We start from the raw sequence: 139,418 nt of genomic DNA, 5'->3' as shown, positions 1-139,418 counted from the left end.
TATAAAGGGTTAAGGTTGGTAAAAAAAGGCCAGAATAACATTACCAATGCTTTTGAAATTCTTCTCACGCTTTGGCGTATTGTTGGCATTCTTGTCCTATCAAGGGATTCATAACAAAAATAGTAATACATGTCAAGAGACGTGGTCAAAGGTAAACATGACCAATAAATGTTTCTAGAGTTCTATAATTTCAGCAGACCTTTACAATTGGCTCCCCAACCTCGCCAGAACCAAGAAGACGTTGCTCATGCCATCCTTGCATAGCACGAGCAGCAGCATCTCTTCTCGCCCTGCCTGATCCGGGAGTTTGATTACCATTTCCCTGCAGAATTATTTCAAGATGGTTCATTTTATACGTCTATATATGCCTAAGAGGATCTACTGGTTGATTAATATGAAGGAAAGATAACTACATGAACCTATCTATATCAAAGCAGACACAAATCTATTTATAAGACTCATCGAAGCGCTTTTGGGGGGTAGGGGAGAAGCAGACTTATTAAAGGCTGTAAAGAACGCAAGAAATCAAACTTCAAAAGCTTCTTCAGTTGCAAATACGTGTAATAATTTGGTAGAGAATAAATTAATTAGATAGTTATACCAAGAATAAGACCTATAAGAAAACTATGGGTGGGGATAATGAATAGCTTAGACGAGATGCTCTTCTAGGAAATTGGAAACAATTAATATTTAAATTAGGATAATAAAAGGAAAAAGATTTGTTTTCATAGAGGTCCCGCAATCTTTCTTGTTTGACATTAAGCTGTGGGGCATGATGTTGCCGGGGAAAAGGAATTTATATCTTAATAGTTTATAAATTGTAACTAATACATTCCAAAATATTGCATTTCTATTTGGCTCATTCAAAACAAGATTTAATATAATAAAATAAAGAATACATCTCAGTATGGTATGTCTATCTGACGCCTAGACATTAATGTCACTCCAAAGAATGTGCTTTCTACTTCCCTTGTTGAACACGAGCCAACACGTATTCACTTTGATACTGCAATCTATTATTCTCAGCTATCAATTAAAAAAATCAAGTAGAAAGAGAAAAAGAGAGAGGCTCCATTAGCAATCTGTAGTAAATGTTACATGTGTGAATCTTCAAGGGAAGAAGTCCCAATATACCCTACTTAAAATTTCTGCATCCCCTATGACTTGGTGCATATTTACTTGCCCTTTTGGAGTAAAATGGGTAGTGCCAAGCAGCTTAAAAGAGGTCATTAACAGTTTGCAAGGACAGAGAATTAAAAGCAGCTCAAGGCCCTACGGAGGACAATGTGAGAAAAGCAAATTCTGGATGTATTCAAGGAAACACAACATTTCTTGTATAAAGTTCAAAAGGCGTAGAATTTTTGGCTTTGTAGTGTAATTTGAAAAATGTAAAATTTAATACACGGTTGAACCGTATGTCCTTTCAATAGATAGAATCTGTAGTCATTCAATCTTTGTACAGATTAGCGCTTAAGTGGTGATGTTTTTTTTTGCAATAGAGTCAATTGCCAATTGACTTGACTAGGAATTCAATTAGAGGATACACAGTCAGTACAAATGAGGAGCTGAATGTAAACACAGGCTTACCTCATTGTCAACACCTGCTTCAGGAAGAGCAGCAATAGGAAGTTGAAGCTTGCCGCTTTGCGTCTTATGCCTTTCATATTCTAAAAGTGCCTAGAATGCAGAAAGCATTATTTAATAAAAGAAGGTATAGAAAGTGGAAGTAAGAAATGAATAGGTTTTCCAGATAATAAAATTATAAGAAGAAAAACAATCAAATATGCAAAGACAAGCAAAGGTGTAGTTAAATCAGACTTAAAAATCTGATTTTGGTTCAAAATGGCAAGGCAGAGTAGAATGGTGATATCTAGCTAGTGATTAAATTCCAAGGAAGCCAAAGAGTATTCAGCTGCCTTATCACAACTAGTCTCCTAATGCCACACCAAAAATGTATGAATATCAGAATGTATAATTAAGAAGTGAAAGAACCACAAAAATAGAAATAGGAATAATACCACATTATATTTTCGCTCTCTTACTTTGAGTACGCATGCATCTTATCATTAGTTTTAAGTTGTATAATAGACTAAAGATAAGTGAGTCCAAAAGGGGATGAAAAGGTTATTAACAGGTTAGAAATTATATAAGAATGAAATTGGATTCTGGGTAACTCTTGATGCAGTACAATATTAAAAATGTTTTGAGTCAATAGTAAAGGTTTCCATTTAAAGAAGGCCCGAGAAGCAAAACAATATTGTGGAGGGAGGGAGCGACATTTATAAACCATCAACAGGAAAAAAAATACCATTACTGCCACTCTGTAATTTTACCAAGCTCAGGTTTCACAAACATTCCACATTGGAAAGATTATTTAAGGTGAAAAAAATCATTTTACAAGCTACACTTAATGGACAACAATGGAATAAATATACTAATGGCTACCAAAGGGGTCTTGGGTTTATTACCTTCTCATAAAAAATGCGGAATGTCCAGGACACAGTTGTGCAAGTCCTGAAAGAGAAGGTGATTAACCAAAAAGGGAAAAAATCAAAGTTAAAGATACTACAATAAGAACTGACAGAAGTTTCTGTTTTGTTCTCTCTTTAAGTTGACTGTTGGTCAAGTAACTTCTTATCTTGTTTGAATATCGAAACAGATTCTGGTCATTGCCACCTCTCATTTTATCCTTATTAGCTCTCACCTGTCTTTTTGGAGACATCAGATGTCTATGGTCATTTACAAGGTCTAACTACATGGCGCTTTTACACAATAACATCCCAACATCTCCAATTGTTGAGAACCAATACATGCTTACCAAATATTAGGCTTCAACGCTGATATCGATCAGATAACACTGAACAGGCACATATATAGAGCTGCTATTCTCTTGATTAGACCACATCTTTTGCTGTCTAATTAGAACACGTTGTTCTGTATTTTATCAAAAAGAGAACAATTCATTGTATTGTGTTTCTTTACTTTTCCCTTTTGATATATTATATATGTGTGTGGTATCCTCATGTATCACATGTTTCAAAAGTAATATTCATTTTATAGAGAAGGAACACTATGCCTTTCTCCTGCCCAGCTTCCGTCCTAAAGCGAAGGATAAACTGAGAAGAGATTTTTTTGGCATGGGAACAAAAAATTGAAGTTTGTCTTATTAACAGGAAAAGTGCCATATCAATAAGATAAGAAGTTACTTGATTGACAGTCAACTTAGTGTTGTTTTTATTAATCAAGGAATGAATAATTTCATTAATAATAGGGGAAAAACTCATTTACACAAGTAGTATACCAAAAAAGAGAACCTACACAATTAAATGGTTCTCTACAATGGACACCCATTCATCCGACCAAATAGGAATCTCATGGCACCAAAAATAAATAAGAGATAGAGACTATTCTTCAAATATACAAAATCATGTTCAATTCCCTCAAAAAGTCACTTATTTCTCTCTCCACACTACCTAGATAAGAGTTAATGGAGCGATCTCTCATGCTCTGCACCTTCTCTTCTGCCTTCTAAAACGCCAACGTGATAAAGCATCATGTATTGTCCCTGACATAGTCCACCGTAGTCCAAACAATCTCAGAATCACCCACCATAGCCTTGAAGCAACCTGACAATGTAGTAGAAGGATCCACATCCTCTCCCGAGTTTTTGCACATAAAGCACCAACTAACATATGTGATCCTCCTTTTCCTCATATTCCCGGCTATCAAAATCATTCCTTTGGTTGCCAACCATACCTTTTTTAGTGCTTGCATCGTGTGGGATAATCGTCTCATCTCTAGTGAGCATCTAGGCATAAAGAAACTTTACTGTACAGCATCTCAAGCAATTCTCACAATTTCTCCATCTCTCAATCTTGAAGATTTCTCCTCAACGGAAGATCCCAAAGAACATTTCCTTCCAGTATCTTCTGAAATTGTTACCACTAAATTCCTTACACCCCTTCAAGATATTTCAACAAGCCCGAACCCAAAGGAGTAGTAACGTTTCTAACTCTCAACCACCCTTCCATAATTCCATATTTTTCCACTATCACCTCTCTTCATAGTGCATGCTAGCGTTGGGCATAAATATCAAATAAACGGACTGAATTATTAGGTTCTTTGGTCTTGGTTTTGCTAGGGTTTTCCGGTGATCGGGTAACTGTTCCACCATCATGTCACTCTATCTCCAAAATCTGTTGTTTTCAACTACATGTTCTAGAATCTGAAAGGGGGGTTTCATGTGTCTGCTTCTACTTTCATATAACATAATTGGAGAATGATCCAAAATTAGTCTAGGCAAAGGAACTTGCATCACATTTTGACCTATCTCCTCATGAATTGGATACTAAGAATCTATCAAATCTAGAGAGTGATGTTGAATCCCCCACTTTAAACCATATAAATAAAGCTCCTGTCAAAGGAAGATCAATAAGAAAATAATTGAAAGAATTCATCCATAGCCCTAGTCACCGATCTACCTCCAATCTTTCCTCCTGGAACTTAATAGTATTAAAATCCCCCCAAGAAACCATGGAATCTCCCATTCCACAAAAGAAATAGCCATCTCCTCCCAAAAACCCATTTTTGTTCCTTCCCCCATCAGACCATATGCTTCTCCAAATCCCACACCTTTCAGGTTTCTATATCCCTAATACGAGCTGCTATCATACCCTTTCCTTGTTTCCATGACCTCCAATTTTCTCTGATCCCATAGTAATAAAATACCCCTGCACTCTCTCTTGTCGGGATAAAATTAAGTTTCACCCATCTCCCACCCCTAACACTCCTTTCTCTAGCATTGGTCAGTGCTTCCATCTTAGTCTCTTGAAAACATACCAAGTCTGCTCCCCATTTCTTAATCTCCACCTTGATGATGGCCCTTTTGTTTGGGTCATTCATACCCCTCATGTTCCATGTAATGATCTTAATATTCATCGACAACAAATTTACCCTTTCCCGCTCCCTCTAATCACCCACCCCTCCTTGAGATATCATCCCTCGTTCTTCTCCCACCCTCCAATCACCTAACCCAACACCCCTAAATTCTTTTCCAATTTCATTCATTAATTCCATGACTTTATCCTCCATCCCTTCAAGAGATACTCCAAAAAACTCCCAAACATGAGAAATTTATCCCCCATCCATTTAGACATCTCAATCCCTCCTTACATGATTACAAGTGGTTGAGCTATATCCTCCCTATCCCCACTCAACTACATCACTCCTCACATTAGCACCCGCCACATCTACCCCAAGCCCCCCACAAAACTCAACTCACTCAGTTATTGATTCAACTTTGAAATGCTGTTATTTTTTGATGTTCCAGTCTGTCTCCTTCGTCATGAGGCCTGGATTAGTTCGGAGCAGTCTTACTCCCTCCTTCTGACAATTAGAATCATTCCCCGCCCTTACATTCATATTTGGCCCTTTTTTTGAGCCTTCCCAGTAGCATCACTGATTATACCAGCCTGAACTCGGCAAACATGCCGCTGGGAGGGAACCCATGGTTATCTGGCCCTCACATAGGTTTGCGACCCCATAGAGACAGTTTCCCGCTGCTTTTCCACCCCTTTTAGAGCATTCAAAGCTTCCTTTGAAGCTTCATGGCATTTTCCGGTGGTTCCATGACTGACAGAGCTCTTACCAAGCTTTTATACCAATTATAAACATCGCTACTTATCAAAAAAAAAGTTGAATAATTTAAAAGATGACTCTAGTTCTATTTATAAGAAAAAGAATCTAACCATTCTGATTTTATATAATTTGTTGCTCCTAATACTTGTATATAAAGTTAAAAGGGAAGAAATAGAATAAAATAAGTCCGAAATAACAAAAAAACCACCTAAAGTAAGTCCTAACGAATAACCCAGGCCCCTCAATAGATTGCTAGAGGACTTCAGCTACACTGACACTACAAAAGCAGCATCAACAATGACTATACACAATTCTGAGTGAACTGCACCACCCTGCTCTCCAAAACAAACAAACAAAAGGGCCCTTTTGGTCCCAATTCTTGGCCCTGTTGCTTTCCAGAATTATACCTCATAAATAATCTTCAGCCGATTATCTTAAATATTGGATGCACAATACTTATCTCACTTGCAAATAAAAATAAAATGCCTGCGATCATCAATGCCTTACTCAATTACATACATGGGAGAACTTGACATTTGAAAAGGTATAGCTACATTTTTCATTGTATCGGTGGAAGATTCATGCTTTAAGTTCAATGCTCATAAAGAAATAGGATTCATTAGATTTAGATGCTTACTTGGGGGGATTAAATGATTCGCCAACTTGCCTCCATAACTTGGATCCAGTAACCTAAATAATTAAATCAATTTAATACTAGACCGTGACAAATAGCATGACAATGGGTCAATAACATGATATTCATCTCTCAGCAGTACAAGCTATGCACACAAATCATTAACCTAGCAGCAGAAGAAAAAAACACAGCCGCAACCTTTTCACTGAAACAAACTTAAGTTGAACAGTATATTCTTTAAGATTGTGTGAATCGACTCGTGTTTTTGAAATTGAAAAAAGAAAATAAAAAAAATGAGGAGATTCACACAATCTTTTATTGACTAAAGGGGACATTTTTGTTCATTTATGGCACCATATTTACATGGTATCAGAGACAGGCCCATCCCAATTTGTTGTTCACCGATGTTGGGCCTCCATTCAATGGCGGAGCCAGGATTTTCGTCAAGGGTGTTCATACTTTAGGACAAGTAAACAAAAAAAAGGTTGTGTTCTCTTTTTTAAGTTAAAAAATGGAACTAAAAAAAATTAAACAAGACACCTAAGTTTAGGCTCGAACCCAAGCCATTAAGGCAACTTTGAACAACTTTGAACAACCTTGTCATTGAGCTATCTTTCTTTACTATTTCAAGAGTGTTCAATAATTAGTATATATTCAAAAATATCGATATTTAACATATATAAAAAAGGCAGCCCGGTGCACTAAAACTCCCGCTATTCGCGGGGTCCGGGGAAGGGCCTGATCACAAGGGTCTATTGTACGCAGCCTTACCTTGCATTTCTGCCTGCCACAAGGGTCTATTATACTCGCAAAAAATTTTCGATGGAGGTTGTTCATCTGACCACTCTTGCTAAGGTGTAGCTCCGCCCCTGCCTCAATTTATAAGTGTTCACGCTCCAATTGAGGTCTGAGCAAGCGTGAGAGTGTTAAGAAGTCCTACATCGGTACAATGATGGGAAATTTCTAAATGCCTCATAGCTTCCTATCCATAGATTTGGCACACTTCAATCCACAACTTGGATAGGGCCTGGCTCTGATACCATGTAAATATGGTGTCATATATTGGGACTCTTTAAAAATGTCAGAGGGTGCGTCTCGGATTCTCCAAAAGTAGTGTATTTTTGGAGAATCCGACACGGGTGCGGCATCGAAAGTGAAAAGTCTACGCAACTTAGACGACACCTGGGCCTAACTCAACCCCAAAAACTAGCTGATGAGGAGAGGTTTGCCTACCCAAGTCCATATCACTCTACCGATGTGGGACTTCTTAACAGAAGTGAAAAAACGCTTATATTGTCAAATAAGGGACTCTATAAACTCGTATAACACAAATAAAATATTGTCACATACAAGTTAAGAAGACAAAGACCTACCCGATCATAGCCACCCAATCTGATCACAGATCTCCACAACCTAACAACCAATTCATGATAAGAATCTTATATGTACCTGAAGCAAAATGAAAGATCTACGCAATCGGAAAACATCAGACACTTACTTCAGGCAATTAAGTGGATGCCCATAAAACCTAGGTGGTTTAAAATCCATCGCTCTCTCCCTGTAAAAACTTTCAAGTTCTCTCATAAATACGGCTTGATCCTCTGGTGATCCATCATCATTCCAATCATCATCGTCAACGTCATCATCAGCCATCTACAATTTGAGCAGATAATTGATCAATGTAGTATCACGAAATTAATAGCCATAAAATCTACACATCAAACCCTTCCACGGGAAGTATCAGCACAAGTTACCTTTGATTCATCAAAGATCTTATTTGATGCTTCCCTAGTATGCTGACCAGTTTTTGCAGAGTAACATTTCACCGACAAATTTGGAGTGGCTGGCTCGGGCATGTTTGCAATAGCAGTATTCTTAACATCGTCTTTTGACTCTGACAACTCATTCGATCTATCATCACGATCAGCGACAACACATGCAGTATCAGTTTTATGTTCCACTTTCTTCTGTTCATCAACCATCATATCATTCCCATTCTGATGAACATCTTTGATCGAGTTCTCAGCCTGATGAACTTCCTTCACCTCTTTTCCGCTCTCACCTACTTCATTAGCAGGTAGCTCCTCATGTACCTGCATGTTTACACCTTCGGTATCATGGTGTGCAACATTTTCAATAGGTTCTTCCTTCTTGGAAGCCACATCTGCATCAAGATCCCCTTCTTTTTTCTCAATTATGGTTTGTCCTTCTGTTCCACCAGTAGCATTGTTTTGGTCATCGCCTACCGTATTGCCTTGAGTCTTTGGCTGGCCTATAGTGTCACTTTGGTTCGCTGTCTCACTTGCAGCATTCCCCTGGTCCTCTACCGCAGCCTTTGAATCAGTCTGGTCCATTGTATCATCATTAACAATGCCTTCACCTTCCACCACATTACTTTTCTGGTCTCCGTTCCCATTTTCAGCAGGAATTGGGCTCTTAACCTCAGTCTCAGAGTGGTTATTTTGGAGTTGTGTCTCTGTTTTAGCAGTGTCTTGGCACTCCACCAGTGACTCGGTGGACTGTTGGCCAGCCCCTTCAGGTTTCAAACTGGAATCAAGCGAGTCTACCAGAGTCTTGTCGACATCATGGACCTTGCTTTCGGCATCCTCCATCTCGACGTCACTCTTATCCATTCTGATAACTAATTGGCATGCAAAACAGATGATCGATCATATGTAATAAAATTCAAATTCTAGCATACAGCTCAAAAGACGAGGTTAAATTAATTTTCCGCAAATGGAAACTCAAACAAATAAATCAAAGGAAAACTCAAAAGAAGGGCATTGGGTTGGGCAAGAGAACCCTAGTTTCGTCGTTAAAAAAGTAACGCAACAATTTAAAAAGCAAGAAAAAGGAATTTTGTTGGCTTTCTTCGGGCATAGTTGTAACCAGCAGGAGAAGAGAAGAAACAAGTGGCCCCGATCAACATAAAAAAAAAAAAAAAAAAAAAGGTTAAACCTTGTAGCAGTAAATTAAACATAAAAGCAATGTAGATATAAAAGAATGCAGGTGAGAGAGAGAGAGAGAGAGAGAGAGAGATACCTGGATGAAGGTCAGAGCTTCACTGAATCGGCGTGTAGGGTTTGGTTACAGTCGGACTCGGAGATTAAGGAGAAGGTATATTAGTGTGTATTATGTATGGCGAATAAATCGGAAGGAATGACCAAAAAAAGAAAAAGAGTTAATAATAATAAAATTATTAAGGGGAGGGGAGAGTAATTGAATTAAACAAGGAAAGTTGAACAATTCGATTTGATTTTTATTTTTATTTTTATTTTTTGAATTTGTATCAGCTTATCTATTGCTACTGCATGCTTATCTCCTCTCAACTCTATAACGTCACGCCGCCGGACTCTCTCTGTGAGGGTGAGGGAGAGCGCCCCCACGGTTACCTGCGATTTAGTAGATTGCCTCCAACTGTTAAACACCTGGACAATCCTACTATTATTATTCTTTTCACTTTTTTTTTTTGTAATAATTATTTGAAATTCCTATCTATATCAAATATATACACTCATTTTATTTTTAATGATACATTATATTAAAACGTGACATATAATGATAATTTGGTACGTTAATAGGAATTAAAGAAGATTTTTTGACTCTTATGATTTTTAATTAAAGATACGTAGAATATATCAAAATATTTTTTAATTTTGTAATATTTAAATATATCACGTGGAAAATTAAAATTAAATAATTATAAAAAGAACACATTTTATTAAACAGGTTAATAGTTGTGATCATGAGCATAAGAATATTTTCCATTTTTAAAAATGAATTTTGACAAGAGAAATTCCTCCTTCAAGGCTTGAGCAAAGTATGGGCCAAAAGTCATGGGTTGAATGCTAAGCAAACAGATGAAAGATAGTTGTTGTCTCATTTCTGTTGGTAGGATTTGCACGGGCTAGTCAATTTTACCTGGGCAGACAATATAAATTTTACTAGTTTAATGAATTTTTAAAATTACTATTAGTGCAGATTTCGATTTAGAATACATTAACTCTCTCGCTCGCCTCTTTCCTCTCTCACTCGCCTCTCTCCCTCTTTCACTTGCATCTCTTTCCATGGCATCTTTATTTCAGAATGTACATGGTATCCCAAGTACATGTATATAGTTTGATTCGCATGTAATCTGAAATACACCAATTCTCTTATTCGCCTCCATCCTGTCTTTTTGCCTCTCGCCCTATGTATATGTATTTGACAATGTATCTATCAGCAAAAATACATATATCTAAGTGTATTTGACTTGAAATTTAATATAAAATTATTAATTAGAAAAACAATATGTAATTATTTTAAATTATAGAAAGAATTAGTAAATATGATAAAGAATAATTGGGTAATTTTTCCATTTTACGTTATGTCACTAATTGTTTTCAAAGTATTAACTTTTGATTAGTATTGACTATTGACATACACTTGAGACTTTCTCATTCGCATTAAAATCAAAGTCCAGTTCATAGAAAAAGTGATGCCCTTTAAAATGAGTATTTGTCAGTCAGTATAAAATCTAATTCTAATTAATCTATTAATCATGATTCACAATCTCTTATATGAGTATTATCGACGATCCCTCAATTTGTGTTATTCACAAGCTCGACGTGCGTTGTACTGTTTTGGCATTCTTGAACTCGAAATTTCCCTCTTATTTTCTATTGCCAGAAAATAACATAATCAACTGTAATGATTGATGACTGGTTGAAGCTGGAAGAACAAATTATTCAACGACAGCAGTGGCGTCAGGCAAAGGGTTCCGACAAAGAACAAGCCTGTGGTGGGGGTCCTCGTTGATGCCCTTAACATATATATATTCCTTGTCTCAATTTCGTGATAGTAACTCATAACCATACAAATATTTAAGTGTAATATTATGGTGCTTGACCAAAAGGCTTGTCGCCTTTACATTTCAGTTCATTAACTACTCCAACTCAAAGGAGAAAAAGAGCCGCGAAACTTTTTGATCAATGATATCTTGAAAACAAAGTGTCTTAAAGAAGAAATGTGTCTGCACTAACATGTCCAACCTAAGGCAAAATATAGACAACTGTAGACATAATTTTATATTTATATCACAAATCAAATTGATCAACAACACATGCCTTACCAGGCAATATGTACGTGTGATTCCTTTTGGGTCTTCAGCCCTTGCATGTTGCAGATCTTAATCTGAGTCATGAAGGTTTTTCCCACTTTTCCCAAATTGTTACTGTAGAACTGCTCTACTTCACTATAATGATATAGTTAAAGATCAACTCCTTTTCTCAACAACTTGTCTGGTCCACTTCAATGTACGGTAGCAAGTCTCTGATTGAGTTTGAGTGGCGATAAAACTGACATAAGAACAAGTTTAAGCAATCAGACAAGATTAAGGCGGCGATATAATGTGGTTCTATTGCTTCGAGATATCTGTTACTGTGGCAAAAAAAAAAAAACTTGCTATATTTGCTTTCTAAGTTAGGCAACAAGAAGTTGCAGTGTAGCAATGTAAACCAATAATATCTGAGGAAAAGTAAGAAGAAGAAAAAAGTTACATAAATACACATAGACAAGTAGGTTTCGAGTTAGAAGTCCTATTCTTTCCATCAAAATAAGCACTTTTGCATAGTTAACCTTCCTGCAATCTGCTTATCGTGTGTCTTTTAATAACCCAGAGGGAGAGCGTCAAGAGGGAAAAAATAAGAGAGAGACTGATCCAAATAATAGTAAACATAGATTAACATAGGCATTGGCAAATTAATAACCCAGAGGGAGAGCGTCAAGAGGGAAAAAATATGAGAGACTGATCCAAATAATAGTACACATAGATTAACACAGCCACTGGCAAACTAGGCCTCAATTATATTAACTCCCCTTTGTTTGAATCCCCATTTGACTTACCAAAATAGAAATGGAAAAATAGATGGAGATAGTTGTACCTCTGCTATGACTTCTTCGCAATTACGGCCCAATTCTTGGCATTTTGATGCTCCAGACTCCCTTACTGAGTTGATTTTTTCAGTTATTGCATCCGCCTAATGAAAGAGGTGATCTATTGGTAAGGAGCAAACCCAAACAAGATATAGGGGGTGTTTGGATTGGCCGTTTATAAGTGACTTATAAGCTAAAAGCTAAAAGTCATAAGTTGGGAACACCCAACTTTTGGCTTTTGGCTACTTTTTAACTTTTTCAGCTTAAAAAAAAGTGTTTAAAAGCATTTTTTGTGTTTCCCAAACACTTCCAAAACTAAAAAAAGCTTAAAAGCCGAAAGTCACTTAAAATAAGTCAATCCAAACACCCACATAGTGTTTTAGAAAATCAAGACAGGCTAATAGTACCTCTGCAAGTACACCTTCCAAGTCATTTTCCCTTGCTTTAAGACCATGCCTCTTTGATTCCACTTCCAACTTTACATTTTTCAATTCTTTGGCAGCCTCCTCATAACTAAGATTTTTTTCTTTCTCTAATTGCTTTCTTAATTCTTCCAATTGGTCCGCTGGATAATATATGATATTAGCATCGGAGTTAAGGAAAAACTACAGATGAACGTAATAAAAACAGCTAAGGCTACCTTTTCCTTGCCTTACAACTAGTTTAGCTTCAAGGGACTTTTCCTGTACTTCTTCATCACTCAGCTTTAGTTTGAGAACCTTTACATCTTTCTCAATAGATTTAGTTGAATTAACCTGCCAGTATCATTCAAATAATTTAGGGTAAATATGAAGGCATTAATGACTGCTTTGTTTAGAATGACAACTATCCAGGAGAAAATTAGTGTAGAACTATAGACAACCATGGTCTATAGCAAGTGACCTATCACAACTTTAAAGTGCACTTTTATGATTCTTGGACTCAGTTGTTATTTTCCTCTTTTATTCATGATAAGAAGGAAAAACCAATAAACAACCAAAAAGAGATGAGACTAACATTAAGAATTCCTCACAACTGCTATAAAACACTTTTAAGTGGCACATGTTGATGTGAAATTTGGATAGCTCCCTGTCATCAACCGAGATTCAGAATATATTTTCACAAAATTTAAGATGAATGCATGCACATCTTATATGAGAATGCCTAAGGACTTAGTTCAAGTCTTTATACATAGACTTGAATATATAAATAGTTCATATCTATTTGTCTGCCTCATTTGAGACGTTCTTATTTTCTAGTTACAAAAATCATGTTAAAATTTGATCCTAAGCACCACTTTCATTACACCACCTCATTTCTTTTAGTTGTGTTTGTGTCAATCATGCCTCTTATTCCCCTCCGTCTCTCTTTTTCACAAATATAAATGAGATTCTTAACTAGATTTTCATCATAGGTAGATCTATACATTTATTTTCCTTCCACTTCAAATGACTGTTTCTTCATCTAGTAGATCAAGTCACTCAAATACCCTTTAAGTTATTTTGTTCCTTGTTATCTTAATAAACAAATATGTTTAGCCATTCATAAATTATTTCTTTTCCTTATTATAATTATCTAACTTTCAATTGTTTCCAATACAATAGTAAATGCACTCAGGTAAAATAATTTATCATGAGAAATTAAGAGGTGTCCACTGAAAATGCAGTATGACAAATTTTATCAAAATAAAACATGCATGATAACCTGCTCCTGTATAGCCTGCATCTGATTGAAGTTCTTGGACATTTTCTTGTAAGCCTGACATAAAAGAGACGAGATTTAATAATAATTAAGAAAACAAGGAAAAACAAAACGAGAGAGAATGTCATCAAGCACGTCCACTCAAAGTTGCACATATTAACAATTTCAGTGCAATTGGTATGAAGGTAATAGCTATTACATTCAAGCATGCTTGACAAAATTTCAGTTCTAATCATCCCAGCCAACTCTTCTTCAGAACGAGAAAATTTGATTAAAGGAGGTACATTCACTCAAATTATTTCTTCCATAATTTCCTATTTTCCTTCCTCAAGAAAAAACTTATGAGATGTCCAGCTGCAAACCGTCCACACATGTCAATCAAATATTCTTAACTCAGTTGATAAGTTGCTAAGAGCCTAATAAATAATTATCCATTCAATTGGACACATAACTAAATACTTGTGGCCTTTTGCTTATGCTAATGTAGAAAAAGGGTGATTTCGCCAAACAGGCTGTTACTTCCTGGCCACCTACAGCATTTTTGCAAAGGGGCATGTCATGACTCAAGAGTTGCTCATGCAAAGAGTAAATCACAAAAATACAAGGCTAGTACACCATTCTATTTTTTATAAATCTCCTGCAAGTTCTCTTTTACATACTTACGACGCCGTTTCAGTTTGAGTCTAAATTTGACTAGACATGGAGTTTAATAAACAACACAAGTTTCGTTGTTGTATAGACGAATGAGCGGAGTTTGTAGAGAATCATATCATTTTGTAAATTCTCTACTTTTTGGTATATATCTTGTATACTGCCGTTGTGGTCATGATTATAAATGAAAATACATTTACTTGATCAATACAAATAAACAAGAGATTATTTTTGCTGCATCATCTAAATACACCTGAAGTACCAACTATCCCCTTAAGCCAACAAGTACGTTTTTAATGGACTTCAAGAAAAGAAGATATAGCAACCATAAATTTTCGAAATATTTAAGGTTAATTGATAGTTTATCAAGTGCTAAAAGTTAAAACATTGTTTTGCATGCTAACAATGATAATTTTTGCAAATAATGATTGAAAGGTTGAAAATATATGTACACTATGGTTTGAAAGTGTATAGACATGGTATAATGGCTTAAAGATGTGAAACAGAAAAGTCAGAAACAAGGAAGACAAAAATTGGGTATCAGACCTGGCTCGCGCCAGGTCTTGCATTGCGAGGATGCCTGGGCAAGCCTTCAGAGCTGCTCGTAATGGCCTCACATCGCGAGAACTACTGCATGAAGGACCTGGAAGTTTAACGCCAGAAAAAGAAATGTAAGGAACACTGCACGCCCCATCACAAATTACAGTCCGGATTGGAGAAGGAAAGCTCGAGACTCTAGCGGTGAGATGTGGGACATGAGGGAAGGGGGATGTGGTCTAGGACTTAGCACGTGATAGGGTGTGTTTCATGAGAGGCATTCTCAGTACGTCTAGAAATACCAGCTAGCCAACAGGGAGAGAAATATTGCACATTTTCTTGAAGCCCTTGAGTACTTTTGAGGGGCATTTCTGCCAAAGATGATTTGTACCCCCAAAGGTGAGTTTTTAACAAGGTTTTGAGTTGATTATACTGATTAATGTTAGTATTAACATTGTTTAGCCATGAAATTTTAGATTTTCCCAAAATCACCAAGAACGCCAAGAAAGAGGATTTCCTAGTGTTGGTTTCAAAAAGTAATTTCCACCCACCTGTATCTCATTTATTGAGCATAAATAAGTGTCTAGATGCAATTTATAAGTTGAAAATATAGTATAAAGGTTGTATTGGATGAACCCAGTGAAGTACCTTCGTATAAACCTCAAGAATTGCAGTTTTATTTTGAAAAGACTGCATTGCTGCTCTTTCAGCATTCCTTATCTCAGCTTGAAATGATTTCTTTTCCTCCAGGGCTCTCTAAAAATTTCAATAGTCAAAAAATAACACATGAAACATAAAAGCTGCAGTAACCTGATGTTAGCGGAGCAAGTGCAGAAAAGTTGCGATTAATTTCACAAACAGAATCTGAAATTATCTAGCTAAAAGACAGAATCTCAACTTAGAGAAACTGGAACCATGCCTCATACAACAAAGAACCAAGTGATATTTTTTTAGCAAATAAAGATCAAGAATCTTAGCACTTCTTACAAAAACTTAGCTACTAAAGTAGAGCTTCAAATATTCAAGAAAATTTCATTTATTAAAACCGAAATGACTTCTACCGCTTAACAATTTCAACCTTGATCTTTCAGGATTTTTAAACCATGAACCTTAGCTTGTGTTGCACAGTCCAATTCAATCTAGCCAAGCAGAAAAGAACAAAGAACAAAGGCAGATATGCCATAGGTTCATCAAAGCAAAAAATGTAACAAATCCAAATTAGATACTTCAGTTTCAGCCTGTAAATCAGTCATATTTGCAATTATGTTCAATATTAATATACCAGCATGCTTAATGTCATAGCACCCTTGAAAAATAATAAACCACATCACTTGCACAAGACATCTAGAAGACATAGTTGACGCATATTCTTTTAAAACCAGCTCAACAGTCAGTAATAACTCATACCTGAAGCTTATCTGGTGATTGGACAATCTTAGAGCGTAAATTGGCATTGTCATGAACAGCTTGTACCAATGCAAAGTCAGCATTAGAAATCTGGAAGGAGACCAAATGTAAATGGTATATTAGAATCATAACACAAATATCTTTTTGAAACTGGCATTGACTCCTAGATGAGTATTCAAATAATAATGTAAAATTGAATTTAAATAGCATAGAGGAAAGATGTAGATGAGAGGAAAAAATACTAAATTCTCAAATACAGTGACAAAGAAACTATGATCTAGCTTGTATTGAATATATGCTATAAACAGTAACTGCGCCCAAGGGTGTGGCCTAGCGTCAATAAAGTGGGTGAAAATTATGGAAGACCAGGGTCCAATCCCAACAAAACATTAGGTGATTTCTTTCCATATATCTAAATCATGATAGGTAAAGTTACTCGGTACTTTTGTTGGTAGGAGATGGCAAGTACCTGGAGATATAGTCGAGGTGTGCACAAGATGGCCCAAACACTACCATTATACAACAATTGCACCTCAATTCCAAACAAGTTGACATCAGTCATATGAATCCTCATTGACCATGTCGATCCATTTATAGTCATCTCAAACCAATATTTTACAAAATATAGAAGTACTAAAAGTTTTAGTTGAACAGTCATCACCAACTTAATATCCAGGATATTTCAAAGAAGAATCCAGAATATTCAAGACTTATAGAGAATTGAAAGAAGAGCTCTAGAATGAGAATTCTAGAGAGAAAAGTCTAGAAATATTCTAGAGAAGGGCAATTCCAGAAATAAGTGAAAGGGTTTATTCTAGAATACTCAACTAAATTCTTCCATCACCACCTATAAATAGAGATGGTCCTTTGAGATGTATGCGTGCTCAAGTAAGCAAAAAAGCATGAAGTGAGTCATCAAGTGAGAAGTGTGAGAAAGCAACAAACAAAGTTGCCAGAATGTGAGTGAAAGAAAAAAATTAGTCCTTACTTTTTGTAATAATAAATTCAAGTTGCGAGCAACCAATTACGCTCAAGAATACTCAAAAATTCTCTATAATTTCCACTGACATAAATCTCTATCATACAAATCTTTGACTGGACTAAAAAGACCACTAGAAACATAGGACCTAAAGTAAGCCAACACCAAACATATGGCAAGTATTCTTCATTAGACAGATAATCCAGTGTTGGGCTATTAGCAATTCATGAAACAAATATGACATTAGAATTTAGAAGGAGAGAAAATCCAAACAACTGACCTTTTCATCCATCTCTTTAGCCCTCTCCTTAAGTTTTCTTATTGAGGCCTTCAAGGACACTTGGTGATTGTTAAGACCAGAAATTGCTTGCCTCAGTTCCTTAACATTAGAATCTATTTCTTGAACCAAAGGCATCTCCCTTTCTCTTGATTCATTTTGTACTGCAATCTCTTCATATAACTGTGAGGCACAGTGTAAGTAACTCGAGAGAAACTTTGAGAAAGAAGCTTCCAGTAAAAATGTTTTTCACTACTTCAGATACCTGAGATATTCTAGCCTCCAGAGCGAGTCGTTGTTCATCAATGAGAGTCAGATCTTCCACAATCGGTCTTATAGCATTTAATTTAGTGTCCCTATATTTTTCAAGGACATATTAAAGAGAAATATTGAGTAGCACTTTGTTTTGGGGTGAGACAGGGTGATAATTCAGTTTAAGGACAGAAGAAAAGAAACTCTCAGCCAAAAGCTAGTAAACTTCTCCATTCCAGAATTAATTTCTACAAAGTATTTTTATTTATCAGAACAAACAGAGAAGCATATTTGCTTGCCAAACTTATGTAAACTAAAAAGACAGAGTTTTTGAAAACACAGTATCTACATAGCTAAGCAACTGCGTAGCAAGTATAATCCAATTTATATTTCTTCTTGTAGAGAAGACAGCGAAGGGGTTTGCTGTCATATCCGCATGGATGAATCCTATACTACTATTGCAATCTCAGTTTCAGATAAAGCTGCAAAAAATGTGTGTGACATAGTTATTAATGATCCTCTATGCAATTTTTATTTTTTTTGACAAGTGTATGTACTTGATAGGTGTATCATCTCAATTGCTTAAAACAAAGTGCGTATCAGCATGCATGATTCAATCAACAATGTTGGTTGCAAAGACAGGACTTTGTGGTTAATCACCCTTGAAACATCAAACTCAATCTTTCCAGGGTGGTGCCGAGGGACTTGATTGTTTCAACAAAAATTGAGAAGAAATTAAAAGTTAAAAATGACCTGTGAAGACAAAAGTTGAGGATGGCTCCGACAAAGAAGCGGGTGCGATCAGGGTCAGGCTTGATCAAATCCCTTAGAGTAAATATCTCTGGACAATCCAAAGCAACCAACATCTCCCTTATCTTATGAAACAAATTAATGGTCCGAAAAGAGTCAACATGAAGATCCGGGTTCTCAAGGTGCTCCAGAGCCGAGAAATCCACCTGGTCATGATCATCCCTATAGAGAAAAGAAAGGAAAACAGAAATAAAAAGAATTGTTGATTGAGATAAGTAATAAAGGTTGTTCTTTTAGCGTACTGTAGAGTGTCGATATGAAGAAGAATGCTGGAGTAGAGTTTAGTGACAAAGTCGGGAGTGGGTTTGATGAGATCTTCGTCGGAGACGGAGGCTATTTGAGCTTCGGCTAATACAGCGATGATGTCTTGTCGGGGGAGTGTTGGGTAATCAAATCTCGACATTGGAGATCAAAATCAAAATCAGCAGCTTGTTGGAATTGGGATTCTATCGCCTAGGGTTCTACTGAAGCGGACAAAATTAAATTTTAAATTCGAATTCTGGCTCCGGACACCACCATTACAGGGACTTTCCAAGTTAATTGTTGAGATTATAAATTATTTTAAATACTGCTTAACATGTTATAAACAACCCTATATAAACATATAATCAAAAACAAATTAAAATGTGTGCTAAATTTTAAATCAACTAATGATCTTGAATTTGAATATCCATTTGTTATGTCACTTTTCATTGTGAGATCGACTTTAATATAATTAGATTTTAATATGAATATTAAATATCAGATAAAATTAAAATAAATACAAAAATTTAAAATAACAAAATTAATGTAAAAACTAAAATGATGTTATCATTTTAGTGGGATCCACTAGGCAAATTGATAAAGTGAGGCTTACTAGACAAGTTGTCCATCTTGCTCATTTTGGACACCCGAATTCTCTTTTTCATTTGCTCCTTTATATTTATCTCCTATTCTTTCTTTCTTATTTTACTAAGCTAATTTATTTTATAACAAGTGAAGCTTTTTTCACATTAAAATGAAGTTACGGGCTAGCACAATTTTTTTTTATCAATTTTATCTTTTTATAAATTTAATTTAATTGTATAATTAAATTGCTCAAATGATCAAACATATGAAAATCAGCGATTGAGTCATTATAAATTAGAAAGTGAATTGATAGTTTCACTCGCAGTATAATATTATTTTATATACACAACAATATTATATAGTTAGGTCCGCTATACGATGACGGCCAATAATGAGAGATACTAAAGAAGAAGATGGTGGCACGCAGTAAGACAAGGATATCCCTTTGTTTTTTTATCATGGTCAATGATATGTTCATGAAATCTTTTCTATATTGTAGTGTTAAAAACGGAATTTTTCTTTTATTTTTTATTGACGGAAAAACATAATTAATTGTATGAGTCAAATGAAGTTGTATCAATTTATTTTTAAAAATAACATTTCTATCACTATTAATGATTAATGACTGATTGAAGTTTCAGGAACAAAATATCTCACGACAACACTGGCATCAGGCAAAGGGAAAAAGAGGTCTGGTGGTTCCTCGTTGACTCCCTTAATCCCTACTCTATTTCAGTATCGTCATTTCATAACCTCACAAATATCTAAGATTAGAATTTTCAACTTTTTTCTTTTAAAAGAAAGATTTTTCAACGTTTGAACGTGGTTTGAAATCAAATTAATTTGAAATTAAAATTTTGTGCATTGAGACTTGCAATATAAATTTCTTAAGTTATATGTTTTCTCATAAATATGACAAATTATAGTTCATAAATAAATTATAAAAATATCTAAAATGTCACGTTAAAAATATCGCATATCTTCATGTTCATTTTATAAATAAAATATTTGTGATTGCAAACTTTCAAAAAAAAAAAAAAAATTAAAATAAAAATATATATATATATATATATATATATAATTTTATAAAGATTTATTAGTCAATAATAATAGTTATTAGTTATCATTTGAAACGATAACAATCTATTTATGCCGAAAATAATTTTGAAACGACATTAATCCCAAATTACATATGATCCTATTTTGAAATGGTGATCCTATCGAAGCCTACTTACTTTATTGGAAAACAGGGAGAAGCAAAATAGAGCACGACTATGTAAGTTGGCTGCTTCCTATTCTAATAATGACAATGTCAATATATATTTATAAAAAGTTCCTCGAATTACGATGGAGATTAAATTTAAATTATTCTAATTCGAGAAATACGTCACTAACAGCTCTCGAATCAAGGAGAAATCCAGAGAAGAATCAAGGAAACAAACACATTTGTACCTACACCTTTTATTATCAATAAAATTATGTTTCTTCAGATTTTATATATATGGTTGATTTATTTTTCACTTATTTAAAATTTATTCAAGTAATAATTTCGAAAATTCCACAAATTTATGAAATATTCATAAAGGAATCAAAATATATCAAACTTTTTTTGATAATCAAATATTTCAATAAATATTTATTCCATTGCTCTAATTTGTTGTTCAATGCTGATACTTTTTCTCCCAACAGATCGTGTTTTTTGTATTGAATCCAGCCCTTGTCTCCAGCAACTTAGTCAAAACAATCACATATTCAAAAAATTGTGAGTTTCTATGTCCAATTTATTCACTTGTAACACCTTTGTGTAAAAATTAATATGGTTGCAATTGTAGGTGGTTCATGCCTTTCAATATCCTCTTCACTTTTATTGTTGGTTCAATTCTTGGTTGGGTTGTCCTTCTAATTACAAGGCCTCCCCAGCATCTACGTGGACTCGTCATTGGCTGTTGTGCTGCAGGTATATATGTAAAATCAACAATAACCTCAGTGATGAAGATAACTATAACGATATAGTTGATGCTAACTCTCAGCACATTTTACTTGGCTTGTTTTCGTTCATGAGGGACCTGACTAATTTCCAGACCACAACTTGTTCTGTCCTGAAATAGAATTTATATACTCAGGAACTATGTTGAAAAACACTAGTAATAATCAAGTTTTGGATTAAAATTAATTGGAAAATCAACAAAGGTCGTAATCAGAGAATCTTGTTGTTGACTCTCTATATTTAATTTGCTAAACCAAATGGGAGATACAGACTGTTTTACTAGCTAACCTTTCTTATTCTGCTAAATAACATCTTGAGATTTCAAATCCATTCCAAGTTATGAGAATCTATTTTGCACCTTATCAACTCAATCGATATCAATTTTATCATCAAGGTTAAAGTAGATATGCAACGTAGTATCATTAGCCTAATTATCTTGCTGCTCTGCAATTCAGTGCGGAGTGAGTCTCTCAAGATTTTAAATGAATTCTGTTTAAAATGTCTTCTCCATATGTGATACTATTTTTACTTTAATTAAGCAGAGAAAGAAATTGTGCGATCATTCAAATTTCACCATAAAGGTGTTGGTGATGGAAAGCCAAGAAAATTGATTATTTTTCACATACTTTTATAATCAATGTGATAAACAAATTAACTTTACCTCGGAATGAGACAGTAACATACCTTGTTACTGTGTAATCGTAAATGTAGGCAGTTTCTTTCTTTAGGTGCAAGTACATATTGGGTCCTGGAAAATGAGAAAAATTGAACAAAAGAATTCCTCTAGAAAACTGTTCTTGGTCACTGCATTGATCTTCTGATGCATGTCTGTTTTCTTCTGGTCAAATCACGCTATGAGCATTCAACAAAAAAGGTAATAGCCATGGAGGTCCGGAAAATATTGTTAATGGATTTTTAAGACATGTATAAGAAATTTTCAGTATCGTTTTCTTTTTATACAAAGTGTTGTTTGCGCACACCTCGACTAATTCACCTCCTACCTGCTACCGCCTATCAGCGGTGGATGTTACCGGTAACTTTGTCCGCCAGTTCTTAGACAGATGGGGAACAAATCAACTAGCTTATTCCAAATAATTCATTAGTAGGACGAACAAGGATGCAAAGAACTCCCTCATACAATGAGACGAGTTGCTTCTGCAGTATCCAAGTTATCTAAAATTACTTTTACTTTGCATGGACAAGAAACTTGGGCAACATGCTTCTCATTATCATTCCAGCCGTTTGTAAAGAGAAAGGGAGCCCGTTTGGGGATCCTGGTGTTTGTCACACGTATGGAATGGGCTATGCTTCACTTTCGATGGCAGTATGTGTCTCTTAACTTTTTTAGTTGGTTTCAAGGATTTTATTGCATTATTAGAAGGGTCTCCACTCCAAAATTAAAATTATGGCCATAGTACTTGTATAAACATGAATTCCTTTTCTTGCAAAATTCATGACTTTTGATACAAAGGAAATCTGATGTTTTCCCGGTGACGGTTCTACTTCAGGTAGGGGCGATTTATCTATGGTCTTATGTTTATAATATCATGAGAATATCATCAAGTAGGAGCTCAAAGGAAGTTGAGATTAGTGATTCCTCCGCCAGTATATCTTCGAGAGAAGGCCCTATATCACAACTTGGGACATCAGCAGAATCACTCCTCCCGTCGAAGGCCCCACCAGTACAACATAGGCTTCCTTCCACTAGATTTGATCACAAAACTCAGGTTAATTATTGCTCCACATCTCGATCTTGGATATTCCAGGCTATGCAGCAATAAGAGTCTTTTTCTGCCCCTTACCCAATAGACAGAAAAAAAAAACTAATTAGAGAAAAAATTTAGATAGGAAAACTTGCATATGAATAACACGATCAAGAGAGGTCACCTAGGGCTGGTAGATGACTAAATAGAGATTGTGAAATAGGGTTAAACCTTATAGACAGAAGTTTTTGTAAAGGATTCATCACATGAACTGTGACACATAACGCTATGCAACATTAATGTTCTGCAATTCTGCTGAGATTACGCCATAGTAAATGGTTGAGATGGGGCACTTCAGTTTTGAGTTTAAATGATTCACTGTGGTCTCATTTTTGATTGGTTTAGTGTTCTAAAAATCTGATTCGAACAGGATTTCAGTTTTGCACGTCCATACGTTCACTTATTTTGTGTTGGTGTTTTCACATCGATTAATTTGCTCCATGTTAGATCTACACAAATATGAAGATGTTTTTTTTATGCATGGTTATTTACTTATTTTTCTTTCCATAAGTTATTTAAGCATCATAATAAACATAATTATGCATCAATATTGGATATTGATATTTGAATTTTTGCAACAGGCCCACCTTGGGACTAGACTAAAGCAGTTCATTGAAAATGTTTCACGGAATATCAACCTGAAGAGGTTATTGGCCCCTTCTACCACTGGAGCGGTACTGTTCTGTTGGTGTTCCTTTTTCTGAACTTGTTTATATTGCACAATTATCCTAATCTAGTTTAGTGCTTCTAACATACTAAGTCTAAAAGGAAGACGCATCGAAGCTCCAGTTGCTACTAATCAATGACATAAAACCTCAAATCTATTTTTTAAGGATTAATAGCAGCTATTAACCCTGAAAAATTTTCTTATTTTTTCTGTTCTTAATGGGTTCTTCTTATGGGGGGTTTTCTTTTGGCAACCATTAATGTACAAGCACCTTGTTCTTAATTTGTAGGGTGGTTTTCAATGTGTACTAAATTCTGAAAATCCTTAATTATTATAAGCATCTATAGCAGCATAAGCACAAATACATCTCATTGGAGTAGTTTATTGATATCATCTGTCAATATGTAGTTACAAGTATCTACATGCTGAATAAACATGCAAGTTGCACTAGCGCACTGACAAGTGGTCAATATTTTTTTTTTTTTTTGATTATAGATTGCAGGTTTTGTAGTTGGACTTGTACATCATATAAGGAAGTTGATGATTGGTGATGTAGCTCCTCTACGTGTGATTGAAAATTCAGTTATTTTACTAGGGTATGACACAATTACTGGTCTGTGTGAGTAGCCTATAACAATTGGTTCATAATTTGAGAATCAATCAAAAAAATAAACTGCTATACCTTGAGAGTTTCTGCATAAAATGCAATTGCTTTAGAATGCCATTTTGCAGTCATATATGATATGCTTTCTATCTGTAGATAGTATCTAGAGATAATGTCACAAAATAAAAATTTGTGCTACTTGGTCGCGTCACTGAATGTAATTCATAAAGTATCTTTGACTTGTTGAAATGATTGCAGGGAGGGAGCCATTCCACTTCTAACGCTGATCATGGAAGGTAACCTTTTGAAGGGTTTGACGGGTTCAGGGATTCAGAAATCCTTACTTGTTGGCATTATTGTTGCCAGATACATTGGCCTACCTCTAATTGGTATGGTTGTATTCAAAGGAGCTATTCACTTGGGCTTGGTGCAACATGATCCGTTATATCAATTTGTGCTTTTACTTCAATTTGCACTTCCACCAACAATGAACATTGGTATGTCATTCAACTAGTTATCTGTCCAATTCTTTGTTAGGGGAGGAAGCACCACAACTAAAATTTGATATGATAATAAATAATGAAAATAAATTGGACACAAGAATTTTACGTGGAAACCTCTCAAACAGATAGAGGAAAAAAACCATGGGGCAGAAAGATTTTATTATGATAATATGGGAGTACACTGCTCTCAAATATAAGAAAACAACAATAAACACTTCTCTCTTGTAAAATGAATAACTCACTAAAGAGGATACTCATTACTACAATATTTATCTTGGTGTATAACTCTCTTTGTGTTATTTCTCTTTTGGATTGTATTTTTTTGTGGGAGGATCTAAATGAGGGCAAGAGACCCTCTAGGAAACTAGAAACGCTTAAAATGCGCGTATTACACCTCCCTTTTTGACTAAGCGTTCAAAACATGTTTTGTTCCTTTTTTGACTATGCGTTCAAAATGTGTTTTGTAGTATTTGACTATCTTTCAAGTAACAGCAAGATATGTTTTAAACCTATCCACCCTGAAAAAATTTCTTATTTTTTCTGTTCTTAAAGAGTTCTTCTTATGAGGGGTTGTCTTTTGGCAACCATTAATGTACAAGCATCTTGTTCGTACTTCGTAGGGTGGTTTTCAATATGTACTGAATTCTGAAAATCCTTAATTATTATAGGTATCTGTAGCAGCATGAGCACACATACACCTCATATGTCAATATGTGGTTACAGAAACAATGAGACACATGACTTAGGTTAGGAATTCTTTTTTGGGGATGAAAAGACCATTTTGTGTTGGCATTTTATAGGTCCTCTAGACATTAGCAGTCACCACTCACCAGTATCTACATACAAGTGATTAATATTTATTTTTTTTGATTACAGATTGCAGGTTTTATAGTTGGACTTGTACCTCAGATAAGGAAGTTGATGATTGGTGATGTAGCTCCTTTAAGTGTGATCGCAAATTCAGCTATTTTCTAGGGTATGACACAATTAATAGTCTGTGTGAATAGACTATAACAATTGGTTCATCTTTTGAGAATCAATCAAAAAAATAAACTGCTCTATCTTTAGAGTGCCTGCATAAAATGCAATCGCTTCAGAATGCCATTGTGCAGCCATATATGATATGCTTTCTAGCTGCTGATAGTATCTGGAGATAATGTCACAAAATTAAAACTGGTGCTACTTTGCCGCGTCAGTGAATGTAATCCATAAAGTATCTTTGACTTGTTGAAATGATTGCAGGGATGGATCCATCTCACTTCTAACGCTGATCATGGGAGCTAACCTTTTGAAGGGTTTGACAGGTTCAGGGATTCAGAAATTACTACTTGTTGGCATTATCGTTGCCAGATACATTGCCCAACCTCTAATTGGTATCGTTGTAATCAAAGGAGCTATTTACTTGGGCTTGGTACAACATGATCCGTTATATCAATTTGTACTTTTACTTCAATATGCACTTCCCCCAGCAATGGCCATTGGTATGTCATTCGACTAGTTATCTGTCCAACTCGTTTTCGTGTGTTTTTTTGGCCTGACCACAATTTTGGAAACCCAAAAATCCCTATGTTTGCTCTGCATTAAATGGACAAGACAATTACTCTTGAAAATAACCACGGGTCAGTTGCAATATAAAGTCTTGATGAGATGACACAATTCTTGTTTCACTTGGCAGGCACCATGACAGTTATTTGGAGCTGGTGAGAGTGAGTGTTCAGTGATTATGTTTTGGGCTTATGCATTGGCTTCAATATCGCTTACTCTGTGGACAACATTCTTCATGTGGCTTGTAGCTTAACTTCATTTTTTATATCAGACTTGAGGGCATCTCTAACCCAATTCTCTAGTTTTACTCTCTAGTAGAGAAACTTTTTCTATCCTCAATTTTATATTATTATTTCTATTTCATTTTTATTTTATTATTTCATGATATAAATCCTCCTCCTTTTTTGCAATTATCACCCTATATAATCTTCCTCTAATATAAAATTTTGTTCTTTCCAAATTCTTCATTTAATGGAGAATAGAGAGTGAAATGCACATTTTCTAATTTACTCTCCAAATATAGAGCATAGGTAAAATAGAAATGGGTTGGAGATGGTCTGAACAAGTTGACATGTCCAGTGTCGAAAATCAGGATTTAATAACTAGTGTTGGCAAAAGCAAAAAGCATAAAAAAAGCTCTAAGGCCGGTTGGGCCTTTAAAGTGCAAAAAAAATTGTTTCGTGTCATCTCTTCAAGCAACACTCATTCGCAAGGAAAAGCTTGTCTTTGAGCCTTGCTTTCAGGGCTTAAATATGCCTTTGAGGCTTTGACAATACTATTAAAAACATGAACCACGCAAACACAGATTGCCTTCTCTAAAGCAAGACATTCTTGGAGTAGTGAAGTGGAGAAGACATCTTGTACTCGGCTGAACAAGGCACTTAGAGATGATAATCAAAGAAAACATAAAGCAGGCACAGTGATTCTTAAATTTTGACGACAATATGCAGCTAAACACCTCAAATAATGTGATAGCAAAATGTATCATTTGCACATAATTGTGCTTACATCATTGATCCAGTTGATATTGAAAGGAAAGGTTTAAAGGTAAAACGCATCATCATACTAATTGATACTACTATTAAAAGATGCTTGAGAAAAGCAATAAAAGCTTGCGATAGGGATTAGACGAGTTTTGATGATCAAGTTGGAACTTCAACACATGGGTCATGTGCGGACTGGACTTTCAGAGAGGAGTTTTGTCGAGATCATCAAAATAGGGATGCTCCATCGCTTTCTTTGCTGAAATCCTCTTAGACGGCTCATAATGCAACATCTCCTGCAAACACAAATTGTTCACAAACCATAAATCATCCACTCATTCTAACAGGCTAATAAAAGCCAGACAGTCATCAAAAAGTAGGGGAAAAAAGCCTACAGTGAGAAGGTGAATCCCATCTTCATCTAGACCAGGGACAACAGTTGAGAGTGGCTGTGGTTTCCATTGTGGGTATTCATGCCAGTTAACTAACTTGCTCACCCCAGGCCAGAGTTCTTCGTTAGGAGTACCGAGCAATCTGCACCACAATTCTGTTAAGATTAGAATAGTGGAACAGGTGAGGAGGAACAAAGCTCAAAGCAGGTGATTTTTAACTTCAAACCTGAAAATGTGAAGCAGTTGTTGCAGCTCCGAGTCTCCTGGGAAGAGGGCTTGGTTTGTCACTAGTTCAGCTGAGGTTGAAAACGAACCACAAAAGAAAGAACAATTATAACTCCAAGCTTAGTATATTACACAACCTATAAGGAGGAAAAAAATCATTCAGAAGAGGAAGGATGAATAGGAGTTTTACCAAATATACAACCAACAGACCACATGTCCACTGCTGTGGAGTAATGAGTAGCTCCAAGAAGAACCTCAGGGGCTCTATACCACAGGGTTAATATCTGAAGAAAAAGGGAATATTTATTTTCACATACAGGGGAGCTAAAGTGCATAGATGAATGGTGATAGCTGTTGCAGCAGAATAGTAAAATTACCTCATGCGTGTACTTCTTGATGGGCAGAGTATAAGCTCTGCCAAGTCCAAAATCTGCTAATTTGAGCACATTCGTCTTGCGGTCCATCAGAAGATTGTGTGGTTTCAGATCCCTGCAGCAACAAATTAAATAAGTGACATAAACAAACCATGAAAAGCGCATCTTAATGAGTTTGTGTATAACCAAAAGGCACAAGTGTGATTTTACCTGTGCAACACACCATGGCCATGGCAGAAAGCAACCCCTTTGCAGAGCTGGTACATCAAGCTCTGTTTCAAAGAGAACAAAATTACATTAAATATTGAACTTCAGAATAATAAATGTGTGAGAAGTAGCATACTACTCCGAACATTTATACTACAAACCTTGACAATGTTAGGGGGCATAGTTTCTCCTTTTGCACGGAAAGTACGAATAAACTTCTTGACATCAGTATCCATGTACTCAAAGACCAAGTAAAGAACAGTCTTTCCTTCTTTGTTTTGCCCTTGTTTAACATCCATAAGCCTAATTGTACAATTATAGGGCATCGCATCAAAACACAAGATACAGAATAACAAATGACAAACCTAAAGAGTGAAATATACAAATTAATTGAAATAAATATAACACGCCTAATGAGATAGAAATGAAATCTCAAGTGAAAGTAAAAGGAAAGGAAACCCTAGGCAGAGAATAGAAATGCGAGAAATTAAGGAGGATACCTAACAATGTGGGGATCCCTTGAGAGCATTCTGAGGAGTGAGATCTCGCGAAGAGTAGTTGGAGGAACACCTTCTTCGTCCTCATGAAGCCTCGTCTTCTTCAGCGCAACAATTTTGCCAGTAACCCTATCTCTCGCTCTGTACACCTTTCCATAGGTACCCTCCCCAACCTTTTCCAGCTTCTCGAATGCCTCCATCGCCGATGCACTCTTACCAACATTTTTAGCAGCCTCCATTTCTTCTCTCGCTACGTGTCTCTGTGTGTGCGCGCTTCAGATTTCACTGACGGAGCGTCTCAGTGACCCTTTTTATATACTGAAGAACCGCCTACACGTTGCATAACGGCACCATTTTTGAATTTCAAACGAGATTCACTCTGATTTCCTAATTCCACAACTGCCCCTCTACTTTTTTGAGATAAATTTTATTTGTAGTCGACTATTTATTTTTCCTTTCTTTTCCACGTTACTTGTAAGAGAAAATGGTCCTAAATTGTATGGAGTGTGATTTCATTTGGTCCTTCATGTATAAATATGATGAAAATAATTTCCAATTATTCAAAGTATAATCAGTTTGGTCCTAGATATATTAGTAAAGACTTTTGCTCTCAAACTATTACGTGAGCTATCAAACTATAAAACGAAAGTACTTTTATATATCATTCAATTTGATTTCAGGACCTACATTATAATTCCTAACCCTAAATTGAAAGAGCCATGTGAAAACTTTTCAATGAAGGGGTAAGATTTGAAGAAAATTGTAATTTTATGGTAAATACATTCAATGGAGTATGAAAAATCTAGTATAACTTCGAGAAGGTTAAGTAGGTTTTCTATGAAGAAAGATATTGAAGGCCCCTATTTATTGTGACAACAAAAGTAGCAATCTTTATTTATATGGCCTAGGACCAAAGTCATCACCTTTTGATAGACATTAACAACCATTTTCCATTAGATTTATACATTAAGGACCATTTTGGTCATTTTCTCTCACTTGTAAAGAGGTAATATTTCTTTTTTCACACACCTAAAAAAAAGAAAGAAAATCAATTTCCTCCTCTATTTATCCTAACAGTATGGATTGAAGGTTCATGTGAAGATTAAGTGAAAACATTGTTATATCTCCTCAAGTGGGGATTAAAAATACAAATAAAAAGGCATTCTAAAAGAACTTGGGCATACTCGATGCTTTTACCAAACCTACATTTATATAATATGATTAGAAGATAGATTAGTTGGTAATTAATTGAACATAATTGATATTGAAGTGTATATTAATTGTCAAGAGCAACCCATATTTGTACAAGTAAAGACAGTTGACAAGAGAATGCAATTACTTTCGAGTTACATTAACTTCATGTTGCTCGACCAACCCTTCACATATTTGTTGAAAGAACCTCTTCTTCTTTTTATTTGTGATTTCTTGCACAAGGATCTACAAAATACAGGTCGCACTTATAAAGAACAAAAGGCCGCTTAGTAGATACAAAAGCAGTTCATACACGTACAACACCTAGTTACCCCCTTTACCTAAATACAGCTCTCGGGTCAGATCTAATTCAACCATATAGACGGAAACTCCTACATTACATTCCTTCCTCCATAGCAAGACGATAATACATGCAATCATCAGAGGCAAAAAGTGCTCAAAATACTTTGGAGTCACAAGTTTCTCCACTGGTTGTGTATATATACAAAGAATTTGAAGTGCCTTCTATAGCTCATGTTATTCGATTAAGCCTCATACTCTGTACCTTCAAAGATATTCTCAGCTTCTGCTCCTCCATTTCTCTCAAAATACTCAACAATTTTGCTCGATAAGCTTCACAGGTCTCAGTTGCATTTACCACAGCAGTCGTTAATTCCTGAATTTTCTCATCTTGACTCTACAAAAGGTAAAAGAAATGCATAGTGTCAGTTGCACACTTAAATCATTGATGCATGAATGGGAAAAAGAGCATCAGAAAACTATTATTGAACTACTATTAAGGAAACCTAGTTGTCAGGATTTCCTTTCTAAAACCATAGGTCAGAATTGCTGATGCAAATTTTAATGTTTCTTATTCAACTCAAAAAATCATAGGAATTTCAATTCATTAGACTAACTCACAATTTTAACTCATAAATAGCAACAGAACTTCATCTGACCTTGAAACACTACAACAACATACCCAGTGAAATCCCACAATCTAGGAAATATAGATTTCATAATACTCTCAAGGTCACCTAACACCAAATAAAAGTAATAAATGTGAAGATGTTACCACTGAATAACTACAAGGTGCCAAGATGCAAGAAGCTAAATTCATTAATCATTAGGTATGGGCTTCTGGAGACAAAAAATAAACAATTCACTTAGAGTCCCTTGTTCAGCAGCTATGACAGATTCAACATCTCTTAGTTGCAAATTGCAACTGCAGAATTTATTATATTTTTTTTAAAAAAACCCAGATAAATAACACAAACAATGAAAAATTGGAGACCAAAGCGCAAGCAGATTACTTATGATCAGAACCTTATGGGGAGTCATGATTTGAGCGCTGAATGGTTACATTTAGCAATAGCAAAAGTTGGCTATCCTAATAGAAAGGAAAGAATGTTGAGCAACACTTTTGTTTCCCTAATGAGCATTTTTTTATGACAAGGGAAATTCACAGCCGCTACCCTTTGGTTTGAGCACGGGGTTACCCCTCGCTCCTACACAATAGCTCACAAACCACACAGGAGAGCTAACCCGCACTAGGCAAGCCCGGTGCGACTAGCTCGACCTAGAAGGCAAACCCCTTACTTTCGCTGGCAAGGAATTTCGAACTTGAGACCTCCAACATGGAAGTCCCAAGCCCAAACCACTGGGCCACCCCGAAGGGTCCGCTAATGAGCATTTTGATCTCTTTAAATTCTCAATACAGACAGATTTAGGCCTCCTGTGTCCCCCCCCCCCCCACCTTCACCCTCCCCTCCCCTTCTCTTTGCAATAAATCTTGTGAATGCTGCTGCTGCTGTTCCTTTTTTTTTTTGTATAGTGATGGTTACGGGACCAATTTGAGATTATCTTGACCTTTCATGGGGTACCTGCACCTTTTCACTAGTACAAGTACAGGGTAACTCCATCTTCAAGTACCCAACATTTTTCCCTCTTTTGGGATACATACCCTGTTCTCCAATGATTTTAGTTCCATCTTCATTGACCACTAGGTCATGCCTTTGGGTGCAGTGAATGCCATAGATTCTTGACGCAGTAACTAATTTATGGAAGTTACAATGTACGATTAGCAACACTACAAAGCCACAACATGCAATCTAGGTAAAAGATTTAGGGATAGACAATCAATCTGATTTACTTCCACTTCCATACCGTTAGATTTGCCAGCATTACGTATTTGAGCTTTTCCACATAGAAGCAGAACTAAGAGGATCCACTCACAGCCATGCTTTTACTTATCTAATTGGAAGTAGAAGGCATGGCACCTCAAGCAATAGTCCACTAAATGAATTTACAGAGATGGAAGATGTGTCCTAATGATCATTAGAGTGACGATGCAGATCGACAAGGAATTGGGTTATCCACAACAAAAATTGCCCAGTACCAAATGCGCACACAAATACCAATGCTTAAACATCAAGAAGGAAGACAAAAAATTAATACAAACTCGCAGTAAAACAGAATGCACGATATACACCAGCAGCAAGAACATCCCACTAATTTCTGGGCGTAGCTGAAAGAGTTCAAAGAAAAAAAATATTACCAGCAAGCTAGAATCATCACAATCAGCTTGATTTCCATTCAAGTTGAATTCCTTTGCTTTGTTCATGTCTAGACTCAGTGGCAGTACTGGAGTACCACATATAGCAGCAGCAACCTTCTTGGAAGCTTCACATAAAGCATCCATAGCAACTAGGTACACATTTTTCGAATCCACTCCTTCTTTGACATATTTAGTTGCTTCTAGGCTTAACTTTTCAAAGCGATCAGTGAAGGAGTCGTTATGACTACTTGGTAATCCAAGTTCGTCTTCATCCAATACAACCTCGCTCTTGGCTTTTCTTGTCCAACGTTTCAGTACATAATGTGATAGAAGCCTCAGAACATTTTTCACTCTAAAAACAGCTAAAATATGCCTACAAAGAATACCTGAAAAGTCAAACAATTGGCAACTACAGGTAGCTTTCTTCTCAAAGACATTATATTGGACATAATGTACTTTATGGTCCTCTCCAAACTTTGCCACTTGATATATTACATCTGATCCTGTATCACTAATTACAGTTGCAGGATAAGCCAGAGTCTCCATTAGTTCTTGTTGGAACATCAAAAATATTTCCTTAGTATAAATATTAGCTGCTTGTTTTTCCATGGGAGATGGGGTATTTAAAATAGGAGTTATATTTATAGTATCATACTCTGCCTTCAGTTCCTTCTCATGCCTGCTTGCAGTAGCTTTTTCGTACTGACTCATTAGGATGTGAATATTAGTTGATGCATCTATATATCCATCGAAGAATGAGTTTGTACTATCATTAGTTTTAGCAATAGATGTCTCCCCAAAGAATGTATCTCGAAGGTAAACTGGAACCCAGTGTTGTCGAGCATCGTACATTGACTGAAGCCATTCATCATCTATGAGATTGTATCTTCCAAGTAGGGATCCCCAGCATAATTCAAACTCCTCAATTGTCTCAGTCAAGTTGACACATTTCTGGAATTCTTCTTCAAAAGTGGGAAATGACTGGAGTGAGTGTGAGAGCCTCTCCTGCGCTTCTCTAAAAATATTGGATTTGCAGAAGCGGTGACGAGTGCCTGGAAATACGTCTACAATGGCTGACCTGATGATCCTATCATGATCTGAAGTTATAGAAACAGGATGGCGACCAGACATTGCAGCAAGCCAATTTTCGAATAGCCAAATGAATGATGACTTTGATTCATTGAGAAGCAGGGCACAGCCAAATAAAACTGGTTGACAATGATGGTTTACTCCTATAAATGGTGCAAAGGGCACCCGGTATCGGTGAGTCCTATAGGTGGTATCAAATGTAATTGTATCTCCAAAATAAGAGTAATTTGTTCTGGAGGTTGAGTCGGCCCAAAAGATGTTTCCGGATGAACCACCTTGAACAGCATAAAAGAAATCAGGATCCTCAGCCTGCTTCTGCTTCAAATATTCAAAAATATAGTGAGCACCACTCCCTAGAGTCCTCTGCCTGCTTTGGTTCATATAATTCTGGCAATCAACTTTTGTGAAACCAACATTATTAATCCCACCTGATTGCTTTATTAAGACAGACATAACACCAGTAGCGCCCAAACCAGCAGCTTGGAGGGTATCAATCAAGCTGCGGGCAGGACCAGAAACATGCCTATGTGATCGAATCAAGTGGACTTGATCAGGGGGTACAAGCTCATGATTATGGTCCTTGATGAATTTAGTAATAGCCCATTTACCAGAAGTCTGCTTCTTGACAGTCAAATGAGCCTTACAGCCGACCCTAGAGACAATCCGGTGGCGCTTGGGTTTGTGTTGAGCACCATTATCAGGCCTAGGGTTAAAACCCTCTTTGGAACACACCAATTGACGGGTACTAATAGTGTTATCACGACGTGAACGTCGATAAGCGCTGACCCGAGTGCCAAACCCAACTCTGCGGGCATAGGAATTGTAGAAAATCCTAGCAGCCTGCTCGGATTCGAATTCCATGCCCTCGTAGGGTTCTAAACCGGAAGAAGAACACTGTTGTCCCAAATCCAAGCCAGAAGCATTGATGCCGTCTTCTTCGGCAGAACCCATATCGAACTCCATTGCATCATTTTCCAAATTTAAGGGTTCAGATTCCATAAACAGAAACGTACTATCGGAAATTGGTTATTACAGAAAATAAATAACTGACTAACCCGCACAAGAGAGAGACCAATTGTACAGCGCCGCCATTTGCATTCCAACCTCTGAGCTTCACGAAAATGGCAACCTTCTTCTTTCCCGAGATCAGAAATTTTTGGACTTTCTCCACACTCTTTACTAAATTACTATTTAAATTTAGAGGAAAAAGTTAATTATGTGCCTCCATATAAATTGTGTTTTTCCCTTCTTTTTTTTCCTACAGAAAATAGGGAGTATGCGACAGTAACAATTATTAATCATCAAATACCATATTTATTCACTGATGCACCTCTTCTTTTTAAATTATTTTTTTCTTGTTTTTATTTTTAACTTCTTTTTTCTGGGTAAAACAGGAGATTATATTAAGTAAACTTGGAGCATTGTGCATTGTTACAGTAGTTACTAAGTCATTAGGGAGTAAATACAAAAGGAAAAGGTTATAAGGGACACAATGAATCCAATAGGAACTCGGTTAAGTTACTAGTCTTCTCTTTACAATAATCAAAAATATTGAGACAAAAGACGTTGTCATGTGCATATGTTCAAACTTCAAAAACATACTTAATCTTTGCATAGAAATCAATATTAATTAATACAATGTTTGATTGCTTCATTTCGTTTTCCTCATAAATAATATACATGCATAAGTAATGTACAAATTTATATAAGTATTATTAATGTGAAGAAACACCAGGACCATTTAATCAAACATAGAATATACTCCACAACGCAATTCAGATAAATTGTACAATTTCAGTTGTAGTTTGATCTGTGTCTCAAGTAGGCAGGATCAAGCTGTGAAATGAACTCATCAATATGCTTGTCTGAACTTCCACTTGTGTCAATTGTCTCCTTAGCCAATTCTTTCAAGCTAGTAATATTCTTTCTAATTGTTTGTCCTCTCTCTCCTTCTAGAACTTCCCTGATGCACCTGTATATCTCCTCACTTGCAGTGACACCTTTCTCACCCTCATTTGCTTTAGCTAACAATCCCACACCCCAAACTTTCTCTAGAAAATGTGCGTTGATTATTTGGTCTAAAATTTGAGGCATTGCAACTATAGGCACACCCAAGCTTATTGCTTCTAAGGTTGAGTTCCATCCGCAGTGTGATATGAAGCATCCGATTGCATGATGTGCTAGAACCTCTAATTGTGAGCACCATGTCACAACCAATCCCTTACCTGATGTCTCTTTGGTGAAATCGCTGGGAAGCTTACTCTGTTCATCAGGCTTCACCACCCATAAGAACATAATGTTGCTTTGCCTGAGAGCATCAGCTACTTCTGTTATTTGTTCTGCACTCAAATTTGCTGCACTTCCAAAAGAGATGTAGACGACAGATCCAGTCTTCTTATTGTCAAGCCACTCCGTGCAATTGCTAGAATTTGGCTTATGAATATTGAAGCCATACTCGTTATCATTTTCGACTCGTTTGTCAAGATAAAATGATGGCAATGTTGGACCTATCGTTACTGCATTCCAAATTTTCTTCATCCAATCGACAGCCTAAATTCAGATGAACTAGCTGAATGAGTCAAACAATTCATCTTCCTTAAAATCAAATATATATATAGCAATGTATACCTGTCCCAACAGGTTAAACTTGGCGCAGAAAAATTCCAACAAGTCATAAGCTTGAGAACAACAAATCAAATGTGCGTTATAGGTTCTTTAAGTTACAGTTCTTTGACATGAAAACAACACCTTACCAGCCTAAGTATTATTAACTTCTTGTCCTCAAGTCTGGCGTGTACACATAATCAAGATTAGCTAGAAAAGATTGAAAATGCAGATATGGTGTACCTACCTCTTCTTCCAACTTATCAAATGAGTTAAAGAGGACCCAGTCTGCCTTTCCAAAGTTGTCAAACTGGCCAAGTATGTGAATGATTATTGGGGGATACCGACCAGTGTTACAACCAAGAGATGGCAGATTAGGAAACCTGAGCTTTGGCAATCCTGTGACGATCGGAAAACTAGGCATGGAAATAGGAGTCTTTACATAAACCTCACAGTACATGGGATAGTAGGTAGCAGCAGTAGCACATGACTGAGTGAAAAAGGCCGCTCCAGCTATGCCCAATTGGGTTGTAATCTTGGAAGCCCAGGGAATGTTAGCATCATAAACAAGGCACTTGACAGGATGTTCAGTTTGTTCATGATCCAAGATGAATTTGGTGAGGTTGGTTGAGCCACTGGCGTGGAATCTATCTAGAAATCCTTTGAAACCTCCAGGGCCTACCACCCCACCTTCGGAGCAGTCATTGTAAATGGATTCAAAAGTGATCATGGAGTCAGATAAAGTAGCTTTCATGGACTTTGCATTGGAGAGCGTGGTGGCTACAGTGATTTTGATTCCTTTGGAAGCCAGGCGTTTTGAGAATTGGAGCATCGGATTAATATGGCCCTGTCCCTGATCTGCTAGCACCACAATATGATGTGCTTTCTCAACTCTTCCTTGCTCCATTGTCTATGAAACTGCAAACTGATTTACCAGAAAAATTTATGTTATGAGCATCCACTTTGCACTAAAACTACTACCAGAAAGGAAAGAAGAGGCCAAAAGACTCAAAACCCTCACGACTTTTTCTTCTGTTTATGATCTTTGCTATGACATCAACATGTCCAGCAGGAAAATTTATATGTGTTCACATTGATAACATCGAGTAGGACCTTCTATGCAATATCCATTGCACTAGAAATAAAAGAATCTTCTATTTTATATGAAATGGAAACTGTCTTTTAGTACTTTGGTGAGTGGAAACGATGCAACCGTCCGTGTCTTTTCTTATTGAAAATGTAATCAACAGGACAGTGTTATATTTGTTGTCCATTTCAGCAAACAGTATGCCTTTGTCCAAAGGTTAAGTCTTCTTCCTACTTTCTCCTATTAAAATATTAAGGATAGTGATTTTTCCAATTAAATATGTCAAACAAACATTGCAAGGAGCTTCTTCTTAGGAATCTCAATCTAGACATAATGGAAAAAGTGACAATTCTGCTTTCTTCAGCTCTGTTTCCGTTAACTGTAGAGAAATGCCAAGTCAAATTATGGAAAATTACATTATATTACGTGCAGGTGATGCCGGAAGAAAAATCAGAAGCATAAAGTTAGCGAACCCATTATAAAACAAAATTGTCAAATTATAACATGTGCTTGCATTCAAATGTAAGATTCCAGGAGAGCTTAGTAAAGTACAACGTATAAGTTAACAAATTTTTGTTTCCAACCCTAAAAGATAAGAAAAATGATGACAAATGAATCTACACTAAAGTGATTTAACCTACAACCTCTGTCAAATCCTTTGGTTCTTCTCAAGAATGAATTTTAACGCGAGATTGATTTCAGAGTTTTCTAAGATCAATTATTCTTCATGAAAACTTCAGTGATCCCAAAAACAATGATTCTCAATGGCTGAGATCAAAAAAATCGGCCGCTCTGCACCAGATAATTGGGGGAAACTCCTTGAAATACAAGTATATCTGCTGCACAGAATATCCTGAACAAAGCATCAGCTGATCAGAACGGTCAGAAGCAGAAAGCAACCCTTGAGTTCAACAAGTCCAATAAGGACACATGAAAAAGCAGTTCACTTGCTAAAGATACAAATGTGCCAGTCCAAGGACAATTGCAGCAAACCAAGTCTGCCTTCAGCCCCATGCTTGTTTTAAGCAATGGTCGTGAAAGATGGTCAATTAAATTTGGTAGATGTTGTCAGATGGAATCATCAGGACAAGTGGAGTGTAATCAGTGGAGGACTTGAAGTTGTCTTCTTTACATGGATTGTAAGCTGTACTCCTGCAATAAAAGAAAAGTATCACATCTTTCAGAGGAAACAGGCAAATAAGGTAACTTTCAGCATGCAGATATGGAACACAATAAACCATTTGTTAAATGAAATTCTAGCTAAATCGGATGAGTGGTTATAATCAAAGATCACAAAGAGAATGCAGAACAATGATTTCATCAAAGTCGAAACAGACAACAACTTGAACCTAAAGAGTGTTAAAGTGGATTAGAGCCCCACATTGGTTGGGGAATGGATTGGTGATCTACTAATAAGGACTTGGGCAATCCTCCCCTCATGAACTAGCTTTCGAAGTTGAATCAGGCCCAGGTGTCATATCTTTACAAAGAGAATCCCATTCAATTAAATTCATTCAACTTTAAATAAAAACAAATTACAATCTAAATCCTAAGGTAAGAAAACTGGGATGGGAATTCCCGCGGAACAGAGCTAATTTAGTTCATATGTAGTGCATAAAATAGTTCTCAATAAATTGCATAATACAGAAACTTGTTTAATGGAAACTTATTTCTCTTATATTAGTACCTTTATGCTTGAGGATTCTAGAAATGTGCAACTGCATCATTCTCCTACCACTAAACAAACAGAGAGTCTCTCCATTCTTTGGCACTCAAAATTCTTTATCAAGGCAAATATTCACAAAGTGGGAGCATTCTGGAGCTGTAATTTCTTTTCCTTGATAATAACTCAGTCGCGTATAACTATAAGGTATAAGCAATCTTGATCTCATTAGTTCAATATACCTCAAGTATCTAGAAGGTACCAATGAGCATTCACCAACCCCGAAACCACAAACCAGAAACATTCACAGTGAAGATCTGTATTCAAAATGCCAGAGTCAAACAAGATAGCAGCAAATTCCTGCTTCTAGCTTTGAAGTCTTACATTTACTGTCCAAAGGTGCTGTAACTTTTACCTGGCAATACAACCGATTCCAGAATGACATCTTCAAATCTCCGAAATCAAAGACACTCAATAGGTAACACAAATCGTTATCGTATCTCACCAGTAATTCCCACATGAGCATTCACCATCCCTGAAATGATGAAACCTATTTCCATCTCTGACGATGATTTCTCTTGCCTCAACCTTCGACATGAACTTGAACGCATTGTGGCAGTCACCACAAATCCGAAGGTTCTTGAAGACTCTAATTGTGGCTCCACGAGGAAGCTTCAAGAGCCCAAATACAACAGCCAGCTTTTCACTATGAGTTGAAAGAGCATACTCCTTTTGCTCAGTCTCCATATCATGCAACACATATTGCGTGTCTGGAACATATCCCATTTTCCTCATCTTCAGCCTTAGTTCCTTCAGGTAGTTGTACACTTCTTGAATTTCAGGATGTGCAGTATCACCCACCAAAAAGACATGAACGGTATTCTCAACCTTAATCCAACTACATCCAGGCTCTTTTTTCACACCTTGGTCTCTCATCAGTTTTCGCACCTTAGCAGCGTCATCCCATCGGCCTGCAGCAGCGAATGTGTTAGCTAGAAGTATGTAGGTTCCATCATGTTGTGGTGTCAACTCAAAGAGTTTTTCTGCTGCTTCAACCCCCAAATCCACGTCCCTATGAGTTCGGCAACCAGCAAGAAGAGCTTCCCAAATGGGTGCTCCAGGTTTATAAGGCATATTCTCGATCACTTCTTTTGCTTCTAATAACCTTCCAGCTCGAGACAACAAATCAATTAAACGGGCATAGTGATCTTCTCCTGGGTTTATTTTGTAAACACTGTGCATTATGTTAAAGTAGTGTCGTCCCTTTTCAACCAATCCTGCATGACTACAAGCAGATATAACCGTGAGAAAGCTTATCCTATCAGGCATAATATTTTCATGTAACATCTGTTCAAAAAGTTCAACCGCTTGAACACCATATCCATGCTGTCCCAAGGCAGCAATCAATGCATTCCAAGACACCAAATCTACACAAGGCATTGTGAGAAACACATTACGTGCAGCTTCAATGACCCCAGATCTTCCATAAAATGTTACTAATGCATTTCCAGCTGAAAGGCTTGAATCGTAACCACGCTGAATTAGTTGAGCATGGAGCTGGCATCCTGCTTCTAGCGCTCCAAGCACTGCACAAGATGCAATAGCTCCGGCAAATGCATAGTCACACAGCTCGATCCCCTTTACTCTCATTTGGTTGAACAGTTTGAGACCATCTTCTCCAAGTCCATTTTGTGCTAATCCTGATACCATTACTACCCATGCCAGGGAATTCTTCTCTGGCATCTCATCAAAAAATAATTTAGCTTCATTAATCCGCCCTGCACTCACATATGCTGATAGAACTGCATTCCATGAAACAAGGTCCTTAAAAACTAGATTATCAAAAACTTTTCTTGCATCATCAACTCTACCACACTTCCAATATAATGTAATTAAAGCATTATATACAGAAACATGAATTTCCTCCTCTGTTCGTTTAACATACGCATGCACCTGCTTTCCTAGAAGAAACAATCCAGCATCCGCACACGCACTGAGGATACTGGTGCAGGTAAACTCATCTGGCTTCATCCCCGCTAAATACATTTTCCTTAACATATCTAATGCTTCAAAAATGAAACCTTTATGCACATATCCGGAGATCATGGCATTCCATGCCACAAGCAACTTCTCATCCATACCATCAAACACCTTCCGAGCAGCATCAAGGTCATCATTCTTCACATACCCTGTGATAATCGTAGTCCAAGACAAGTCATTCCGTTCTGGCATCTCATAAAACAACTTGCTAGCTGAGTCCATCAACAGCAAGGATGATGTTAGGGGTGACGAAGCACATTTGACATAAACAGATATAAGTGCATTGACAACACACTTAAAGTTGGTCATGCCTGACTTCGCTACGGTACAATGCAGCTGCCGGCAGTGCATTTCATGATCAGCTACAAGGGCTAAGGCTGCAAGTACGGAGGAGTAGCTATACTCATCGGGCTGAAAATTTTTCCACCTCATATCAAGAAATATTTTTATAGCAGCATGGCCATCATTGTTGTGTGAATAGCATGTAATCATAGCATTATAACAAACAGTGTCACGGATGCTTAATGGGGTTTTGTCAAAAACCTCTCTTGCAAGCTTGGGTTTTCCGGAAGCAGAGTATGCAGCAATCATAGTCGTTCTTGACATGACATCTGGTTGGGGAATTCTATCAAACAGGCGCTTTGCATAAACAAGACCGGAATTTTTGCAGTAGATATCTATTAAACGATTAAGGATGTGACTACGCGGCCTGAATCCGGAGGTGATCATGTTGGCATGGATTGATCGGAGAAGAGCAGACGCTGAGGTGGCATGCTTATGCTCTCGGCAAAGAAGTTGGAGCTGGACTGCATAGAAGTTAGCAATGGAACCCATGGCTGATTGGTTTTGCAAAGATGTTTTGACGGCAGCAGCCGCATTTTTCATGATTGAAAAATGTAAATATAGGGAATGAGAACTTGTAATCCCACTTGTTGAAGTGAAGAGAACCTAGCCTGGCAGTGGATTTTTTGAAATTGAAGAGAAGATGACAATGTCCACTTTGCAAATTCAAATACACCACCAGAATAATAATCTTTATGCTCTCGAGCCAACCATTTTTCTATTTCTGTATGATTCCTCCTATTGTAACTTCAAATGCGGACACTCCCGCAAGTTCTACAGCCTCTAGCATATATAAGTTTGTTTTTGACGATTATTTTTAATGGTATGTAACATAGGAAGAATATGTCAATTGGGCTTTGCTCATCAAATAACCATTGAAGTAGTAGTGTTTTCACAATAACTCTTCCAGATTACTCGTCCATGTTAGGACGATTTCCTGTAACTACGTTAATAAACAGCCTTCTGTAAATAGTACATACAAACTTATATTGATGAAATATTTAAGTACTTGAAGACTATTTCAAGTGAAATACTGATTGCACTCATAAATTTTCAACTTTTGCTTCATAGATAAAATAATATTCATGTCCATTGTTTTCTAAATCTTCAACTTTTACTTTATATATAAAATTTATATCCAAACACGAATACTATTTTTTAATATACTGTCTAAACGCTATTTAGTCATCAAGAAAATTGATTTGAAGGACTATATGTATGTAACAGTAACGCACAGGAATATTTGGATCCCTCAGCAAACTCTCAGAAAGTATTATAATCTGCTCAACATTATTTGGCTTTTACAAGATTGAAAAACGAAAAATGCACAAAAACAACTAAGCAAACAGCCGCCAAGATGGAAAACTATTGATATTATCACAATCTATTAACGGCTCTGCATCTAGATCAAGCAAAGCAGGAGCTCCTCCAAATCTTTTCAATGTTTAAAGATGATAAGTTCTCATCTAAAATGGTGTGCTCACACTTGAGGGTGATGATATCACAGAAAGAATGTCAGTCACAGAAGCCATGGCACTTAATGCAGCCTTCAGGACGTCTTGTGAGCAACCAGGCTTCACAATTGTACGCACCTGAAAAGAAAATAACAAAGCATGTCATAAGACTGTCAGAAATGAGATGTTAAATGGATAAGCCAACAGAAGTTGGTAAAAAGAGATGCTGTTTCGAAATTCAGCACCTTGTCTAGGTATTCCTGCAATTTCTTAATACGGCCAATGTAATCCTGGTCTTCAACACAAAGGGTAACGGCCTTGGCATCTGCACCAGGGCCATCAAATTGGAGGGGACCTGGGTTTCTATAAACATCATCCAACAAAAACTTTGTTGCATTTTGACTCAACAGCCTGCACCAAAATGAAGAGAGAAATTAGGTGCTGCAAGAGGATAAGTATTTCTCCAGCAGTTTACATACAAAAAGCATGTTTAGAATGCCACTTCTTAAAAGCATCTCCTTTTTATTTGATGTCTACTACTTCCTATCTTTTGAAATTCAACAGTTCCATTCATTTTAAGCTGAAAAAATATATATATAAGCAACAAGTCAGAAATATATATATAAGCAACAAGTCAGAAATTTGACATACTCGTATGATTTTCCCCTCAAATCCACAGTAGCAGGATGCAAAGCAGGTACTCCAATTGATGCTGTACCGGGACCACGACCGTAACGCTTAACAGTCATCATTGCCTGCAGTAACGAAGCAGTGAACAGAGCAAATCATTTTTGGATATTCGTAACTTCAAAAAAGTGGAAGTTTAGGGTGAATCTCCAGAAAAGTTCAAAGAAGCTGCTTACAGATATAGGGGCAGCACCACAATGCCACTTGTTGACAGGATTCTTCAGGTTGGTCACAGTAGCCATGTAACCATTAAGACCAGCAGCTAAAATATGGTAGCAAATATGACCAAGTACCTGCATTTGGTTTTGTCGGAATTATGTATCTGAAATCCAGATTAGAAAGAAGATATAGTAACTCCAGCAAAACTTACATAGGCATAGTCACAGTCAAACTTTGATGGTAATGATCCCCGTGCTTGATAACCAAAGAAATGGCAAATAGCATTAAATTTCTTTCCTTTGTAAGTTCCTTCTTTCTGTAAAGTGACAGAAGTAAAAGGGCAGTCATGCATAAAAATCGGGAGCAAGTATCTTTAGAGTATGTAGCTGCAGTCTTTTTCCTTTTAACTCTCACCTACAACTAGTCTGTCAAAGCAAAGTAACAAGAAGCATCTTGATGAAAATAAAAAGAGAAAAGAACATTGATCGTCAGGGACTGATTTCCATCAGAGGAAAACTAAAGAATTGCTGAATATTAAAATTTTGTGCAAAGGGGAAATTTATCCACCTGATGTTTGAACCCATGTAGATAATACATCATCCCATTGAAGTTAACAAGCAGAACAGAGAAAAGTAGTAATTTTTTCCATGAATAGGAAAGAGACAATTTGAGTAACTTCCTAGAACTCTCGGAATATTTCAAAATATCTTTATCTGCACAAACATCATCTTCAATCCTTGCGGGACATTGTACTTCTGTCTTACTCTCCAATCACTTGTTAGAGATCCCAAAGAATCATTAGATGCGACATACTTAATTAATTTAATCAACTTACCAATCGCTTGTTCATTTCTGTTTCCACGAGATGAGCTATGAGTTTCTCAGTCTCAATCTGTAAGGAAAGCATTAAAGACAATCAACTAATAAATAGTTCATATATCATCAAGGAGCACCGTCCAAACAGCAAGTGTAGTAACCTGTGATAGCTGAGCAGAGTCATCTGATTCTGGGTGTAGGAGAAGCTGCAAAATCACAAGTCTAGGGATGTAAGCACTATCCTAATGAAATTCAGTCAGTCAATTTAGACACATACAGAAACTGCACCTGCTTTCTGATAAAATGCGGCAAAAATTCGAAAAGTGCAGAAGCCCATGGTGATAGTTGAGAGGAAATCTTATCAGCAGAAACACCTTGCCTGAGTAAACCATGAATTTCCTGGAATTCATACAGTCAATCAGAAAAGGCAATGTCATAACAAATCCACATCCCAACAAAGCTTACTAGAAATAAAAACTTAACATGGAAGATGCATCATCTTGCACCTCTGTTCTGACTTTTTTTTGGGGGGGTGGGGGGGTGAAGAAGCAGTGCCAGGAAGGAGACCTAGAATGCAGCTAAGATATTAAACAATTTATTTTGCATCATACCTGCAATAGAGCATATACTTCAGGAATACTTTCTATAAGCCCCTCGGGTAACAGGATAACACCATGATTTTTATCTGAATGCAAAACCTTAGTCAGCTGACCGGAAAACTCAAAAATGACTCTAAAGGAAAATGATGACCTAGTAACTTCAATACCATGTTCAGCCCTAGCCTGAACTGCATCACAAATTTGTTGTGTGATGTCAAAAATAGTAAGCTTTGATGCAGCTACCTCCTCTCCAAGAATCACCTGCAAGATCGCTCAACATTTCTTAAGCAAGAACACTTGCAATATATAAGAAGCACCACAGCCGAGCTGCAGCACCAGCTTATCATCTCAGAGATAAAACTAACCATATTAGGATGTGACTGTAGAGTGCACTCTAATGCAACATGTGATGCCTTTCGCCCCATGAGTCTGATGAAATAGTAATACTGAAAAGGAAATATCCCCACAGTACGTGAATAGATAGACAAAAATAAAAGTGTAACAAGAAACATGTGCTGTAAATCATAATCAACTAGTGAGAACAATCCTCCATCAGGATTTCATACTACCAGATTAGTATTCTATGTTGTATGCAGCAATGAAAAATATTTCAGGATACGAATAGAGTTGGTACCTTCTCAGCTGAGAGTGCATCAGTGCATACATTGCTAATTAGTTGGGAGTTAACCTGAGGTGGAACCACATATAATTAGCTTTTCCCTGATATCTATCATAATTGGATAGAATTCCATAAATGAAGAAGTCAAAAGACACAACTCAGCTATTCCAAAGCTTGTATTACTCAATTAACATGCACAACATCACCAAGAGAGAGAAGAACTATTCCCCATCTAAAGTCAATGAAAGTGCAATATAACACTGCAAAACCTACATCTACCCAAGGGAATATACCATCAAATGAGGAAAGATGCCAGCAGAAATTCCACTACAAAGAACAAGAAGAAAGAAGAAGAAGATTGAAGCAGTAGGTCCAATCAAACCCTCAGCCCCACTAGAAACCAAAAAATCCACCCTCAATCAAGGGATGAAGAAGAACAATCTCCACGGCAATGCATTTCAAGGAAAAAAGAAAGCTAGTTACGAGCTAATTCTATGTGGTGATTGTATTAATACCTTGCATATTGTGTCAAAACCAACATTTGCTTCAACAAACTGGTTCTTGAGATCCCCATTTAATGTAACAGGAACACCAACCACCTAAACAAGATAAAGACATTAATTTAGTGTGATACTGACGCAATAAGACAATATGCCAGATATAAGATGCAAAGTTTGGATTAAAGCAGGAAAAAATAGAATAGAATATTCATTGCTTTACATGACACAATGGGAATAACACATACTTTTGTAGGGCATTTTGTTTCTGCAAATTTTTCTGCCAGATGAGCAGCATCGGTGTTTGATGTCACTCCTTCAAACCAATGCAAATTGTTAGACTTTAGATGACGTGGAATAGTGTACTAGAAGGCTCATCATATACCATTAATAACTGTAGAAGTATCAATACCTCCAATGATGACAAGGCCATCCAATTTCAAAGCTTTGCATGCAGCCATTGCAGCATTTACTTGCTCAGTCGTTCTAATCTGATCTTTTGTCCGTCCCAGCATGTCATATCCACCTTAATAAGGAAAAAGGCAACAAAAATAAGGCAAAAAGGCAAAACGAATATATAAAGAGCAAACTTCATCCAGATGTGAATTACCTTGATTCTTATAGGTAGCAAGAACATCATCGGTGATCTCTAGAGTTTTTTGTGCAAATAAACCTTCAGAACCACCTGTTGAGATTTGGAAAAGAGATCTTCAACACATTAGCCTTCTATGAGGAGAACCAAGTTTCTAAAAACTGAAAACATTAGAGCATGACAGGAAAAAAGTTGTTCGACATTAGGGCATAAACCTCGAAATATTAAACATGACACATGCAAAGAGACACTCATAGTAATGGTGGTAAAGTAGATTTGCAAATAGACACTTGTGTCAACTATTACTGTAGCGTCCCAATAATTGTCATAAAAATGTTCTCAAATGAAAAACTATGAAAAATGCGTAAAGAACTTACAGAAAAATCATTAAGGAAATGCTTACCTAAAAGCCCAAGCAAGATATTTTTGGGGTTGTGAACCTTAAGAGCATCATGAAGACCCCATATCACATTGTGTCCTCCAGGAGATTGTCTACCACAAAATAGCACCCCAACCCTAAGAAAAGAAGAGGATAATCAGTGAGCACATTTTTCAGTCCTATCAAAGATATTAGGGATAACACTCATTGTATTGTAACCTATATGTGAATTAGCTTTTAATGCATATACCAATATTTTCTATTAGTTTCCTTGGGTTAAGATTTTGAGGATGTAAATAGAAAAGGAATTCAATCACAGACAAAACAAAAGGAATGTTATCAAGAAAACAGAGGTAGATCCATAAACCAAAATAAATTCAACATAGAATTTGTAAGAAAATATCTCCTGATCACAATGCTGATCTAGTTTGTGAGTAAACTGCACAATTATGAAGCAATCGTCAAACGCAATACCTAATTGCAGGATGTTCAGTAATTATCTGAGCATCAGGGACCTTGGCAGTTTCCCTAAGAAAATGGACTAATGGCTGACCATAAGTGTGTGGGAAGAACCGTTTAATTGTGCGTTCACCAATGGGATCTGCTGCAGTGGTTGCATCACGGAGTTCTACCCGGACAGTAGTGCCCTGTATAAGTCAGAGCAATTCGGAATACAGTCAGGATTGAATATGTTGAAGCAATAACGTTAAAGGACAAATTGCTTATGGACCCTAAATATCATAGATAAAATTCCTAAATGTAAACAATCAAAGGAAGTGGTGATGCATTTAACTACAAGAATTGGACACCAATGAATGTCTGGGGATAGCCAGACAAACATCTGAGGAACTTATAAGTGTTATTTTGTCAAAGTTTAGCAGCAATTTTTCCTGATAATTTATTTCAAAAAAGGCAACAAAGCCAGTTTATATGTGTTGTTTACTTCAGTTGAAGTAAAGAGGTTCAGATGAAAATGTAAAGACATGATTTTTCAGCCGGCTGCAAGGAGCATAGTGAAGTCCAGTAAAATCTTTCAGAATAAAATGGAAAATATATTTATATCAAATGTAGAAAGTCCTGTGCTTTCTCAAGTTATATTTTACTCTCTCAAATAGTGGATCAATTTACTTGTAACTTGAACAAACAAAGGTTGATGGGAGAGAGAACACATGTGATATAAATATATAAGAAAAGGGTGCTATGACGATAGAAAAGAGTGTGATCGATCTAGCAGGTTAGATCTATTATTGATATATAGAGAAAGAAAGAAAAGAGTTTGACATATATAAACTTAGTTACGAGCGGGCGTGGCAAAGGCAAGGAAAAATACAACATGGATAGAAGAGTTGTACCTGAAGACAAGGAGGAAGTTCAGGCTGGTACTGAGATCGAAGCTTCTGCAAATCAGAGAGTTCTCGAGGTATGCCGTAATCTGCATCCATTCTTAATGCATATACTCACTTTTGTGTTTTCCTTTCTATAATGTGTCAGTACTCTGCAAAGACCGTCCCTCCGTCCGTTTATATAGGACGGACCCGTGTGGGTGGGGCGATACAACCAACAAACGCAGCAACCAGTTTTACCTTCCGGGTTTCTAACTCTGTGTGCATGTATATGCCCTTCCTTTCCCCACAATATCACAATACAGCCATTGGCTTTTTTTTGCTATGACGAAAACACCCCTCCCTCCTTATGCTGTATGTATGTTGCGTTGGAGGGAATATGCATAAATCGATCCTCAAAACTTACTCTCAAATTGTATTACTTCTTTTTCATTCTTCAATATTTTATGTTACATTTGTCTATTTTATTTCTCAATGTATTATCTCAACTATGAAACTGTTTGAAGTTTTATTTATTACCACGTAACTTGATTTCTCCTTTCCTTTCACAATGATTTGTTTATTCATAAAACTATAAAAACACGATCATCATCATTTCTGCTGCAAAAAGAAGAAGTAATAATTCTGGTATAGTAATTTCTTGCACCCCAATGAGAGAGCCAAGAGGTTTGAGTATATTAATAAAATCCAGATAGGAATCCGCAAAGGAATATACTCTTCAGGATAGTTACGTAAATTCAGTCCCGCAAATATTCACCTAGAATACCCTCACCAAACTTCTCGATGGGGAATTGGGACAATGACAAAACTTTCTCAGGGGCTTTTTCTTATTTGACAACTAACTTTGCTTATGGCATCAGGAGCCAGTTTCCATTTTAATTTTCCAACAGCGCCCCCAGTTTAATATCTTACCCCCACGCACAAGAGGGACGAAAGGTGTGCATACATTTGCAGAAAATGCTCCCCTAAGTACATTCGCTTTTGTCAAACTTACTTTTATACTGCCCAAGCCCCCCCCCCCCCCCTTCAGAAAAGGGAAATTCCTGAAACAGATCACTGTCTGCAACCTTATAGACAAGGTGGTTCGATCCACCATCAAAGCTTCAAGATGCTAAACGCTATTCCAAATTAATAGAGATCACATCATCCATCTTCACATGATTTCATAGTACTGGAAATTTAGGAAGTAGCATGATCTGGTGGCCTAGCCAACTACCACTATGAGGTAAAAAATATATGGAGAAAAGGAAAAGCAAAATAAAGATTAAACAAATTTCGGCTGGAACTGTTAAAAAAAGTTGCATAGATCCAAATATAGCTCATAAGTCATTAACTAATAACAGTAAACTACGTCCTTCAGATGTCGAAGCAAGACACATACAGAGTCTCTGATACAAACTAGAGAACTCAAAAGGAACCATGATCCACCTAAGGGAAAGGATTTGATCACAACTAGTCACATCACAATTCCCAAAGAATGGAGGTTGAACTTCATCCTTGATCTTGAAGCTTTGCATCTTTTGCCCATCATGAAGGACAGGAACACCAAAACCCGACTAGTCTTTTTTCCTTCCTTTACTGGAACCAGAAGCCCGTGGTTTCTGCTTCCCTGATTTTCTTCTGGAATGGACCAGGTTTGGCTGGGTAGAATGAGCAGGCATGTGATGCCCAGGAACCAAAGCAGGGAACCCAACAGCAGGGATTCTGCAAATTCATATTGCATCTATTAATGTAGGCATTTGAGAGAAAATAATGAATCTTACTATTCAACATAACCATGGCAAGCTAGAAAAATATCAAGACAAACCCGTCCTTTTCTCGCTTCAAACGTCAACCAAAGCCAAGTCCAGAAAATTTTTGCAGCAAAAAGTGGTATAAAGAATGTACTTTAGCCAAATGACATGAATGTTTCTTATGCACTTACCCAACAAGAGCACGGCAGACTCCTGCTTGGTCATAGAAACACCATTAGCACTACTATTCTGCAAAGAGAAACGTAAAGCTTGATTTTCAGCAAGACAGCACTGGAGAACAAACCCCAGCCTTTTGCACTCTGATTCAAAGTATCTACTCTTCGACTCAAGATCCCTAACATACAACTTCTTCCTCTCTCGTGACCTCACAGCTGCATCTCTGTTCCTCAATTGCCTGGAGACCAAAAATTAAGTTTGTGACTAACATTTCTTTAAGCTGATATATACATAACAGATTAGATAAATGCAATCCTATCACCATCTTGAAAGAGAAGGGGAGAGGGATGTATTAAAGCACTCTAGATAAATGCACATGATGATATGCAATTTTAAGCATGATGAACTACACATTCTTCCTCAATATAACATATACATCACACTAAGTGCAATCTTTTAAGAACATGGTTTCTTCTTCTAAGAAAAAGTCCAGAACCAGTTCAGCAAAGTTTCCTACTTGGTGGTGTGTCCCCAGCTTCAACTACTCACAGGTCCCCAGGAAGGTGCTGTAGCTTATATTGGCACAGTTCAGCATTCTTTCACGTCTCATAGCAAACTTATGGAAAAGTTGCACCATCATGTTCTTTGATAAAATATGTATTAACAAATCTGTCTTTGGAAAAAAGAATCATATTTTTTGTTTCATAATCAATAGACAGTGAACACTATGTTCTAACACAGCACAAATCAAATTATAAAGTGAATGGCTAATACAGACTCAACAATTAACCGGAATCAATGTGTGATGTCAAATTAAGGCAATCTTACAGAGAGGAACTCCTTGGAAATACTGGTTCACGATTTGGCTGACTAAGAAGGCACAATGTATATTGGCTTTTGCATACACAAAAACTGCAAGGATTTTTCTGGTTATCATCCACAACTTCAATAATTTACCTCAAGCAGTATCAGACCTTTTTTTTTAATTTAATAAGCATGAGCTGCACTAAATAAGATATCAAAACTAGGATTTGTTTCTACTAGTAAATCATGAGCTTGCAGAAGACTTTCGAGCAAACAGAAGTATTATCTGAATTAGCAGAATTATAAAAAAAAATTAAATAAACTAGTACCAAAAAAGGCCAGAACTTTTAAAGAGGTACCTCTTGCGCTTCTTGTCGACGGGGTCATCCTTGTTTAGTTCGTCAGCACTGTCAGAGGGAGACTGGGAAACCTTGTCCTTGTCCTGATCGCCCTCGGATCCACTAGAAACCTTTTCCTTGTCCTGATCGCCCTCGGATCCACTAGAAACCTTGGAATCGAGGAATCCAATGGCTTCTTCAGCAGAGGTAGAATGATCGGGTTGAAGAGGGGAATCGACGAGCACGTCGGAGAGAAAGTCGGCAGCAAATTGAGGATCAGCCGCCTCTTCGAAAGAAACAAAACCGACATCATCATCGTTCATAAGAAGCTGCTCGATCTGCTGGAATGTCGGTGGCGGCGAATCATGAAGAGTGAATAGATCGTCGGTGGGATTGTCTAGAACGTTGTGGAAGATGTGATCTACATCGTCCCATTTGATGATATCATCGATGTTATCGACCATCGCCAATTTCTAGCACCCAGATTGAGAGAACAATCGACGGAGATTATGGGGGTGAATGAATGAACTAGGATGACTTATTTGGGACCCGATTTAATAATCATGTTAGGTGTCTTAGAGGTTAAGGGTCCAAACACTTTCAAGGAAATTGCAAGCTCTAATTACTTCGTCATCCAACCAATAAGAATTCGAGTTTCTTCCACATTTCAATGACCTCCGTAATTATATTAAAATTACGCTCCTATCTTTATTAGTTAATCACATTTAAAATTATAAATAAAAATATTTTTATTATTTAACTCTTTTGGATATACTCTCTCCATTTTATACTAAGTGAATTTTTGAGGAATTTTTTATCGTTTAAAATAATTGAATTGTTCAAAATTCAAGATAGATGTTTGAAATTTTTTTCATATTTGCCCTTTCATTTATTGAATTTTTATATTTTCTAGAAGATAAATCACATTACTTGTAAAGTTATATTTATGATTTTACAAAAAGCAATAGTGGAAAGTATAATTCAAATTATGTCCCTTAATTTTTTTTCTTAATATGTATGCATTGTCTCACAAATTCACGTAATATGGAATGGAGAGAGTAATTAGTATTATTTACTTTTAAAATAATTAATTGGATAAATAAAAAAAAAGTTAGTACTTAATTCTATTTTGATTTTATAAATTAATACGTTCATATTTTGAGATGAATATCTTTAATAATATTGATGACTAATATAAGACTATTATCCTCATTGATTATCTTCCCCAAAAAAATAAGTAAACCTACTACTAACTAACACAGAGAAGTTTCCTACTTTTCATATGTATCTTATCTCGGCTGCTTATAGTAATTGATGATTAAGATCTCATTTCAGAGGCTCCTAATTACATTTAGAACTTGGATATGATTTTTAAACTAGTTAGCACTTTAACATGTTTGAACTTTGAACTACTGCATCTATTATTTGTATGTATGTATTTAAATATATTACAAGCTTTAAATGACAAGGGTAAGGCAGGCTTTTGAAGTACTCTTTCAATAGAAGGAAATAATTCATAGCGAATACACCTTTTAAGCTTTAACAAAACAAAACAGGAAATAGGAAAAAGAAAAAGAAAGTAGAGCAGAATCTTTAAACCAAGAGAAAAATTATGATAAAGCACAATTGTCAACTACATCCATAACTCTTGCAATCATATAAAATCAATTCTGGAGGATTTGGCTCAAGCCTGCCAAAACCAAACATACATTGTCTCCTTTAACCACTCCACTAAATATGCTTATAACATTTGTAACGCGCTTGCACTGGGCAAAGCGGAATTCTCTCCATACATTTCTAAGATACACGTTGAGAAACTTTGAGATAGAGAAATCCCAGCACACAATGATAACTGTCTTCTGTGAGATCATCTAGGTAATGAGCTTGGTGGGAAATAACGAAGTGGATTCTCCCTCAGCAACTCAGTCTCCCTGCAAACAACTGCATCGTCAAAAAGGTGCATGCTCGCTATTGAAGTGAAGAATTAAAATGAAACTAAGTTGTTGCTTACTTTTTTATGTCTTTATCGCCTCCTCGTCTAAGCTGCAGACTAGAAACCTTTACACCAGCAGCAGAGTCCTTCTCCTGTGCCCTGTCAAAGATGAAGGGGCAACAAAGAAAGTCAATCCAGGATCCCTGCTATTGTGCTGAAAATCTTAGAAACTAACACTATTACAATAGCTGGAAACTTTGATGTCAGTTGTGAATATATGCTTGATGCATGTACACATACTGTTAACCATGTGCTCTCGACACTCAAAACTGAAAATACCATTGTGTCTATGTACTCACTTGGCACATTCCTCATCCACAAAGATCTCTAGGCACGGAGTGGTGGTAGTAGCTCCTCGATTTCTAAGCCCATGTATTTGAGGAATCTGTAAGAGAATTTTTGTTAATGAGTTTTCTTGTTCCCATCTGCCTGGACAAAAAAACAAATATTGTATATAGAACTCTCTGGACTCAAAAGGACCTTATTAGATGTCCACTTCGAAGGAATTGCCTGATTCTCCTTGTTCCTATCTGCTCGGGCACCAAGACAGTGCCATGATGTGTTCTCTAGCTTTGGTATTTCTGATTGAAGAGTTGATGACATTCCGGCATTTGCATCTTTGAAAATGGAAAATAGGCTCCCCTGAGCTCTGCAAAATCGATAAGAATGAGCCGATGTTTCTACTAGAACTGTGCATGCACAAGTTAAATATTTCCTGCAACCTTGTTATCGGCATCCTTACACTCCTTTTCCTTTAAGTTACGAATTAGGCAGCAATCACACCCAAAAGTTCATTTCAACATACCAAAGGATTTAAGGTACTTGAAGCAAAAACTCGTCAGAATCTGAACTCTTGCCTGACATAGCAGCTGAATCATGTGATGATAAGAATAAACAGTGATTACTCACACTTACCTATCCTGTTTCATTTTCTTCCGAGACAATTCAGAAGTTCCTGCTGTTTGGTTTCCTGCAACGGCAAAAACAATGTTAGCTGAAGCCAGCAGACACCCTGAAGCTTCGACATAGAAATGCACTTACGAGCTTCCCCCCTAGCCAACAGTGTGCCAAAGCTTCTCATTGGAAGCTGGTGTTCTGTTAGCTCCTCCTGAAAATACAAGTAAGTCGCCACAAATTCAAATCAAAGCAAACGGCAATGGACTTTAGAAGAGGGTAAATCTGAAACAATTGATACCTCTGCTGCTTTGGGGCGTCCCATTGAACGACTGAGAAACTTCTTGTAGGATACTTTCAATTTCTCTTCGGGTTCTGCATTCCTGATTCATAGGAGACAAGTAAATTTAAATCATAAACCAGCTGAGGGAGTCAGTAAATAAGCTTATAAATGGATGAGAACAAGCAGGAGGACCCGTGTTTTGCACTAATAGTAACTGTATCTTTAGAAATGATCATGAATATTGTCTCGTCGTAAGTTATATTGACACACTTTTAACTTTTAGATGGGAAACTGATAATGGAAAAGACTCATTAGTGGCTAAGGAAAAACCCAAGAGGAAGCTCAAAAAAAGAGTGTGCACAATCTTGTTGAGGCAGCTAATGCCTAAGGGGCCGTTTGGTTGTTGATTAGGAAGTGAATTATTCATATACTCCCTCCGTTTCAGAAAGAATGGTCTAGTTTGACTTGGCATGGAGTTTAAGAAATAAAGAAAGACTTTTCAATCTTGTAGTCATAAAATAAAGTTATGTCAAATGTATCAAAATGGCCTTTAATCTTGTGGCCTTAAACATGCCACGTGGAAGTTGAAATTAAAATGATGTGAAAAAGAAAAGGGGTCATTCTTTTTGAAACAGACTAAAAAGGAAAGTAGGTAATTCTTTTAACAACGGAGGAAGTATAAAAATCTGCATAACTAGTACAATGTTTGGCAGCATTTTAGTTGCTATGTATAAAATTCAGCACACCAAGTACGGTGTTGGCTTACCGGTTTAAAATCTCTAATAACTAAAACACATATAAGTTAGGAGTCAATTTATGCAGGATTGGAAATGGAATAACTAATACATGAATTAGTAATACATAAATAACAAAACCCGACATAACTGAACCCTGCATAATTAATCCATGCATAACTCTATCCAACAACCAAACTACCCCTAATGGTATTAGCAGGACGTAATAGAGAGAGAATATAAAAGGTCCTCTCAAGAATGAGGCAAATGCGAACAAGAAATAAAGATTTCAATATATTCTTATGTCATCAGTTGATAGCTAGAGCATTTTATTAGAAACACATAGAGACGTGCTGTTTAAAGGCATGAAATGCTCATAGTAGAAAATCATGCTATACAAGTTACAAACTATTAACATGATTAGGTTGTGTAATAAAGCAAAGTTCAACGAATTGTGGCTGTGGCTAATTTCTATGCTGACATACCTGAAATATCTATATTAGCTAAATAAATAATGAATTCCAGAGCACAACTTTCTCAATGTTAACATCTCAAACACTTCCACATTGTTGAAAATGTTGATTTCTTTGTCTTGCATATACAAATGCTTAACGTAATCGTATGACATGGTACTATATGATTCAATTGCACTGTGACATCCTAGCAATATTTTGATGCCTAGATTTATATTTCATATATAGGAACCAATCATTTCATAATTTAAAAAGATATAAGGAGCTCTTCATATTCATACTACTGAGCTTACACAAAATTTCCTCAATAAGGATGTCAAATGTGTTCGTTTATATGGCAATTAATAATTTTGAGTTTCGTAGAAGCATACCACTGTCATACAATCAGTCTTTAGTTAATTATTCGGTCACATGAGCATAAAATGAAAGAACATAAAATAGGGACCATACCAATGCAATCGACCAAAGTTATGAGCTCATCAAATGAATTTGTTTTAGTATTCAAGGTATTAAAATTAGTCGGTCAATATTAATGGGCCAACACACATTTAATCAGTGCAGCATCATACTTGCCACTGAACTAACTTTAGCATACAATTAATGCAAATGCAACTTCCGTAGACATCATTAGACTTTAAAATATCACAAGCTACTTAAACGAAAACATCAGACAGCGACTCAATAACCATTTGATTGATGCATCTCACATCATAGACACCATATATGCATAACTTCTCCCCAACCAAGCCATGTTCACTTGCCTAGTGCCAAGTGAAACACAATGTTAATCATGCAAGAACCTAACTTTATGGCTAAAATTAAACCAAGGCAGCATCATACTTGCCACTGAACTAACTTTATCATACAATTAATGCAAATGCAACTTCCGTAGACATCATTAGACTTTAAAATATCACAAGCTACTTAAACGAAAACATCAGACAGCGACTCAATAACCATTTGAATGATGCATCTCACATCATAGACACCATATATGCATAACTTCTCCGCAACCAAGCCATGTTCACTTGCCTAGTGCCAAGTGAAACACAATGTTAATCATGCAAGAACCTAACTTTATAGCTAAAATTAAACCAAGGCCCAATGGGAACACAACTTACATAGATAGCCCCCGATTGAAGATCTCGTTTGCTGTTTTAATTTTATTTTGAGATTCCAAGTGCAAAGCATAGGTTATGTAGAATGAAGAATGTGTCAGCCCAATTTTGTTAGCCTCCAAAAAGCTATAAATGACTTCAGCATCCACACAATTTTCAGCCTGCAAAGAGCCATCAATAAGAAAACTCATGTACCAAATTGCATGATGAGAAGATTTAGGGGCAAAAGAATGGATGTGAAGAAAGAAAACGCACATATTCCAGCCACACTTTCAAGTAACGGAGGTCATCCTTATATCGGTCATCATGCCAAAAGGTGCGGACACATTGTTCATAAATAACTATAAGTCCAGAACTGTCCCCACCCGGAGGGAAAGCCTCTTGCACCCACTTGATGCACCTTCACAATTTTAATGAAAAACTATGTCAGCAGCTTATTCAATAAGAGACATTAAATAGTTCAAAAATTATTTGCGTCCCAAAAGCACTCACTGGAGCCATGGCTGAAGAGGATCTTCACCTTTGTACTGGTCAATTGCTTCGATCAACGCCCTAAGTTGAATTCACAAATTAATTAGGGATTTTGATAATGCAGCAACTACTACTGTTGTCAATCAAAAGCTAGTGCGGTATGTAGAGATGGAATCATCAATCGCCATTCTAATTAGACTGGTTTCATTCCGATGGATCTCATTAAATTAAATATCTTGAAAATGCATGCAAAGAAGAAGAAGTAATAAGAGGAACCTTCGTTTGTCAAGAAGAGATTTCTTGAGTTGATAATCGGTACTAGACTTAAGAGCATTATTAAGGAGATTAACGTTGCGTCCTCTCTTCAAAGGTCTGACATTTTCCTTGAAGAGTTCCCACTCGTGACCAGTCTCTTGCATCGACGCTAAGAACTCTGTCTCTGGATCTAATACGTAATCTCCTACCTTCTCCATTACTTCTTCTTATTAATTTTCCTGCTTCCTTCCGAGAGAGACGAGAGAGAGAAAACAAAGAGCCTGCTTTCAAATTTGAAATTGTGTTTAGTGAATCCCAAAACCTTTCCCCTTTCATAGCCGTTGGAGTTTACGGCCGACCGACTCCTTTAAATTCAAGATTTTCACTATATTTTTGGTCCCATCATGAATATAAGATAATCTTTTTTAACAAGTGCGCTACTACCAAGTACTATGTGTGAAATAAAAAAGAATAAATTATCAAAATTCAGATAAAAGTCTGAACAAAAAAAATTTAAAGCTTGTGAATCTTCTAAGTTAGGGTCTTCAAAATTTGGTTTAATCAAATCAGAAAAATGTTGTTGATATTGGATTATTAAATTAACAATTTTTAAATATTTTAAAAATATTTACCTAGCCATTCAGTTTATCGATTTTTTGAGTATACTTAATGATTAGACTAATAATCCAATAAACATCTTTTATCTCCAATTATATAAAAGTGTCTTTAGAATTATAAAGTATATTTCTAATTTCTTATTTCCCTTTCCTATGTTTCTTTAGTTTGACATTAATACATTAGAGTTTGTTAGGTCTAATCAAATGTATGATTCATAATGTACCAGAGACTTTCTACCTAGTGAATAGTTGTACTGTTTTTTTTCTTATAGCTTTCGAAGTTGTTGTTCGTATTATTAATTGTGGTTTTCACATAGTAGTTTCGATAAGTTTATGTTTCGGTTAATTTAAGTTGATTTGCTCGATCAAGTAAGGCATCAAGTATCAACTCTGCCTGATTTGGGAGCGTGACAATATACTAATGTAAAAATTAAAAATAATTATCTTAACTTTGAGATTCTCATTGTTGAAGAAAATGTATATTAACAAATGAAAAAGTCTAAAGGAAAAATATCTAGAGAAACAGATTGGTCGTTGGCCCTAGAAGACATTTTCTTATCGGTTGACTAAATTATTATGGATTGTTAATTGATTAATCGATATCAAATAATTCAAGGAAATTTGAGGTTGAAACCCCAATTTTTTATTGATTTAGTTTATAAATTTCAAAATCCAATATAATTAATTTATTTTGACATTTAAAATCCGAATCAATTCTTACACCCCTACTTAGTAAACTTTAGACATGCGATACAAAATTATTATTTTAAACCTGTGTTTGGACATGTGATTCGAGATCATAATTTTAAATTCCAAATTCTCAAAAGAACCTGATTTGGGATTCCAAATCATGATCCAGAAAAATATATATAAAATTTGATTCATAAGTTTATATTTTTCTAAAAGAGACTTATTATTCTCGACGTGAAAAAATTATATGTATCAAAGAATTATATTAAAGAATGATCAGTTACTAATATTATTGACTATTGAATCTTTATAAAATTATGCGTTTTGTATCTCAAATGTTTATTTGTGAAAGAAACACAAATATATACGATTTATTGACGCGGCGACTTAGGATATTTTAATATTTTATTTTATAAACTATGATTTGCTCATTTGATAGCGCCATATAAAAAAAACTTTTAATAATGTTTACAACATGTAAAGATTTTATGTTCATGAGAAAAATATAACTTGAAAAACATAAATAACATATTAAAACAAAACTTCATATTCAAATAAATTTGATTTTAATTATGTCCAAACGGCCGAGAAAGATGATTTTTGGACATGGAATTTTATCTCATGTTTTCAAATCACGAGATGAAATTCCAAATTCTTCAAAAAGCCTGATTTGGTAATTTCATACCATGATTGTATTTTTTAAATACAAAAATTGACTCACAAATTTATATTTTGTAAAAGAAAAAATCCATTATTTTATATCGACATAATGTTTTGTGAGAATACTGTAAGACCCCGTAAGTCGAAAAGTTGGAACCAAGGAGAAAAGTCTCAAAATTTCAAATCCATCCATGTGAACGAGCCCCTCTACGACTCGTAGGGCCTTCTACGGCTCGTAAGGTTGGGTCGTAGAGCGACCCTTCAAGAAAAAAAATTGGAGTTTCCCTCAGGAGAGGTTCTACGACCTTCCAAGACAAGTCGTCCTTGAGGATACGGGTCGTAGAAATCCCTCGTAAGCTAAGTTCAGAGGCCAAGTTTCAAGGACCCCTCAAGGCCAAGTCTACGAACTTGCAGGACGGGTCGTAGAGGCTCAAACAGGTCGTAAAGACCACCCGTTATAAAACTTCAGAGATTTGAATTTTGCAGGTTTTTGGGACCTGCAGGACGAACCCAAAGAACGAGTCATTTCCTTGATGACGGGTCATAAACACGAGTCATTCCTAAACTTCAGATACTATGTTGTAGACTCTTTTTTCAGACCTGCAGAACGGATCGTTTGGACGACTCGTTGTTACGATGAGGACCCGTAGAAGGGTTCCATAAGGCCAATTTTCCAAATTTAATGAAGGACAATTGTATCTTTTTCAAAGTTCGGTTCAATGAACCTAGATACTTTTATAGCCAAGTTCAAAGTCCGTAGACACTCTTCTCTTCAAGACCCCTCCCCCCCTCCTATTCAATTCATTCTCTCAAAATTTCCAAGGCAAGAACTCACAAGGTTTCTCTCCAAATTCAGGCTAGGGTTTTCAATTTTTTCAAGGTTCTTCTTCAATTCCTAGTGAATTCAAGCAAAGTATGTGGTTTTCATCCATGGATCCTTTCACCCATGGAGCCCAAATATTTCCTCGACCTAGCATTTCAATTCAAAATAATGAAATTTTATGAGCTTTTACATGATGACTTTAAATGCATAAATTATAATATAATTGAAGTTTCTTTACATATATTGATGGATATTGACTCTTGATTTCATGAAGTTATGATATTATTAAAGTGCCTATATGAAGGCTTGAAGAGAGTTTTAAGACGTATATGGTGGATTTTTTTAAGAATGTGTATTTTATGCATTTCCATAACTTCATGCATGCAAGAATTCTTTAAAGGCATTGAAAGGTTTTTACGAAATCAACCCACCTAGTTTCTTATGATGAAGTAAAGTTCAAATGAAATTTGACTACAATAAATGTTATGAAGTAAATGCTTATGAATGGGAGTCTTTATGAAATGATTGATTGATGTAGGGCTTCTTAGCCAAAGTAAGGTTTCAATGTGAAAGGACATCTCGCATTGAATCAAATGAAAGGGTTTTAATGAGTTATTCCACCGATTGACGTTTTAATGTTAAAGTTATATAATGCTTATGCTATATTAATGTTTAAATGTTATTCCGTGGGACTTGATCGAGCACCGAATATAGCATGTAGATGGGGGCCCGACTGAAGGGGTCCTTAAGTAAAGTCTCATGTTGCATTAATTATGTACTACCATAGGGGCCTTTGTCGGCTATTTTAGGCTAGTGGATCCATAATTGGCCCTTAAAGTCAAAATTAAAGAAATGATTAAAGTTGACGGAGTTCTACCCGGCAAGTAGTCTCTCCGTGCCAACGTAGGGGATTATGTTGAATTCCATGTAATAGCTCGCATGGTTTTAAATGTTAGTTAATGTTGCTTTCCCACAAAATGAAGGTTTTAAGGATTCATATGATGACTTCTCATGCATGCATTCACTCATGCATATTGCCTATACATGACTCTCTCTTATGTTTTTCATTTTCATAGCATTCTCACATACTTAGTACATTCAAAGTACTAACACATACTTTTGCCTACATGATATCACCATGTAGGGATCGGCGTCGCTCCACACTCTCTTCCTCGTGGCTAGGTCGGCTTCGCTCCACACTCTCTTCCTCGTGGCTAGGTTAAGCGTTGAAAGCTACCATTTTGGGGAGCTCTCATGTTCCGGGAACGACACTCCTATCTTATCTAGCTTATGTTATGTTTAGACATTTAAATTAAGTTTGGTATTTTTGACTTAATCTTGAGGGTGAGTTAGGGACATGTCTTAAAATCGCCAAGTCTTAATGTAGAAGGTATTATTGGACATAGTAAAGGATGTTATGTTATTTTTGACTCTTATTAATGTGAAGACCCTTAGTCCCTATATCCCTTATGTTTTCGCTCGATTTGTTTATCATTACCAATGAAATGCTTAGTGAATGTTAAGAGGCTTAGGTGAGGTACCTCCGGATGTCTCATTCGATGTGTCACGTCTAGGTCTCAGGCTTGTATCGTGACAAATACTAAAGGAGTGATGAAATATTCACGAAATATGAAAATAAATATAGTTATTACTGATATTGATCATGTTCAATTTTATTAAAGATTAGTTCACTACAACTTATTCAATTTTACCTTTTTTTCAAACTAGAGTTCGATCAATATATATTATATTTTTTTAAACATAGCTTTGTGATACTGTATTATAATTTCGTTATAAATTTTTGTTTATTTGATAAAATTATATAAAAATTTGTGGCATTCAATAATTTTTATAACCAGTAGAATTTTTATATTTATAAAAAAATAATATAACTTAAAAATTCAAATATATATTCAAACAAAACTATAATTTTATCTCATACAATTTAATATCATAATTTCAAACCCGCTGAAAAGTGAAACAAAAAGATAGAAAACACCAAAGCTGGAAGAACAGTTCCCATGGGCCCCAAACTAAAGTGGGAACCTTATCGCCAAACACATAATACTCCACGGTGTCGTTTTATGTTAGTTGAGCAGTACTAAATGATGCTGTTTTCGTGCCCTGATGGTGATAGAGATATGACATTGTTGTTATAATTTCACAAGAAATCTGCACACTTTTTTTTTTTCCAGATAGATCCAGAAATCAACAAGGACACATCTTAAATTTGATATCAAAATCCTCAGCTCTCTTCACCAAAATTTCCAACTTAATTGTGATGGCGCTGAACTTGAAGCAGGCATCATTCCCAATTCATGTTCCTAGTGGATCGACGACGAGGAAAGGAGTGCAAAAGGTGATGATGAGTAGTGGATACAGCGGATCAGCAGGAGTACCCAAGTATAAGGGGACGCAGATGAGAGAGAAACATCTGACGGAAATGATAGAGAAGAAAGTGAAGGAAGCTAAGGAGGTGTGCGGGCAAGACGCCAGGTCGGACGAGTGCAAGGTGGCATGGGATGAGGTCGAAGAAGTAAGCCAGGCTAAGGCCCATCTGCGTATCAAGCTTCAGCACAACGAAGACCCCCTTGAACCCTACTGTCAAGATAACCCAGACACCGAGGAGTGCCGCACCTATGAACATTAATTAATTAATTACTTATTGGGGTTTTTTTTCATTCTTGTACTTGTACTTTGTCTACTCTATTTCCCCCAATCTCCTGTGCACGCTGCAACAATGTAATAAATGGAAAGTCCCATATTTCATTTGCCAGCACTAATTTAATTATATTATTACAAAACCCTCAATTTGGTCCTCTCTCTATTAACATAACATCCATCAGTTTTACCTCTTACTTTAGAATAATTTATATTTAATGTTTGTTATACTACTTCGAACAAATTTCCCATGGTTAGACTTTTGTTTACAGGGTTGTGTGGACAAATTATGAGTAAATTTAGCCATTTTTTGAAAGTATAGAAATGGCGAATTTATTTTTGTACGGTCTCTTCAACTTACCACCATTTCAGGTTCTCACAAATTGTGATATTATGCCTTCACTGCTCTATGAAGCATTAGGTAAGTGCATGTGGCATGTCCATATAAAGACGACCAAAGCAAGTAATTAACTTCAAGCCTCATTATAAAGCTCTGAAACCTTAAATAAGGGCTGATATTAGCAAAAGAAATAGGATATTAAAAATCAGGGCCAGTATTAGCAAAAGAAACAGGATCTTAAAAATTAGAGGTAAAAACATAAAACAAACTCGTTTTCAAGCTTATTTTACAGGGGCATATATTATCACCCTACTCGGAAAACCACCGTAAAACACTCTGCCAAACGATCCCTGAGGCCTGAGGCTGCTATTGGTAACATCACTTATAAACGATTTTTAAGTACAGTAGTAAAAATTGTTTTTTCAACGTAACAAAAAAATAGTTTTTATAATTTGGACTTAACGTAACTCAGAGTCCGTTTGAATTGGCTTATAAGCTTAACGTAACTCAGAGCCAGTTTGGATTGGTTTACAAGATGCTTATAAACTGTTTTAAGCTTTTTTGAGTATTTGGATGACCAACTTATAGTCATTTTCTGTTTAAAATAAGTCCCCAAAAAATAATTGGTTCTATTTGGTTTAGCTTATCTAAAGAAACTTATAAACTAAAAACAACTTATAAGCCAATTTATTTATTTTTAGCTTATAAGCTATTTTTAGCGTATACAATACTCCCTCTATTCCATATTAACAGAATTTTCAGAGATTTTTTCATTGTTCAAAATAGTTGAATTATTCAAAATTTAAGAAAAATGTTTGAAACTTTTTCCATGTTTACCCGTTCCATTAATGAAGTTTTGTAATTTTCTATGAGTTAAACTATACTACTTACAAAGTTATACTCCAATAAAGGACTCCTTGTATTTATGATTTCACATTTAATCTTCTTTATGAGGTTGATTAAACAAAAGGGTAATAGAGAAAAATATAGTTCAAATTTTCTCCTTGAATACTTTTCTTAATATGTATGCATTACCTTAAAAATTCAATTAATATGAAATAGAGGGAGTAGCTTACACGCGACTTAATATAAGTTAAGTCAAATAGCCCGGTGAAAAAATGAAATAAAAAAAATTATGATGTCAAAATCTTGCGCCCTTGTCTACTAATTGTGTTTGATACAATACTATATTCATTGTTTTGGGCAAGGGTGGCATGGTACGGTATTGAAAAGTTTGGTTTGGTAATTTCTATTTTACGGTTTTAAAAAATACTATATCATTACCATACCAAGTTAATTTGGTATGCTTCAGTATTTTAAAGTTCGATTTTGGTATTTTACGTTTACGATAAATCGGTTACCATAGTTTGGTCAATTTCAAGTCTTCAACTTATATACATCCGTATAATAAACAATGATGATTTTCGTTTTTCATGAAATGTCTTAATTATATCATATTAATACCTTATATATGTAAAAAAAAATATTCAAAATAAAGTATAAACAATTCTCTTTGTTAAACAATCACTCAAAAAGAACATTTAAATAAAGATAGAGTAATCAAAATTTCAACATCTAAATAATTAGTTACTATTTTATATATTTGCTAATATTATATAGTTACATATATATGAATTTTATGTAACTATATACTTCAATATGTTATTCGATATTTTGTTTATAAATATCAAATACCATACTAAATACCAAACTTGTTAAAAATGCATATCAAATATCATAAAACTCAAATCACGGCGTTAAAAAATTCTATTCCACCCCTAGTCATGGGCGGCTCTATGGCTTGGCTAATGAGGCCATTGCCTTAGGCTCCCAAAAATTTGGAGGCCCCAATTTATTTTAATTTTTTATTATTATTATTAAATTTATTATGTATCAGATAATGTATATAAATAAAATTGTTACAATATAATTTTTATTATTTATTTGAGGTTATATTGTATCAATAAGATCATAAATTATGATAATTTTTCTCTCTCATTAGTTAGTATATTCTTTTCACCCTTCAATTTTATTTTTTTCTATAGAAATTAAGTTATATATATTGATAATATAATGAATTTCTTTTTTCAATCTTCTTTGAAATTGCATCAACACAAAAGCATTCATGCATCATTCTCCTTTACGTTTAATTAAACATATTATATTAATTTTTTATAATTTATTTAAATATTCACTAATGAGTGTTACTTAATAGAATGAACTACAATTATCATTTAAACTGATCAAAAATTTGATCGAAGGTGTATATATTTTGACATTATCCATGTTCAAAACTTTAGCTATTAAGTTGTATACGCTTTTTTCTTTTTCTTATTTGTGATGGTAGTCAAATCAAAATTTTAATTTGAGTTTCGATCATCAAATTATAATCCACCACCTTATTCTTTGTGCTTTTCTTTCAAGTCTTTTTCTTTTTTGAAATTTCTTATTCTTTGTCTTAAAATCCATTTGTTTAGAAATTTTATAAAAACTTAAATACTCTTAATATGATTTTGCTTGTGCCACAAAATCCGTTGAGTCGGCCCTGCCCCTAGCTTTGGGCTTTGAGGCTGGGAAGGAACCACGTCAGGACGGATCTCATCAGTCACTTGGCGCAAATTAGTGAATATGAAGGAATGAAGAACAAAACGCAAAGGAGATTGTACAAGTCGTCATGACACTGCTTCAGCTTCCCCATCCATCGTCCTCCACTTTCATTGTCCCTAAACACCAAAGGTTATATGGCAATGCAAGTGTAGTCGATTCTTTTTCGCGTCACAGGGCTTCATGGCAAGAGGTGTGTTTTTGCTTCTCCTCGTTGCCATCAAATACCACTTAACTTAACTAACTAATTTTCTTCAGCTCGCCGGCGTTCTGGTATTCTCAGCAATTCCTTTCACCGCTGTCAAAGTTATAGCCAACAGTACCTTTGGCGAAACACTCCGTAAACGTTTGGAAGAGACAAAGAAGGTTGCAGTAGAGAATTCCGCAAAGTTCAAGGCACTTGCACAAATGGCAAGAAACGATAGGTAAATCATCTTATCCCTATCACGTGGTAAGCCATGCCCTTTGTTTTCTCTTCTCTGTAATGCATCCATGTACTTTCCACGACTGTGAAAATGTTAATCCATTCACAATTTTGCTAGATTTTACAGTAATGCATATTCACTTTTGTTTTCACAACTGCAGGAAATTCACTAATCTGTGAATATATTATCTATTCTTTGCAGTGTCTGGTATGGAGAAGATCGCCCCCGCTGGCTTGGTCCAATTTCTTATGAATATCCTACTTATCTTAACGGGGAGCTACCCGGGGACTATGGATTTGATATCTGCGGGTTGAGCAAGGATCCCGTGGCCCTTCAAAATTACTTTAAGTATGGATTAGATTTTGCTTTTATTAGCTGGTTCAAAATTTCCTTTGTTCTGAGTAGATAATGATGATATAGTATTTTCCCCAACAAATGCAACATCATATTCCATTTAATGATTTGTGACCTTTTATGATTTTTCAGCACATGTATCCTTTTAAAGACAACCTTAATTCCCATAAAAGAAATGAACAAAGTCAGTGCTTTCAATAACCGATTGAGAAATAATCACGAGAGTTAAGATTAGGTGATTGGTGACATTTCCATCCTCTTTTAGTTGGAATAAAAGGAGACATGTTTCTTGAGCATAAATGTAGCCAACAAAAGTTAGAAATTGGTATTTGAGGGGAGGGAGGCAAAGGGTTGCGAAATTCGTTCCTGGTCAGGATTTAGGGCCACACATAGACATGAAAGTTGCTCTACTGTGAGACATGTTGAGATTATGAACATTTTCCAGTGTGGATGTTCAGAGACTTATGGGGAGCTTTCGAAATTCTCAAAATAGCATCAAACGCACACTCATACAAACTATTTATTCAGAAACCACATAGAAGCTATGTCAAGTTCCATTCGAACTTATTTCAGTTGTCATGGTTACTTCACAGTTATGAAATATTGCATGGCCGTTGGGCTATGCTGGCTGCTCTTGGTGCTTTGATTCCAGAACTTTTAAACCTGACAGGACTTTTTCAGTTTGTGGAACCTGTTTGGTGGCGAGTGGGCTACTCAAAGCTTAAGGTTGGTATCTTTCATATATGTGCTGTTGCTTGACTTCCCTTAGCTATTGATATTACGAGTCCGAAAACTCCCATGCTTGTACATGATCACCTTTCTCCTACTGTCTGCTAACATTTGCCTAAATGTGATGCAAAGTATCATTCTAGTAGTTGTAACATTTTTACACAATTTTCATCCATGAAACAATTGTTAGATTCTTTACTTGTCTTTTCTCCAAAATTTCTAAGCTTTCCTTCTATTTGATGCACCGAGATGGTCCAAGCCAAAGTTCTCTTAACAAGCTTGAGGCCACTTGTCTCTACTTATCATGCACCTTTTATTTTGACTGCTGAAAGGATAAACCATTTTTTTATGCTGGGGCTTATAGTTAGTTATGGTGGTCTTTTTCACTAAACACATTGATTTAGTTGATAGCTTGGAATTTGTAGCTCAATTAGCAGCTACTACTGACTTCTTCACGGAACTCATATCTATAATGCAAATAATCTTTGAAGGATTTGTTCAAGTAGAGCAGAACAGATATAGGGGATTCATATGACCAACCCCGACTAATTTAGGATTGCGGCTTAGTAGTTGATTTATCCTTTGAAGGAAATGAGGCTCTTTAATTTCTTGAAATATTTTTTATTTTATTATCCTCCTAAAAAGCTCCCACCTTTTTTGCCCCCTTGGTGACTCGAACCCAACCTTAGGGTTGGAGGTGGAGGGTGCTTACCACGTGAGCAATCCCCTCTTGCTTGAAATATTTATCTGATGCAGAGAGGGTTCTGATACTTAGGAGGGGCAATGTCTGGATTCAATAAACATAATGAAGGGAGGAGGCTTGAAAACCTGCTTAATGTGAGTAAGGCTTCATTTGTTTTCATTAAGATTTAGACTTCTGAATCTGAATGCACATATGAATGTTTAAGATGTTGTCTCTAGATCTGAACACTGAATGAGTAAGACTATTTGATTTTCAATATCTGAATGTAAATAATCTATTCATATGTACATAATAAATATACAATTTAAATAAAAATTAATTAAATATTAAAAAAGAACTGATAAAATAAAATCATTTTTTGATTAAAAAAATGGAGCACTTTTACTTGCTAGTGATGGTGGAGATAGTTTGTAGTGGTGATGGTAATAGTTGTTGTTAGTGGCTAGTAGTGATGGTGGAGGTGGTTGGTGTTGTGATGACTAGTTGTTGTTAGTGGCTAGTAATGATGGTGGTGATAGTTGTGACGGTGGAGTTGGTTGGTGTTGTTATGACTATCATAATGGTGGCGATTGGTTGTGGTGTTGGTGGTGTAATGATGAAGTTGGTTGATGTTAGTTGTTGGCCTTGTTGATAGTGGTGACTGAATAATGTGTGCTAGTTGTTGATGTTTTTGTGGTAATTGGCGGCAGTGATAGGTATGATGATGGAGATAGTTGGTAGTAGAGATTGACCACAGTAGTGGTAGTGGCTGATAGTAGTAGTGGAGGTGGCGGTGGTGACCAAAGAATGTATGGTGGGAATTGACGGTGGTGCTAGTTGTGATGGCAGAGTTTGTTCGTAGTAGGAATTCACTGTAGGTGATAGTGGTGGATAGTTGTGGTGGAGGTGGCGGCGGTTATAGATACGGAGGTGGTGGCGATAATGGATATACTCATATTTATTTAAGAGGTAAGTGTAGTAGCCGCTGATAGTAGTAGTTAGCATTGGTGGTGATTGCGATGATAGAGGTCGTCGGTGGTAGATGACGCTAATGGTGGCTGACAATGGTGGTAGTGGTGATAGATGTGGTTAGAGGTAATGGCTGATGATTGTGAATATTATTTACACAAGAATACCACTGAATGATATTAAGACTATGCTCCAGATCTTAATGATTAAGACCTTTTCAGACCCATTTGGAGCTTAAATCTTAACGAAAACAAATGCACTTAATGGTCTAATGTTTGAACCATTCTGACCTTCAATAAGTGCAAACAAATGAGGCCTAAGATGGAAAAGAAGCAGTTGACAAAAAGATGAAGTAGCTGCAGCAGTTGCGAGAATACTAGGGAGGAGAAAGGAAGAAATCTAGGAGATTATTAGGAGATCAGAAAAGGATAGAGAAGCAAGGAAATGAAAGATGTGGAGGAGGAGAACAACATAAGGTTGGTGATATATGTAGAAGTATAAGTGGCTGTCAGCAGAAGAGTGAAACTAAAAGGGGGAAGGAGAGGAAAAGGTAAAGGAGAGAGATGAGAAGTCAAATATGGGCGTGGAAAGTAATGGAAGATACTTGGCAATGTGCAGAAGTGTAAAAATAGCAAAAGGAATAGAAAGAAGAGGATGCTTGAGATAGAAAGAAGAGGAATTTAGAAAGATTTGAGCTAGTTAGAAATAAACAACAAGGAGGAACAGATAAGAAGCAGTAGTTGAAAGAACAATTGGAAGGGTGCCTGAAGTAGAGAAGAGGATGAAAGGAAGAAGAATTTGACTAGCAGCCAGGGAAATGGAAGAACAGGAGAGTAGGAGAGAAGAGTCTGGAGGAAAGAATGTAGAGTACAAAAAACAAAAAAGTGCAGAGAGATAACAAAGGGGACTTTCTATATCACAAAAGTAGTGAAACTCTACTTGGGTTTTCCATTGTAAAAATGCTATAAGAAATAAGTAGATTGTGGTTGTGTCTATACTTGTATGAGGTGTGACATACTTGGACCAATCTCACCTCTCCAGTTATCTACTCATCGGAACCTTGTCTGTCGACCCAAACAACTCATGTCGAATGTGCAAGTAGGTGAGAATTTGGATGACTTGATAATGCTACAAGATAATAACTATAGTAACGTACTCCAAAAGTAACTTAATATCTTCCAACTATTTCTACGAAATGGATTTGTTTTATGATGAGACAAACATCCACTAGAATACTATTTCTTGGCAAAGTTATTATCCAACGCTTCCTTGTTCTGTGTAAATCCTACCTTCCCCAGACTTCACTTGTGGGATTACACTGGGTTTGTTGTTGTTGCTTTCTTGTTCTCAGGTTTCCGAGTAAACATGATTTGGATTGATTTCACAAAATTTGTCATACAAAATTTCAATTAAATTCTGCTCTGATTTTCTTATGAAATTTCATTCTCTGAATCAAGTGTTTAACATGCAAGTATTCCTTTCAATAATTAATTTGTATTACCCACCTTTTTCATATTCTTATCAGAATGTTGTTCCATTAGATTATTGAACTTCTAATGACCTTATGAATTCAGTAACCAGCGCTTATTGCAGGTGTCTTTTTCTCTTATTTATTTCTCTCAATTTTTTTCCAGGGAGATACACTTGACTATTTAGGGATCCCTGGACTCCATTTAGCTGGAAGTCAAGGAGTCATTGTCATAGCCATTTGCCAAGCCCTTTTGATGGTGAGTGTAAACACTTGCTCTATGTGTATCCTTCCAGTAATTATTTCAATGCCTAATGTGTTGGTGTGAAAAATACTTTCTGGTTATTTGAATTCTTCTTGTAAAATGTGCATTTTATCTCTTGCAATGCACTCGTTGTGTGAAAAGGTAGGTATTTTGCAGTCATGGAGATGGTTGCGAGTACAGTGAATCTATGAGCTGAAGGTAATGCTTTTAGCTCAAGATAAAGTTCTCCAAGATTAAGATAGCGACTCTATAGATCAATCTCTTTCTAGAAAAGAAGTACAATGTAGCTTTGTGTTCAAATGCACCCATACAGCTGATGCTTGATTGGTTGGATATGATTAATAGATAGCTGCTTCCTTCTGCCATTTTTGTCATAATAATTTAACTGTGCCGGTCGATCAATGCATTTGAGAGATGATTTTGTAGAAAAACTTTTAATGGTCCATTGGGATAAAGTGCAAATGTTGGTCTTAAGTTCGAATTAAATGTCTGTTTTTGCATTCAAGGGACAGTTTGCTACTTATTCTACTTAAAAGCCTAGTGCCTAATGACATATTGAATGCTTGCCTGTGTGCTATAGCTTGTGAACATGTTGAAACAATTCTCATGGAGATAATCCCATGCCTAGAGAAGAAATTGGACAGTAAATTCTGTAACTGTAATATGTAATCGACCATTTCTAAACAAAAGAAACCACCATCTAGTTGGAACTTGACTTAGGAAATGGCTGTTTGCACATGAACAATGAGGGTTTGACTTGATTTCTTCTTTCTTGCAATTAACTGTTCTTTTATACTTTTCTGTGCATAGGTTGGACCAGAATATGCAAGGTACTGTGGGATTGAGGCTTTGGAACCGTTAGGAATTTACTTGCCTGGTGACATCAATTATCCTGGAGGTGTTCTTTTTGATCCACTGAATCTCTCTAAAGATCCAATGGCTTTTGAAGAGCTAAAGGTGAAAGAAATAAAAAATGGGCGCCTTGCTATGGTTTCCTGGTTAGGCTTTTATGTCCAAGCGGCTATTACAGGTAAAGGCCCTGTGCAAAACCTTCTGGAGCATATCTCAGATCCATTCCACAATAACTTGCTCTCCATTCTAAAGTCTCTGTAAGAGAATTCTCTTACCCAATTAAGCCTATGGTCATGCATCATCCCAGGTATAATTGTTCTGTCTTCTTTATATTTTAAGGCTGTAATATGTGAGCTCCAAATGTTACCTTCTCAAAAAAAATAACATGAGAGCTCCTAATTTATCTGAAAGCTCTTCTGGAAATACTGTCATACCTAGAAAAGGTGAAGACATGTTGTGCCCAGAAGAGTATTCGAGGTTGTCCATAGTAAGGGCAATTAACCTTATATGGTCTTGTTTATAATGGGATGTAGAAAGACTAATGTTCTTGTGTAAACTTCTGTATATGATGGGATGTAAAGGATAGGGAAGCAAACATGTTACTTCTTGTTATTCATTATGTGACTTGTATCCTTTTTTGTAATATCCAGAAATTTTTTCATTCTGCATCATAAAAGCTTCAGCAAGTTATCTTATTAAACAATTTAACAAAGAAATTGTCATGTCCTTTAAGAATAATAATAAGGAATAATTAATTAGCATTTTGTTTCACTTTGTCGAGAGTGAAAGAAAATGGAGGGGAAGGGGTTTGGAAATATTAATTGGGAGGGGATGGTGCTCCCTGTGCATTGAAGTTTGCTTCATCCAATTCTTCTTCTGTTACTGCTTCTTCTTCCTCTCCCAATATTCTGAACCAGAACCTCTCCGACCCCTTCTCCAAATCCTTCAATAAGACCGCCAATAAATTCAATAACAACCTGAGAAGCGAGACGAGCTGCAGTCCCAAGCATATTGGGCTTTTCAGGAGGCTTGATTCCATATTCTTGGAGGCCATTGATCATGGACTTGGCACACAGTGCATGAAGATAGTAGTCACAGCCTGTGCAGCTGTACACTCGACCTGATGACCTTTTCTTCTTGCACTCACCACATACCATTCCTGATTGATCATTACCACCACCAGCGCCACCTGGCAAAGTGTTTCCTGGGGGTAAGACTTTTAGTAGGTGCGGATGATTGGGAAATTTAATCTCGGTGGAAAGCATGGCACAACAAGGATGCATCTGGAAATTACAGGAGTTGACTCTGCATCTAAATGTGAATCCTTTGGTGGACTTGCAGCAGACATCACACCTTGGCCACGCTATTCCAGCTTTAACTGATTTGTTTAGGAAAAGAACATGTGAAAATTTTGAGATGGGAAAAACATACCACAGCACTTATGCCAGACAACATATGTATGCATTTAAGCTTTTAGAAGCATATATCTTGCCAAGAAATGTACCACTGTGTAGGAAACATGTGTACCTTGTTTAGGTTTAGCATGGAAGACGAGTTGGTGCTGGCCATGGAAAGGATGAGCCTTAAGAGAAGGTGGAGATAAGGCACAGAAGTGATGAAGCTGAAAATCACAATCTTGGCATGCATACCTACGGCCAATGCCAAACTCCTTGCAACCTGAACAGGTAAATAGTTCTGAGAGAGTAATCTCTGCAAGCGGGTGCTTTGAGTGAGTATGATGAACAATTGTTCCATTATGATTAGCATGATACCCAGTGTGATCATCAGGTGGCTGGGGTGATGTTGGGAACTCTATGTAGGTTGGAGTGGGAGATGGCTGGTTACCACCCTTGGTCTTTGCAGCTGAGGAATGAGCAGAGACAGCTGAGAGTGGAGCTTGTGCCAACGAGAACGAAGAGGTATTATTCAATCTTTTCATTGCTACCATAGATGTCCCTGATGTCCTCGGGGGTTTTATACTGGTGCTGTTCATCATGTTTTAGTTTGGTTCCAAAAGAGAAATTCTGAAGAACCTTAATGAGTTGAGTGTGAGCTAGCTCATATATTTATGCTTGCTTGGGATGCCTGTGTACAGAGAATTTAATCTAAATTATCACGGAAACAGTAGGTTGATTGATAACGTAAAAATAATCTAATTCCAACGAATCTTTTAAATGAATAGATATAGATGAATTATAAAGTTGATACAACTAATTTGGAATTGAGGCATAATTATTGATTGATTTATCAAGTGAAACCAAAACGAAGCAATTGTATTTGCTTGATAAAGTCAAAGATTAGCTTTTAAGGATTTCTTTGATAGTGGACAAGTTTGATTTTTGAGGGAGAATGAGGCCCCTCTCCTTGGTACCTTTTATTCTCTGCAACAAGAAGGAGCAATTTTTTCCAACCAAGTCTGTCTTCTTTTTTCCCCTTTCTCTCTTTTTTACTACACCCCAGTAGACAATAAAAGCCATGGAACGAATCAAAATCACTTTCTGGGAAGATACTTATTCTGGTATAAAGTAGAGGCGTAGAAAATGTTAACAAGGCCACAATCTTATTTTTCTTCTAGGAAATTGCTTAAAAGAGTTTGCCACATTCAACCCACTCAGGATGTCACCCAATGGTTAATGAAGTGGGTTAAGTATTCTGAGGTATCAAAATTAAATTCTAGCAGAGACAATGTTACCCATCTGTTCTAGTTTTGATGAATAGAGTTACATGGTATCTGTTGTTGCTGATAGGAGGTGACGTATATGCCGTCGAAGTGTCCGCAAGCTGGTTCGGACTCCATGGTTATAAAAATAAAAAAAAGAACGTTGCCACATTCAGTAAGTGGCTTCGTTTAGATTGTAAATTAAAGATGAAGATCTTTATCCTATTCCAATTTGCATAAAAGCTAAACACTATTACTGTAGATGGTAGATTTTGAGGGTTCCCCTTCTGTGCTGTCGAATCTATAATTCTGTATTTTTTTTTTTTTTTTTTATTTTTTTTTTTTATGGGAACAGACCCTACACGAGGCTCCCACCTCTCGTGCACAGTCAGGGGTTAAGCAACACCCCCAAGCCTTAACATAAATAATCAAAGTAAAAATACAAGGAGGGGGACATAAACCTTACCTCCGATCCTATGGTGGTTCATAAGTCGGCTAACCTATTAAAGGTCGGCTAACTCATCCCCGATACAGAGAAGATACTAACTATAACTAGAAAGCATTAAACCTGTGAGAGGACTCCTCCCGGTACAATTCAACTATGAAAGCATAAATGAGGGAGACTCTCCCCTTCCATGAGAAAAAAGAAAAGAAAAGTACACTAGTCCTATTCCAACTATGCTACGTACCAGACATAGCTACATTGAAGAAGAACAAGTATACGAAACTTCTATCTCGCATGGGATGGGAAAATTCTTTTCATCTTTGCTCTTTTTAGTCTTGTCGTACCAAGTAAATCCAGATGAAATATGCCATTGCATCAGTATCATGATTATCTATAATTCTGTATGATTAATGATTTACTGTAGTTGGTTGGACTTTGTGTTCCTTATGATACCCAATTATTGCTAATTCCAATTGTGGGATATTTTTAACTCCTATAGCATATCCGTCCATTTACTTCATTTTCCCTTTTAGTTATTGTTACTATTTGATATGAAGTTAATAAATGACATTTAACTAGGTCATATATATCTGCACAACATTACTGTAAGGATCAGGAACTTGAATATTGATCTTGTGCTTTTTTCCGTTGTTGAGTGTTGATTGTCATGTCTCCTTCCCACTTTGGTTACGTATTAACGTAATAAAAAGTACTATTTTCATTCTCAAATATGTGATCTCTATTTCTCGTTAATGCCCTGTTTTGACGTGACACTAATTTAGTACCAAGTCTAAAATATTAATTAATTCTTTTAATTGTACTAGTGGTAGAAGAAGAAAATATTAAAATTGTTCTTAAAAAACTAGTTTGACAAAGAAAACATCATATTTTAAATGTTTTAAACTAGAGTTTGGGGTCAATCCATAATTTCTCTCTTTTCCCCTGGATTAGGCAAACAAGAAATTTTCCTCCGTAATAAGTAAAACGCATCATTTGCTCCCTAACCTCAACTTGTGGTCAATCACAATCCTATTTAAATTTAGGAGGTCATCACACTCCAGAATGCTCCGAGCAGATTTTTTTTTTTTTTTTTTTTTTTGCAGAATTATAGTGCTCAATTTATAAAAATCCTGTTTTGTTTTAGAATGTAATAAAACATGGTAAGAAACAAAGGTACCTTTTATATTTTCTTGATAGAAAATAATAAAACCCAAACACGATATCCAAAATAGAGGGAGTAGAGGAAGATAACCTATTTGAAGTAGTGATTGAAAATTGACTCAATAACATAGATTAATTACTTTAGAATCACGCTACTGTATTTAAGAGCTGGTAGTGATACTATATAACAGTGGAAAGAGAAAGAAGCAAGAATGAAGAGAAGCATGTGAATAATCACATTTGAAATAATTGCGGTAAATATTTACAGATTTTGTTTATATAAACATAAAACAATTCAATCTTAACGAGGATTAAAATAAAAATATATAGTTACAATAGTTAAGCAATGATTGAAGTAAAAAGATGTATGACTTGGCAATTGGCATTTTATTGATTGAATTGGTGTTTTTACTTGCGTTGGTAAAAGATGATGATGGCAATATTGGTAATAAAGAAAAGATCCAAGTGCGTTGTTGTAGAAGGAGAAATTTGATTGCATTGACGACAACTCAGAGTGTCACTTAACAGCTTGTCTGGATGGTGATATGGTATGGTTGATTAAAAAGAGAATCATGTTTATTTTGATTGTTTCTTTAATTATATGGTATGATATGGTTTGGTTTCATGGTTTTGTAATCATGAAAATTCTCATTTTTTGAAATCACTCATTTGGTGGTATTCCATTGTTTATTATTTTTTTTCAATTATATCCTTATTTAATTTTAAATCATTCTAATTTATCCTTAATTAAGTGCATTTTCGTAAATGTATCAGTTACTATAGTACCATATAGTCAAATTAAACAACAAAATTATCATTAAACAATAGCAAATCATACAATTTATTCAAACATAATATTCCTATCATACAACACCGTATATTATGAAATCATCAAAACTGTTCAAACAGAGGGTAAAATGTCGGTCCATAGACGACTCTTGTCTTGTCTCTTCACTCTATTTTCAGTTTCCCCAATGGCTAAAAACCCAACTAATACAACACTTTCCCCAGGAAAAATGTTCGACACCAGGCCATTGGTGGCCACATTGCTCGCTTTCACCCTTGTCATGCTCATCTGGAATCTCCAACCTTACTACGATACCATCCTTAATTCCCCTGCATCTCCCAGTCCCACTTCGTCTAAACTCTCCATTACCGACCCTAACAAACGAACCTTCCATACCTACGGCAATGCCGCCTCTCTCTTCGTTCAGATGGGAGCCTATCGCGGCGGTCCCACTACTTTCTCCATCGTGGGTCTAGCTTCCAAGCCCCTTCACGTCTTTGGCCGCCCCAGGTATAAATGCAAGTGGATCAATGGCAATGACAATGCCAACTCCTCTAAGAACCTCAAGGCCAAGGCCTATAAGATCCTCCCCGACTGGGGCTACGGCCGTGTTTACACTGTGGTTGTTGTCAACTGCACATTTGCTGTGAATCCTAACGTTGATAATAAGGGAGGGAAGCTCATTCTCTATGCTTACTACGGTGAGTCACCCAAGAGATACGAGAAAATCACAGCATTGGAGGAAGCACCGGGGTCTTACAACGAGTCCAAGTTCAATCCGCCATATCCGTATGAGTATCTGTATTGCGGTTCCTCCTTGTATGGGAATTTGAGTGCCTCTAGGATGAGGGAGTGGATGGCCTATCACGCCTGGTTTTTCGGGCCCAGCTCCCATTTCGTGTTGTACGACGCCAGCGGGGTTTCGCCGGAGGTAAGGGCGGTGCTGGAGCCGTGGGTACGGGCTGGTAGGGTCACGCTTCAGGACATAAGGGATCAGTCCGAGTTCGATGGCTACTATTACAACCAGTTTTTGGTGGTGAATGATTGCCTCCATCGCTACCGACACGCTGCCAATTGGACCTTCTACTTTGATGTGGACGAGTACATCTATCTTCCTGATGGAAACACTACACTACAATCTGTATTAAGAGAATTCTCTAACAATACTCAGTTTACCATTGAGCAAAATGCCATGTCCAGTATACTCTGCTTGAACGATTCCTCTCAGGACTATTCCAGGTACTCTCCAACTTCTCCTTAGTTTCTCTCTTCTGTAGATAGTCTTCATAACTGAGCTGATTAATAGTCTGCCTCATTTTCACTTATATGCATTTAGTCATTAGTCTTCTTGCTATACGCGACATTAATTGCTTCCAATTTTCTCTCTTACGCAACTAGAAGACATTTTGTAAGAGCATTTATCTATTAGAGCTAATCAGGAGTTATTAGTAATTGATACTTGAGAGCCATTTTTCTGCTTCATTAGCATCACTAAATTTAGGGGTTGCTGATCTAAGTTTCATACCATCAATGCCCGTTCAGTTTGAATTTGAGCTTTTCTTTAACATAATACTATTCTTATGTCAGATTTTAACGTAACGTACATAAATATGATTTAAAAAAAAAATGTAAGGGTACAACTTTTTTCAACAATGACTTTTACTTTAATTTAAAAATTAGAATACTAACAAAATTATGCTAATGAAAAAAATAAAGTTAGAATTAAAAAAAGTAGCAATAAAAACTAACTTAAAATGAAAAAAAATAAAAATAGAAATAAAAGGAAGAAATTAAAAAATAATCAGCTTGTAATTACAATTCACAACTTCTCCTGAGAATTATAGAGTGTAACTATCCCCTGCCAATTACACTAAATTACCTATTGATCAAGTAATTACATAGTCAACCAAACATGTCAGACAATATAATTACACCAAATCCAATTACCAGCTTGACTTTCCAAACAGATACTAAATTTTTAGTGCATTTTGTGTTTGCATTTACAAAGAATGCAGTCAAAGATGCCCTAGCATTGTTCACGTAGACACTCTAGTATAGGTAAGACATGTTAATGAAAGAAGAGCCGAGTTTTGCACTCTATTATTTTATTTTGTCAAAGTTTTTAGGACCAACAAGAGATGGATGTAATGTTTGCGTAGATCCTATCCTCCCCAACTCCACTTGTGGGAATTACACTGGATATGTTATTGTGAAGTTTTTAACCTTCTTCGGTGGAAAATTATACTATTTATGTGTTAAAATTAATTTTTTATGTATATATAGTAGATGTCAAACCCATTCGGCAAGTTCATGTGTTACTTTTTCAAATTTTGAACCCATGGCTCCGCGACCATCAAATAAGCAATGAAATTTAAAATCTTTTTGCAGTTGTGCGCTCTTCCTTTCATACTCCATTTGTTAACTCTGGGTTGGTTTTTCTTTCCTTTACTCACTTATGGTGGTTGTTACAGGCAGTGGGGTTTTGAGAAGTTACTATTCAGGGACTCGAGAAGTAAGATTAGGAGAGATCGGAAATATGCCATACAAGCAAAAAATGCGTATGCAACAGGGGTACACATGTCGGAAAATGTAGTAGGAGGGACATTGCACCAGACAGAAACCAAGATCCGCTACTATCATTATCACAACTCCATCACGGTACAGGAGGAACTCTGTCGTGAGTTTTTACCCATATCCGCTAAGCATAACATAACCTGGTTCGATAAGCTACCATATGAATACGATGACAACATGAAGAAACTCACCCAAACCATCAAGGATTTTGAGCGAAATACTATTAACGCAGCTCCTGAGCATACCAACAACTCATAGGATCAGTACATCATATTTAGTTATACATTTCACCCTAACATTGATTTATTAAATCATTCTACCCGATTATATAGAATTTTACTCACCTAAATGAAGAGAAGGAATAACGTAACCTTGAATTGGTGAAAAAAGTGGTAGTGTAGTAGAGCTCATGTTTTCCTCTTTAATTTGTAGTGTGCCCTACTCTTAATTCTTGGCAACTCCTGTGGGGCTCACCACTCTTTACTTCTGCTGGCTCTATTTAGTTAATATCAAATCATTCAATTGCCAAATAAGGGAGAGAGAGATGAGGGTCCCCACCAGGATTTGTCTGTAAATGGTAATTGTTAGTACATTTTCTTACGTATATGACTAATCACTTCTTCCTTTTTCATTTTCATTCCAATCCCTGCTTTTCATTTGTTATTCTAGGGATTGTTTAAACTAAAACATTTTTTAAGAATAAACCTAAATGCCATTTCTATAGAATTAAAGAAAACCCGATGTAAAAGTAGTTCTTACCAGTTGGTCTTTTGTCTGTTAGCAATTAAGGTAGTGTTATTTCTGTTGATGTGGATATGAATTTATTGCAACATTAACAATGTACAACTGCTAGCCAACGGTGCGATCTGCTCGTTCTTAATATAATATACTAGTAATAATTATATGGTCCCAACAAATGATGAAGGCGCACATGTCTTTTCTCTTGAATTTTGCATAATTAGTTCTCCATTGCTTCCACTTAAAATGATATTGTTATTTAATTGTATTCGAAATTCGTTTTAATAATGGTTAGTGATGTGATTCAAATCTTAGGATATGTGAACATGTTATATAAAATCTTAAGTTGTTAGAGAAAGTAAATTTTTATTTTATTGTTTAATTGTATTCTCAATATTATTAGTATTATTTTATCTCCTCCAATAGATGAGTCGGGGTATATAATAGGGATTCTTACCCATAGCAAGTTGGGCGAATTATTGAGGGACGTGAGCTTTGCCATAGTGACCCATGAGAGGGGGTCAGGTTCACAAAAGCAAGAAAGATTATAACCAATACTCAGTGTTTTAATTAGTAAGAAGCAGATAATAAAGCAGAATTTCCATGATTGATAAAAGACGACAACATATGCAGTCTAAACCATCAAAAAATGATGGGATAATATAAGATGCTGGTAAGTGAAAGAGAACAAAGCCCATTCTATTTACTTAAAGCCCAAAAGGGGTTTGGATTGGATCCACTGTTGTGTTGGACATCTTCTGCTGCCCAACTATTCAAACACATATGCTGAATGGTTCAAATGATTTATCCATTTTTGGTGGTTGGAAGAAAAAACAAATCCTAAACTATTCACTCAAGTCTGAACCAATTTTTTTTTTAAATATTTTAACATTGGTTGACACATTAATTGATGTTGGATTGCAAATATCATTCATTTTACTATTCTTAGAATATATGAAAGCAGCTGGGATGGAGTTAAAAGACTTAAAAGAGGGGGCCGAGATAGATACTGTAACTTTTTGAAAAAATAGTTTGTTGAGTCGTAGGAATGTAGATTAAAGAAGGTCAACAGAAAACACTTCTTCTCTGTTTTTAGCAACAAAAATCTATTGTTATATATTATATCTCCTCTGTTTAAAAAAGAATGATCTAGGTTGATTTGACACAAAGTTTAAGAAAATAAAGAAGACTTTTTCATCTTGTGGTTCTAAATTAAAATTATGTCAAATGTACCAAAATATGCATTAAACATGCTACATGAAAAGTTAAAATTAAAGTTTTATCAAAAATAAAAAAGAATTATTTTTTTTAAAATAAATTAAAAAGAAAAGAAGACCGTTCTTTTTAAAATTTAAGCAACATAAATCTATTTTTATATATTATATATTACATACAGGAGTGAAGTGACGATATGTTTATCCTCCTCTTCCTTTTATTATTACTCCTATTATTTTGTTATGAATGAGAGGATGACTATCCATCCGTTAATTTTTGTGTGCTGAATATAGATGGTGCTTAATAAAATAGGGAGGAAGGGAGCCGAAAAGAATAGTAAGTGACCGCCTTAGAAATGTGTGTTTCAATCACTTTCCTTGTAGTATTTCTCAGCTCACCCTCTACCTTTCATTTCCTTATTGCTGCACTCTTCTTCTCTCGACACACTTATTCTTATCCATCTCTTCCTTCTTCTAATTGAAACTAACTCTCTCATCCCTAACACGGAGCTTGCACAATATATATCATGGTAATCTTCATTTTCAAACACATATGTATCGCGAGTATATTTCTTAGCTTATTGGCTGGGTCTCAAATTGATTACTACTTATGTGTATTTTTTTCAATTAATAGGTGAGTCAAGTGAGGAAGGATGAAATTGGACCGGCATGGTTGAAGCCGCTGCTCAAGGCTAACTACTTCCATACTTGCGCAATTCATGGTGATTCAAATAAGAGCGAATGTAACATGTATTGTTTGGATTGCATGGGAAGTAGTGCTCTTTGCTCTTACTGTTTGAACAATCACAAACACCATCGCCTTGTACAAGTCAGTTATACTATAACTTGCTCTAATTAATTATGTAATTGCAAACTGTAATTATAATAATTGTGCCTGGCTCTGTTTTTGTTTTATTTATATGTAGATAAGAAGATCGTCATACCATAATGTGGTGAGGGTGAATGAAATTCAGAGATACATAGACATATCTTGCATTCAAACCTACATTATCAATAGCGCCAAGATTGTGTTTCTGAATGAGCGTCCCCAGCCCAGACCGGGAAAGGGGGTTACCAATACTTGTGAAATCTGCGGCCGCAGCCTACTTGACTCTTTCAGATTCTGCTCCCTCGGCTGCAAGGTATTCTCTTTTTCCCATCAATCCCAAATTTATTTTGGATACACATATACATATTAATTAATCTGGAAGCAACTATATATGGTCTCTGTTTCATTATTGGTGCTTCACTTATAACTTTGTTTTCCAAGTATATGGTCAGTTTTTACCTTAATTAAATTTGGTGGAGCATATTGGTTAATTAATTAGAAGTTCACTTATTGTACTTTTTGCTTGATTATGCTAATTAATTAATTAGTTAATGTGGATTTTGGATGGGGCATGCAGCTGAATGGTATTAGGCGAGGCGACGAAGAGTTGACATTTACAGTAAAGGTGAAGGCGGATGAATATTGGGATGAATCATCGACCCCAAAGAAGAAGCAACGCAGGGAGAGGGACGAGAGACTAATGTTTGGGTTTCGTCATCTGAATATTGAGGAGGGACATGCATACGACTCTAATATTCATTTTGAAGAAGCAGCAGCTACGATGATTTACAGTATGTCTCCTGATACGCCTCCTATCTATAACCACAGGAACTCAAGCAGGAGGAAAGGCGTTCCCCATCGTGCCCCTTTTTGATAATTAATTAATTAAGGGGCCGGCCGGGTCATCAAATTAAAACACTACTGATCCGTCACATACACACACACATATAAAATTTCTAATTATATATATACATACAAGCATGTGCATTAGGCAGGAGTATGTTGCTGTTAGCTAGCTATTTATGTTATATATATGCATGTATAGGATTTATGTTTTAACGAACTAATCCTTTTGTATATGTTAATTTACTTTCAAGCTCTGTAATTAAAGAAGGGAAGGGGAAGAAAATGATATACATAGTTTATGATGTAATGTATATATGGTGGTTTGAGAATAGGATATCTTTACATTTCTATTAAATTATTATTACCTCTTCCTTCTTTATATTTATATACTAATAAGTAGCTAGAATTTGGTGGATGTTGTCAAAAAAACAAAACATTACAAAACACTCCATTATATTGCACAAGATCCTTCTCAGCCTTGTTGAATGTCGAGTGTTGAAAGAGACGCGTCTGTCCGCGTATGAGGCGGCAAACGGCTTTTCGCATGAGTGGGAAAAAAAAAGAAGCAAACCCGCTACAGTGCACGTGCAACTCAACCGTTTGACCGCTGAGAAAAAGGTCAAGGGAAGTTGCTAGATTACAAGACATGCATGGGGAGAGTTAAGTAATTGGCACTCCTAAATCAGAAATACTGACAAGTGTAGTAGTTTTTCCAACCATACAAGTGTCCAAAGTAGTACCAAATATGTAGGCAAGCAAATACGTCAGTCGTCGTGAAAGTGAATAACATAATAAAAAAAAATAAAAAAAAGTAGAGTAGGGTCTAGTGTTTGCATCCATGTCAAATTGAGAGAAGCTTGGGGGACACGTAACATTGTTATTAAGGCACCGAGGTGGACTCGGGATATAGACTTGCCGCTTTCTCCTCTCTCTAGCCCCTTTAAAAGAACCAACATGATTTATTACTACTCGTATTTTTTTGGTTCCAATTCACTTTCCATCAAAAAATATTATAATTTTAATTTTTTTATTATTAATAAAATAATTTATAATCATATAAATATCTAAAAAAAATAAATTAATAAATTATGCAAGTCAAAAAATATCACGAACTAAAAAAGTAGTATATCACAAACGAACAAGCTACATGACTGGAATCTTTACATGTATAGAGACAGGTTATTAAATAAAAGTGAAAATAAGGACCGTGAGGAATCTGCCATCTCTTTTCTTTCTTTAGAATTGAAAGGTTGATGATCACACACACTCGCAAAGTCGCAATTTCTAGATGACGAAGCGTTCAAGTTCGTTTTGGATAAAATTAATTAGGATGCCCCCAAAATCAGCTTATTCCATATTTCTAGCTTCAGTCACAGGTTGCATGCGTCTTAATTGTTATGAACATGCATAACTATGAGTGTTACCAAGAAAAATGTTTTATTAACTTTTATTTTATTTTTTGAAAAGAGGTGTATTAGAGGATGAAAAATTGTTTTTGCCTAATTTCAAGGAAATTGTTTTTCTGAGCTAATATTTGACTAACAAACATGGGAAAAATTGGCTGCTATATATTAGGAAAAAATTACTTAACTACACACCCCTTTTTACTATATTTTCTTAATTTTTTTACTATTTTAAAAAATATCAAAAATTTCTTTTTTTGTTTTCACCATCCTCTTTTTTGGATACATCAATTAATATACCAATTTCATGATTTCCTTTCTTTTTTCATTCCACAAATCTCTCCACAATTACATACATTAATCTATTTTTCTCTTTTCAATTAACGATTTCAAGTTATTCAAGAGGTGAATTTTTTTCCATCACTTAAGTTTTTTGTTTTTTTAGTTTTTTCATCTTAAAAAATTGTTGATACATATGGATGAAGGTCGATTTTTGTTGTTCATCTTTTTGTGATACATATAGGTTCATAATTTTAATGTATCTAATTATTTTTGATTCTTAAATTAATGTATAATGCCTTTGTTTCAACATTATAATACATTACATTTGAATTGTATTTTCGAGATCAATAGATTTATTATGATACATTACTATTGGTGTACCTTGTTGGAATTGTTAAGTACAATATTTCTACTAGATACATTAAATAGGTAATTATTGTACATGAGATGTTATATTTGAGATAGGTACATTACTAGTAGTTGTTATTTATCAGATACATTTATTATAAATTCAAATTTATGTATCATTTTCAGAACTCATATGTATTAGAAAAAGATTAATAATAAAAAAATCAACCAGTTATTCTATCAATGTTCTGTCATATACATAACTATGAATATGATACAAACTAATATTGTTATAAAAACATTAGTGTTTATATATTAGCAATTATATTTGATAATGTCTATAGATACATAACTTTCTAGTTGAATAAGTTAAGATGTATGTATCTGGTAGTAAAAAATAACGAAATTTGTAACAGTTATGAATCAAATAAATAACTATGAACATGATACATACTAATTTGTGTTTTAATAAATTAAGGTTATGTATCAAAACTAATATTTGAACACAATATATTGTGCATGATAAAAATGTAATGTATCATAATATTAAAACGAATGCACGATACATTAATTTAAGAAAGAAAAAGAACTAGATACATTAAAAATTTGGATTTATATGTATCATAAAAAGATGAACAACAAAAAATCAAAAAAAATTCAACAATCTGATTTGTTGAAAATAAAAAAACGTGATGACAAAATCCTTCTACACATTCTTCTTTGCTCTATACCAACTCCCGTAGCTTTTTTCACTTTCAATAATGGCGTCATTCATGGATCTTGATTCAAAGCTCTTACCGGAGCCACCACCAACTCTCGTATTTTGACCAACAATAATTTTATCACTTTTATATCGTTCACTTCACTTTTTCAGATTTCAGAATGTCTCAACAAGATCGACAGGTTCATGTTGTATCAGTATAATTTGTCGACAATTAATATTCAAAAATTGAGAGTTTTTTTGGAAGAATGGGAAGAAGAATTATGAATTTTGAATTGTACTAGCATGTTTCAATTTGCCAGGGATTAAATCACATTGCCAAAAAAGTTTTTTCATAATTTATGCTTTCTTTATTTACTTTTTCATATTTAAACGTAACAAAATATTCAATTAATAGATCTTCCATTAATTTTTCTTTTTTACAGCAACAACATTAAAGGCATCACTATGTATCAGGGAAGATGACTTATGTATCCGATTTTCTCAAAAAATAAGAGATTTTTTTAATTAAAAAAAATATTATTAACTCTTAACACTATGTGATTTATGTAAGATTGCTTGCCTCTTCCCTTTTAAAGTGAAGTGATGAGCCCAATTGTGATGGTATTCTGTGACGGGCCAGTTCCATTATATGGGCTTTGGATAAAGTATTACTCACTTCCATATGACCCAATTAATTAAGGAGGTGCTCTCCTATATACTTTTCACTCATAGGAAATGAATACTATGAAATTTCAAACGTGTTTCTGAATATGATTTTCAAACAAACAAATCCGTAAATATCTACTTTAAATTTAAACAAGGATTAGTGAACATCTGAAAATAACATTTTATATAGTCGAGATTACTAAGTATCCTTAAAAAGAAAACTTGTCTAACAGAAGAGCACAAAGGGTATTAACATTAGAAAATTTTGTAATTTAAGGTTTAAGTGACACAAAAAGATACATTCAAAATCTTATTTGATGATATAAAATCATGTTTGCCTGGCAGCCTGTTCATTTTAAGGGTATTAATTGACTTTTAAAAAACGTCGTATTTAAGGGCAATTAAGCTATAGTTATTATCTAATTGCAGCTAAAGATTATGTTTGGTATATTGTTAGGTTCCTGAGACTAATTGTTTAGTACCCAAAATACACAATAATGTGATAGGACAGTGAGTTGACCGGAATAAAACAATTCCGACAATATATAATTAACAATTGGTTACTAGTACGTATTATTATATATTGTAGGATTGGGAGATTCGAAATGCAATTTTGTTTTTTTATGAATTACAATATTCAACTTATGTCCTAGCTATTAATTACTAATCTTTATAGGTCGCAACCACGTATGAATAAGAGCTGTTGTGTATTAATTTGTAAGGGGTTCTTGAAGCCTAACATGTGAAGGAGTTGTGTAAAGAAGAGAACATTAATGTGACAGAGTGTGTGTGTTAGGGGACAAGAACAAGCATTGTATCGTGGGTAGATCTCGCGGGATTTGCAACACCAAATGGAATAGTCCAAACCGACGACCTTAGCCGCAACAACCCGCGCGCCGATCGATCGATAATTTATATTTGTCCCATATGCAAAGAAAAGTCTTTCCATATTACTATTAAAAATGTACTAATTTATCAACATGTCCAGGTATACCCTACTTATATGCTTTGGTTGTGTTATATATATATATATAAATATTTGTAATTAGTATATTATCTATACATATTTTGTAAACTAGATGACCGTAAAATAGTATTTGACTGTAGAAAGACTCCATTTTATTTCCAAAATATTCTAACGAATTAATAAAAAGGAAGGGGAAAAGAAATACTGTAACTTGTTTTAAATCTATGGAAACAAAAGAGTGAACGAAATTATATGATCCAAAAGTCTGCGTTTAAATGGAAAAATGAAAATAAGAGTAGAAGAAGAAAATTAGTGTTTGAGTAATTACACTGTTTTTGGTACTAGGATTGAGCGTCATCAGTGATTACATAGGTCAACTATATGTTCTCTCTACCTTTTTCCATTACAGTTAATTTTAATTTCCATTTTTTAATTCATAAATGACGTATAGAAGAGAAAAGGACACAAGATCGGATTATTGACCCAACATAATTCGTTAGGCACGTAATTGAAATTGACAAGCTGGGAATCGGCCACAAAATTTAACTTCTTTACCAAATGTGAATGGTGGAGTTGAAAGAACATCAAGTTGTAGCTAGGCCGCTGTATAAATTTGAATATGATTTCTTTCCTTTTGAACAGTTTTTTGAGTAAAATGACGACCCTACTCCTAATTAATTTCCTTTAGTAATTAAGTGCAGCTGGCTCCAAAACTATTGTTGGAATGAAGACGAATTAAACAGCATTGATCGATACTCATATATTTTGTGCTTATAATTCTTATTTCTCATTGTTAATGCAAAATTAATATACTATATGGATCGGAGTGGTATTTGATAGGTAGATGCACTATATAATATTTTATTAAAGAATTCTGATTTTAGTAAAAATAAGTTCATCATATTTGAGCACATCGCACTCAAACTTATATTAGTTATTATATTGGACTTAAATTATTAAAATCTAAGAATGAGAATTCAATTATGTAGTTACGTACACAAAGTCAAGAATATCCATTTGATCTCTTTTTACTTTTTTAAGTTTCAGCTGTTCTTTTTATTTATCAAATTTTGACATGACATATCTATTAAAAAAATAATGATTAATATAATGAATTTATCATTTTACTTTTATTAATTGATAAAATTTTAAATATATTTACTTATTATATTTTTCAAAGACATTAATTCAATATTAATAAAATAAATATAAAAATATCAAATTAGAAAATATTTAAGAAAAATAAGACAAAGTTAAGAGTGTTGTTACCTTCCATATTCCTAATTGGTGAAGTCCAGACAAATTTGCTTGGGCTTCAAGGGTAAAGGCAAACGTTTATGCGTAGGAGCTGACACAAACATAAATCTATCTATAATCGTCACGTGTGTTCAGCTTGTTAGCGTTCCTTGCGTCAGCCCCCCGAGTACCCTTAAAAACAAATATGAAAGAAATAAGAAAGAGTCTTCATGGACCCCACTCCCACTTTAAAAGAAAAAGATAGGAAAACGCGAGCGATTGAAATGTTTATAAAAAGGGCGGTGACCGCCTCATTTGCACCCACAGCATCATTTTAATTCATTCATTTTTCTCAAATTTCTATTTCATTTCATTGGATCTTCAAGTACTAATTCATATATATATATATATAAAGAGAGAAATAGAGAGGGTATGGGTGCTTGCTTGTCTTCCTCCACTACCATCGTTGATCAGAAGCAGCTGACCAGCTACGTCATCTCAATCAGTGGAGAGCTCCGTCAATATAGCGTTCCCATTAACGTTTTTCAAGTACTTCAATCTGAGATGCCTTGTGATGCTTCCTTCATCTGCAGTTCTGATCGTCTTTACTTTGACGATTTCATACCTTCACTGGATTCCGAATACCAGCTTCTTCCCGGTCAGATCTACTTCATGCTCCCTGCCTCCAAGCTGAACTATCGACTCAGTGCCTCTGACATGGCAACTCTTGCCGTCAAGGCTAGCGCTGCTCTTGAGGACCTTAATAAAAACAAAAACAAAAACCGCAATTCTAGGAAGATGAGTAAAAAGAGCAATTCTCGAATTTCACCCATGCTTTTTCAAGTAGAAGCAGATGAATCACGAGAATGTTATACTCAAAGTCGTCATAAGTCAACGATGGGGCTTGGAGTTTCCATGAGATCTGCATCTGTCAGAAAATTGCAGCGATTATCTTCACGGCGGGCAAAGATGGCTGTGCGATCCTTCCGGAAGCTTATGACCATTCAAGAAGGATCCATTCTATCTTAATGGACTACTATTTACTTCATTTTATATAATTCTTTTTTTTCTGCCAGATGAGTAACATTATATTCGAGTTAGAGTTGTCACTTGTTATTCTCTCGCTCTACATGTAGTAAATACAAAACAAAATATATATGTGGGAGTTGCAGAGCATAAGATCAAATTGCCTTGTATGTAAATGGTTGAACAACAACTATGTATTATAATTATTACAGTTTTGTCAAAATAAAAATAAAAATACTGTATGTATTAATTATTATACTTTTTGTGCAATTCCTGCTTTCGGGTGATCAAAATTGTCGAAAAGACATGGCCACCAAGATTTAATCTGTAAATAAAAAATACTACTTATAGAAACAACATATATATGCTCTATATCTATCAAAATTGACAAGTCAGTGGGCGGATGATGATTTTAAGGGGGAATGGAGTAGAAAGAAATTAACGTGTGGAGAAGTCGTCGCTTACTATAATACTAATTAAATGGAAATGAGGAATGGTGGACGGATTGGGGCCAAAAACAGAAGAGCAAAAAGTTCAAAGTAGTGGGGTTGGCTAATTAAATATAATTGAAATTTTAGGATAACGGTTTCTGAATTTTGTATTTTATTTGTTCACACCCAAGCCTCTCACAATCGCAATAATTCCCATGGTCCTTGAACTGCTTTTCCACTTCTGAATTCACGCATACGACTTTCTCCTCCATCAATTCCATTCCATTCTAAAAAAAAAAAAGAAGCTATTGTATGTGCTTAGCTAATATGATTATACACAATTTCCCTCCCCCGTGTCATTTAATTTTTGTTATTCCTCCTATATTAAGGTTAGTAAATAAAAAAATATATATATATATATATATAAAAAATATAGTATCCGGATCCATAAAATTCACTGTGTGTGCTTAAGGAATTTAATCCCCTCACTGTACCCGAGGTTATAGATTATTTTCTCCAAGAATAAAATGGATAGATCATTAAAAAAGTAGCGATACCTCAAACTTCTTCAATTTCAGCAAATATATGCAGAAGAGAAGGAAAATTCAATGAAAACAAATGAGAGGAAATCCTCTATTTATAGACAACAAAGAATAGTGTGAGTAGGTGTTTATTGTGGTTTATCGAAAAAGTCACAATCCTTCACAAAAATCACAGTCTTTCAGAAAAGTTGCAACTCTTTTAAAGAAGTCACAACTTTTTGGAACGGTCACAACCCTTTTAATGAAAGGTTACAACCTTTCATTTCCCATTCACATCTTTAAAATCCAACAATCCCCCACGTGAATGGGGAAATGACTATTGTTAAAACATATGCATGAAAAATTGTGTGATTTGTAAGTGAGAATTAATTGCATCTGGATAAATAGGTTTCCCTTTGAACTTTCCTTAGTGAACATGTATCGGATATACTCGGTCAATCGATAGATTTAATATCTTTGAACCGTCGAGCTTTAGTGTACCTAGACAACATAAGTCACACAATTAACACTTTTAACTATTTCTGGTTCTCATTGTTTTGTTCGTTTCAACCATGAACACTTCCTGATTCATAAGTGCGTAGAGAACTGACCTTACCGGATTCTCCTTGAAGTGGCTTACACTTCACACTTACATAGGTGATATCTAAATGTGTTATCCCATAGAAACACCATTTGATATGTCCTGTATCAAACTTAGACATCATTAAAAGGTCTTAATGCCTTATCCTTGTTATTGAACATTGCCGCATCATGAGAATGGATCATAAAAATTATGTTGACAATGTTGAACCGTCATCAATGACTTTGTTTGATCTCCTTGAACCTAGATCTCGGGATCTTCAGTCTTCTAGGTAGAGTTACTGCCACGATGATTTGTCCTCGGCCATAGTCCCATTCTCTTTGATGATCGCTCAACTCCCTCTCTAGTTAGGCCTTTGTAAGTGGATCCGACATATTATCTGTTGACTTTACATAGTAAATTGTGGTAATTCCACTAGAGAGTAGTTGTCTAACGGTATTATGTCTTCGTTGTATGTAACGAGACTTACCATTATACATAACGCTCCTAGCTCTTCCTATTGCAGCTTGACTATCACAATGTATGCATATAGAAGCCATTGGTTTGGGCCAAAATGGAATATCTTCTAAGAAATTCTGGAGCAATTCTGCTTCTTCACCGGCCTTGTCTAAGGCTATAAACTCAGACTCCATTGTAGAGCGAGTTATACATTTTTGTTTGGAAGATTTCCAAGATATTGCTCCTCCACCAATTATGAAAACGTATCCATTTGTGGACTTAGTTTCAGTTGACCCAGTAATCCAATTTGCATCACTATATCCTTCAACAACTGCTGGATACTTATTGTAATGTAAAGCAAAGTTCTGAGTATGTTCTAAATACCCAAAACTCATTTCATTGCCATCCAATGATTTTGGTTGGGATTACTCGTGTATCGACTCAATTTACTTATAGCACAAACTATGTCTGGCCATGTACAGTTCATAATGTGCATCAAACTTTCCAACACTCTTGCATAATCCAACTGAGCTTGACTTTCACCTTTATTTTTAGAAAGATCAAGGTTCACATTAATTAGTGTTTTTGCACTTTTGAAGTTTAAGTACTTATATTTTTCAAGTACCTTTTGGATATAATGAGTTTGAGGCAATGCTAGACCTTAAGGAGTTTTGTGAATTTTAATTTGCAATATCAAATCGGCAACTCCTAAATCTTTCATATCAAATTTACTAGAAAGCATACGCTTAGTAGCATTTATGTTTACAATGTCGTTACTCATTATTAGCATATCATCCACATATAAACAAACAATGACAACTTTGTTTGGAGTGTCTTTAATGTAAACATATTTATCATACTCATTAATCTTAAATTCATTTGTCAACATGGTTTGGTCAAACTTCGCTTGCCATTGTTTGGGTGCTTGTTTTAGTCCATAAAGTGACTTGACAATTTTGCAAACTTTATTTTCTTTACTAGGAACCACAAAGCCCTCGAGTTATTCCATGTATTCCTCCAATGCTCTATTTAAGAAAGCTGTTTTTACATCAATTTGATGAATTTCAAGGCCATATAACATCTGAATAGATGCTAGTTACAGGTGAGTATGTATCCAAATAATTAAGTCCTTTCTTTTGTTTAAATCCTTTGACGACAAGTCTTGCCTTATATTTGTTAATAGTTCCATTAGCTTTCAGTTTTCTTTTGAAATTTCATTTTGAACCCAAAGATTTGTTTTCTAGAGGAAGATCAACCAAATCCCAAGTATGGTTGCTCAATATTGAATTAATTTTACTATTAACGGCCTCTTTCCAAAAAGATGAGTCCGCAGCGGACATAGCTTCTTTGAATGTTTGAGGCTCTTTTTCAAGAAGAAATATTACAAAATCATATCCAAATGAAGTAGATGTCCTTTGACGTTTACTTCGCCTTGGATTCTCTTTATTAGGTACAATCATCTTTGGTTCTTCTCGAGGTCGTTAAGATCGTTCATTAGATACTTTAAATTAGTTTTATACGGATAGATATGTTCAAAAAATTCAGCATTATCTGATTCTATTACCGTATTCTCATGAATATCCCAATGTTCGGACTTGTGAACCAAAAATTGATATGATTTACTATTTATAGCATATCCAATGAAAACACAGTCCACAGTCTTAGGTCCTATTATGACTCTCTTAGGTTTAGGAACTTAGACTTTGGCTAGACACCCCCACAATTTAAAATATTTCAAGTTTGGTTTTCTTTCTTTCCATATCTCATATGGAATAGACTGTGTTTTGCTGTGGGAAACTCTATTGAGTATTCGATTTGCTATAAGGATGACTTCCCCCCGCAGGTTTGTGGTAAACCTGAACTTATAAGTAATGCATTCATCATTTCCTTTAAAGTTCGATTCTTCCTTTCTGCAATTTCATTTGATTGAGGTGAGTAAGAGGCAGTAGTTTGATGGATGATTCAATTTTCCATACATATTACTGCAAAAGGAGATTCATACTCTCCACCTCTATCACTTCTTATTATTTTTATCTTTTTATTCAACTGATTTTCAACTTTAGTTTTGTATTGTCTAAATGCTTCTATTGCTTCATCCTTACTATTTAACAAATAGAAAAATAATATCTAGTGCAATCGTCAATAAAAGTTATAAAATACTTTTTACCACCACGAGTTGATGTTGACTTCATATCACAAATATCTGTGTGAATCAATTTTAAGGGACTGAAATTCCTTTCAACAGATTTATAAGGATGTTTAGCATACTTAGATTCAACACATTCTTGATATTTTGATTTATTGCACTCAAAGTTAGGCAATACATTTAAGTTAATCAGTTTTTGCAAGATTTTATGATTGACATGTCCTTAACGTGAATGCTATAAATTACTTGACTCAAGTAAGTAAGAAGAATCTTGAACTTTATTATTATCAACAACCATTACATTTAGTTTGAAAAGATCCCCAGTGAGGTAGCCTTTTCCTATAACACATTTCATTATTAATGACAACTACTTTGTCTGAGACTAGAACACATTTGAATCCATTTTTGATAAGAAGACCGGCAGAAATCAAGTTCTTTCTTATTTTTGGAACATGACAAACTTTGTTCAGCGTTACCACTTTGCCGGATGTCATTTTTAGGAATACTCTACCATATTCTTCAACCTTAGCCGTTGCAGAATTTTCCATATAGATAGTCGCATCAGGTGCAGTAAGGGAATAAGTAGCAAAGGCTTCTTGGATAGCACAAACATGCGACGTAGCTTCTGGATCAAGCCACCATTCTTTAAGATTTCCTATCAAGTTGCACTCAGTCATCATTGCACATAAGTTTTCAACATCACTATTTGTATCAACCATGTTGGCTTGACCTTTCTTGTTTTTCTTCTTGGGAGCACACTCCACAGCCTTATGTCCAGTTTTTCACAGTTGTGGCAGTCTTTTTTGAATTTTTTTTGCTAGGATAGTTTTTTGGTCCAAAAGGTTTTTTTCCTCTTTTTTGATTTATTTGGATCATCCTCAACAATATTTGGTCTCATAATTATTGAGTTTTCTTTAACCTTCTTTTCTGCAGCCTTGTTGTCTTCCTCAATCCTGAGATGAACAATCAAGTCTTCTAGAGTCATCTCCTTTCGCTTGTGCTTCAAATAATTTTTGAAGTCTCTCCATGAATGAGGTAGTTTCTCAATAAACGCTGCTACTTGAAATATCCCATTTATGACCATATGTATAATGGATAGTTTAAAATTACTACTATATTCAATAATTTTATTAATATAACTATTGAATTTGATCATACCTTCTGCCAGGAGATCATGAATAATGACTTGTAATTCTTGGACTTGAGACATGACAGTCTTGCTATCAACCATCTTATAGTCCAAAAAATTTGCAGCGATAAACTTCTTTAAGCCTGCATCTTTAGTTTTGTATTTCTTCTCAACAACATACCAGAGTTCTTTAAAGGTTTTACAAACACTGAAGACGTTATACAAGCCATCTTCCAATCCATTGAGTATGTAGTTATTGCAAAGAAAATCAGAATGTGTCCATGTCTTAGTCACAATAAACTTTCATTGTCAGGAGTTCCTTCTTCTAACACAGGAATATCTTCACTTATAAATCGTTGTAGATTGAGTGTAGTCAGATAGAAGAATATCTTCTGCTGCGAACGTTTGAAGTCAATACCAGTAAATTTTTCAGGCTTTTCTGCAGTAGTCATTGCTGTAGAAACTGGTGTTCTACTGGTTGAAGGCATTATGTTTGCTTCAAAACTTGATACATTTGTATCACCCATTATGTTTAAAAAAACAAAAGTAGTGTTAACAACAAAATAACCAAATAGGGATTTTTGTTCAACTCAATTAAGTTTTTATATTTTTCAAACCAAAAATAAAAATAAAAACTCAATTAACTTGATGAAGATTTTATTTCTTCGAACCAAGTTAATCATTGGAGTAGAAAGTCTTTCAACTTTAGTCTCTATCCCCCCAAACAGAATATAAGATGAAGCAAAAATATATAACTTATTTCTAGTTTAACAATAAAGTTTTATATTGTCACGACCCAACTCCGTAGGTCGTGACTGGTGTTCAAACTGGACACTCGCGTACACCCCTATTAACTATAATCAAACCACGCATAATTGAGAATGTAAGAAAATAGAATGGTATCTCAAAACTGTCACATATTCATATATTAGCACAACCTGTACCTAAGGAGTCACAACTTATCAATAGGTAATGCGATACATAAGCCGACGAGGCTATCATAGCATGTGGGGTTGTCCCATTATATACGTATACGCAAGCCGACAAGGCTACTACTACAAAAGGAAATGTCCCAAAATATAAGTCATACTAACAACGCTGAACATCATTTATATACAACCCACACATATGTCTACAGACTTCTAAGAGTACCAAAAGTATCATATGGCAGGACAAGTCCCCGTCGTACCCCTGAATAAACATATGTATACATCAAAAAGGGGTTTATACCACAAGTCTAGGCTTCGATACAAAGTATCACCCCAAAATAGCTGCGTAAAAATACTAGGCTAGCGGATCACCGAAGCTAGTACCTGTATCTGCGGGCATGAAATAAAGCCCCCCCGAAGAAGGAGGTTGGTACAAGATATGTACCGAGTATGTAAAGCATGAAATACAATAGAAAATATCATAATTGAAGTAGAGAGTCCAGGAGACAAGTATAATAATCAAGAACTCACTGTACCTGTGCCTTACGAAACAAATTGTGCATATCATTATCATATACCGTACCTGTCCCATTATGGGACTCGGTACCATAATCTTGTTATTATATTATCATATCATCATATACAAATACCGTACCCATCCCTCTAATAAGGGACTCGGTGAATGAATTCGTGTACACGTATATCGTACCTAGCCTATCGTGGGACTCGGTGCCATAACCATATCATTGCATCATCATGTCACTATATAGCGTACCCGGCCCTCTAGTGAGAGACTCGGTGGATAATGTATTAAATTGTGCGTTATAACATACCTGGATCGGGACTCGGTGAAAGAAGTAATAACAACATGTACTAGCAAAGTAGTGAGTAACCATATGCAAATTAAATCATTATCTGAGACTCAATAGAATAAGTAAAATAAACCCGTACTTGAGTATTAAAGGCGATAATCATATTAAATACCCTCTAAATGTCACTATGGACCATATCAAATGGAGCCTCAGAAATCATAGACATGTATTAAGATAATGCGAAACAGCTTATGGAATTAGAGACATTTGCCATCGTAGAGTCCTTAGGAATAAGAGCTTATACATTCACTTACTATTCAACATATAGAAGGCTCGAGGGCAATAGCTCAACTACTTTAAGAGTTTTACCGTCAAGAAGTGAATAAGAGTCATGAATTATACTCGAAGCTTATGAATGAAATTACCCCCAAAGCTCATATCATATATCACTTATGTCTAAGACATGCCCAAAGAAAAAAGGGATAGCTTTACATACCTTTAGCGCCTATTCGCAACACGACATGTATACGCTGCTCGAAGCGTCTCCACCTATATTAAGATGTCAAGAACTATGCTTAAGTTACGTTAAGGTCCAAAATGTACTCTAACGTTAGTAACTCTTTTCTAGAAAATTAGGCGACATTTTCCTTATATTCAAATCAACTCCATAACAATTAAGCCAACATTAATACCCACACGTTCATGTACTATATCATATCGAGGGTATTCGATACAAGACTCAAAAATACGTCGGACAGCCCGCATGCTATGCTGAATCAGTCCACACATAACATTTGATCATAACCCCTTAAACACAATAGCTCGGCCAGCATGCAACACAACATGTAACTTTAGATATTATTTATCTTTCAAGCTCAACAAGAATAACAACGTACCAAAATAGTCCCAACACGGCCCAAACAAAAAATTAACATTAACATATATAATCCCCTTTACTTTTAACACATAATCCATAACCATAATAGCAAAACAACAATCAACTCAATTTAGTTTACGCAATTTCGATTATGTCCGAAAGTCTTACGAACACCTACGAATATATCAAGAAAACCACATATGCTTCTCATATGCTATCTCATACCATATTTTCATCCAACTTCGTGGCTTATACCATCCCATACGTGACCACAACATCATTCATTCACGTGCAAGAAAACCATGTTAATATCACTACAAGTTCTGCAATAGTCCACAAAATGAATTCAACCCCAACTTTAACATTTAATTCCTTTACTCACATCACATAATTCACGATAACAACAATCAAAATACTACTTAAAATTAATTCATCAATTCCAACTACAACAACCCCCTTATGTGGTTCAACTACACTTTAACCTCAACCTTCATAATTTCATGGATTCAATTTATATTTACACATTTACAATACGTCTAAACCCTTACTAGAATGTGTAAAAAGATGATTAGACCTTACCTTTACAATTCGATTCCTCAACTTGGCTGAAACTTGATGGCTTCAATTAACTCAATTTTGCTGCTCCTAGGATCACCCTACGTTGTTGTAGACTTTCTAAGGGTGAGATTACCTTGTAAATATTAGTTTTGGATCACTAATTAGTACTGCAAGTTCAGCTAACCATGGCTGAAGTTCCAAGTCTCTCTATCTCTTTATTTTTCTCTAAGTTAGGAAGAAGAAGAATGAGATAAAAATGAGCTCTTAGTCATTAGTTTAGGCTTATATACATAACCCTTGAGAGTGACACGTGTCCAACCCCTAAGGGTGACATATTTTCAGCCCCTACACGTGTCCAGCCCCTAAGGGTGACATGTTTTCAGCCCCTACACGTGTCCAACCCCCAATGGTGGCACATGTCTATCCCATCCATGCTCCAACCAGCTGCTGTCACGTGTCTTGGTGGGGTCCACTTAGTAGTTGCATCACCTACTTGCCCTTTTCATAAAATGCAGCCTATTCATTCTAAGTAGGTGCATCACCTACTTGAAGTAGGTGTATCACCTACTTACTCTTTTTCGTAGGTTCGTAATCTAGTCTCACCTTAATAACCTATGCGCTCTTTGCTACTTAAGCTCGACATGTATTCAAGTAGCTTAATTGTGTAAGACATCCAACCCAATAGCTTAAGCAAGTAGGTCGATTACCACGACTTATTATTTGACCTCCAACTCCTTTCAAATCCTTCCAAACCTATTTTCCAACCATCACTACTCACATAGAACTAGTCTATGCAAAATATGGGACATTACATCCTTCCCTTCTTCGGATCATTTGGTGACGTCATGGATCACATGGATCACCTGACAACTTTAAAAAAGCTTTAAAAAAATGTTTCAATGTACAAAAGTATGGGGTATAACATATATGCTTCAAACCAAAGGAGTAGAAAATAAAAATAATTTAGTCTCCGAAAGTCAAACAAAATAATTCATGAGAAGTCACAAATTTTCAAGTGATACCTTTACACGAAAAATATAAAATTTAATACATGACCAATATCATCAAATCAATGGTCACTAGGGTCGATCACGTAATGTATTTACTGATTTCATGTCACTTATCCTCTTACAAATGACATTATTTAAGTTCAAATTTGTAAATGTAATGCATGTGACCATTTTCGTTGATAATATTTGGTTCCTTCATTTTATTTGTCCTCTTCAAATGAGAAGACAGTAACAAACAACACCAAAAAATGCAAATAGTCACGTCACTGGAGTAAGTTTTCAAACCAAATTCGAACATTCAGAATTATATAGTAAATTTAAATTCCTTAAGATTGTTATCCCTCCTGTATTAAGGTTAGTAAACCAGAAACAGTAAATATAAAAAGAGAAAAAATAATAATATTCGAGTCCATAAAATTCACTGTGTGTCCTTAAAGAATTTAATCCGCTCACTATACCCGAGGTTATAGATTATTTCCCCCCAGGATAAAATGGATAGATTATTAAAGAAGCAGCGGTACCTCAAACTTCTTCAATTTCAGCAAATTCAGAAAGTAGCAATGTAATCACACAAAGATACAATTTTGTTTGTAAGAAAATATATGTAGAAGAGAAGAAAAATTCAATGAAAAAAAAGAGAGAGGAAAATCCTCTATTTATAGACAACAAAGAGCAGTGTGAACATGTGTTTATTGTGGCTTATCAGAAAAGTCACAATCCTTCACAAAAGTCACAGTCTTTCAAAAAAGTTGCAACTATTTTAAAGAAGTCACAACTTTTTGGAACGGTCACAACCGTTTTAATGAAATGTCACAACCTTTCATTTCCATTCACATCTTTAAAATTCAACAATATTAACCAAATTTCTTCTTTCCGATGTTAATTAAGATATATTGAGTTGGAAGTTAGAAAAAGATAATAGGATCAGTAATTTTTCCTACTGTATATCTTCCGCTCAAATATTTGATCTTATAATGTCTCCCAACATATAATAGACGAAGTTGTTAAGTATAAAAACAAGGAAGTTAAAACGAAGAGAAAAATAATCAAAAGCCATCTTAACCTATATCCGGATTTTCAACTACACTTTAGGAGTTCTATCACTTTTCTGGAATGCTTAAGACTAACATTATTACCTCCTAAATGCTTATTTGGTAAAGTGAGTGTATTTCACTATCTTTGAAAGAGAGCACAAAAAAACAAATATTAAACTTTTATTTCAATATATCATTTCATAAATATACGTATTTTTAATTTTTCTTTTTTTTCTTATTTATTGTCTTTCTTCTCTATAGCAACAAAGACTAAATTCCTCCACCACTCACCATCTCGAAGTCGCCACCGCCATCACCATCTTCACCATTGTTAATTTCACATGTGTTTTTAAGCTTTCATGTAAAAAAAATTGTAAAATCAATCAAATCAGTTATAGATCAAATGATATGTATTTATATCACTGAGAAAAAGATTTGCATTAGATTTGAAAAAAATCAAACTGGGTTTACATCAAATCCTATTGAACCCCCAAAAGAGATTTTTTTTTCTTTTTTTATAAATAGATCTTTTAATTATCAATATCGAATTTCAATCAATCAACTATATCCCCGAATTTATATGTTATCAATCTCATTAATTATTCAATTGATGGTGAATCTACCTATTTCTCTTCAAAATTGACGTTGCCGATATCGATAATGATGACATGAAATGCATCATCGGTTCTTTCTCATCTTCCTTGAGTTGATAGTACTCGTCTCTATTGACCTCCATTAATGGCATTCCCACTGCCTCCGTTCGTCCTCTCTCTTTTCTCCCGTCTCATTTTTTTAAGTTTATTTTTTAGGTTCTCCGATGAGCAAAGCTTGAATATTGCTCTAAGAGCTCCACCATCACCATTCATCTTTGTTCCTCATCAACCAACTCCGATGGACTTGCATTTTTACAGTAATGGTGAAATTACTTCAGGGGTTTGAAGGAAGGAGGATAATATAAGGAGAAAGGAGAAGATAATTACTAAAAAAATTAAATCAAATTTCCATATGTCAAACATGTGAAATTCACGAGTCAACATAGATGTGATTGTGACCTTTTTAGGGTGTAATTATTTCAGTCTCAAATAGTTTAGAGGGTGATAGGACTTTCATGAAGATGAAGTGTGTAGTTGGAAATCTGCCTATAGATTAAAGGGGCTTTTGGTTATTTTCTCTTAAAATGAATAGTAAGAAGATTAAAAAGTAAACAAGGAAGTTAAAAGAAATCGGATATTATTGTTCCAACAAAAGTGAAGAGTATATGTAGTATGATGTGATTTTCCTCTTAGAAAGCTTAAAGGGTGCAAACATGTACTTGTAAAAAGGATATTATTGTTTTAAAAAGCAACGGGTCAGTCGGAAAACAAATTGTTAAGAGATGGCCGTAGTATCGCAATATATATCTAACAAAATTGGCCTGTATACCTTCTTTCAAGCTAGCTAGTACTATATACTGTTTTAGTTCATATATATACTGTAGATTAATTGCATGATGCTTAGAGGTTTTCTTTATTACAGTACTTAGCTTTTTTGTGGTCTATTCTAAGTATACTTAATCATTCACTAGAAATTAGAATGCATGATCCACACATCTATTGAAAGTAGTCCTTAATTAATTTGTTGACATTTTTCCGGTTAAGATGAAGACGATATCATACCACGTACACTATATGAAAAGCGACGCTACCTCTTATAAAAATCAAATCAAAGGTAACACGGCGTCGATGTTTCCCCACGCGGGCGGCCATATTTGTTGACCCTTTGGATTAATGCTTCTTGTACTTCAAGGCATGATGCATATATATATATATATATGCCTCCCTTATTTTATTTAATTGTTGTTTGACTTGATCGATCAACATTTCTATGCAGACCGTACTAGTATTTCTTCTACAGACAACATTATATAATGTAAAATGACATTATATAATACTATTATCGATACATCATTTCTTCCTGCGTACGTCTAGCTGTGGCGTCAAACGAGCAAGTTTGCTAGTACTAAAATACAAAGATTGTCAAATGATTTAATTAACTTACTGATATGTGTAAAAACAATGCCATTTGTTTTTTTTCAATGTTTGCGGCATTAGGGCAGATCTAGAACAGCAGAGACAGAAATCAATAGCTTTTGGTTGATTCTTCTTCCAAAAGGAGTCTTTGAGGGCCCTTGTCCTCTTAGCCACTCAGCGGGAAATATCTCGTCCACCTATAGAGTCTGGGCTTACTACTCTTGTATGTACAAGTCTCGACCCGACCCCCAATTTTTAAAGCTATCATATAATAATACCATGTATTTAATGTTTAATCGTTCTGGACTTTCAAATTCACTTCTTCGGACATGAAATTAAGAATTGACCAAACCTAATTTTAAACTCGAAGGTCTTAAGTTAAATGTTCAAGTTTGAAATTAAAATTTAGTTCTCTGGGATAAAATTTAAAAGTTCTAATCTAAATGTTAGGAGTGAGGAACTAGACAAACTTAAATTTATATTGAAAGTTCATCTTGAGGGACAAGTTCCATCTTCGAGTTCTTTTTCTTTTTAAATAGAGTATTTACTCAATAAGAGTGCTTGACTTTTTATTAAATTCTCTTGATAACTCAAAAATCAAGGAAGGCTAGAAGCAAAAGATTGAGTTCAAAAGCTTTAACAAATTAATGTGGAGATTAGATTCAAAAATAGATTTGGATACATAAGATCAAATATCCAATGCCAGATTTGCTAGGATCATATCGAGAGGGTTTTGGATTCTATTTCTCAAAGAAGGTTTAAATAATTCACTATTAAGAATTGTGTGGTTCATGAACTAGCTATATTGGAATTACCATACAACCATCATACTAATGCAAATGAGAAAATAAAAAATAGAAAAATTTGACACACTTGAGTTGAGGATTTTTCGAAATAATTTCTTTATTTTCACGAAATAATAATAAAATCTATATATATTATATCTTTTTCAGACTTTATTTAGTAAGATTTTACTAACGGTCCGTTTGGTTAGAAATAAGTTATCCCTGGATTAATTATCATGGAATTAGTTATTCTGTGATAAGTTATCCCGCCATGTATATAAGATAACTTATCCCATCACTATAATATAAATAGTGGGATAAGTTATCTGATAACCAAAAAAAATACCAAAATTTTATCTCAAAACTATTCTTTTATTATATAACTATTTATTTTTATCTCTTACACCAAACGACTCAAATTAATCTGAAAAGAATAGATAAAAAGAAGTATAAAGTTGTTGGGTTTGTATCAAAAGACATGGAGGACCCATTTCTGCTGCACCTGCAATCTTAATCATGAATGCTAATTGAATCCCCCCACTACCCCCAATGTCCTGACTTCTAAGAATTAATAGCCTCTTTGAATTGATTTATTGTTAAACAGCTTATAAATTGAAAATTATTTATAAGTTAAAAAAAAATAATTAGATGCAGACCAATTTTTTTTTGACTTATAAACTATTTTCAACTTATAAACTGCTTGAAATAAGTTCATCCAAATAAATTCAACTATTTATTGAGATTTATTTTAAGCACAAAATAACTTTAAATTGACTAACCAAACACTAAAAAAAATAATTAAAAACAACTTATAAGCACCTTATAAAGCAATCCAAACAACCTCCAAGTATACCTAGCTACTTCACTACCTATATTAATGTCGAAAGAATAGATAAAAAGAAGTATAAAGTTGTTGGGTTAGTATCAACAGACATAGAGGACCCAATTCTGCTGCACCTGCAGTCTTAATCATGAATGCTAATTGAATCCCCCCACTATCCCCAATGTCCTGATTTTTAAGAATTAAGTATACCTAGCTACGTCATTAATGCTCTACGTACACCAATTTATCAATTCTACCTGCCTACCTCCCTTCTTTTCTTCTTGTATTTTTGCTTTTTAAATTTATTTATTTTTCCATAACACTACTCCAAGTTATATTTCCCATCATGCGTCATAATTGCTACTATTATTATTGTTGGTGCCTGGTGGTTGTTATAATTTAACCTTTTTATATCATAAATAGTTAAATACATAGTCTAGATGAATAAAGGTGTTCTAAAAGGTGGTCTTCGGATGAATTTGTCTTTTTATGGTTTTATTTATTTTCTGAAAATTTAAAAATAACAGCTTTGTATATGTTGGAAGAGTGATTATCTTCTCTTTCTTTTTTTTTTCTCCAAAAAAATAATTTATAAAATAAAAGGTCAAAAGTGAAAAAAAGAAGCAAATAGTTGTTGGGTGTGCTACCATTATGTATTGTTCATGAAATATGTGGGGGTCAGAGTAATTAATAAATAAACAATTTATTTATATAAATAATAATAATGGAGTAAGAAGATTGCTGATACTGCGTGGGCATTTAATGCATTTGGTTTACCCACTCCCTCTTTTGTTTGTCAATCTCACTCAAGCTATACATACATATACATAGAGAAGAGATATTAATCTTATTGTAGAGGCAAGCCAATTAACCGCTAATATAATTGTGTCGGCGCTACCTAGCTCTGATGATGCGGCTGGAATTGGAATTGGAATTGGATTGTCCCTCTCCTTCTGCAGCTCCTAATTAGTATTGATCTTCCTTGACTGCATCTCCAATATCCAATTCTCCAGTTCTGACTGACTAACCATTGTTAATTTTACTCTTCTTTAATACTTACAGTACTAGTGCTGCTCTGCTGCCCTGGGATCATGTTCTCAATATGTCTCCCACACCTGTAAGTCACCGACTAGATAGAGATTATTTTGATTTTCATTTACCAGATTTTGATAAGAGTTCTTACAGGAAGGAGACTCTTCTTTTTGCTGCAACTCCAATCAAACTCCAAAATTCCAGGTACTGGAGTATATACACAACATACATTGCTATATATATAGTATCAAATTCAACTTCTCTTCTGTATTAGACTACTTTGTTGTATGGATGGCTTTCACATTCTTTGATTCAGAATTCACTAATTGCTTCAGGTGTCTCTCTTCAAGTATATATTCTATTCCAACTATTCTATGCCCCATCTTAACTCTTAACCACGTCTTTTTCTGGACACATTATTTTGTCTGATATTGGAACATTGTAGAATAGTCTTTGTTGCTCCTATTTGAATGTCCCTCTGATTAATTAATGGTATTACAGTTTTTAATAGGCAATTCCTTTTTCAGCGCAACTGTGTCTCCTTGCAGTCTTCCATGGAATTGATGAAAGAAATTACTACTCTCGAAATTGAGATAATGCGTTTGGAACGATATTTACTCTCACTTTACCGGACAGCTTTTCACCAAAATCTCCCAGCTTTATTGGAAAATCAGAAAATCCATTCACAGGGCAAGATAAGCTCCTCTACCCAGTGTACAACGGACCACGATGTACAACTGGATACGTCAAAATGTGGTGCGGACCAATATGATCGAATCTCCACTACACATGCTTTGCCTGGTGTAAGTGATCAGATTCAGACTGCCAAGAAGTCATCGTCTATAAGGGTCAATACATCCAACTCCTGGACTTTGACATAGACCTAAACTGATACTATTACATTATATGTTGTTTCAGTTAGAATTATCTCAGTTGTCTTTCCTCAAGGCATTAATTGGGTGACAAAGTGTCTATTATGAACAACTGCAGGAAAAGTTAACTGATTCTGCCCACCGTAGTCTTGCGGATCATCTCATTGCCTCCCGCATGGATGATGTTCTTAGTTATCCTGATAGGCTGTCCGAAGAAATAGTCAGATGCATATCTTGTATATACTGCAAATTTTCCAATCCCGAAATTCTTGCTCAAAAGGGATTATCAGTTTCTTCTACTTCGTCATTATCATCATCAAGCACATTTTCTCCGAGAAATCTTTCAGGCAGCTGGAGCTCACATCACAATGAGGAGAGCACTGAGCAGTATGAATTTGAAGTCTGCAAAGATGACAACAGACCATATTCTACAATGATTGAAATTTTGAAGATATGTCTAGATGATGATAGTTTCAATTATGCCACAGCAATGCTGCATAAGTTCAGGTTATTCACAACGAACACAAGTAGTTCAAATTTTGAAATTTTTATGATATTTCTAGAGTTAAAGAGTACAGAAATCTTCAATACCTACTAGTGTGGGACTTGATCAAAAAAGCATGTTAAGAACTGTTCGAGAAGCTTACCAAGTTTAGTGGACCAGTTTGAATTTATCATCCTTTGCTGTATACTAATTAGAAAGCTGTAAAATGTGCCATCTGGAAAAATATTAATTGCAAATTGTAAGTTCTACTGCATCTGAAATTGTTGTCACAAATACTTGTTAATTTCTCCCTCCCTTTCTCCACCAATCAAGGCTAAAGAGAAGATGCAACTTCTAAATGGACAAATGACAATACAATCTGGATATACTCAATATAGTAGTGTGTAAGTTTATTCTTACTAATTTGATGCTCTGCAGGTCACTGGTTAAGAGCCTTGAAAAAGTTGATCCAAGAAACATGAAGCGTGAAGAAAAGCTAGCATTTTGGATCAATATTCATAATGCCCTGGTGATGCATGTAAGATTTTCTCAGTGTTACTTTTGAACATTAGCTTAGTAACATTTTACCCTGAAACAAATTGATATGGATTATCCCGTATTGATGGAAAACTTACCGCGTACCAGATTACAAAATCATCCAAGGTGGAGCTATTGTTTTAGAATTTCAACCGTTTTATTCATTCTTTTCATACTCTTGTTGGGAGATCATGACACTCTCAGTTATACTTCTCGTCACCAGTACCATACTAGGACTAAATGTGTTGTTCAAATAATGACATATAAAGTGCCATTCTGGAATGCATTATGCTTCCTTTCAATTGGCTAAGTACGTAGTATACTTAATACTAGCGTCAACTATTCTTGCACTCATTGCTCAAGACGAGCATTTGATTTGGTCTCCTAATGTGGGGATTACGGTGTTTCTCTTTCTTTTTAATTATTTAATCCATCCTATTGAGGCCTGTTATGAGGTACTATATGGCTTCTTTTTTCAGGCTTACTTAGCCTATGGAACTCAAAATTCTGTCAGAAGTTCTTCAATCTTGAAGGTAAAATAAATAGCCCTTATCTTTTTCTTTTTCTAAATAAGAAAAATATTTACTTAGTATATAATATCAAGAAATATGAGTTTGTCATTAAACTACAGCAGGCAGCTTATAATGTGGGTGGCCATTGCGTAAATGCTTATCTCATACAGAGCTCCATATTAGGGATACAACCACACTATTCTGCACAGGTATGCTGAATGCTAAGTAACATCCTATTCTAAGATCATCTTACCTTTTCAAAAAAGAAAGAAGAAAAACATCCTATCACTAAATTGACATGCCTATGTCATCCGATGATAAAACTATATGTTAGGTTTCTTAGCACTTCTAGCTTCTTCTTGTTTGACAGCTAACTAGCTTGTGGAGCATCAGCATTATATTCTCTTATTAGTGAATTATTCTTCAATGCTATTTTAGTCTTATTAGTGAATTGTTCTTCAATGCTATTTTAGTTAGAGAACGCTTGGGATTATTTGCTTAATATTCTGACCTCATCAGTTTGAGGATGGTCTGGACTGACAGAGAGAGATACAAATAAATTCGAAATGTTATCTAACATCTCTTACCCATCAGTAACTTTCCTACTATTTTGATAATTGATCTAGTTTTACTACTGATGTTCTGGGGACTTGCATTGGTTTCCTGGACAAACATGGAGTCATGGTGTTGCTTTTTTAAGTTCATTAGCGGATGTGCTCTGCACAACAGCATAGCGACCATAATCTGATCTTCATGAGAAGAAAAGAAAATGCTAACGAAAACAAACAAGTATAGCTTGTTAAGTCCTAATTATGTTTGAAAAGAAGATGGTCTTATCCAACATTTTTTTTTATTGAGTGGTTCCCAACTTCCCAGCACTTTTGCATCTCCAATTTGTTAAGTTTTACATTCAGATCCTATATGATTTTGGCTCCCTCATACGAACTACAACCTCCGTTTCAATTTGTTTGACCTACTTTCTTTTTTAGTCCATTTGAAAAAGAATGATCTTTGATACATTTGACATATCTTTAATTTATGACCACAAAATTCGAAAGTCATTCTTCGTTTTCTTAAATTTCATGCCAATTCAAAATAGGTCAAACAAGTTGAAACGGAGGAAGGTACATTTTACATACAAAAGAGTGGGATAGGGAAAAATAATTATCTAAAACGGAGGAGCTGGAGGAAATCATTGTTCTACATTCTACTAATTATATGTTTTATGGACTGGATGCTTTCTCTAATACAACATGAATGCAGTGGCTACGGACGCTCTTTTCTCCGGGGAAAAAGTTTGCGACAGGAAATTCTAGACATACCTATGCAATTGAGTACCCTGAGCCACTTGTTCACTTTGCGCTGTCTTTGGGTGCATCTTCTGATCCCTCGGTAATATAATGTTCCTGCAAGCTAAATAAAAATAATTCATGGATTTTGCATTTATAGTATGCATTTTCAATGCAATCTGCTGGGCACATGCAGATCCAGGTTTACACAGCGAAGAAGGTATTTCAGGATCTTAAAGTATCAAAAGAGGAGTTTATACGGGCTACAGTTTACATTAACAAGGACAAAAGGATTTGTCTGCCTAAAATCATATGCTATTTTGCAAAAGATATGTCCCTGAGCAAGGATGGAGTAGTTGAAACTGTCATGGGATCTCTACCGGAAACTCAGATGAAACTAGTCAGATCCCGCATGAAGGACAGAGCCGATAAGTTAATTTATTGGTTACCACAAAGTTGGACGTTTAGATATTTGATCCACAAACAAGTAATCCAGGGAAGATTATCCATTTAACTGTCAATATTAGCGTGCTTATATATTTCTTTACCTCCTTTAATTAATTGCTAATTACTCGTGTAAGCATCATTATATATACTCTGTTGGGATGTTCAGTAAGTTTAAAATAAGGTTGTATCGTACGGAATTATATATGATCAAAGTAAATTAAAGTTTGTCTGATTTTTTTTTTTTTTACGGAATGGAACTATGATTGTATCTTAATTTGCTGCTGATGGTGGTTTTGGACGGACATATATAATTCGAGATCAACCATCGTCTCATTGCTCGTGAAAATGGCTAGCTGGTTTCTGCTAATTCCTCTCAGCCTCTTTTATCTCTATTCATAATCATATAACACATTGCAAACAAATTAAAAGAAAAATATGAATTAACTGACGCCAAAATATTAGGGAAATGACAAAAATGGTTGGTTCCTTATGTATGGCCATAGAATAATTCCTATTTGTTAGATTTGAGGGGAATTGTAATACAAAAAATTAAAATTAGCAGAAATTATTAAAGGCAAAAAAAAATAATACTGTAAACAGAAATTGCAAAATTAAAATCTCTCACTTAACCTTATTTCTTTTACAATATATTTGTTACAAAATCTAACTAATAGAAATTGGTAAATATGTGATTAAGATAGATAAAATAAAAAGCTCACATTTGAGATAAATTTAAAGAACCACAAATGCTTAAAAGTATAGTGTTTAGAAAACTATGCCCAAAATTAAGGGGATCATCTTTGAAAAAATAGAAAACAATTTAAAGCTGGATTTGTGAAAATAAAGAATAGGGGAAAAGTAAAGAAAAGGAAGGAAAGAGAGAGAAATTTTGAGGCTGGATTGTATAATCGGCGGTTGCCTCGCCGGCGAAGTCTTCAAGGGTTTCGTTCAAGAGCTGAAAATGGTACTTTCTTTCAACCTTTTCTCTCCCGTTTACGTAGTAGTAGTAGTAGTAATTTTTAATCTATCATTAAGCTTTTTAACTGTCAGAGTGAAGAAGACGATGCTGCTATAAGACGGTTAGAAGAAGCGGTTGTCTCCCAGCCGGGCGACCCTTGTCTCCACTTTGATCTCGGGGTCTTGCTATGGGACAAGGGAGGAGAATTGCCAGAGAAAGCCGCACAACATTTTCTCATAGCAGCCAAGCTCAACCCACAAAACGCTGCTGCTTTCACATATTTGGGACATTACTATGCTCGAGTAGCTGTCGACTCTCAGAGGGCTATCAAGTGTTATCAGAGAGCCCTCGGCCTTAATCCCGACGATTCAATTGCTGGGGAAGCAATTTGTGATATACTGGACGCAGCTGGAAAAGAGACCTTGGAAATAGCTGTATGCCGTGAAGCTTCACACAAGTCGCCCAGGGCCTTTTGGGCTTTATGCAGATTGGGTTACCTTCTGGTTATTGCCCACCCTAATTTTCTACTTCTACATTGCCTCCTAAACCTTTTTCGGGTTCCGTCCTGTGAAACACATTGCAAACTTACAGGTTAACCAAAAGAAGTGGTCCGAAGCAGTGCAGAGTCTTCAGCAGTCCATCAGAGGCTATCCCACATGTGCTGATTTGTGGGAGGTTATTTCCCAGTCTGTTTCTCGTTTGTTCTTATTAATAATTGCTCTGACGTCTGTGTAGTTTATTCCTTCATGAGTTCAGTCCTCAGTGGCTTTTTCCCCATCTTGTACTTATCCAGGCCCTGGGTCTATCCTACCAGCAAATGGGCATGTTTACAGCGGCTGTTAAGGTAATTACCTATGTTCTATCTAGTTCATAAAGGGTAGTTGAAGATGTTAAAATCCACGAAAGGGGGAGATAAGGTAATCTATGGAAGCATCCTGTTGAAACATATGAAAGAAGAGTGAGCTACTTAATGGAAGATGGTATGCCTTAAAGGATAAGGGACATATCTAATTTTGTCACTTAAACACTTTCTCTATATTTTTAATGTTTCAAAGCTTTGGTTTATTGATACATAGATGTATGTGTATTAAAAATAGTTGAACGGAGTAAGAAGTTTGAATGCTGCTTATTTGCTCTGTGTATCTTGCTATTTTGCTGCCATTATTTTCCTTTGAATCCTGCTTTAATAACACTTCTTTTGAAAGGTAGATGCAAGTTATGCGTACATCCTACCCTCCCTAGACCACAAGTGGGATTACACTGGGTATGTTGTTGTTGTTGGAGTAAGATGTTTGAATAGTTAAGTGCATTGTGTCGCAATGATAGTACATCCCTTTGATACCGTGTCGCAATGATAGTACTTCCCTTTGATGGCATGTCTCAATGGTAGTACATCCCTTTGATGCTTGCTATACCTTGATAATAAGGGGGGTGGAATAAGTGTAAGAAATCTGAAATGACATGATAAAAGTCTACTTTTCTAATGCTTGTGGAGGTATAACATGGGAGGAATGAAGTCTGGAAGGAGTTGATAAATGCTATCCATGGTAAAGAGGAAGCATGGAGAAATATAGAAGGGGGAGTATCGAAGAGCGTTAATAAGCAGTGGAAGAGTTCAACAAGTTTACGAGATTAGAGGTGGGTAATGGAGCCAAAATCCGATTCTGGACAGATTTGTGGAATGGAGATGAGTGCTTGAAGGATAAATTTCCTAACTTGGTCAGTTGCTTTCTGGTTTTCATGCAAATACTGGTTGGCAGATTGATTTCAGGAGAAATTTAAATGATGGTAACACAGAGCATTTCTGTCAGTTACTGCAGCTGGAATCAGTTAGTTGATCATAATATAATGGACTCTCTTATTTGGTTAGCAAGCAAAGATAGCAAATTTTCAGTCAAGAGTTGCTACAGACTGTTGATAAAGTAGTCAGGACAATGAGAAGCTTCTTGGCCATGGAAAATGATCTAAAAGACAAAAGCTCCTGTTAATGTATAGCTTGCTTTGGGTGGATAGCTACTTGAGGGGCATGTTTAACTCAAAAGTATTTGCAGAAGAAATTTTTTGTCGTATTCAACAAATGCTATTAGTGTCAAGAAGATCAGGAGTCAGTTGAGCACCTATTTCTTCACTGCAGATTTGCCAGACAATGCTGGGGTTTATTTCTTTTAGCAGAGGTATTACTTGGGTGATGCCTCACAGTGTGAAAGGGTTAATGGGAAGTTGGTAGCAGCTGGTGGTTCCTAAAGAGAGAAAGCAGATATGGAGGATTGATCCATTGTGCATCTTTTGAACAATTTGGCTGGAGAGGAACAAGGCTTTTTTTGAAGGGCATAGAATTTGGATTTCTAGAGCTAAAAATAGATGCTTACAAAATTTGTACTTCTGGTGTAAAAGTAGCCCATAGTGAGTTTAAATCAGTATATGGATTTCTTAGATTTGTTAGGAAAGAGAATGTAATCGGCTGTCTGCTCCATACTTTGTATTTCTGCTCCTTTCTATACCATGTTGGTACTCTTTAATATGACTTTTACCTTAGAAAAAAATGTCTGCTACATGTTGCTCAATCATTTTTTCTCATTATAATAGTCCTATGGAAGAGCTATTGAATTGGAGGAAACAAGGGTATTTGCGCTGGTGGAAAGTGGAAATGTCTATTTGATGCTTGGTTCGTTTCGAAAGGTAAAGTTTCTCCTTGCTTCTGGTCCATGCTTCGCTTTGTGCAATTTTAACAAGCTTGATATATGTAGTTTGAATTGTGGATTTGGATTGGTACTCCTAAACATGGAGTGGTTTAGTATACTCGTGTCTGAATTCAAAATTATCAGGTTGTGTGCATTGTGCCTCTAGGTATTATTCTGCCAAATAAACTTTTATAAGGATAGACATAAAGTTCCTTTTATTTATACAAAAGCTTCTCCCCGTAGAAAAAAAGAAGAAAAGTTCTGTTATAGTAAGGCTATGAGCTCATATGGGGAATACTTACGTAAGCCTCATTTGCTAAGTAAATGATATACAGAGTTGCATAAAAGATCTCCTGATATTTCAGCATGATCATACCTCTGAAAGATATTCGGATTCTTTTAATAATTCTTTCTTTACCCTTCAATCCTGAATGAAGGGAATAGAGCAGTTTCGGCAAGCTTTACAAATCTCACCTCTGAATTTGTCCGCACATCATGGTCTTGCCTCTGCACTCCTTAGTTTGGCAAAGGAATGTATTGATTCTGGTGCCTTTAAATGGGGAGCTTCACTCTTAGAGGTCAGCTATATAGTAATTTTCAAGTTTTAATTGCTTCTGTAGCATGATGGTGCAAAAGGACATACTTATTCTATTCCTTCGCCCTTCCTTCTTTTGGTTGAGATTTTTCTCAAATGTTTTGCTTAATTTCAGGAAGCTTCAAAGATGGCTCTAGCAAGTACTTCCATTGTTGGCAATATATCTTGTGCTTGGAAGCTGCTTGGAGATATTCAGGTAACTGCATCTGTTGAATTATGTTTTTCTTTGCATACTGCCAGTTGTTTTCGTGCAAATTCCATTCTCCAACATCTCATGGCTTCCCACAGCTTTGTGTGGAGCATGTCAAGCCTCCCCCCATCCTATTACCTTACGACATTGATGTTTTAGTGTTGACTGGTTGACTATGGTGCTGTTTCTATTCTTGGTTAGCTCACATACGCAAAATGTTTTCCATGGATGGATGAAGGATTGGGCTCAGGAGCGGACGAAAATTCATTCAGTAATTCGATCCTGTCATGGAAGAGAATCTGCTGTTTAGAAGTCAGATCTGCTTGTTGCTCCTACCAGCGGGCATTGCATTTGTCCCCTTGGCAAGCTAATGTGTATACTGATGTTGCCATTGCATCTGAGCTTCTTTTCTCGTTAAAGGAGAACTGTAAAGATGACATGAACTCTTGGTATGTGTTCTATTTTATTGCTTAATGTATTCTTACATTTGAACTTGCTCATTTATTACACTGGCTCATTTATCAGGTTTGTGTCTGAAAAGATGTGCCTTGGAGGCTTATTACTTGAAGGTTGGAATAGCGAGTTTTGGGTAGCCTTAGGGTGTTTATCTGATCATTCTGCATTGAAGCAACATGCTTTCATACGGGCACTGCAGTTGGATGTTTCTCTTGCAGTTGCATGGGCACATCTTGGAAAGGTAACTTGCTGCATTAGTTTCCAAGATTATCTGTTTTCATTTATTTCTCGAAACTGTCATAAATGGATAACTGAAAGCACTTTGTATCATGGATCATGTAATTACTGTTCCATTTATTGAATATCTATGCTAGAATCCATAAATTCTGGACAGCCCTTCTTCCTCAGGTCCTGAAGAACAACTCATTGAATTTGTTGGCTTCATGTAAGAAGAGCCAAAAATATGTTTAAATTGGTTCATGATAAGATGTTAATCATAGGAGTCAAATACCAGGAAATATCATTGTGTTTTGCATGAACTGTTAGAAAAATAGACTGAGTGTGCAATTAAACACATGGACTTTTGTTCATCCAGGATTGGATGATTTACTTCTGATGTCTTAAGTCTTGCTCGTACTGTTTACCCATCAATGTAATATAAAGGTTCTTCATATTAGGCCTAATTGTCATAGTTTAGAAATTTAGCTAGCCTATCCAATTGCAGGAACTATAAGGCCCCATTTGGAAATGATTTGAAATCAGATTGATTTGAAGTTGAAGTTTTGTTTGGACTTTCAATTTGGATTTCTTGAGTTATATTTTTTCTCATAAATGTGAAACCCCCACAAGTTGGGAGAACTATCAAACTTTTTCCAATTTGTATACAATCTTACCAAATTTTATCAAATGAGCAAACCATAGTTAATAAATAAGATATGGAATATCGTAAGATGCCGCATTGACAAATCACATATCTCCAAGTTCCCTTTATAAATAAATATTTGTGATTACAAACTTTCAAAGACACATAATTTTATAAAGACCCACTAATCAACAATAGTAGTAACTAGATATTCTTGAATATAATTCTTTCACATGATACGAACAATCTCTTCATGCCGAGCTTGAGTCTTTTTTTACAAAATTTAAATTGATGTTTTTTTTTACAAAAACTTACGGGTCAAGTTTTACATTTAGAAAAATTTAAGCGGAATGACCCGGGAGACCCCTGTACTTGGCTCCGTTTGTCAGTTGAACTCTCCTACTCATCAGTTTGGCAACTGAACCTTTAAACTCATTAGAGCACAACATTTCAAACCCCTCTGACCATTGACCGACTTATGTGGCGCTGATTTGGATAAACATGTGAAAGCAGACGCTTAAAAGTGAGTACATTTTTAAAAATAATAATTAATTTTAAATAATTAAAAAAAAACTATCTTCTTCAACCACCCCCACCCTCACCCCCATGCCCAACTTTCTTCTTCTCCAACCCAGCCTCCTCCATACCCCAATCCCCAAAATTCTTCTCCTTCATCCCTTCTATTCTTCGAATTCACCCATCACACCCATTCTCCTCCTCCTCTTCTTCTTCTTCCTCAACTCTTTTGCTACAAATCAACATCTCATCCATAGCCCCTTTGTTCTGCCCCACACCCTTACCTCTCTAATTTTTAGTTTTGTAGATTTTAAAAATATTGATACCATTGTTTGTGTTAGTTAGTTTTAAAGAAGAGGTGTGTGTATGGATTAACATGAAGGGTGATGATGGGTATTGAAAAATTTAAAACTCCATGGATGAATTTGAGAAAGCTTAAAGAACAATAAATGGGTCTTGTAAATTTGTGAAATTAATTTAAAAATGTGATTGATGCTCGTTGGGTTTGTGTAGGTAAACTTGTAGATGAATTTTCAAGTCAAATGGGAAGAATTTCACTTATTTGGTATGAATTTGGTGTTCAATTTGTCAGTAATATGAAGAACATGGCTATTTGAAATTTTTCAGAAATTGCAAAAGTGGCCTATTTGATTTTTTGATTTTTTGAAAATATAATTTCTTATGTGTCATTAAAAAATGACGTGGAATGTCACTTGTAATCGAGTGTATTACACGCACTGATCGGATGAGAAAAGGGTTTGAAATGTTGTGTTCTAATAGGTTTAAGGGTTCAATTGGCAAACTGATAAGTAGGAGTGTTCAACTGACAAACGAAGCCAAATACAGGGGTCTCCTAGATCATTCCGCCAAAAAATTTGGAATCCCAAATCCTGTTTTTTTAGGAGAATTTGAAATTTGAAATCATGATTATAAATCATGATCCTAAATCGCATGTCCAAACACCTACTATAACAATTGTGATTTATGCCCCTGTCCCGTGTAAACTGCCCTCCATAAAAAGAAGGGTCCACCAGTTCTAAATCTTCAATGATCTCAGAAAACTCTCTCATAGCCCTAGAGTTGTCCCTACCAGATTTTCATTCAGAAGCAAATCCGGTGATGTTAAAATCACCACCCACTACCCAAGCCTCTTCACTAAGCCCTCTAGATCCTGCTAACTCCCACCAAAGTTCCTCGCTTTCCACTCCGTCGTTTGAAGCATAATCTCCATTGCAAAACCAAGCAAAATCCCTATTATTGATGAAAGAGGATTTAACTGTCTTAGAATAAACCCCTCATTAATAATCTCCCTGAGTACCCACCCTCTTATCCCATAGAAAAAGAAATCCTCCACTTCTTCCATTGGCCTCCAAGGTGGCATAATCAGCCCACCTGTTTACAAATAGATGTCTAGCTACATCCCCTATATCCCCTTCCATTTTTTTTCTTGGAAACAATAGATATCCGCTCTCCATTCTATTTATAATGATTTGATCATCTTCCTCTTTTCGAGATCATTCAAACCCCTCATGTTCTAAGAGATTATATCAGCTTTCTTTGATATCCTGATGACTTTAGAGTCTCCCCTAGCTTCTCCTTCCTTGAATTTTACCCTGAACTCCAATTTTTTTACGTTGGCTCCCTTAGCTTTGCTGGTGATTGAAATGGGACTAGGACAAGATGCCTCTGCCATCTCTTGTCTTTTGCTATCAAATTTCAGGAATAAGGACCAAAACCCACCTTCGACATCCTTAAAACCCACCCCTAGTTGCTTGCTTAACTGCAAAATGTGACGCTGAAACTGAGTAGAAGCATCCGAATCAGCATCTTGGACTTGGGCGTCTAGAGGTTTCGCAACATGACTTGTTCGCCAACTTCTTGCTAGGAAATTCGAACAAAAACTGTGAATCGTTAAGGTCATAGATGTATACTCCACAAGGAACACCTGTAAATAGAGAGTTGTGGGGAAGTGGGACATTCTCGGTGAAGTTCTTCTACCCTAGCTTACTTAAAAGAGAGAACTCAAACTTCTTAATCTCTATTTTATTCAAAAAAAGAAAGAAGAGTGAACTTGAACTTTCTATATTAGATGGGTTTACTAGAGCACGAGAAAGGTGCATGTTCACCTGGATGACAATAAGTGGGGCAATCGTAATTGCTATTAATTTTGTTTTTAAAAAAGGGAAGGACAGAGTTACCTGGTACCTGGTGCTAGTGGGAGGTGATAGGTTTCTCGTGGAATTAGTCGAGGTGCAAGAAAGCAGGCCCGGACACCACAGTTATTAAAAAAAGGTATACCATTTGGTGTTTTATATGCAAAAGAGCAAACGAAGATGTGGACCATTTACTAGTGCACTGCTAGATTGCAAGGCAATTGTAGTGGACACTATTAACCTGTTTGGAGCAGTGTTGTCAAAGGCGCGCTTAAGATCTAAAGCGAGGCTCAAACCGTGTTAAGCGCTTCGCCTCGCTTTATGGGTGCTTCAGTGTCGTCATCAAGGTTCTAAGACATATTTTTCCTTGCCAATGAGCCTCTTCTGAAGAGGTGATACTAAACAATTGATATTTCACTTTGTCTTAATCTTTTTCCAATTTCTTTGTTCATATATTTGTCATCCATGTTTATAATTATTAGTCTTGGACTAAACACACACACGTATATATATATATTTTTTTCTCCCTTTGTGCCTTTTTCCATTAAAGCCCACACTTTATTTGCACTTTGCGCTTAAAACCCCAACGGACCTTGGAGCTTTTCTGCGCTTTTCGCCTTTGATAACACTGGTTTGGAGTATAGTGATTAACTTCCGGTACAGTGAAAGATGTGTTGCATAACTGTCTTTCTGAAGAAGGTGAAGGGGATGCAAAGCATGAGATGTTGGTCCATTGGCCCTTTCGTGGGGATTTTGGAGGGACAGCACCAAGAGAGCATCTGAGGAGTAGAAAATGAGTTTTTACGTGGATAGTACTTTTCAACTTTTTAAGCATCCACAATATTACTATTTGTATAGATGACTGTCATCTATAGAATCACGTCTTTCTTGTCACCTGCTTCCCTCATATTTTTTTTGTGCGTGTGTGTGTGTGGATCTCCTTATCCAATGTGCTGAACTATTACCCGTTGCTAGTCATCATCATACTGTTTATTAAGGTCAGGTTTGTTATGTAAATTAATTGATGCATGTGAGACGATTAGATCCATCTAAACGTTGGGTTCATATAGCTCTATAGGCAGGAGGGGGAAAGTCAATTGGCTCAGCTAGCATTTGATCGTGCAAGAAGTATTGATCCTTCACTTTCATTGCCGTGGTCAGGCATGTCGGCTGATGCTGCTGCAAGGTAAATTCATTATGTTATCTAGAAAAACATAAGGAACGATGCATTTGCACCTTTTATGTGAAATATAAAGCTGAATACGCTTCTTGACAGGAATCTGAAACCAGACGAGGCTTATGAGTGCTGTCTGCGGGCGGTTCAGATCTTTCCAGTAACTACATTTCTCTCTTTAAGTGTTGTTTTCAGAAAATATTTCAACTTTCGCCTTCTCTGGGAGTTTGTCATGTTGTTCCGCATCTAAAGTTTGTATAACAGCTCACATCCTGATGCTTGTGAAAATAAACTTTAGAGTTCAGATACACACTTATATACATGTGATTCTCCCAGCAAGTCAATACAATAATTGCTTTTCAGAAAATTCATGCGCGGTTTCTTTTCAGTTTTTTTTTGTCCTATTTGGAGGTTCTTACAGTGCCTGTCTATGAATAGCTTGCAGAATTCCAAACAGGTCTAGTTAAGCTTGCTCTGCAGTCTGGTTATCTGCGATCTCCAGAGGTACTTAGGCACTTGGTTTACAATGTATTGTGTATGTAAATGTTGCTCGTCTATGGTTAGACTCTGATTCATTGACAAGGGATTACTTCAGATAGTATCGAGTGTAAGTTATTATAATTGTTATACCAGGCATTTGGAGCCATCCAGCAGGCTTTGCAGCGTGCACCTCAGTATCCTGAATCTCACAATCTGAAAGGGCTAGTTTGTGAGGCACGGAGTGATTATGAAAGTGCTGTTGCCTCATATAGGCTGGCACGCCTTGCTGCCAGAGTTTTTGCAGGAAAAGTTTCAAAATCATATCTTGCAGATATATCTATTAATTTGACCAGGTCACTTTGTATGGTAATACACTTTTCCACATCTTCTCAGATTCACGTTCTTTTGCTTGAGATCCAATGTGAAATGCTACTCATTTTTTTGCCATTGTCAATGGGTGCTTTGATCAACATTATATTATGCAAGTTCTGAGATGCTTTGTATCCATACAGGCAGGAAATGCTGATGATGCTATTGAAGAATGTAAATATTTGGAAAGCAAAGGTATGATTCTTTATCATAATCGCATTTTTGTTGTTCCTAGTGAGAAATTACTGCTAAAGAAAAATATCATGGTGAGGAATTAGGGCCTGCTGCTTGTATGGAACAAAATAACAATTATGAATTGAGTACTGTAAAAAATATTATGAATTGAGATTTTACACGAGTGCTGACCTACTAGTTGGGCAAAAGTGTTAGGTATTGGGTATCTCTTAGTGTTCACTTTAGCTAGTTGCTGAAGTCGTGGAGTGGCATCTTGCTAAAAATTTATTTGATTTTTTTTTGTCCTAATTGCATGCTTTTGCTCTCATAATCTAAAATGCACTATGACAATGCTTATTGCTTGGTTATTTTGAACCTGTAATTTCCATTTTTGCTAGGTCTTCTGGATGTAGAAGGTTTGCAACTTTATGCGCTTTCTTATTGGAAACTAGGCAAATATGACCTTGCTCTTTCGATGGCAAAGAGACTCGTCCCATCTGCTTTACCAACAGAGCATCCATTGGCTGCTGCCTCCGTCAGTTTCATCTGTAGATTAGTATATCATATTTCAGGGAAGGAATTAGCTATTAGAAACATCTTGCAACTGCCAAAAAGAGCTTTCCAGAATTCAAGAGTTAGGCTTGTAGCATCTGCTATTCATGCATTAGATGAAAGTCATCAGCTTGACTCAGTTGTTTCAAGTGTTCGTGAGTCTCTTTCATCTAGCAAAGAGATTCCTGCACTAGATTTCCTGGCCACACTGGGCTTACTAGTAAGTTTTCTGTTTTAGTTGCGTCTTTTTACTTGATCTTGGGTCCCTAAGTGTAAATCCGGACTTCCTTATCGGGGCTTTAGGTCAAACATGGATCTAAGGACTGCCTAGAAGTTCAGAAGGGAGTCAATTATCTAAGAAGAGCTCTTCATATTTCTCCAAACAGTCATTTGATAAGGTACATTTTCATGTTGTCCACTTTGGCATGAACTAGTGAATTGTGCTTGATCAGAGCACTTCATATTAATGGGTGTCATTCATTTTAATCATGGTTTGCTTGAGATTGGAACAGCAACAACTAAGCCTCAGTTCCAAATAAGCTGGGGCCAACTATATGAATCCTCATGGACCATGTTTTTTCATTTATTTTAATTATGATTTGCTTGAGATTAAAGAGTTGGCTAATTTTGGATGCAATTTTGGTGGTTGTTCCAGATTGAAGTTGGAAAAATACGTGAGATTCTGTTTTTACTTCAGAAAGCATTTTGTTTCCTTTTTTGGTTGAGAAATAAATGAATCTTATTGTTGTGTTTTGAGTTGGGCATTATTTGATTGCACTTAAAAGAAGGTCTAAATCTGTATGATTCAGATCGTAGACCATTAAGTGCATTCGTTTCATTAAAATTTAAACACTTATTTGGTCTGAATAAGTCTTAATCATTAAGATCTTGAACATAGTCTTAATATGATTAGAGATACTTTTGTGTGGATAGTTTTCACCACCATTCTACCCACAATCACCAGCCCCCACCACTAACATGCTCTGCCATCACAACCACTACCGTCATTGTTAACCAACATTACTATCACCAACCACCACTGCTATTAACTATTACTGTCAGTCGCTACCACACCTATCAAGGTTAAAATCTCAGCAAGAGGCAAAAAACGCCAAGTAAACTTGTCCCATTGTCTAAGGCCTTGGTGGAGAAATGTGGGAAATATACAGTTGATTGGTCGACGTGCGTACTGGTATGACCACTATTATTATTATAAAAAGATGATGAATAAATTACCAAAGTCATGATTCTTGGTCGCAGCCTGTCAGTTTTCTCGGCCTAGAATTCCTGTTGAGAATTCAATCTTCTACATTAGCATCACTTACACATCAATGTCCATGTTGTCTTTTAAGTTGGAGGGTGGGTGGGGAGATTGGCGTTTGCTAAGTTTTCTCGGCCTTTGAAAATCTTTGCATGGATGTCCTGTTCTTCATGCTCAAGAACTCTTGCTGAATATCATTGGTCAGTCTTCTCTCATTTTGCACAATTGATTTGTTCCGTCTTGATTTTCGTTCTTTTTTGAAAAAAAATAATGGTAATTGTATACTCAGCACACAAAACTAGCATCCAGATTTACAAAATATGCAGCGAGTCCTAATGAACCTAATTACAATAATTCCAAAAACTCTAGTATTGACTCAGACTCCACCACAAAACATTATTTACGCCAGAAATGCAAGCATAATGCAATCAAGCTTAATTTTCTGCATAAAGTCAGATTTTCCCTCAAAACACCTAGCATTTCTTTCTCTCCAAACTGTGTGTACCATATTGTAGCTAGTAGGACTTTCCACCATCTTTTGTTCCCAGCATAGTTCCAACAACTCAGCAATTCATGGGTGTTTTTGGGCATTAACCACTTCTTCTTTCCCAGATTTTCGCTCGTCTTTCATTATGTGTACATTTCAATTATGGGCTAGTGTGTTTGAATTACTTGCTGTGTCGATCTTGATACTTGATAGAGTTTAGCAAATGCATTGTTGATTGCTATTCCCTATATGAAACTTATTTCCATTTATAAATTTGTGTTCTTGGTATGAATGATCAAAGTTGATTGATCTTCTGTAATATTCTGGTAAATAGGACCCTTCTTGGCTATCTATTAGTATCCAGCAAAGAATGGAAAGATGTTCACATTTCAGCTCGATGCTTCATAGTGGATCCTTCTGAACATCAGAAAAAGGAAGGTGTTAAATCCAGTGTTGAGATTTTTGGTGCTGGAGCAGTTGCTTGCTTTACTGTGGGGAGCGGCAAGAAGACATTACCCATGTCCATCTGTAGAGAAAATTCAACATTGGGGTGCAAAACAATCAAGCTGCTGCAGAAGTAATGTTCTTTATCCACGTGCTGTTGGGCTTTATTTATGAAATTTTATTTCTATTATACACTTCCTGTGGCTCGTTTCATTGGTAAATGAACCTGATACTTCTGGTGCGATGAAATATATGCCAAAGCTTTTCTGTGTGTCTAATTTAAATGTTTATATTTATAGGTGTGTCCATCAGGAGCCTTGGGACCATCATTCGTATTACCTCCTTGTACTAAACTATCTTCAGAAGGCGCGGGAGGAGAAATTCCCTCGTAACCTGTGTGTTGTTCTTGAGAGATTAATAAGTGTGGCTCTTCGAAGTGAGCTTTATGCAAAGGAGGACATATCTTCCCAGTACCAAAAGTTCCAGCTTCTGCTTTGTGCCGCAGAGGTTAGTTTGCGTTGTGGGAATAATTTCAAGTGCATTATGCATGCAAAAAGTGCTCTAGAGATGCAGATTCCAGATAACTGCCTCTTCTTTGCACACTTGCTACTGTGTCGTGCCTATGCTGTGGAAGATAATTATTCAGGGCTTCATGAAGAATACATAAGGTGCTTGGAGCTCAAAACTGATTATCATATTGGTTGGATTTGTCTTAAGTTTCTTGAAAGTCGATACAAGCTGCACTCAGATTCCAGTTCACTAGCCTTGGCCTTTCGAGAGTGTGGCAAAGAAATTAAAACTTCGTGGAACATGTGGATTGCTATGTATAATTTGGTTCAAGGTCTAACTGCAGTATGGAATGGGGAATTTATTGGTGCAGAAGAGTCCCTTGCACAAGCTTGCTCGTTAGCTGGTGGCGAGAGTTTCCTTTTTCTTAGCCATGGTAAGATTTGCTGAACAATTCTGAAACTGACTTTAATATGCTTAAACTCTTTCCTATTAACCCACTTTTTGGCAGATGTGTATTTTCCCATTCAAAAGCTCTTCTATTTCTCTCTGCAGAACCCACATAATAAGTGCCCAGGGGTTGCCTTCCATCGTCTGCATTTTCTTTCCTTCTATCCGTCTTTCTTTCTTTCCCTCTGTGTGTCCATTAACGGCTGATGATATTTTTGGTTCAATTGGTAATGGATTTGATTATTCAGGTGCTATTTGCATGGAGATTGCCAGGCAGCAGTCCGATTCAGACTTTTTATCACTTGCTATTAGAAGTCTGAAGAAAGCAAAAGACAGTTCTTCGATACCGCTACCCTTTGTCTCGCTACTACTGGCACAAGCAGAAGCTAGCCTCGGCTCTGAATCAAAGTGGGAAAAGAACCTCATTGAGGAATGGTCATCTTGGCGACCAGGTTTGATATTTTGTCCTTTGGTAATTCATTTGTATTTTATTTAGAGCAGTTAAGTTTGGACTGTGGTTGGCAACTTCGCTTGAGTCAATACTGAGTGCAATATCAAGTAATGGGTCTTTCACAATCAGACTACTGACTACCTATACACTACGGTATTTGATTATGGAAATTTGCTGTGTAGCTGACCCTCTTAGTCCATTCGTGCCAGAGTGCGACCCTCTTAGTCCTTTAATGTTTTATGTTTTTAATAAGATTTGAATACTATGGGGTTGAAAATTCTGACTGAAATTTCCACTTTCTTGCATAGTGTTCGGCCAAGGTTACCAATATATGCATCTCCATTTGAATTCCATTCCAGTTCCCTGTGTTTCTACACATAGCTAATTGCCAATGTGATATGCAAAGGGGGGGAAGAGAAATATTTATACATGGAATATTTGGGAGGGTTGAGCAACCCTTCTGCCTTTATGCAAACTAACCACACAAAGAAACAACTAAAGGAGAAAAACAGAAACAGAACAGAGAACCTTATCCTCACAATTTGTGGCAAAATGATCAGTGTTGTCAACAGGGCACTTAAGCTCTGAAGCGAGGCGCAAAGCAAGTTGGGCACTTCACATCGCTTAGGCAGTGGTTTAGTGAAAGCACTATGGTGTTTTATTTCGGCGTTCCTGTCACCAACTGCCCTTTTAAAAGGGCAAGGTTAATAGTTATTTCATGTATTTGTAGTTTTTTTCAATTGCTCCACCCATATATTTGCACATATTTCAACATCTTGAGCTCCCGGTAGATCTTGGTGCTCTTCATCTTGACAAGACTGAGACTGACAGGAACTGCCTATTTGTACCATTGTTCTTACTAGCAAAAAGACAGAAAGCTATTATTGTATTGTTACTCTTGCTGGTTTGTTTCCCCTGCTGGCTCAGAAAAACAGATACTGTCCAAGTTTATGCATGATTGTCCGAATGGCTTATCCAATTTGCTTATTCAGCTCATACTTTGGTTTCATCATGTTTCTTGCAGAAATTAGGCCTGCTGAACTATTTTTCCAGATGCATTTGCTTTCTAGACGGCTGACAGAAGGTTCTGGAGCTATATCCAATCTGGAGCCATCTACAAGTCCTCTAAGATGGATACTTCAAGCTATCCATATCAATCCGTCTTGTTTGAGATATTGGAGAGCTTTGGTGAAATTTATGGAGTAACTTGCAAGCTCTGTGAACTCGTACAACTACTCAAATTCTGTTGTTTCTGCTACTGACTAGGCATTTCATTTTTCTGCTTCCCCGAATCCGGCAAATATTATGGTTATATCTGCCTTTTGCATAGTTTAATTTAGGATTCCATCTTTTTATTTGGTCATTTTAATTCTCCTTTGCACTTCTCGATTCCTTCCACCTCACGTGTATTGTCATATGCATAGTTTGGCCATAGGTATCTCATAAGACACTCTCGCAGCCGTCTAATTACTACTGTATCAGACAAACGTTACTTTAATTCTCCTAACTATGAGCAGCTGTTGACAAACATTACTGGCGGGTGCAGAGGTTCAGCAAGCGTTATCGGCATTGGGAAAGACACTGGTTGGGAAAGTGTCAAAAATTGGAACTAATAGCCACACAATTTCTTCTTTTTGATTGTACAATGTGAGGAAAATGTTATAATTTTTTATTGTAGTATATGTTAATTTTCGTACCAAACTCAGGAGCTCTTATTGTGTTCTTCAGCGTAAGCATTTCCATACTTGAGTTCAGTGTGATCCCAGTTGCTCTTCCAATGTTTTTACTGGAGTTAATTGGGTAAAGTCAACTTGTGTAATGAGTGGCTTGCCACATTATAAAACTAGTAGAAAAATAGTAGCTAGTGCTTAATGTCATGCTATAATTGGGGTTATCATAAGATTTAGTTGGATTTACTGAAGTTATCTCAAAAGTTATAAAATGTACTGAAATGCAGGTAAAGTAAGATAAAAAGCGAAGGTGATTGAAAATTCGTGTAAGTGATGACACGTAAAGGAATAGTGCTTACATATATGACTCAGAGCTATAATAACCAATGAAGTATACAAGAGAAGCCATAGTGTTCATAGATAATTCTTGAGAACCAAGTATTGGAACATTATGGATCTAGATAGAGCATTTGTGATATCGAAAATTCATACATAAGATCACAAGCTAAGTTGTAGTTGAGGCTAATCATATTTTCATCTAGTTGTCTTGCCCTCCAGACTCACCTGTGACACAGCAATCAGTTAGAGGGGCCGACAAACTACAATCCATTACAAATATCAAGAATAGACGTTTTAACATATAAATTAACATATAAAGTACAGGTGCGATAATCTCATGTCCTTTTGACGCTACGACCCATTTTTTAGTCTGGAAAACTTGATTCGTGTGTTATATTTATATTCCTTGCTAGAATATAAATCTAAAATAAAATGTTGACAAAAAAAATATAGAAAGAGAAGAAACATGTGATTTTTTTCGACTACCAATAATAAGAAGAAAGACGAGCATTTTGATGAATCCCTAACATCTGGACGTGCAACAAACATGCTTTGAATTTGACTCTTCTAAATGTATAACAGCTGATTGCAACTTTACAAAAGAAAATTTAGACGACTTTTCTCCTGACCCAACTCCCTCCTAATTATTGCCTATTTCTTAAGGTTCTTTCACTCATACCAGAAGTATAATGGAGTTTAAAGAAGAGAGATGTAAGAAGTTCTTGACATTAATTTTTTGTAATTAATCAAATGTAATATGTACCTGGTTTTTATTCTCTTCCCACCTTTTAGCCTTGTGTAAGATTATTCGAGCGATCACACAAGAAGCCAAAGTGCTTCTAACTTTTCACCCTTGCTACAAAACCGATTAGTTTCAACTTTTCTCGATAAAAAGAAATGTTCTTGCTGTGAGATATATAGTGGTTTGGGGGGAAACAGAGGTTGTTGATAGTACCTGGTCATGTATCACTCCCAACAGCCAGCATTTTATCTCAAGCACTCAAAAATTTCAATCATGCTTGTATTTGCAATGCCATCTCCTGCAGCATGACCTGACAGCACAGAGGAATCCTATGGTTACAAGAAGCAACACTGCAAAGATTGGAACCACCACAATCAGAACATGGAAATTCAACATGAAAAGGTACATCAATATTAAGTTATTAATTAAGGCCTCACAAATTGAGCCAATACCTTTAACCTAGTACAGCCTAAAATGTAAACAAAGCCATCAGCAGGAAAAAGAGCCTGGATTTGTTAATGTACTTCGGCCATTCGTATGTCATACTCTATTTACCGGAAACATGATGCTTAATTCAATACCTAAGTTATCATATTTTATCACTTCCTCTTTGCAGTCCTATTAAAGAATGAGAACATGGTAAGTTCTACATTAGGAGTCCTTTATACTGATTTAGGCTCTATCTGTCGGTAGGTTACAACAACATACCCAGTGTAATCCCACAAGTGGAGTCCGGGGAGGGTAGAGTGTACATAAATCTTACCTCTTACCTCTAACTCGGGGAAGTAGAGAGATTGTTTCCGAAAGACCCGCGTCTCGAATGTAACAAATCAAAGTACAAACGGAAAAAGAATACGACAGTGAAGTAAACATATCAATCAATAAGAAAGGTAGTACAAAGCATTCAGAGAAAAGAAACAGTAATAACATCGGGATAATGCGGTAACTAAAAAGAAAATACATGTACAAGACTGATACTACAACAAACACAGTGCTTCCACGCTCCTACCAAGCCTAAACCCATCGAAAAGTGATTCAAAGCTCAACTACCTACCGACCTTTTACCCTAATGTGTGACCTACATACCCTCCTATCTAAGGTCATGTCCTCCGTAACCTATTTGTCAGAAAGGATTGACAGCTCGAAATCACGTCCGTAGCATAAACAAGATATGTTCATGTAAGGGTGTTCAAACATCATAACTTTTATCACTAGCCACCTCAAGTATCAGGACAGATTTTGGTCAAAACTCTGATCCACTCATTAATTAACTTTTGGTCTTTCTTAAGGAATATAACTCATAATCACAATACCTTGGTTACCACACACATGGAAAGTATAATAGTATATGGTTTATCATTTTAACCTTGATATTCTTTCTTCTTGTAAAGTAATGACTACAGATTTTTGGAAACAAAGAGCTTATAGAAAAGTCAGATAAGGAACACTTTATGGCTCATTCCTGAATAAAAAGAGTAAAAGATGTGAAGTCTTGCAACATGACTTCCCAGCAGCCTCCCGGTGCCTTTTTTAAAGAACTTAAATGGCGGCATGTCATACTTGGTCCAACTCCAACCTAGAATTCCTTTTAGGAGAAAAGGAACGATGCTATGGATATACATTGGAAGAGTGATAATAAAAGGCTTTCGTATGAAAAACGAGCTAGGAAGCATTCAAAGCCCTTTTAGTCCAAGTTTGTTTTATCCACTTTTTGGAGACAAGGTATTTAGTCAACAAAAGCTTCCGTCGAAAACATTTTCCATGGCCTTGTTACACCAAAAACAAAGCAAATCACTTTTGTTCAAAATTAACTACATTGCCTTTTTGTCTTCAGAAACTCTAGCATTCCTTTCTCTCCATGTGACCACCACACCCCAGAGGGGATCTTTTAGTTATCTTTAATGTAACGAATCAATGTGTTTACTTGAGTTTTTTAATGCCAAGAGTACAAAAAGCTTTTCTAAGTTGGAGACATTTTCCAAATAGTTGCAAGGTGAAGTCTTTGGTGCACTGAATACTTTTGAGATCTTTTTGTTATTGTAGTCAACTACATCAGAATTCTGTGGTGAAGGTTTTTTTGTTCTGCAGCAAACCTCCTGTCTAGCCTTCATGAACATCTCTTCCCAATCATCACAAAACTTTCTCCATTGTTTCACCCATCAGATAATCTTCTTTGCCTGCTTTCCCACTATTTGATCATCACAAAATACATTGATGTATATATAACTCAAATCTGATTAGCCATAGTGATTAATAGAGAAGGTTAATGTCTTTTTCAAGTATAGTCATTCTATATAATTTAAAAATGCCTCCTTTGGGTTCAGGTTACTAAAACAACCACCTTTGGTTGTTTCTTGAAGTTGACCTCAACTTTATGCTTATCTCATGTATTTGATTGTTTAATGAACGATGCGTTCAAACCTAGTCGACTTAACTTAATTGATAATGTATTTTTTTTTTGTGAAATTGAACATATTGCATTACAATAAGTTTTGAATTAAGCAACGAAACATTGTTTTGCAATTTTTACTTGATGGGTCAAAACATAGATGAGCAAGCAAAAACATAGAAAAATGAAGACCCATAATAAAACAGCCAACTAGAAGTAGAAGCCTTGTTGTCCAGGACTCCTAAAAGTGCCTAGAGGACAGGCCAGATGCAGCAGAAGAATGAATTCTTCTTTCATCGATCAACACTTGCATCGTCTGAACACTCAGTTCAAGAGTAGAGGACACGATACTTAAACATCTAAAACAACTCATAGCATACCATGTGTTTAACAAAATTCTACTGAAAACACAAATAAAGGAACTTCAAAATTTAGAATTTATAACAATACCAAGCATAAATCCTCCAAGAAACTAAATCCATAAGGAGTAGCAGATCTATAATGCCTACATGAAAACAGAAATGAGAAAACAGCATAACCAAAAAGTCCCTTGTAAAAGTTGCTCCAACATTAATCTCTTAACGATTGGCCTTGGCAACCCTTTCAATCTCATCCTTCTTCTTAATGGCATAGCTGCAGAAACAGAAACCATCGACAGTAGTAAGCAATAAAGTTTCACATATGCAAAAAAAGGTATTGCAACAAATCATGTATATGTTATCACAAAGCAATCAGACGGGAATTTAAGTGAACATCAATCTCTAGCCCATTACCTATTTGAAGAACCCTTGGCAGCATTGATGAGTTCATCAGCAAGGCACTCTGCTATGGTCTTGATGTTCCTGAAAGCACTCTCACGTGCACCAGTTGTCAGCAAATAAATTGCCTGGTTAACACGACGAAGTGGAGAAATATCAACGGCTTGACGTCTGACAACACCAGCTGAACCAATACGCGTAGCGTCTTCCCTTGGCCCACTAAATGATTAAATGGAGAAAATAAGTAATCCATGAGACCGATACAGACATATTTGGGTGAAGTTGACAAATAAATTGAAAGATTTATGGTGTTTAGATGAAGTCTGAGCTCAGTATTGGCAAAAATAAACCATTCTTTTACAGATACTGAATGAAGAATCCATTCCAAGACAAACAGTCACCTTCCCGGAAGAAAATGAATAAAGAGTTGATCATCTGATCTCACCTGTTGATAACAGCATCAACAATGACTTGGATTGGGTTTTGGTCTGTCAACAAATGAATGATCTCCATTGCATGCTTAATAATGCGAACAGCCATCAGCTTCTTTCCGTTGTTCCTTCCGTGCATCATAAGAGAATTGGTGAGCCTCTCAACAATTGGGCACTGGGCCTTCCTGAAACGCTTGGCCTGGTATCGACCAGCTGTGTGTGGCATGTAAACTGGATGCTTGTTAGCAGTTGCTGTGATGTAATCCTCAACGGACATGTCATTGATCTTCACCAGAAATTAAGATCATAGTTATTAAAAGATCTTCCAAATTGTATTCAAGATTACAGCCTTACTAATAGAACTTAAAATAATACTCAACTATAAAGGCAGAAGCAGAAGGAATATTCATCTAAGAACGTTACTGAGGAAAAATACACACTTCCACTGAGAACTACAAACTCTTGGATTCAATGCAGACTAGCAAAAAATATGGCAAAGTGGGTGAAAAGATTTACATAGTTCATATCAATTTGCTAAGGTCAAGTTTCAGTCATTTTAGTAGCTTCATTCAAGGTCCAATGTTCACTCAACTCTTTAAGGAAGACTTTAGACATGAAAGTTTTCTGCTTTCAACATTTGGCCATAAAATTAATGTTGATTCTGCTTTTTTTCCAGTCCAAATTACTCTCAAAAATTCAAAAAAAACTCCAATTTGCATCCATAACCAAACAGCATCAAACTGTTGAAAACAAGAACTATTTTTTTTCAAATAATCAATTTTAATAGAGAAACACACCCCATCTTGTTCAAGATTTATATACCATTAAGAAACGTATAGAACTTCTAGTGCTAAATGGATCAACATTAACTCCGAAGATTCATTTAGTCAGCCATTTAATGTGGAATCTAGCCTGATGTTGCTACTTTCACAATCTACCACATTAATAATTTACTACTTTTCTATCCATTAGAGTCGGGAAAAAAATCAGAATTTTTACCCTTTCAAATCATGAAAGTTAATACAAATTAAAAGGCTACATCAATCAGATTAGTTTATACTCATAAAAGTTCATAAAAATTACAAAAGCTACATCAAGCAGATTACTTTATACTCATAAAAGTCCATACAACTTACAAAGCTACATCAACCAGATCAGTTTATACTCATAAAAAGTTAATACAAATAATGAAGCTACATCAACCAGATCAGTTTATACTCATAAAAGTTAATACAAATTACAAAGCTACATCAACCAGATCAGTTTATACTCATAAAAGTTCATAAAAATTACAAAGTTAAATAAACCAGATTAGTTTAATGTACGAATTTCCATTATATACTCAGTTACTACAAGTTGCAGTTTTCATCATTAAAAACACAAAACGAAGTAAATTAACTCAAATCTAGCGAAGTAATAAGCTGTTGGAAGCTATAGAATATGAAAAAGAATAAAGACGTACCGAGACTTCATCGTAGCTCCAGCGATTGAAAAGCATGACATCGGTGTGAGCCTTATTCTCTTTGCTTGCGTCGGCGGGGGCGGCGGGGGCGGGGGCGGCAACTACACCAGCGTCCATTTCTTCTTGTACTTCTCTTGCCTGCTCCGATTCACCTGTAAAATCTAACAGTTAAACAAATACATTTTTCTTGATTTTGAGTTTCAAATACAGAGAAAGATGAGCCGCCGGCGTACCTTCCGGGGAGAGGAGTCGTTCTGCTGTATGCTGCTGCTGCTGCTGTATTAGAGAATGAGAGAATGCTAAAAACCCTGGAGATTTTATAGTAGGGTTTCGTCAGAGAGGGTTGGGCTATTGTATATCACCTCGGCCTAGTAAATATTGGGCTTTTTAGTTAAGCCCAAAACAGCTAAGGATACTACTTATTATTTTATTTTTTTCAGTGAGGCCTTACTTATTTTATTTTTTTCAGTCAGGCCCCTACTTATGAAGTCCACAAAGTTTGGATAATTCACGGATATACAACAACAACAAACCCAGTGTGATCCCACCATGTGGGGTCTGGGGAGGGTAGAGTGTACGCAGACCTAACCCCTACCTTAAAAGGTAGGGCGGCTGTTTCCGAAAGACCCTCGGCTTAAGAGAGAAGAAACAAGGGAGGAGAAACAAGGAAAAACAAGGAAAAACAAGACATAGGTCAGTAAAGCCAGGCATATAACAGACAATATAAAGATATGAATAATGAATAATGAATAATGAATAATGAATAATGAGAGCGATAAAGCGATAAAGTCAGGGTAGGAAAGATCGGGGATAAAGGGGCATTAACTACTATAGATAAAATAGGATACCCAAAGTAGACTGGGCCAACTAATATAAGCAGTAAACCCATGCACAATCCTATGTTAAGACAAATGAGCGCGACTACGACTACTATGGAGAACCGATCGGCCACCTAGCCCACTATCTTAGTCTGAGTCCTCCATAGCCTCCTATCTAAGGTCATGTCCTCGGAGAGCTGCAACTGTGCCATATCATGTCTAATGACCTCTTCCCAATATTTCTTTGGCCTCCCTTTGCCCCTCCTGAAACCGTCCATAGCCAACCTCTCGCACCTCCGCACTGGAGCATCTGTGTCTCTCCTCTTCACATGCCCAAACCATCTCAGTCTCGCTTCCCGCATCTTGTCCTCCACCGATGCCACTCCCACCTTGTCTCGGATATCTTCATTCCTAATTCTATCCATCCTAGTGTGCCCACACATCCACCGCAGCATTCGCATTTCCGCGACTCTCATCTTCTGGACATGAAGTTTCTTGATTGGCCAACACTCCACCCCGTACAATAGGGTCGGTCTAACCACCACTTTGTAGAACTTGCCTTTGAGTTTTTGTGGCACTTTTTTGTCACACAGCACTCCGGAGGCGAGCCTCCATTTCATCCACCCTGCACTGATGCGGTGTGAAACATCGTCGTCGATATCCCCATCTTCCTGTATAATAGACCCAAGGTATTTGAAGCTTCTTTTCTTTTGAATGGCCTGGGTACCCAGCCTCACTTCCCCGTCAGCCTCACGTGGCAGGCCACTGAAACTGCACTCCAAGTATTCTGTCTTGGTCCTACTCAATTTAAATCCTTTAGACTCCAACGTCTGTCTCCAGCCCTCCAGCTTGTCGTTAACTCCGTTGTGAGTCTCGTCAATCAGGACTATGTCATCCGCGAACAACATACACCAAGGCACCTCACCTTGTATTTGTCTAGTCAATTGATCCATCACCAGGGCGAATAGAAACGGGCTAAGAGTCGATCCCTGGTGCAACCCCATCGTAACAGGAAAGTGCTCCGAGTCCCCCCCTACCGTCCTTACCCTGGTCTTAGCTCCATCATACATGTCTTTAATCGCTCTAATGTATGCCACAGGTAAACATTTCGCCTCCAAGCATCTCCATAGGACCTCCCTTGGGACTTTGTCATAGGCCTTTTCTAGGTCAATAAATATCATGTGTAAGTCCCTTTTCCGCTCCCTATACTGCTCTACCAATCTCCTTAAGATATGAATGGCTTCTGTAGTCGAGCGCCCCGGCATAAATCCAAACTGGTTCTCTGAAATAGACACACTACTCCTCACTCTCATTTCTATCACCCTTTCCCACACTTTCATAGTGTGACTTAGCAGTTTGATACCTCTATAGTTGTTGCAGCTTTGAATGTCTCCCTTGTTCTTGTACACGGGAATGATTGTACTCCACCTCCATTCTTCAGGCATCTTCGATGTCCTGAAAATGACATTAAACAGCGCAGTCAGCCACTCCAATCCTACCCTACCTGCATTCTTCCAAAATTCCCCAGGGATCTCGTCAGGTCCGGTCGCTTTTCCCCTGCTTATCCTACGAACAGCTCCCATAACCTCCTCAGCCTTTATTCTCCTACAATACCCAAAGTCGCGACACCTATCCAAGTGCTCTAAGTCTCCCAACACAAAGTCTCTGTCCCCTCCTTCGTTCAAGAGTTCGTGAAAGTATGACTGCCATCGCTGTCTAATGAAATTATCTTTTTACACATATTCTAATATCATATTTATTTGTATTTCCTATTATATCAAAAAATTTCCAAAATCTCTCTTTTTCCTTTAACTCTCTCTCCCTCACTGATACATCACTCTTCCTCCCTAAATCCTCGCCCTAATTCGCTCCTCTTCATCAGTTTTTGAGATTTTGAATTTATGAGTACATCTGTTACTCAATTTCAAGGTTCTAACTAAGGTATGTTTTAATTTTTCCTTATATGAAATCTCACTTCATCCTCATTCAATCTGATTTCTCTTAAAATTTGTATCGTTTGATTTCTTTTGTAAATCTTTGAAAAATCTTCTAAAATTGATATTATTTGCTTTCTTCTGTAAATATTTATGTCTTTGTAACTCATATCTTCAATGATACGAATGAAATCCGTTCATGGTCTCAAACAGTCGAATAAAAATTAAGGAATTCTTGTTTCACCTGGTTTTGATTCATCTTGGGAAGGTTACGACGAGGTTAGATCCAAACATCGTAACGATCCAGTAGTGATGGATAAGCTACGTGAGAAATTGAAGTCGAAAGATCCAGTTAAACATGCACCCAAAGAACTAGACAACAAGATTGATGGGGTTACAACATGCTCTAATCTCCCAAAGGTATGGGTTCAATTAAGGTTTTTTTAATGAGATTTTTATGAAGGTTTTTCGATTCTGATACATATCGTTTATGTATCAGCTTATCATGTATCAAGCGCTAACTCTTCTGATACATAGTATTTTTTTTAAAATGCCATTTTTTTTTTGGAGATTTACTACTTTTGATACATCGTGTTTAAGTGTCAGTTTCTATTGTATCAAGTTTTAATGATTCTGATACATCTACATTTATGTATCAGATTATAATTTATAAAATCTTACTGCTTCTGATACATCTTCTGTGTGTATCAGAATCTCATGTATCAAATATTTTAATGCATATGATACATCGTATTTATATATAAAGTTCAAGTTGTATTTAACCATTTTTCATGTCAATGTAGGGAATGAAATACGTCATCAAGAAGATCCTGTCCCACCCATTGAGATTCGGCACGGCATATAGGGCTAATTTTCTTGATGATTTTGAATTATCAATAGGTGAAGAAGGTATAAAGTTATTTAGGATGGAATTTCTATTCCAAATATTGGACTACATGTCGAATTCTTCCGTTCAAGATATGCTACACTATTGTGGAATTATGGTTGTCGGAAAGCCAAGGATGATTATGTTAGCGATAACGATGATCCTAAAAAACCTAAGAGAGATTTCATATCTTCTAGTCAAGGAGAATCGATGGACGTTGAGTAGTTTTTTTTTTGAATTTTGTATTAGAAGAATGTACAATTACCAGACTTTTAAGTTTTTCTCATGTATGAAACTCTAATATAAGATAAAAGTTTATATATCATATTATCATGTATCATACTTGACTGCTTATTGATTCTGATACATACTATTAATGTATCATATTCTAATGTATAAAACTTGACTACTTCTGATACATACTGTTAATGTATCATATTCTAATGTATAAAACTTGACTGCTTCTGGTACATACTATTAATGTATCATATTCTAATTTATTAAACTTGATTATTTCTGATACATACTGTTAATGTATCAGATTCTAATTTATCAAACTTGAATGCTTCTGATATTGTATATGTATCAGCATCTCATGTATCAATATTTAGTAATTCTGATACATCTTGTTTATGTATCAGAATCTCATTTATCAGCTTTAATGAATCTGATTCATCTTGATTATATATCAGATTATCATGTATCAATATTTAATATTTTTGATACATCTTGTCTATGTATCAACACCTCATGTATCAACCTTTAGTGTGTCTGATACATCTTGTTTATGTATTAAATTCTCATGTATCAAAATATAATGATTCTGATACATCATGTTTATGTATCAGCATCTCATAAATCAAGCTTTAATTATTCGGATACATATTATTTTATGTATCAGAATCTCATGTATAAAGATCTAGTTCTTCTGATACATCTTGATTATATATCAGATTATCATGTATCAATATTTAATTATTCTAATACATATTGTCTATGTATCAGCATCCCATGTATCTATATTTAATGATTCTGATACATATACAACCTATATCAATACATGTTATGTATCAGCCATAATTCAGTTGAAAAAAATAAAACAATCATCAATGTATCAACCCTTTATATGTCGAATATATCGAATGATTATGTATCAGCTATCCTCATTTGTCGAACTTGAATTTACATCACTACCAAGTAACTTACAATGAAAATAATTACCAACCATCCATGTATCAATTATTGATATTCAAATACTATTCTGATTAATTGAAATATGTATCAAATACAACCTCTAAAACTGTAAAAAGCTGTCTCAGTTTCTCTAGGAACTGCTCATCAGGCTGGAGCATTGACTATTTTATCATTCATGATTTTGCTCAATCACACTGTGCGACGACCTTCTCAGTCACTTCTGAAGACATTACCTACAGTCACAAAAATGGTCTGATGATATTGATACCATAACTTCTCAATTGACATTGTTAGGCATTTTATTGTACCATCTGTGATCCTTGCACGACTCGCAGATTATTTTTAGAAAAAAATGCATTTTTTTCTGCCCCTTTTGTTTTCAGATGTTTTGAGAAATTTTGAATGATTAATCTTGTAAAGAACATGTAATCAGTAGTATCACGATATTGATCTTGAATCGCTTGATGAAAATTGAAATTTGGATTGAATTTTTTTCCGCACTGATGCTCTGTTTTTAGAATTTTCCTTAATCTTCATAACTGTTTTGTTCTTAAAAGGATTCTTTACCTTATTTAGCATTCTAATTGATTGAAACAATCAATCATAACTTAAATTACGTTACAATCCATAAATAACTCACAAGCATTAATTATTTTACACCCCAAAACTGATGTATCGGGAAGGTGAGTAATGTATCAGAAATTTGAAAAAAAAGGGAAATCGGATAATTTAAGAAAAATAAGGGATACATTGTAATTGAGCTTTTTCACTATGAGATTTAGGTAAAGTTTACTATAGCTAACTCCGTAATTAGGAATATATAAACTATATTGATCACGGAAAATGACATAAAATGATCTTGAACTATTGAAAATGGTACAAAAATGCCCTCATCCATCTATTTGGCCTAAAATGTCCTTGACATCGACCTTTAGGTCCAAAAATAATCTTTTCTTTAGCGAAAAAATGCATTTTAGGCCCAATAGATGGATGAGGAGCATTTTTGTACCATCTATCTCTAGTATTCGTAGATTCCGAGCACCTCTGACCACTGATGGAGACATCAAGTTTCTCAATTTTTCACAATGAGATACATACAATTTTACAAGTTTGCTGAAGTGAGCAGTTGGAAATTGGTGAGAGCATAGAGCACTTATGCTGTTAATCGAGCTTCTTCAATTTCGAACATCTTGAGATAATTAATTTTTTTTGTAATATATATATATATATATATATATATATTCACGTTATCCTTGATTAATTTTGTCATTTTTTAAATGATTTTAGAATATGTATATATTTCTATATCGTTACATCCTTAATTACTACTTTTAAGTTCATTCGAAAATAATCTCAAGAAAAGATTATGTTTTTAACTAAATATTTGGTTGATTGGTTTGACTTAATTAATAGATTTATAAATTTTTCACAAATTTCACAGAAAAAAATACAAAAATAAATTAATTTATTAGTTATTGTTTGATATTAAGTAAGTAAATAAATAAATATTATTACAGAAACATTTATATACAATATGATGGTGAGGTTAGAGTAGAGAGAGGAGTCGACCTGTTAGGGCTGGGAAGAAATCATGAGCTTGAGCCCATTTGAATTGGCTGAAAAAAGTAGCTTTTAAATTAAAAAATTAAAAATTAAACTTAAATGACTTATACGTTAAAAAATAAAAAGTAGAAAGAGTCCTACTTTTGATTTATAACTTATTTTAAATCAATTTTAACTTATTTTTAAATTTGTTAGACACTCTCATAAGCTAGTGTCTCTAAATGTTAGTACTTATTAGTAACTTCTTTTTCCTACTCATGTTTGGAAAATTATTTTCTTGATTTTTAAAGAATCTTTTTTTTAATAAAAATATATATTTTTAAATAACCAAATATGAAAAGATCGAAAAATATTTTTCTTTATAACAAATACACCCCGGGGTTTTATATTTTCTCTTTACATTTTCATTGCTTCTAGGTGAATAAGTAGAGAGACTCAAATTAATTTTTAGCAAACAAAGTAAAAATTGTTATAAATTCATTGAATGTGTGGATTGTCCATTTAGTTAACACATAAACTTCTTACATTCATGTATACATAGTCCCTACGTTCTATGAACCATTTTAGATAAGAATGTATCCATTAATTTGGACATTTAACATAGTGTCTTTTGAATGATTTCTCAATTTAAATAGGATTGTCATTCATTATTATAAGTGACTTTAACACTCTTGAATAGAAGAAAAGCTCTAGCAAGGGTGAAGTGATCAAGAGAAGTTGTCCCCCGTGATCAATCCGAAGCGCTACTAACTCTTCTTGACGATCAAGTAAAGGAGGTTGATTGCGTACATTGAACTATCTGCCATCAAGACTGAATGAGGTGAAAAGAT

The 139,418-nt window shown here is 35.7% G+C and overlaps 18 protein-coding genes and 1 pseudogene across 27 annotated transcripts in view; 8 read left to right on the top strand and 11 right to left on the bottom strand.

The window, feature by feature from the left end:
- Positions 1-9,679, bottom strand: part of LOC129903397 (AT-rich interactive domain-containing protein 5-like) — a 12,837-nt gene extending 3,158 nt beyond the window's left edge. Inside the window, exons 1-9 of the mRNA XM_055978945.1 lie at positions 9,314-9,679; positions 8,026-8,912; positions 7,770-7,924; positions 7,645-7,684; positions 6,275-6,327; positions 2,469-2,514; positions 1,588-1,677; positions 200-322; positions 45-96 (exon numbers count right to left, since the gene is read on the bottom strand). Of these exons, the coding sequence (XP_055834920.1) occupies positions 45-96; positions 200-322; positions 1,588-1,677; positions 2,469-2,514; positions 6,275-6,327; positions 7,645-7,684; positions 7,770-7,924; positions 8,026-8,904 (1,438 nt within the window). The 5' untranslated portion in view covers positions 8,905-8,912; positions 9,314-9,679. The remainder of the gene's footprint in view (positions 1-44; positions 97-199; positions 323-1,587; positions 1,678-2,468; positions 2,515-6,274; positions 6,328-7,644; positions 7,685-7,769; positions 7,925-8,025; positions 8,913-9,313) is intronic.
- Positions 9,680-11,087: 1,408 nt separating this feature from the next.
- LOC129903396 (kinetochore protein NUF2 homolog) lies at positions 11,088-19,352 on the bottom strand. Its single transcript, XM_055978944.1, has 11 exons — positions 19,020-19,352; positions 18,721-18,939; positions 17,981-18,071; positions 17,719-17,898; positions 16,460-16,549; positions 15,701-15,808; positions 13,868-13,921; positions 12,825-12,939; positions 12,592-12,749; positions 12,193-12,288; positions 11,088-11,607 (listed from the first exon to the last, which is right to left on the bottom strand). The coding sequence occupies exons 1-11, from the start codon at positions 19,178-19,180 to the stop codon at positions 11,539-11,541; spliced, it is 1,341 nt and encodes a 446-aa protein (XP_055834919.1). The 5' UTR covers positions 19,181-19,352; the 3' UTR covers positions 11,088-11,538.
- A 1,930-nt stretch (positions 19,353-21,282) lies between these two features.
- LOC129902337 (protein PIN-LIKES 1-like) lies at positions 21,283-26,993 on the top strand (annotated as a pseudogene).
- Positions 26,994-27,597: 604 nt separating this feature from the next.
- On the bottom strand, positions 27,598-29,730 carry LOC129902700 (cell division control protein 2 homolog D). The gene is made up of 8 exons (XM_055978068.1): positions 29,356-29,730; positions 29,017-29,158; positions 28,859-28,920; positions 28,652-28,763; positions 28,465-28,558; positions 28,276-28,345; positions 28,053-28,191; positions 27,598-27,953 (listed from the first exon to the last, which is right to left on the bottom strand). Exons 1-8 carry the CDS (start codon positions 29,589-29,591, stop codon positions 27,861-27,863), a joined length of 948 nt encoding a protein of 315 aa, XP_055834043.1. The 5' UTR covers positions 29,592-29,730; the 3' UTR covers positions 27,598-27,860.
- Positions 29,731-30,672: 942 nt separating this feature from the next.
- LOC129903311 (protein FAR1-RELATED SEQUENCE 5-like) lies at positions 30,673-35,435 on the bottom strand. Its single transcript, XM_055978833.1, has 2 exons — positions 33,101-35,435; positions 30,673-31,240 (listed from the first exon to the last, which is right to left on the bottom strand). The coding sequence occupies exons 1-2, from the start codon at positions 35,186-35,188 to the stop codon at positions 31,076-31,078; spliced, it is 2,253 nt and encodes a 750-aa protein (XP_055834808.1). The 5' UTR covers positions 35,189-35,435; the 3' UTR covers positions 30,673-31,075.
- Positions 35,436-35,924: 489 nt separating this feature from the next.
- On the bottom strand, positions 35,925-37,883 carry LOC129903351 (UDP-glycosyltransferase 74G1-like). Its single transcript, XM_055978887.1, has 2 exons — positions 37,041-37,883; positions 35,925-36,739 (listed from the first exon to the last, which is right to left on the bottom strand). Exons 1-2 carry the CDS (start codon positions 37,698-37,700, stop codon positions 35,984-35,986), a joined length of 1,416 nt encoding a protein of 471 aa, XP_055834862.1. The 5' UTR covers positions 37,701-37,883; the 3' UTR covers positions 35,925-35,983.
- Positions 37,884-38,344: 461 nt separating this feature from the next.
- LOC129904610 (pentatricopeptide repeat-containing protein At1g25360) lies at positions 38,345-42,899 on the bottom strand. 4 transcript variants are annotated; one of them, XM_055980176.1, is made up of 3 exons: positions 39,959-42,899; positions 39,568-39,860; positions 38,345-39,032 (listed from the first exon to the last, which is right to left on the bottom strand). In XM_055980176.1, the coding sequence occupies exon 1, from the start codon at positions 42,466-42,468 to the stop codon at positions 40,045-40,047; it is 2,424 nt and encodes an 807-aa protein (XP_055836151.1). In that variant the 5' UTR covers positions 42,469-42,899; the 3' UTR covers positions 38,345-39,032; positions 39,568-39,860; positions 39,959-40,044. The 4 variants fall into 4 exon arrangements, with proteins under 4 accessions (XP_055836151.1, XP_055836150.1, XP_055836153.1 ...); XM_055980175.1 differs by having other exon boundaries at positions 39,568-42,899; XM_055980178.1 differs by lacking the exon at positions 39,568-39,860 and having other exon boundaries at positions 39,928-42,899.
- Positions 42,900-43,167: 268 nt separating this feature from the next.
- On the bottom strand, positions 43,168-49,294 carry LOC129902859 (pyrophosphate--fructose 6-phosphate 1-phosphotransferase subunit alpha). Its single transcript, XM_055978291.1, has 19 exons — positions 49,080-49,294; positions 48,202-48,374; positions 47,752-47,864; positions 47,367-47,441; positions 47,169-47,282; positions 47,005-47,072; positions 46,775-46,858; positions 46,275-46,328; positions 46,006-46,086; positions 45,808-45,901; positions 45,653-45,726; positions 45,330-45,440; positions 45,203-45,247; positions 45,061-45,117; positions 44,437-44,541; positions 44,243-44,359; positions 44,031-44,134; positions 43,625-43,790; positions 43,168-43,517 (listed from the first exon to the last, which is right to left on the bottom strand). The coding sequence occupies exons 1-19, from the start codon at positions 49,167-49,169 to the stop codon at positions 43,392-43,394; spliced, it is 1,851 nt and encodes a 616-aa protein (XP_055834266.1). The 5' UTR covers positions 49,170-49,294; the 3' UTR covers positions 43,168-43,391.
- Positions 49,295-50,328: 1,034 nt separating this feature from the next.
- Positions 50,329-52,721, bottom strand: LOC129902864 (bZIP transcription factor 60). Its single transcript, XM_055978298.1, has 3 exons — positions 52,144-52,721; positions 50,995-51,218; positions 50,329-50,774 (listed from the first exon to the last, which is right to left on the bottom strand). The coding sequence occupies exons 1-3, from the start codon at positions 52,584-52,586 to the stop codon at positions 50,527-50,529; spliced, it is 915 nt and encodes a 304-aa protein (XP_055834273.1). The 5' UTR covers positions 52,587-52,721; the 3' UTR covers positions 50,329-50,526.
- A 993-nt stretch (positions 52,722-53,714) lies between these two features.
- LOC129902861 (mitotic spindle checkpoint protein BUBR1) lies at positions 53,715-58,754 on the bottom strand. The gene is made up of 11 exons (XM_055978295.1): positions 58,365-58,754; positions 58,110-58,169; positions 57,873-58,017; positions 57,621-57,778; positions 55,311-55,392; positions 55,157-55,223; positions 55,031-55,085; positions 54,596-54,764; positions 54,415-54,500; positions 54,134-54,214; positions 53,715-54,053 (listed from the first exon to the last, which is right to left on the bottom strand). The coding sequence occupies exons 1-11, from the start codon at positions 58,559-58,561 to the stop codon at positions 53,990-53,992; spliced, it is 1,164 nt and encodes a 387-aa protein (XP_055834270.1). The 5' UTR covers positions 58,562-58,754; the 3' UTR covers positions 53,715-53,989.
- Positions 58,755-63,257: 4,503 nt separating this feature from the next.
- LOC129902866 (calvin cycle protein CP12-3, chloroplastic) lies at positions 63,258-63,909 on the top strand. The gene has a single exon (XM_055978300.1). The coding sequence runs from the start codon at positions 63,415-63,417 to the stop codon at positions 63,781-63,783; it is 369 nt and encodes a 122-aa protein (XP_055834275.1). The 5' UTR covers positions 63,258-63,414; the 3' UTR covers positions 63,784-63,909.
- Positions 63,910-66,690: 2,781 nt separating this feature from the next.
- Positions 66,691-73,112, top strand: LOC129902863 (chlorophyll a-b binding protein 7, chloroplastic). The gene is made up of 6 exons (XM_055978297.1): positions 66,691-66,931; positions 66,997-67,163; positions 67,365-67,511; positions 68,111-68,243; positions 71,532-71,624; positions 72,441-73,112. The coding sequence occupies exons 1-6, from the start codon at positions 66,809-66,811 to the stop codon at positions 72,741-72,743; spliced, it is 966 nt and encodes a 321-aa protein (XP_055834272.1). The 5' UTR covers positions 66,691-66,808; the 3' UTR covers positions 72,744-73,112.
- A 97-nt stretch (positions 73,113-73,209) lies between these two features.
- LOC129902862 (uncharacterized) lies at positions 73,210-75,051 on the bottom strand. The gene is made up of 2 exons (XM_055978296.1): positions 74,010-75,051; positions 73,210-73,860 (listed from the first exon to the last, which is right to left on the bottom strand). Exons 1-2 carry the CDS (start codon positions 74,476-74,478, stop codon positions 73,343-73,345), a joined length of 987 nt encoding a protein of 328 aa, XP_055834271.1. The 5' UTR covers positions 74,479-75,051; the 3' UTR covers positions 73,210-73,342.
- Positions 74,034-80,749, top strand: LOC129902860 (galactan beta-1,4-galactosyltransferase GALS1). 2 transcript variants are annotated; one of them, XM_055978294.1, is made up of 4 exons: positions 74,034-74,167; positions 74,271-74,401; positions 77,759-78,773; positions 80,006-80,749. In XM_055978294.1, the coding sequence occupies exons 3-4, from the start codon at positions 77,764-77,766 to the stop codon at positions 80,364-80,366; spliced, it is 1,371 nt and encodes a 456-aa protein (XP_055834269.1). In that variant the 5' UTR covers positions 74,034-74,167; positions 74,271-74,401; positions 77,759-77,763; the 3' UTR covers positions 80,367-80,749. The 2 variants fall into 2 exon arrangements, with proteins under 2 accessions (XP_055834269.1, XP_055834268.1); XM_055978293.1 differs by lacking the exons at positions 74,034-74,167; positions 74,271-74,401 and having other exon boundaries at positions 77,525-78,773.
- A 1,549-nt stretch (positions 80,750-82,298) lies between these two features.
- Positions 82,299-84,079, top strand: LOC129902865 (protein RGF1 INDUCIBLE TRANSCRIPTION FACTOR 1). Its single transcript, XM_055978299.1, has 4 exons — positions 82,299-82,590; positions 82,695-82,889; positions 82,987-83,202; positions 83,467-84,079. Exons 1-4 carry the CDS (start codon positions 82,588-82,590, stop codon positions 83,761-83,763), a joined length of 711 nt encoding a protein of 236 aa, XP_055834274.1. The 5' UTR covers positions 82,299-82,587; the 3' UTR covers positions 83,764-84,079.
- A 5,579-nt stretch (positions 84,080-89,658) lies between these two features.
- LOC129902894 (uncharacterized) lies at positions 89,659-90,603 on the top strand. The gene has a single exon (XM_055978338.1). It carries the CDS (start codon positions 89,773-89,775, stop codon positions 90,367-90,369), a length of 597 nt encoding a protein of 198 aa, XP_055834313.1. The 5' UTR covers positions 89,659-89,772; the 3' UTR covers positions 90,370-90,603.
- Positions 90,604-105,200: 14,597 nt separating this feature from the next.
- Positions 105,201-109,874, top strand: LOC129903887 (uncharacterized). 6 transcript variants are annotated; one of them, XM_055979403.1, is made up of 10 exons: positions 105,201-105,438; positions 105,532-105,586; positions 105,655-105,705; positions 106,050-106,349; positions 106,492-106,880; positions 107,296-107,395; positions 107,874-107,927; positions 108,026-108,115; positions 109,170-109,298; positions 109,392-109,874. In XM_055979403.1, exons 1-10 carry the CDS (start codon positions 105,377-105,379, stop codon positions 109,707-109,709), a joined length of 1,548 nt encoding a protein of 515 aa, XP_055835378.1. In that variant the 5' UTR covers positions 105,201-105,376; the 3' UTR covers positions 109,710-109,874. The 6 variants fall into 6 exon arrangements, with proteins under 6 accessions (XP_055835378.1, XP_055835377.1, XP_055835380.1 ...); XM_055979402.1 differs by having other exon boundaries at positions 106,029-106,349; positions 108,029-108,115; XM_055979405.1 differs by having other exon boundaries at positions 106,013-106,349.
- A 530-nt stretch (positions 109,875-110,404) lies between these two features.
- LOC129904066 (tetratricopeptide repeat protein SKI3) lies at positions 110,405-126,151 on the top strand. The gene is made up of 20 exons (XM_055979596.1): positions 110,405-110,606; positions 110,693-111,103; positions 111,192-111,275; positions 111,394-111,444; positions 113,187-113,279; positions 113,719-113,859; positions 113,992-114,072; positions 114,268-114,515; positions 114,592-114,763; positions 119,124-119,239; positions 119,330-119,387; positions 119,666-119,731; positions 119,861-120,073; positions 120,220-120,271; positions 120,649-121,022; positions 121,106-121,200; positions 122,885-123,127; positions 123,294-123,937; positions 124,200-124,403; positions 125,427-126,151. Exons 1-20 carry the CDS (start codon positions 110,604-110,606, stop codon positions 125,606-125,608), a joined length of 3,531 nt encoding a protein of 1,176 aa, XP_055835571.1. The 5' UTR covers positions 110,405-110,603; the 3' UTR covers positions 125,609-126,151.
- Positions 126,152-129,947: 3,796 nt separating this feature from the next.
- LOC129902706 (40S ribosomal protein S5) lies at positions 129,948-132,532 on the bottom strand. Its single transcript, XM_055978077.1, has 5 exons — positions 132,427-132,532; positions 132,194-132,345; positions 130,746-131,017; positions 130,316-130,519; positions 129,948-130,175 (listed from the first exon to the last, which is right to left on the bottom strand). Exons 2-5 carry the CDS (start codon positions 132,308-132,310, stop codon positions 130,121-130,123), a joined length of 648 nt encoding a protein of 215 aa, XP_055834052.1. The 5' UTR covers positions 132,311-132,345; positions 132,427-132,532; the 3' UTR covers positions 129,948-130,120.
- Between the last annotated feature and the right edge of the window lie 6,886 nt (positions 132,533-139,418).

Source organism: Solanum dulcamara, chromosome 9, assembly GCF_947179165.1.
Source record: "Solanum dulcamara chromosome 9, daSolDulc1.2, whole genome shotgun sequence".
Classification (NCBI taxonomy): domain Eukaryota; kingdom Viridiplantae; phylum Streptophyta; class Magnoliopsida; order Solanales; family Solanaceae; genus Solanum; species Solanum dulcamara.
The sequence above is the reverse complement of the archived record's forward strand: the minus strand, read 5'-3'. Positions and strand labels throughout refer to the sequence as shown.

Bases quoted from the DNA above. Each gene is read 5' to 3' on its own strand.
- LOC129902866 (XM_055978300.1), top strand. From the start codon at position 63,415: ATGGCGCTGAACTTGAAGCAGGCATCATTCCCAATTCATGTTCCTAGT.
- LOC129902859 (XM_055978291.1), bottom strand. From the start codon at position 49,169: ATGGATGCAGATTACGGCATACCTCGAGAACTCTCTGATTTGCAGAAG. The intron at 48,375-49,079 runs GTACAACTCTTC...TGACTTATACAG, and splicing joins AACTTCCTCCTTGTCTTCAG to GGCACTACTGTCCGGGTAGA. The intron at 47,073-47,168 runs GTATTGATACTT...ATTGGTTTGAAG, and splicing joins TGGCCTTGTCATCATTGGAG to GAGTGACATCAAACACCGAT.
- LOC129902862 (XM_055978296.1), bottom strand. From the start codon at position 74,478: ATGATGAACAGCACCAGTATAAAACCCCCGAGGACATCAGGGACATCT. The intron at 73,861-74,009 runs GTACACATGTTT...TAAACAAATCAG, and splicing joins CCATGCTAAACCTAAACAAG to TTAAAGCTGGAATAGCGTGG.
- LOC129902861 (XM_055978295.1), bottom strand. From the start codon at position 58,561: ATGGAGAAGGTAGGAGATTACGTATTAGATCCAGAGACAGAGTTCTTA. The intron at 55,224-55,310 runs GTATCAATTGTT...TTGTATTTTCAG, and splicing joins GACGCCCCAAAGCAGCAGAG to GAGGAGCTAACAGAACACCA. The intron at 54,215-54,414 runs GTGAGTACATAG...CATCTTTGACAG, and splicing joins GTGGATGAGGAATGTGCCAA to GGCACAGGAGAAGGACTCTG.
- LOC129902863 (XM_055978297.1), top strand. From the start codon at position 66,809: ATGACACTGCTTCAGCTTCCCCATCCATCGTCCTCCACTTTCATTGTC. The intron at 67,164-67,364 runs GTAAATCATCTT...TATTCTTTGCAG, and splicing joins CAAATGGCAAGAAACGATAG to TGTCTGGTATGGAGAAGATC. The intron at 68,244-71,531 runs GTTGGTATCTTT...ATTTTTTTCCAG, and splicing joins TGGGCTACTCAAAGCTTAAG to GGAGATACACTTGACTATTT.
- LOC129902864 (XM_055978298.1), bottom strand. From the start codon at position 52,586: ATGGTCGATAACATCGATGATATCATCAAATGGGACGATGTAGATCAC. The intron at 51,219-52,143 runs GTACCTCTTTAA...TTTGGTCTCCAG, and splicing joins GTCGACAAGAAGCGCAAGAG to GCAATTGAGGAACAGAGATG. The intron at 50,775-50,994 runs GTAAGTGCATAA...ATGAATTTGCAG, and splicing joins GTCTGCCGTGCTCTTGTTGG to AATCCCTGCTGTTGGGTTCC.
- LOC129902700 (XM_055978068.1), bottom strand. From the start codon at position 29,591: ATGGAGGCTGCTAAAAATGTTGGTAAGAGTGCATCGGCGATGGAGGCA. The intron at 28,921-29,016 runs GTTTGTAGTATA...TCTTTGAAACAG, and splicing joins TGCCCCCTAACATTGTCAAG to AGCTTGATGTACCAGCTCTG. The intron at 28,192-28,275 runs GTTTGAAGTTAA...ATTGTGGTGCAG, and splicing joins CAACTGCTTCACATTTTCAG to ATTGCTCGGTACTCCTAACG.
- LOC129902706 (XM_055978077.1), bottom strand. From the start codon at position 132,310: ATGGACGCTGGTGTAGTTGCCGCCCCCGCCCCCGCCGCCCCCGCCGAC. The intron at 130,520-130,745 runs GTGAGATCAGAT...TTAATCATTTAG, and splicing joins GTTGATGCTGTTATCAACAG to TGGGCCAAGGGAAGACGCTA. The intron at 130,176-130,315 runs GTAATGGGCTAG...CTGTTTCTGCAG, and splicing joins GCCAAGGGTTCTTCAAATAG to CTATGCCATTAAGAAGAAGG.
- LOC129902860 (XM_055978293.1), top strand. From the start codon at position 77,665: ATGTCGGTCCATAGACGACTCTTGTCTTGTCTCTTCACTCTATTTTCA. The intron at 78,774-80,005 runs GTACTCTCCAAC...TGGTTGTTACAG, and splicing joins TCCTCTCAGGACTATTCCAG to GCAGTGGGGTTTTGAGAAGT.
- LOC129904610 (XM_055980175.1), bottom strand. From the start codon at position 42,468: ATGAAAAATGCGGCTGCTGCCGTCAAAACATCTTTGCAAAACCAATCA.
- LOC129903887 (XM_055979401.1), top strand. From the start codon at position 105,377: ATGATGCGGCTGGAATTGGAATTGGAATTGGATTGTCCCTCTCCTTCT. The intron at 105,439-105,531 runs GTATTGATCTTC...TAATACTTACAG, and splicing joins CCTTCTGCAGCTCCTAATTA to TACTAGTGCTGCTCTGCTGC. The intron at 105,587-105,654 runs GTAAGTCACCGA...GAGTTCTTACAG, and splicing joins TCAATATGTCTCCCACACCT to GAAGGAGACTCTTCTTTTTG.
- LOC129902894 (XM_055978338.1), top strand. From the start codon at position 89,773: ATGGGTGCTTGCTTGTCTTCCTCCACTACCATCGTTGATCAGAAGCAG.
- LOC129903351 (XM_055978887.1), bottom strand. From the start codon at position 37,700: ATGGAGCAAGGAAGAGTTGAGAAAGCACATCATATTGTGGTGCTAGCA. The intron at 36,740-37,040 runs GTAGGTACACCA...ATCTGAATTTAG, and splicing joins TTGATAAGTTGGAAGAAGAG to GCTGTCGATTGGATGAAGAA.
- LOC129903396 (XM_055978944.1), bottom strand. From the start codon at position 19,180: ATGTCGAGATTTGATTACCCAACACTCCCCCGACAAGACATCATCGCT. The intron at 17,899-17,980 runs GTATCTGAAGTA...TGTGCCTCACAG, and splicing joins TGGAGGCTAGAATATCTCAG to TTATATGAAGAGATTGCAGT. The intron at 12,750-12,824 runs GTAGCCTTAGCT...TATATTATCCAG, and splicing joins AGTTGTAAGGCAAGGAAAAG to CGGACCAATTGGAAGAATTA.
- LOC129903311 (XM_055978833.1), bottom strand. From the start codon at position 35,188: ATGGAATCTGAACCCTTAAATTTGGAAAATGATGCAATGGAGTTCGAT. The intron at 31,241-33,100 runs GTAATATTTTTT...TACCTTTTGTAG, and splicing joins GTGATGATTCTAGCTTGCTG to AGTCAAGATGAGAAAATTCA.
- LOC129904066 (XM_055979596.1), top strand. The intron at 113,280-113,718 runs GTAAAGTTTCTC...TCCTGAATGAAG, and splicing joins TGCTTGGTTCGTTTCGAAAG to GGAATAGAGCAGTTTCGGCA. The intron at 114,516-114,591 runs GTATGTGTTCTA...CTCATTTATCAG, and splicing joins AAAGATGACATGAACTCTTG to GTTTGTGTCTGAAAAGATGT.
- LOC129902865 (XM_055978299.1), top strand. The intron at 82,890-82,986 runs GTCAGTTATACT...ATTTATATGTAG, and splicing joins AACACCATCGCCTTGTACAA to ATAAGAAGATCGTCATACCA. The intron at 83,203-83,466 runs GTATTCTCTTTT...TGGGGCATGCAG, and splicing joins TCTGCTCCCTCGGCTGCAAG to CTGAATGGTATTAGGCGAGG.